The sequence below is a fragment of the Lathamus discolor genome, chromosome 13, assembly GCF_037157495.1.
Source record: "Lathamus discolor isolate bLatDis1 chromosome 13, bLatDis1.hap1, whole genome shotgun sequence".
In the NCBI taxonomy this organism is placed as follows: Eukaryota; Metazoa; Chordata; class Aves; order Psittaciformes; family Psittacidae; genus Lathamus; species Lathamus discolor.
The window spans coordinates 3,341,311-3,453,976 of record NC_088896.1 but is presented as its reverse complement, the minus strand read 5'-3'; the positions used below and the strand labels follow the sequence as shown (position 1 = coordinate 3,453,976).

At 49.3% G+C, this 112,666-nt stretch overlaps 6 protein-coding genes and 1 long non-coding RNA gene across 21 annotated transcripts; 4 read left to right on the top strand and 3 right to left on the bottom strand.

Moving 5' to 3' along the window:
• Positions 1-10,239: 10,239 nt before the first annotated feature.
• MFSD11 (major facilitator superfamily domain containing 11) lies at positions 10,240-31,467 on the bottom strand. Of its 5 annotated transcripts, none has more exons than XM_065693851.1 (15): positions 30,210-31,467; positions 28,125-28,284; positions 27,753-27,923; positions 26,202-26,257; positions 24,843-24,950; positions 24,395-24,474; positions 24,194-24,290; positions 22,045-22,103; positions 19,397-19,538; positions 18,531-18,571; positions 17,376-17,441; positions 14,993-15,118; positions 13,629-13,803; positions 12,369-12,504; positions 10,240-11,900 (listed from the first exon to the last, which is right to left on the bottom strand). In XM_065693851.1, the coding sequence occupies exons 3-15, from the start codon at positions 27,846-27,848 to the stop codon at positions 11,733-11,735; spliced, it is 1,350 nt and encodes a 449-aa protein (XP_065549923.1). In that variant the 5' UTR covers positions 27,849-27,923; positions 28,125-28,284; positions 30,210-31,467; the 3' UTR covers positions 10,240-11,732. The 5 variants fall into 5 exon arrangements, with proteins under 5 accessions (XP_065549923.1, XP_065549927.1, XP_065549925.1 ...); XM_065693855.1 differs by having other exon boundaries at positions 27,753-27,920; XM_065693853.1 differs by lacking the exon at positions 30,210-31,467 and adding an exon at positions 30,035-30,073.
• On the top strand, positions 30,474-34,547 carry SRSF2 (serine and arginine rich splicing factor 2). Of its 4 annotated transcripts, none has more exons than XR_010615809.1 (4): positions 30,474-31,201; positions 31,568-31,878; positions 32,220-32,323; positions 32,982-34,547. XR_010615809.1 is itself a non-coding variant. In XM_065693859.1 (3 exons), the coding sequence occupies exons 1-2, from the start codon at positions 30,840-30,842 to the stop codon at positions 31,869-31,871; spliced, it is 666 nt and encodes a 221-aa protein (XP_065549931.1). In that variant the 5' UTR covers positions 30,475-30,839; the 3' UTR covers positions 31,872-31,878; positions 32,982-34,547. The 4 variants fall into 4 exon arrangements, 1 of the variants encoding a protein (XP_065549931.1); XR_010615810.1 differs by lacking the exon at positions 32,220-32,323 and having other exon boundaries at positions 30,475-31,201; positions 32,982-33,091; positions 33,604-34,547; XR_010615808.1 differs by having other exon boundaries at positions 31,568-32,323.
• Positions 34,548-34,844: 297 nt separating this feature from the next.
• METTL23 (methyltransferase 23, arginine) lies at positions 34,845-36,859 on the bottom strand. The gene is made up of 5 exons (XM_065693858.1): positions 36,418-36,859; positions 36,234-36,338; positions 35,923-36,160; positions 35,509-35,593; positions 34,845-35,178 (listed from the first exon to the last, which is right to left on the bottom strand). The coding sequence occupies exons 1-5, from the start codon at positions 36,505-36,507 to the stop codon at positions 35,013-35,015; spliced, it is 684 nt and encodes a 227-aa protein (XP_065549930.1). The 5' UTR covers positions 36,508-36,859; the 3' UTR covers positions 34,845-35,012.
• Positions 36,521-49,938, top strand: JMJD6 (jumonji domain containing 6, arginine demethylase and lysine hydroxylase). Its single transcript, XM_065693856.1, has 8 exons — positions 36,521-36,557; positions 36,994-37,179; positions 37,995-38,383; positions 41,867-42,153; positions 43,318-43,453; positions 43,569-43,707; positions 44,372-44,499; positions 46,262-49,938. The coding sequence occupies exons 2-8, from the start codon at positions 37,051-37,053 to the stop codon at positions 46,296-46,298; spliced, it is 1,245 nt and encodes a 414-aa protein (XP_065549928.1). The 5' UTR covers positions 36,521-36,557; positions 36,994-37,050; the 3' UTR covers positions 46,299-49,938.
• Positions 49,939-54,838: 4,900 nt separating this feature from the next.
• MXRA7 (matrix remodeling associated 7) lies at positions 54,839-82,322 on the top strand. 3 transcript variants are annotated; one of them, XM_065694133.1, is made up of 6 exons: positions 54,844-55,406; positions 60,975-61,070; positions 62,387-62,447; positions 66,730-66,829; positions 68,967-69,047; positions 75,828-77,552. In XM_065694133.1, exons 1-5 carry the CDS (start codon positions 55,038-55,040, stop codon positions 68,998-69,000), a joined length of 660 nt encoding a protein of 219 aa, XP_065550205.1. In that variant the 5' UTR covers positions 54,844-55,037; the 3' UTR covers positions 69,001-69,047; positions 75,828-77,552. The 3 variants fall into 3 exon arrangements, with proteins under 3 accessions (XP_065550203.1, XP_065550205.1, XP_065550204.1); XM_065694131.1 differs by lacking the exons at positions 68,967-69,047; positions 75,828-77,552 and adding an exon at positions 80,534-82,322 and having other exon boundaries at positions 54,839-55,406; XM_065694132.1 differs by lacking the exon at positions 68,967-69,047 and having other exon boundaries at positions 54,865-55,406.
• Positions 82,323-82,484: 162 nt separating this feature from the next.
• Positions 82,485-83,568, bottom strand: LOC136021665 (uncharacterized). Its single transcript, XR_010615857.1, has 2 exons — positions 83,193-83,568; positions 82,485-82,972 (listed from the first exon to the last, which is right to left on the bottom strand). It is a non-coding gene; the product is annotated as an uncharacterized LOC136021665 (long non-coding RNA).
• ST6GALNAC1 (ST6 N-acetylgalactosaminide alpha-2,6-sialyltransferase 1) lies at positions 82,684-111,817 on the top strand. 6 transcript variants are annotated; one of them, XR_010615855.1, is made up of 12 exons: positions 83,870-84,282; positions 94,543-94,684; positions 96,115-96,255; positions 101,323-101,959; positions 106,852-107,020; positions 107,202-107,373; positions 107,717-107,855; positions 108,241-108,344; positions 108,883-108,972; positions 110,155-110,254; positions 110,642-111,302; positions 111,413-111,817. XR_010615855.1 is itself a non-coding variant. In XM_065694125.1 (12 exons), exons 4-12 carry the CDS (start codon positions 101,468-101,470, stop codon positions 111,467-111,469), a joined length of 1,440 nt encoding a protein of 479 aa, XP_065550197.1. In that variant the 5' UTR covers positions 83,870-84,282; positions 94,543-94,684; positions 96,115-96,255; positions 101,323-101,467; the 3' UTR covers positions 111,470-111,817. The 6 variants fall into 6 exon arrangements, 5 of the variants coding, with proteins under 5 accessions (XP_065550200.1, XP_065550197.1, XP_065550199.1 ...); XM_065694125.1 differs by having other exon boundaries at positions 110,642-110,758; XM_065694128.1 differs by lacking the exons at positions 83,870-84,282; positions 94,543-94,684 and adding an exon at positions 82,684-83,219 and having other exon boundaries at positions 110,642-110,758.
• Positions 111,818-112,666: the final 849 nt, after the last annotated feature.

The following is a 112,666-nucleotide window of genomic DNA, read 5'->3' as shown; positions in this document are numbered from 1 at the left end:
AAGGCTGCGATATCCCTCTTCTTGAATCATAGAACCCCAGACTGGTTTGGGTTGGAAGGGACGTTAAAGCTCGTCCAGCTCCAACCCCTGCCACGGGCAGGGACCCCTTCCACTGGAGCAGCTTGCTCCAAGCCCCTGTGTCCAACCTGGCCTTGAGCACTGCCAGGGATGGGGCAGCCACAGCTTCTCTGGGCACCCTGTGCCAGCGCCTCAGCACCCTCACAGGGAAGAGCTTCTGCCTAAGAGCTCAGCTCAGTCTCCCCTCGGGCAGGTTCAAGCCATTCCCCTTGGCCTGTCCCTACAGGCCCTTGTCCCAAGCCCCTCTCCAGGTTCCCTGCAGCCCCTTTAGGCACTGGAGCTGCTCTCAGGTCTCCCCTTCAGGAGCCTTCTCTTCTCCAGGCTGCCCCAGCCCAGCTCTCTCAGCCTGGCTCCAGAGCAGAGCTGCTCCAGCCCTCGCAGCATCTCTTGGCTGCTCTTGCAGCAAGGCTCAGGAGCCCGGCTCTTCCTGGGGCTGGGGACCAGGCAGCACCTCCCAAGCCACCCTGGAGAGGTAAAGGACTGGTTTTAACACCCCCAGGCTCTGACTGGTTTCCAGCCCCTGGGCTCAGCTTCAGCAGGAAAGGCAGATGCTGCCCTTATGGAGCCACCAAAACCAACAGAGCACTTCCAGCGGCATCGCCTGGCCCAGCTGCCCCTCCAGCAATGGGGAAGTAGCAGATACATAGACCACTCCTGGGCACAAGGCAGCCACCACATCTGGAAACCCTCTCTGTACCCCAAAGCCGTTCCTGCCTCAGTGTGTCTGACCACAGCCCTGAGCAGGACTATTCCTGCAGGGATTAGCAAACTACCGAAGCTACACGTTGCTGCCCAGTAAGCCTGAATAATTCATTTTCAACTGCTTTTCCTTGAGCCTGACCCACCCAGCACGCCTCATGCTGCCCCAAAAGTGGGCTATTTTAGCAATGGCCCCATCCTGCATGTGAGGAAGCCAAGACTTGCTCTAAGGCATCTGTGTAAGGTCAGCAAAGGAGCCAGGATTAGAAATTCAGAGCTCAGCTCACCAGTCTGCCTCATCTGTACCACACGTGGACACGGCACGAGGTGACACTGCTGCACCACAGCTCGCTATAAAGCGGTGGCTACAGGGGAAGGAAGGAGCAAGGAACAAAGAGATAAAGTGATGAGTGAAGCAGACAAGTAGCAAGGAAAATAAAGGAGAGGGAGGAAAGCAGGGAGGGAACTCACACATTCATCACTCCAAGTCTCCCAGGGGAGTTTTAGCTTGCTCTCTGCAGGCACAAGCCTTTGCTGCTGCTGTCAGCCCTGGAGCAGTGCGGCCACCAGGACCCACGCTGCAGCCGGGGCAGGGTCTGGCCTCAGGCTGGGCTGGGCATTGCGGAGAGCCTTTGGCTCTGGGAGAAACAAGCAGGTCAAACCCAGCCCTGCCCTTTCTCCCGAACTTCAGGACCTCCGGGAGCACCTCCGGGAGCAGCGGCAGGAAGGGGCAGGTAGCACTGGCCATGCATGCGCTCCACTAACTGCAGCTACCCCTGTGCTGCACCTTGGCCAGCGCCCTTTACTCCCTGAGAAAGCAAACACCACATGGGAAAACAAAGCAGACCCTGCACCTGGACGGATTCTGGTTTTCCTCTGCCAGCCCTTCCAACCACTGTGGTTTCTCCTTGCTTTCGGGGTTTGCTGCTGATGTGCAAACCCTTGGCTAATAAGAGCCAAACTCGCTTGGTCCACAGAGTCCACAAACACCTCCGAGCGATGCAAAGCTGAAGCACCCACCCGTTTTCCTCAACCAAACCACCCACTGACCCACAGCACCGCTCTGAACGGGACATGCTGTTTCATACTGAGACCTTAGGGCAGCTCCCAGTGCATAAAGGAGCTACAAGAAACCTGGATTTCCAATCCAAACCAGCCTGTGACTCTATGATTCGTATTGCAACAGCATTTGGAAAGCCAGGGCCCAGGCTGTATGGACCCTGCTCCAAAGAATCGGCAACTGAATTCAACTGTCACTCAGCTCTCTGGCCCTCCTGCACAGCAGCAGCCACCCCAAGAGAAGGGTTTCACAGTTAACGCCAGAGGCAGCAGTCAGGATTCAGCCAGAACCCAAATTCCTATGAAAGGATGCAATAGGTGAGCGCAGGGGCATGGGAACAGGAGTCTCCTTTAAACAATCCGCAGGCTGATGTGTGTTTGCTCTTATGCTTCACTACAAGTTAAATTAATAGGCTTTTTCTGAACCAGCAGCCACAGCGCACACCGTGACTGCGCCTGCGAGCCTGACAGCACCTCAGAACCGAAGTGCAGGGTGAGCTGGTGAGGTTAACCAAAGAGCAGCTCAGATCAGAGTGGCTGTGTTGCAGCCCGCTTGCTCTCTGAGAGTTTGCTCTTTATCTTGTCACCTCATCTCCCTGGGGACTGGTGTTGGACTCTCTGGTCCCTGCATGCCATTGCAAACCCAAGCACAGGTGACCCCAGGGATACAGACCAGCAAGCCCCTGTCCCCATCCATCACCACATGGGGTATTTGCAGTGAATGAGGCTGCAGGCAGAGCAGAAGCATGACAAGTGAGCAGCTCAGAGTGCACAGGAGGTATTCCCATGCATTTCATCCCAGGGACAAAAAATGCCAAGCCACAACTCATCTCGGCTGGCCAAGGGCTGCCTTTGCAGCCGGGATCCAAGCACAGACACCATTTAGCTTGGCCAATTTCCTGTGCTGATGCTTCACCCACAACCCTGGTGGGAGAGCATCATTAATTACAGAGGCTGGAATTGCTTCTCTGCTGGATAAGGGGGAAGCCAAACGCAGGTCAGAGCTGTACGTGCCCAACAGAGCAATAGCCGGCCACTGAGTGCTGGTACAGACCAGCTCTGGCAGGAGGTGACACAAGTGCTGTGTGCTCAGCTCACCCCAGCCACGGGCAGCCCCTGCGACAGGTCCAGCTCAGTACACAGAATGATGATGCCTGGCGGAGGAGAGATGCTGCCACATTCAGGACTGCTGTAGCCAGGTAGAAGAGGCTTCCTCAGCTCCCCCAGGGCTATTTGCCTGCTTCTTTCCACCTACTTTGCTGGGGCACCATGCGCCATGGTCAGCAGCAGCCACAGGGACAGGACCAGTTCCCAGGGCATGGCTGTGACATCCCCAGCACAAAGCAGGGCAGGAAGGTGGGACCACACCTCCTGCATCCAAGCTGCAGCATGGACCATGGCAGTCACTGCTCCGAGGCTGCGCAGTCATGCTGGGAGGAGGAAGGCGCTCGAGGTCACACACATCCCCCAGCCAGGCGGCAGATGAGCCACTGAAATGCAGAAGTATCACAAAGTGCCTCCCGTTCCACACAATATCCTCAGAGGATAACAGCCCGTGGCTCTTCCTGAACCAGCAGGGTGAGGCTGTCACCCCACAAAGAGCAGGGGAGGCTTCCAGGATGAACCTCATCCCCAAACCCAGACCAGCATCCTGTCCACCAGCTCCTTACCAGCTGGCCATGAATTCCCCACCAACTGGACACATCCCTATCCCTTCCTGCGCTCTTCTTACGCTCCCTCTTCTCCAAACCTCCCTCCTCCACAGCTCAGAGGATTTGCTCCAAAACCCCGTCCCTCCCCGTGGGGAGGAGGTCAGCCTCACACCTCTCCCTATTCCCCCCTCCATTTCCCATCCGAGCTGATCCCAGATCCAGGGCCTGCAGCCGCCGCAGCCATTCCAGCAGGGACTGCAGCTCCTCCTAGCCGGAGTGAGGAGTTACCTTTACACTTGTGTGCCGATCTAACTAAACTGGCCAGTCTGCTCATTGCAGGAGGCCCAGCTCCTCTCCCACCCCACCAGTAATTCCTGTTTCACGTCTTGTCATAACAGAATGGGGCTGCCCACATTTAGCGCCTCAAAGCAAATACCATCACTTTCATTCCTTTCTTTTTGCTCTGTACAAAACATGCTACAGGAGCCTCGGTTATAAAGCTAAACCCTCATCTTCCATCTGCGCTGGACAGCACGAAACACCTTGGAATTAATGCAGGACAATCAGAATTACTGACACAGAGGTAAATGCAGAAAGACCATCAGAAGAGCTTATATTTGATCCAACACCCTGAACCACTGAGCACTATGTTCTGACTGCTTCAGGAGGGTGCAAGAAACACTTTGCAAACACACAGGTCAACCCACCCTCACTCATGGCTCATCCTGGTTTCTAGTACTTAGAAATTGGCTTAAAGCCCCAGCACAAGGTCCAAGAACCCCTCTGCTACTTCTGTGGTCATTAGTTAGGATGACTGGATCCATCAGGGGTTTACAGGCTGGAAAGAGGAGCCACAGAGATGTCATGAGGGCTGGAGCAGCTCTGCTCTGGAGCCAGGCTGAGAGAGCTGGGCTGGGGCAGCCTGGACAAGAGAAGGCTCCTGAAGGGGAGACCTGAGAGCAGCTCCAGTGCCTAAAGGGGCTGCAGGGAACCTGGAGCTTTGGATGAGGGCCTGTAGGGACAGGCCAAGGGGAATGGCTTGAACCTGCCTGAGGGGAGACTGAGCTGAGCTCTTAGGCAGAAGCTCTTCCCTGTGAGGGTGCTGAGGCGCTGGCACAGGGTGCCCAGAGAAGCTGTGGCTGCCCCATCCCTGGCAGTGCTCAAGGCCAGGTTGGACACAGGGGCTTGGAGCAAGCTGCTCCAGTGGAAGGGGTCCCTGCCCGTGGCAGGGGTTGGAGCTGGGTGAGCTTTAAGGTCCCTTCCAATATAAGCCAGTCTATGAAGGGCTGCAAAAAAAAAGTTAACATTATGCACAGTCTGCCACCTCTTGATCCCCACAACCTCCCGTCTAAGCCACAGCTCTGCCAAAAGAACTGCTACAGATATGGAAAGGGGAAAAAGAAGAAAGAAAATTATGTTGGCTCCCAGCCCAAGTCTTTCACTTTTTGAGATGCATTTGGATGATCTGCGGGCTGTAACCTGCCGGAGTTACAAGGGAGCTGCTTGTCAAAGCTGACCTGAGCTGGCTTTAATTGAAAGGCAGTTGCTGGCAGCTGGAGTGAGATCCAAAAGGGCACCTTGGGGATGCTCTGCACAGGGCAGCCAGGCCAGGAGCCACACAAGCTCCCTCTGCAGCTACACTGAGAAGGGCCAGAGCCTGGGTTTGGAAAGCTGGGTTCTTCAGGCTTGGGCTGTAGAGCACTGGGCTGCTTCCCCGCGCTCCTGCCTGCTCCATAGCATCCATCTTGTTTGCCTTGTGCCAGCATGAGCCTAATGCAGAGTACAGAGGGCAGCGCTCTGTGTGCATGCAGACCCTGCACTGAGAGCACCGTGTCAAAGCAGCAAGAGTCACAGGTCTGTCCCACAGCACCTGGACATAGAAGACCATTTCAAGGCATTTGTCTGCAGAGGTTTTCCTCTGCCAATCATCAAGCAGATACAGTGCACTTCCTTCTGCTACCCTGAAGCACACAGCTTCTTCCACTCAGGACAAATGCCTGCCCTTTTCTTTACAGCTGCTTCTCATCAGCCATCACACCAGCAACACAAGAGTGAGAGCCAGGCATGGACAAGCCTGTGCCTCCCCAGGTTCTCCTGCTGCAGGTCTGGAACAGCTTCACAAACCAGTGAGTCCCTCCAGCACTCACAACTCACTTCTCTTTATCCTCCCATACAGATGTTCCCATCGCCCCCACCCAAGCTCAGACAGGAGGGCTCATGTCAAGCTTTTGGACAGTGTTTTACATCCTGGGAATGGGGGGAGCTGCGGCTCACAGCTACCAGTAGCTCCCAGGATGGCAGTGCTGTGTGGAGATTCGCAAACTGGATTAGCTGGGAGCACCCGACTGCTAATCCCAGCTGCAGTGCCGAGGATGCCTGTCGCCTTGGGCAGACCACATCAGAGCTCTTCTGTTTTGCATTATTTACCTCCCATGAAGTTTCTCTGGAGAGTAACTTAGTAATAGAAGGAAAACAAATCCAGCATTTCACAGCAGTACTTTGCAGGAGGAAATATTGAGCAGTATCCACATCTTAAGTATTATCGATATCCCAAGCCTTTAATTCCATCAGAGACAAAGCGAGTTCATTCCACAGCTTCACCCAGTGACCCAGGAACATTATCATTCTTGCTAAATATAGCCTCTCGTGAAAATATTGACCATCAAACTGCACTGCTTCGAGCTTAGCAGGGTATTCTCACTCCTTTCCTCTGCAGCCTGAGCACCCTCCACCTTAAGACTTTGCCACTATCCAAAAATAAACTGAATTTTTAATGGTGCAACACGACCCTTAATTCCCCTCACAATAAAGCGAAGTGTACACACACACACACACACACACACACACAGACACACACAGGGTAAAGCCAAGCCACACCATGGCATGCTGCGAACCAAAGAGCCAGTGAAAGCAGATGCACAGAGCTCCTCCTGTGCTCTGCACAAGCCTGGCTCCCAGCTCCGCATGTACAAGCAGAACCTGAACTTTGCTGGTTCCTCATTAGCACTGCTGATCCACACCTCATCGTTCCAGAGCTCTCAGTTGCCTCAATATGAAAAGTAACCCTCTTCTTTTCCTCCTGCATGTTTAAGCACTCACCTCCACTGTTCACCCAGCTCATTACCAGCCTCACCTGGCCACATGTAGCTACAGCCTTTGGCTCCCTCACAGACTGGAATCTTCTGCTTTGATCCTGCAGTGAATCCACACCCTGGTGCTGGAAAGCAGAATGAGACCCATATATATTTAATTTCCCCCCTCCCCAGAGTTCAAACTGGAATGTGTAAAACTGCCCAAGCAGAACCAGCTTATGGCCAGGAACCCATTCTCCAGCCCAGCCATGAATCCAAGCAATACAGCACTTACTTGTGAAAAATAATAATGCTCATGGTGGGTAAAAACCAAGGTCTGAGTGCCCTTGCGACAGCCCCAGGAATGCAGCCCTCACCCCAGAGCTCCATCCATAGCAGACACACTGGGTGCTACCCCTTTGTAGCTCAAACATGGACCAACAGCAAGGACCTGGGCTCAAAGATAAGCCCTGTGGGAAGCTGGGGGTTAGAGCAAGGTGGCCAGGCAGGAGCTTTGGAAATGGCCCTGTGCAAAGGCGCTCATGGTTAACCCACAGGGGAACAGCCCCTGAGAACACCTCAGGGCTATTGACAGTCACAGCCCCTCTCCACTGGAGTCTAACAGGCACTTTCCTTAACTAATACCATTACACAGCATGCCTAGATCTCCCTCAGTACATCTGGGAAGCATGTCTGGAACATGAAGCTTCCAGTGTCACAGCATTTCGAGTCATCGTCCCCTCCCTATCCCTGGGACTGGTGGTGTATTCGTCTGCTGCAGAACACTATAAATATTTTTACCAGCTTGGAAAACATAAATCCAATCACTTTGTGCATGAAATGAAATCCAGTGTGCATAACACTCTTTCCTTCCCCAACAGTCATGTTTTATGTGTCAAATCATAGAGCATGGGTAAAGAGCTGCTCCATGCTGATGCCGCTGCACACCCACAGGGATGAGAAGCACTGTCCTCTGCCACTAACTGTGACGGGGCAGCACTTCACTTCCCACCAACACATCTGAGAATCTGCACAATTAAGCTCTTATGAAGTATAATAATTATAATTATCCATAAATGTCACTCAGACTTGTCTGCAATTGCTTCTCTATTTCATTCTGCAGCGAGGTAAGGATACCATGTGAATGCGAGTGCTGGAACACTCATTTTTCAGCCTCACTCACACTGTATTTGCTCCAGGACTTCCAATTACAGCAGAAATGCTTATTGTAGTGGTGAGTTTAACGCTGCCTAGTGTCTACCTGCTGTGTGCCCTAACACAACAGAGAGCATCAGCCTTATGCCTATCCTGTTAGCCTGATGCCTCTGAACAAACATTAGAGACATTCTCCTCTCAACAACAGCATCAGTCTTAAGACGAGCTCTCAAAGAGGACAAGGAAAGAAATCCAGCTAGGATTGAAGCAGCCATCCTGATTTTTCCCTAAGACATTTCACTAGTCCACACCACAACTAGAATTAAGTGGTTCCAAAGGGCAGCTTAGCACTAAACCAAACATCTCCCTCTTCCTAAGCAGGTCCTCACAGGAGCCCACAAAACACTTCTGAGTGCTTCAAACTGCATCCCCCTTTTCTATAGCCCTTAACATGACTTTAAAAGAATGACAGGAGCAATTCTGACAACTGAACAAGCATATTAACAAAAGTATTCTCTGTGATTCATTTTCATTTGCATGGCTGTGACCATGAAAAAATATACTGTAAAGAGCCAGGACACTCACCTGATATAAAAGCGTTTTCATTAGGATAATCATTAAAGTCTGTTCTGATACATGTGTTGAGAATGTCATAATTTCTTGTACAATTTGTCACAGAGTAATATTTTCTTCGTTTTAATGTCCCAATAAATACTTCTGAACAGCCTTGTAACATTATCTGATATTGTCAAACCAAGCAGAAGAGGGTAAAAAAAAATGTAAGATACACAGAGGTTCTGAACCTTCAGCTCATTAGTATCCCTGTAACTCAGTCTCAAAATGCTTTTTGGAACTACCTAAGAAAATAGTTCACATAATTCTTACATGGCAGATGAACATCACAGAAGTTCTTCATTAAAAGGGATCAATTTAAAAAGCAAATTGCAAGAGCTGCTACCTAACTGCAGAACCATAGAACGGTTTGTGCTGGAAAAGACCTTAAAATCATTCAGTTCCAACCCCCCACCACAGGCAGGGACCCCTTCCACTGGAGCAGCTTGCTCCAAGCCCCTGTGTCTAACCTGGCCTTGAGCACTGCCAGGGATGGGGTAGCCACAGCTTCTCTGGGCACCCTGTGCCAGCGCCTCAGCACCCTCACAGGGAAGAATTTCTTCCTTACATCTAACTTGAACTTCCCCTGTTGAAGTTTGAACCCATCACCCCTTGTCCTGTGGCTACAGACCCTGATGAAGAGTCCCTTCTCCAGCATCCTTGGAGCCCCTTGCAGATACTGGAAGCTGCTCTGAGGTCTCCACGCAGCTTCTCTTCTCCAGGCCAAACAGCCCCAATGTTCTCAGCCTGTCTCCATACAGGAGGTTCTCCAGTCCCCAATCATCCTCATGGCCTCCTCTGGACTCGCTCCAGTAGCTCCACGTCCTTCTTATGTCAAGGACACCAGAACTGCACACAGTATTGCAAGCAGGGTCTCACAAGAAGAGATTTAAAGGGTCAGGATAACCTCCATGACCTGCTGATCACACTCCTTTGGATGCAGCCCAGCACACAGGTGGGCTCTGGGCTCAAGCACACACTGAAGTCTGGTCATGGGGAGATTCTCACTGACCAACACCGCCAAGTCCTTCTTCTCAGGCTGCTCTGAATCACTTCTCTGCCCAACCCATACCTGTGCCTGGGATTACCCCAACCCAGGTGCAGGACCTTGCATTTGGATATTACAATTAAATGGCATTGTTTTAAAAGCATTTAGAAGTTACTGATCACCACAAGACCCAAGAATCATTACACACACACACCCTATACTGCAAGACAAAATTGTTCCTTCTGAACTTTAAAGACTTTCTTCTATTACTGATGTATAGGGGAAAACAGGTCAAAGGAAGTCCTTGGAGACAAACAGCAGTAATTCCCTATCTTAAAAAAAGCTCTATCCATTTTGGTACTTGGGAGAACACACAAATGTGCAGCAACAAGAGAACTCTCCTCAATGGCAGCCTCCTATCAGTTATACCTTTTATGGTGCTTAGTATAGAAAAATGGTTTGCTTCAAATTACAGGATAACAGGAGTGAGAGGCATTAGAATGCTGCTAGTCACATTAATCATACATATTGACTGAATACTGAATGCTCTTCTAGTTTGTCTGACAAATTGGAGTGGCTCTGGTAACCCCTCGCTCAAGTGTGTGTTCTGCTTCATTCTCTTTTCCATCATTCATTAAATCTCCTGTGAATACACAAGGGTTTCCTCTCCTGGCTGTCCTCATGGATTTGATTGCTTGCCAAGTATTGAGGTGCCCTCTCATCCTCCGATTAACAACTTACTGATCTCACAGCAAAAGCCTGCAGTGAATTTAAAATTCCCTTTCTATATGCCTGTTAAATAATCCCTCTTTGCTGTTTGACTGTGCATGAAGAAGGCTGTGCTTCATGGGACCTGCATGTTATGTGCCCTTTGAGAGAAGTGACAGCTGATGCCACAAGAAATACCATACTACTTTCACCAAGCTTAACCGTGGGTACACCTACTTTATTATGACATGTAGGAGCTACTGACACATATTGAGTTGATTTTTTTACTCATCTTATTAGAGTGATTTGTGCACAGAAAAAGGTTGGAAAATGGTACCTTTCTAAAAATAGCTCAGTGGAGTGTCTAAAAACAGTCTCTCATCGTTCCATAGCTGCTCTTGGTTGCATCTTGTTTGCCCACTAGACAGAAACACAACTGCAAGTACTACAGTCATATAGACAAATAAAGATCCAGGTGAGCTGCATTCACTGCCTGCATTTACATCATCTGTAAAGATTTAGGATTAAAACTTGGCTACTCTGCTAGTAACCTGGCTTTTGCATTTGGCAGCATAAGATTACAGCAGAGTCCTCCCAAAAATATCCTGAATGAAACAACTCAGGTCAAGTGTTTCAGGTCTTTTTAGACCATGCAGTAGATCAAACACTGCAGGATTATTCTTACAGCTCACATTCTGAGCTGTTTGCACTTTAAAAAGTTACCTTAGACAATGCTCCCATCACCAATTGTGAAGAAATTTTCACTGAACTCAAAAGCACTATTTGGGAGCCTGGGAGTGAAGCTGTGCCTTGTGGTCCTTCACATAGCATTACCCTGAGAATGGTTCAGCAGCAATCCCAACACAGTAACACAGTCCAGTTCTGAGATGCTGAACCAAGAGGCTCATTTCAACTATCAACACTTCACAGCTCTCAGGATCACATCCTTAAGGTAGTTAAGGGCAACCACTTCAAATTCTTATCAAATCTTTCGCATCACACTACAGCCTCACCTATTTTCTTAAAAAAAAATTAAAAAAAAAAAAAGCAACAAAAAAAAAAACAAACCCACAAAAAAAAAAAACAACCTTCCAAAAACACAGATCTGATAAAATTTAAGCATATGAAATACAGTAATAAACAAATGGGAAACAAGGAACTGAATGATACAGAATAAGAAGGCAACATTTCCCACAGAAATACTTCTGCATGTCTAATTGTTGGCAAAGTCAATGACAAATTGATTTCTCAGCTGCGCAGACATTCTGTATACCATGTACCCTATAAAAATATCACTGCTCAATACAAGAATTCAAGCGTCTGCAGAACAAGGATATAGGAAAAATAGTTTAGGGAAGAAAAAAATCCACTAATTCTGTAGTGCATGGCAGAATGAATTGAGGCAATTACATTCTGAAAGGTACATCTCCAACCAGAGTTGTTCAATCCAGAGATCTCTGCATTCCCTTCCATTTCTAACACTGGATTTTTAAGACCATAAATACCAAAACCCAGCTGATTAAAGCAAGAAAATCCTTTCAAATGTGGCATTTTCTCTCATGTTCCACATTCAGTTAAACTGATGGTGATTTAGTAGTAGCTTCCTTCATCCCAAACTCTGCAGCAACTTGATCTTTTCACCTTCTCACATCACTTCACAATAAAGGTGCCTGTGCTGTTCCTTACATTGGACTAGGCACAGTATACGGATCAAATGCTGCTGTAGTCCGAGCCACGGGCAGCAAGAGCTGCTGCTGCTTTCCGCTCCACCAGAAAGAAGGTAATTGTTCCAAAGAAGCCCACAACCACCATGATGAGGAGCTGCCACTGCAGAAGGAAGTAGTTGCTGTAGAAATAGGCAACTGCTGCACAGATGGACTGAGAGGAAAAACAGTGTAAAGAGATTATCAGTGGAGATATCCAGTATTACTGCACAAGAATCAAATTGATACGTACAGTTTAATGTTCAACTCTCAGTAGCATGCTTCTGTGGAAGACATGCAATCATAAAATTTCATTATAGCTCAACATATGGCTTCATATGATATACAACAGATTTAGTTTTTACTTGTATTTAAACAGTGTTCACTGTAGAAAACTCAAAAGTGCTTGTAGCATCTCAAATGCACTTCTCTGCTATTTTAAAAGTTTGTCTACGAACAACACAGCCAAGGCTTTGAAGTCAGTCAGTTACTTCCAGTTTTATAGCATTACAAACTATTCTATACCAAAATTCAGGATGAAATCTGTTCAGAAACATTCTCTTTCTCAGCTCATTAAAAACTCAACCCAACATTTTGATAACATTACACAATCATACTGTCAAAAGGCTTTGTTAAGTAGTACCTGAACAAACTTAAAGATGGCAAAGGCAGGAGCACTGTCTTCCGAATACAGGAAGCCTAAAATACTGAGGAGCTGGGTGTTGAAGCAGCTGTCACCCAGGCCCAACAGGAAGCTGCAGAATATGGCCACGTTTTTGCTGAAGGAGAGAGTGACTCAGATTTAAAAGCCATTCATTCAAACAGCTTACACATCTATAAACTATTTGGCAGACTAATTGGAAACTGAGAATGGAAGTTATCAACTTAAATCTCACTGAAAGAGAACTAGGAATGCCTGGCTTGGCAAAAAAAAAAAAATTGTTTCATCAGATTTTAGTTTCTTGAATGCCAAGACTACTGGTACTGTTACCTGCAGTGAACTTTAGTCTGAATTAGAACCACTAAAAAAAACTCATATTGGTACTTGGAGCCACAAAACCCACAAGGCAGAGACTAGAAGCTGATACACACATGGTGAGTTGATAAAATCTGCAGGACTATTAGAAAAATACCAGTTCATTCTGCAACAAAACACTCCAGTTAAAGAAAAGTCACCTGCACTGGCACACACTGACATGGTTTAGGGGTAGACACAGCAGTTCAGGGGTAAATGCTGGACTTGGTGATCTTAAAGGTCTTTTCCAACCTTATTGCTTCTATGATTCTAAATGCCTGGCTGCAAGTTAGCAGCTGTGCCTGCACAAACTAACACTATTTTCACCCAAACTGACAAAAAAGCACTTCAAAAAGAAGTTGCAATGATAAGAAAGCTCCCTACATCCTTCCCCTAACACTGAGTGCTGTAAGACAGGCATAGCACAGCACCAGTACAAGTGGATATGACAACAAGCATTGGAAGACTTTGGAAATCAGTGCAACAGCACAAGTCTGCTGCATGGAGTGCCTAAAAACACTTTCTCCCAGTGTTCCTGCTGTAGTACAACTGAACCCAACACCATTTTAAAATAAACTGAATTCCTGACATCTAGTACAATAGTTGCTGGTCTCACTAATCAGGCTGTCCTGACTAGATGTCAGGAATGGCAGTTCACAAGCAACATATTTGCTAACATCCTAATGCTTTTAATTCTCATGCCATTCAAGTGCCTAAATTGGATGCACACTGGTAGAATATATACCTTGCATAAAAACAGAATCCCTAAAAGCTTTTTCTATGGAGTTAGTCACTACACGGAAAAGCAACTTAAAGGAATTTTCTGTTAGAGGAACAAGCTGTTTATATACATTGAGTTATAGCAGCCAAAGGGAAAAGTTCACATACCTTGGAATCATGTACGCAATATCATCTGTTCCTTCCATAGGAGCAATAGGGGCATCATTTGGTATGTTGAAAAATATTAAGTAAAAGGCTAAGAAGTGGACAATGATGCCAAGCATCACCACAGGGTTCCGGCCAAAGCGGCTCTTCTTGCTCAGCAAACCAAAGATTCCTCCACCTGTAGCAATAGAAAAGTTGAATAATTAAACCAGCACTGAAGATGTAAAAATAGAACCAAACTTAGAATACTTAAAAAAAGTGCTGACAACTTAGACTATAAATTCCCCCATGCTGGATAACTGAAAGATCAATGGACAAGTGCTTAGCTCTTAACTGCAAAAGCATGCACCTCTCTCTGCACGCATGTTGTTAGTGAACAGTGGTTTTTGGTTAAACACTGTAGTACTTAAGTTTAAGCAAAAACCAATTATTTAATTCAATTTTATTCAAATATCACATCTCATTTAACACAAGCTAACGTCTTTAAAAGAAAGACATCTTTAGTGCAACAACTTATTAAAACATTAAGTTACAATGTGACTTAAATAATAAAAATGCAAACACAATAATGTTTAAAAACAGAATATCAAAAGGCTGAAAACTCCTCAATGACATCATAGCCCAGTGTTTCTCTCATGCCAAGATTTAGGTATTTCTGTTCTTTTAAGGCCATGAGGAAGATCAGGGGCTGCAGCACCTCCCATATGAAGACAGGCTGAGAAAGTTGGGGCTGCTCAGCCTGGAGAGGAGAAGCTGCATGGAGACCTCAGAGCAGCTTCCAGTGTCTGAAGGGAGCTACAAGGATGCTGGGGTACTCTACACCAGGGACTGCAGCGTTAGGACAAGGGGTGATGGGTTTACACTGAAACAGGGGAAGTTCGGGTTAGATGTAAGGAAGAAGCTCTTCCCTGTGAGGGTGCTGAGGCGCTGGCACAGGCTGCCCACAGAAGTTGCAAATGCTCCATCCCTGGCAGTGTTCAAAGCCAGGTTGGACAGAGCCTTAGGCAACATGGCCTAGTGAAGGTGTCCCTGCCCATGGCAGGGATTGGAACTGGATAATCTTAAGGTCCTTTCCAGCCCAAATCAGTTTGGGATTCTATGATTTGTACTAATCCAAAAAATGCAGACTCTTAGGATTCAATCAGTATGTCACCTCCTACTCCAGAACCACTTCACAGAGTGTGATGTGCCATTCACAGTACAATAAGGAGCCACACTGCCCATTTTTCTCCTATTATTTCAGGTTTTGTTCACATACACACTGCTGGAAGCTTGAAAGACACTATCTGTTTAAATACAACCCCCACTTTGAGTAACTATATCATCTTAATCCTTTTTTGTGTACAAGGTAGTAAATTTAGACTCACCCAAAATTTCTCCAACACCAATAAAAATACCAGAGAGCCCAATAAGGCTTTTTGCTTCACTGCCAAACCTATTCACAGCACCAATGCACGTTCCATATACTCCAGAAAAGAAGGTTAATTCCACACCTTTGAAGGAAACCAAACAAATAATAAATGAACCATTACCAGAGTAATGACAAATCTTTATGTCTAAAGTCTGTTTTTCTCTACAGTATCTTTCATGTAAATATATTTAAATGAGGTATGTGAAAGGGAATCAAACAGGGAATTTTAAACTATGTAATATGATATTCTCCTATGAGCTTAGGAAAACTATATCAGAAAGAACAGCATCACTAACTAGTGTCACAGGCACTTTGGGTCAATGTTGTTGCTAGTTTACACTTCCGCTTTTCAAGAACTTTGGAATTTCATCCAAGTGCCATGTGAAATAACACTTAAAGTAACAGAAGAAAGAAAACAATTTCAGTGTAAGAATTCCCCCCCTGAAGTTACAGCAGTCCTAAGAAAGTTCCCACATCCCGAATACCAATTAGGAGCCAAGATTCCTAAAATGGACTGTGCTGCTTTTCTATACATACATAATGAATAAAAACTGAGAAAGAACTGCTGCTTAAAATACTTGTTTTTATTGCCATTACTGTGAGGAAAACTGACAAAGCCAAGTCCAACTTGCATGACTATAAGCAGCCATCAGTATAAAAATACCTGTTTCTTTAATAAAAAGTGTATTTAAAACAATGCAAATTTATGCCTAAACAAAGAAAAATAGCTCAAAAATAAAACTGTTTATGATTTACCTCCTTTGCCTTTTGCTACTGCAAATATATAGTACACCATATACACACACATACAGTCCAGGCTACCTGTATGGCACAGGAACTGCAGAGCTTCAAAAGGGGTAAACTTTGAGCAGTCTTATAATAATCTAACCATCAATTTTTGTTAATAAAAGCTTTTGTGATTGAGAGCACAAGTGTGATGATGAATGAATGAGGAACCTTGGGAGGTTTAGTCTGGAAAAGAGTAGGTTCAGGGGGCACCTTATCACTCTCTACAGCTACCTGAAAGGAGGATGGAGCCAGGAGCAGGCTGATCTCTGCTCCCAAGGAGTAAGTGATAACAAGCGCTCAAAATCCATGTAGATGAGACCCTCAGTGACATGGTTTAGTGGTAGTCTTGGCAGTGCTGAGGAGCGGTTGGACTTTACGATCTTAAAAGTCTTTTCCAACCTATCTGATTCTATGATTTATGGGATTTTGTATTTTTCTACATAAACTGGCAATATTGACCAGGAGCCACCAGGTGGCAGCAGCTGTTTTTCCCAAGCTGGACTGCTTTTTTCCTACTACCTGTAACCCCAAATTTAGGATTAATCAGGCCAAACCTGCCTGAACGCCTTCCCTTGTTACCTTGCTCACATCCCCACTGTGCTACAAGAGGAATTCAAATTAGTTAATCTGGCTTAACACAACACTGGAGATGCCTTGAAGTAACTTGTAACTCAGTAAAGCAGCTAGTACAAACTGACTTCATAGCTCCCACCACTATTTCTCTACCAGAAGCTGATTGCAAACTTCAGCAGATGTTGTGGCACTGTTTAGAGTCTGTTCACATCTAAGTTTTTCTTTTCACCTACAAGAGCTAACAACAATTTTCCATAACAGTGACTCAGAACTGAGGTTCTGAGTATATCTATTCTCCCTAAAACTTAATTTGACCATGAACAAAACTATTTCTGAAGCCAAATAAGTAGCAAGAACCCCCGGAGAAAAAAATCATTAAAAGATCTAGCTACACTTTGAATATTTTAAGAGCATTTCTGTGGAAGAACCACTTCCATATGGCAAAAATAACTGTATTTGGTTTACAATTCACATCTTGGTCTAACAATGGCAGACCAGGATTAACAAGAAGGTGCTAAGGAGAGCCTTGGCTACAGCAAATACTAATGACAAAAATAGTTGAAAATGGCTAAATTTTCCCCAACAGAACCAAGACTAAAACAAAAACTCTTAAAAATCTCCCATGCCTTAATGAAGGTGACACAAAGTATAACAGACAAGCATTACTTTAATTCCAATGCAACTGCATTGAACAATCTATAGCCTATTGATATTGATAGCCATTTTGCCTGACCCTCAATTTGGGACCCAGAGCTGTACTGAAGAGTTACAACATCTGTCAATACTTGCAGTCTTGGTGCACCCCTCTTCCTGTACAGAAATGTTTTTCAGAACACAGGAATGTTGTAACTTATTCAAAGTTATCTGAAATATTCAAGTAATGTTTGCAGAGATATGGAACTGCAAACCTGCCCTGGGGTTAACATTCCGATCAATGCCCTGACATTACTACATTATACACTCTGCTTGCTCCATACCTGTGTATGCTGTTGTAACACTGAGCAGCATAATTTCTTTGGTGAAGCTCAGCTTTATAGATTTCTCTGTAAAGACATAATAATGGAAATTACTATAACTTCAGATAGCACTGAGATTATTACACTTTCTTCTGCTTTTTGCTTAAAGCAAAACCAGGTTAAAATTCTGCAAACTACAACTTCATTGAACAGAGAGCTAAAACTGGCCCTGACCTGCCTTTTAAAAGATATGCCGTGATCTGAAATCTTTGTTTTGTAAAAAAATCAAGGAAGAAAATATTAAAGACAGGATACACAACTTTCAATGAGCATACAATTTTCTGTTCATTGTGTATTTGTACACAGTCCGTGGTGATTGTCTCTAAAATGACACAAATTCTCTGTGATGATCTTGTGTTCTCAAAACAAGCTTAATAGTCACATGCAGACTACATCAAACTCCAGTGGAAACTGCAGGTGCTCCAGTTCAAATTCTTAAGTTCATTTGGTGACTAAATAAAACAGTATGTAACCACTTCTTTATCCTGTTAGTAAAGTTTTTCTTTCTTTTTAAGCTTTCAAGCTTCTAAGTTTTAAGCTTTCAAGTTCTTTTTGTGCTCATCTATATGAGCACAAATATAAAGAAGCTGTTATAAAGAAGCTCACATATAAGGAAGCTGTTGATTTAGTTTCAGATCCAAGCTACTTTACAAAGTACCCCTCCAAATTTCTCCAAGACTATACTAGTATGTAACTGAAGTGAAGTCTACTTCACTTTCTCTCTTTCAGTCATCTGTTTGTACAATACTGTCATCTGAAAGGAGTTTGGTGGTTCCCAGGCTTTTCCAGTTGCAAGCCCCATTTTGTCTAGACTCAAAATCCCAAATTATCATGTAGGCAACTCAATTCCTCTCAGGCTTAAAACTCATCAGCCTTGTGCCCCTATGGGAACTGTCATCTCCAGTCTGAAAGACACTATCATCTGGCAGTCATTCTTCCATCCCTGAAGGTCTATATTCAAAGGGAATAACTGAAATGCATTCTTGACACCTTATTTGTTCACAATTTTTTCCTCTAAGCGATTAGTACACGATCACATTATCAGCAGAATGATGGACAGCTGGAAAGGACATGTCAGTGTGTTTCAAAGCAACTCTTATGTGGAACAGTACTTACTGAAGGCAGCCAGTGCTCTTGTCATTTTGTTTTGTGCAGACCTGGGCAAATAAATGACTTGGTCAAAACGGAAAAAGAATAACCACAGTCCTGCTATGCTGGAAGGCAGATCAATTGATTCAATTTCCTGTACACTTTCTAGTCCAGCACCATATACTGGAATATGCGACTATATTATTAAATATTTCTGAGATTCTAAACTATTAACCAAAAAAAAAACCCGTATTTCTGTGCTAGTGAATGCCATTCCAAAATTAACCTGCTTAACAGCATCTTTCTTCTGAGCTTTTTATAGCTTTAACAATTTTTTCACAAGCATATTTACTAATTTTTTTCTAACATTTTCATTGTTCTTTAAATAAATCAAAAATACTTAAACTGATGCTTTGGGCAAAGCTGTACTGAAGCTATCTGTGTACCTGTGTGTTTCTAGTGTATTTATTATTTTTAGGGTGGCATATATATACTTAGAGAAGATATGAAAAGCATGTTTCAGTATGTTAAGGATAACCCATATAAAGGGATTTCTGCTTATTCCAGTCTTTAAACTGGGTTAATGAGTAGAAGACAGACTATGAAAGGCAGATACATGTTCAATAATAATCAGAGGTAAAAGGTAGCTTTCCAAAGGTATGCACTTACTGGAAAAGCAATGTGCAGTAGTGCAGTCCACCCTTAAGAATACATCATATAAAGAACATTCATTATCACTCATTGAGGGACAGACACTATTCTACCAAAGCTAAAAAAGTTCAGGTTGCTCACAACATTCATGTTTCCAGTGCTGAGGGGAAACTAAATGCGTGATGCTCCAGTGAGGACTAGGAGCACAAATGTAACAACATGCTCTTGCCACAAGCACTTACGATCTGTCCCCTGGGATTTCATTAGTAGAATTTTCCTCCCCTGGAGCTTTTGTGTCCTCTTGTTTCCTAATCAGAAAGAACAGAACTGTGCCCACAAGACTGATAACAGTCAGAGCAATGAAGACAGTTCTGCGATCACTCTCTGTGGAAAAACAAACAAGACATAACTAGATGAGCAAAAGCAATTCAAATACCTTAAAGAACTAATACAGACATACTCCAGAGCTGTTTAAAACGCATACTCATTTTCTAACCTACCTTCCACTTGGAGCACAAGGTACCCAGCTGCTGGAAAATTTCTGTTTCAGTTTTATGATGCTAATAAAATATCAGCATACTAAAAAGTGTCAATGGCATTTTCTGCCATGCAAGGAGTATGACCAAGGAGGAATGCATAAATTATTAGCAGAAGGAAGTACATCTTTCAAGACATACACAATTCAGAGTGGACATAGCAAACTACCCCAAAGCCCTTCAGGTTTCTAGAAAAGCTCTTTAGCAGCACCAGAAATATTAGTGCCATAACGTCAGGAACTGCTAAGGCTTGTAAATTACAAAGGCCTTAAACCCACCAAAACCTCAGTAACTAATAGAGCATGTGACATGCATCTAGAGGAAGGTAACTGCTGCACTCACCACCTGTTTAGCACAATGCAGAAGTAACTCCCATTTACAAATTTTAAGCAGGGGAAATAAAAAAAAACAAGAAACAGCTAATAATGACTGAACTAGTGTATTGTTCTGAAGATATTGTCTACACTTGTATTTATTTCCCCTTCAACTTAAAGGCAAATGTAAAATTGCTACAAATATAACCTCTGTATGATTACAGGACAAAAAGAGAATATGGACTTCACCTTGAAATGCCTATAATATTTTCTATAGGTTGTAAAAGGAAGGAGGAATTGATTTTAAACACCATCAAACCTTCCAGTATCAACATTTTGTAATAAAGAGGAGTCTCAAGACATTTAAAGGTAGAGGAAAATGTAAGAGCAGAACTCCCTCATAGTTAATTGCTCTATTCTGTGGTTAGCAAGAGCAATGAAATTTGGAACACAGGGAATTTCAAGCCCACCAGGTTCAAAGTGTTTCTAATACTTTCAATAACATTTAAACCTTTTTGTTAGAGATGACGGAACATGGAACATGATCTTCAAAAATCAACCTGTGCTGTGCTACCAAGCCTCTGTCTGTGGAGAGCCTGAAGTCAGATCTAACAGCAGCATGAAGTAGACTATTCATCTCAACAGGGCAGTACTTCTGAAGGCTAATAATCATTATTTAAAAGACAACATCTTATTCCTGATTGACTAGAGCAGAAGTATCCTCATCTTTTAAATGCTAAAAGGAATTGACACTTCCAGTAGACATTTGACTTCAAGACTACAATAAGGAAAACTCTCACAGTCATTACAGCACAGGAATCAACCCTATTTGTTTACAAAATGTTTGCTTTTTTTCCAGCAACGTTCAGTTTTTTTAATTACAATCTTAGATTTTGCTGTTTTCTTAGCTGATACCCTCACCTACTTGCCTTGCTTACTTAAACAGCTGCCATAGATCTCTGCTTTAAAACTACTGAGTCTGAACAACTGTCCAGCTTCTTAAGCATATAAAGCCCTGCTCTTTACAGTCCCATCAGGAATTAGTCTTCATAAACTATGCCAAGAAAGGAAGACCAAGTTCTTGAACACTCCACCAGCAACGCTGCCAGTTTAAGCGGCAGCAGCTCACTCTCAGTGCAGCTGCACATCTCAGCCTCTGTCTTCCTACACTACTTTGCACCACCACAGTGATTAGTGCAGCTGTGAACTGGGATAGTTTTTCTTTCTTCTCCTTTTTGTTACAGTTTCAATCAATTTCAGTCTATACTAGGAACTTCCTTTGGGATAGGATCATGTGCATATTAAACATACAGCTATTTCAGAATGCCTTTCCCCCAAAATATTTTCTGCCTAACTTTGCTATCTGTCATTATGAATGTTTCCTTCTTTTTATTTCTATTTTGGATGCCAGAGAGGGACTCTTCATCAGGAAATGTAACAACAGGATAAGGGCTGATGGCCTTAAACAGGGGAAATTCAGGTTAGATATAAGGAAGTTCTTTCCTGTGAGGGTGGTGAGGCGCTTGCACAGGGTGCCCAGAGAAGTAAGTGCTCCATCCTTGGAAGCGCTCAAGGCCAGGTTGGATGGAGCCTTGGGCAAACACAGTCTAGTGTGAGGTGTCCCTACCCACACAGCAGGGAGTTGAAACTACATGACCTTATGGTCCCCTTCCAACCCCAACCATTCTATGATTCTATGAAATGTGTATTTTGGCACGAGCATGTCTGTGCAGGGAAAATCCCAGAATAGCTATTGTGGAAAACCTTATTCTAAATTAGCATTGTGAAGACTTTCATAGACAGTATCCTGAAGGAAGGTACTCAAAGTGTACTGCATGCAGAAAAATAACATACACAATACAAGGGCTGGGAGTACCATGGAACACTAAACGAAAAGCATACTCCAAAAACAGCTTTACAATAAATTAGAGGGGGAAAAAGTCTGCTATTGAATAAGTTTCTTGCCACTTTCCAGTTCCTTACTTCATCATGCTACCATGTTTTAAAGGACAGTATCCCATATAAGCAAGCAATACCCACCTGATATGTGAGTTTTTCCTTGCCAAGCAAAGTATATATACATGTTTCCAAAAAACAAGCTGTAAACAGAAAGGACAAAGGTGAACAGGACTTTCTGTGGTAAGATTAAGGGTGTAGCATCACAGTAATACTAATACTATGCAAAAACCAGTACTGCGCCGCTGTGAAAGAAATAAAGACACTAATCCCTCTCCATGCAAACTACCTACTCTATACAAAGCTTCAAACACAGCAGAGTACTGCTTCCTTGTACTGCTGGCTCTTCATTTCTAGCCATCAAGACACAAGTGGTAGCAAAAGTTAGGCAATCTGCATCTATGTTGTCTGTCTCTCATTTTGGAAGGGTATAGTTAGAAAGTGGGCATGTTTTTGGAGGAAATCTTGTAACACTTCCTCGGAAGAGTCCTGAAGTATTGCTCCAGCACCAGTGTTAACAGCTCAAGGCAAATTCTGTGTTCCAACCTGGTGTTTCCTAAAATCTAGTAATTCTGAATAAACAGTGATTCAGAACAGCCCCAGAGTCAAGTTTCCTCATATAAAGCCATGCATTTTACTCACTGTAAAACACACAATTACTTGGGTTTGTGGAAATTGCTACTCTGATAATATACCGATAGGTTAATTATAGAACCTGAAACTCAGGGAACAGAAGCAGTATGCCACTGGCTGAGACATTATCAATGACCTCCAGTACAGACTCAAAAGCCTCAGCACCTTCAGCAATTCATTCCTCTCATCATTTCCCACTATCCAGAACTGCTGTATTAGAGGTGGTAGAAGGTCTCCCTCTCCAGGAACCATTTTTGGACCTATTGCCAGCAAATTTGATCCCTTTTTGATCTTGCTGACACTATCCAACTCTACACCCTCCTGTGGCAACAAGCTGTAAGAGTTTAATCACCCATTGTATAAAGCAGCATCTTACCTGTTTCAAGCCAGTTCTCTTCTGGTTTCGCCAAGCCGCCTGAGTTCTAGTGCAGCAGCATTTAGTGAGCAACAGCTCTACATTCAGCTCACTTGCTGAAAACCTCCATGTTCTAATGACATGGCATAATCCTCCTCAGCTGAGTCCCAGACTTCTTAGCCTCTCAAGTCAGCAACTCTACCTTCTTGCATGTTTTTGTTATTTCCCTCATACCCTAAATGCATTACATAAGAACCATAAACCATATCCACACAAAATAATCAATGGCAGCAATACAGCACCCACTACCTTTCTTGATGCCAAGACACTTTTTGTTGCAACAGCACTCAAGCTTATCAGAGTACTATCAACAACAAGATCTCTTTTCTGACTGCCAGGTCCAACTTCACAATCTTCACTTCACTTTGTCAGTGAGCAGCAAGGTCTGGCTGCTGCCTCAGGGAAAAGGAGGGTAAAAGTCAAGAAGATAAAACATCCAGCAAAGAAGGCACCTCAGCAGTTGGAGCCCAGCCCCACAGTCCTCAAGCAAGCCAAGCAGGGTCAGCTAAAGTCTTGACCACCATAGAAGCTCGTGGTGCTAAGGCAGGTCTGAGGTCAAGCTGGGAAGTCAGCCCACAGACCAGAATCAGGTCCAGTCATTCCCACACAGTTCCACACTAAGAAAACAGACCAAAGCCAAAACAAGAAACCAGCCTATAGATCAGAACAGAAAAACCCACAACTAGGTACACACATAGCTACAGGTGAGCTGGAAACTCAACCTCTTGCAACACAGCTCCAGAAAAGCTGAATACCCAGAACTGAGTTTAAATGGGGTTCCTGGGCCCATGGGCAGATGGGAAGGGTGTAGTGGAGGTGCCAGGTGAGATGGTTCAGGGCTAATTAGAGCAATCAGGGTACTGACACTAATTAGCACAGCCCTCACAATCAATAAGATTTGTGTCACATATGTCAATGTTCCCCTAACAGAAATAGCACATTGAGAGCAGAAGTTTGCACTATGTAGCTTTTATTCACTGTTCTATAATGCACAATAGCAACAGAAATGTTCCTTTCACCTCTCCCTCGCACTTAGGGTTACAGCCCTTTCCAACCCAAACCATTCTGTGATTCACTGACTATAAGGTACCTGTGGAGTGTTTTTTGATGCAGTCTCCATTTACCAAAAAATGTAAAAAGTAGAGTGTGTACACAACCAAATAAAGATTCACAAATAAAGCTTACCTGGACTGTAAGAGAGCCCAAAATACTCCACTGTTCCTTCCAATGGTGTTTTCATCTGAATTTACAGTCAAGCAATTTCCCTGTGCTGTCCACAGGACTGGAACAGATGAAATATATTGCTCAAGTAATAAAAATGTTTTACAGGTATATTCAAATATAGCATATATAGCTTACAGTAAGCAGGATAAGAACAACGCTTACCAGCAGCTGCAATCCCAATAAAAACAGAAGCAGTGTAGAAAGCCCATGTTGTAGGTTGGATAAAAACTGCGATGTATAGGCTAGAATAGAACAGATCAGTTTATTGCATACAGACAAGTGAACAATGCTTTTGAGCAATCAGATAGCTCACTCAGCTTAGGTTGTGTGTGAAAAAAAGGAAATCTTTACTCCACTAAGCATGTAGAATTTTATTTTCTACAGTCATCACCCTGAGACCACACCTGAACTCCAAAGTCTGGAAATGCTGGAGGGAAAATACACTGCTTCCAGTAACTCTGGAGTTACACATCCACTGATACAAACAGTATCTCTCCAAGATGCTTTGCTTAGCCAGTACAATGTCATGTATGGCATAGTAGCCTTAGATTTCAAAGAGACAAAGAATCATTTAAGAGGAAGCACACAAAAATTCAAAAGTAATACTCACCTATAAAATACACCACTAACAACCATGGAGAGCTGAGGTTCTACTATTGCAACCACTGAGGGTGAGATAAGATTTGATGCAGAGAATACTCCATAAATGATGGACATGCTACAAAAATAAACAAAGATGAGCAAGTACTTAAAACATAGGGTATAAGTGCAACTGATTCAGGAATGTTCACTTGATTCCAAAACATCAAGTTAAGTACATACACAATTTATGTAACTGCGTAACCTTCACAGTCAAACATTTCCTTCCCTTCTTATGTTACTTTCATCCACTGCACTCTGTATGGGAGTGTTTCTTGGGTTGCTGAATAGACTATTGCAGGCAAGCATGGTAACTTACAATATGCATTTGTCACACTGTGCCTCAACAATAGTTACTGTACTTTGTGCCTAGGACTTCTAGAGGAGAATGTTCCAGAGCCTCACTTGTCTCTCAGTGAGGTTTTTGTGTTCTGCCAAATACACCACAGAAAATTTATACAGATGTATTTTCTGCCAACTATAGTTTAAATGAAGATAATAACCCCCCAAAGCAGCGACCAGGTTCTCCTACATGACCAGTTAATTTGGGATACAAAAGGTCCCTGCTCACGCTTGACAAGCTTGAATGCGCCAGTGCAATTAAATAGAACAGCTCATGGCTTTGCTTCTCTTTTCTGACTGCTTCTTTCACATTTATGTTCCAGTATCTCCTGGAAGCTTATCCATACAACCTATCCTACGCAGAGGTCTCTTCTCCCAGGTAACATGTCATAAGACAAGAGGAAACAGCTGTGAGCTGCACCACGGGAGGTTTAGATGGAGATAAGGAACAACTCCTTCCCCAAAGGGGCCTCAGGCATTGGAACAGGCTGCCCAGGGCAGTGCTGGAGTCACCGTCCCTGCAAGTGTTCGCACACCATGGAGACAAGGCCCTCAGTGCCTTGGGTTAGTGGTGCCTTGGCAGTGCCAGGGAACAGTTGGACTTGATGATCTTAGAGATCTTTTCCAACATGGTTGTTTCTGATTCTATGATTCTAAAGGCAAACAAGCAGGGCCTTAATGAGCAGTTTTATTTATTTTAAAACTTCCACATTCTTCCTCTCCTAAGATAAAATGCTGACAATGTGATGACCATATGGTGGGTTTTCTCCCTAGAAAGAGAACGTGCAAAACGCATCTGTAGTTCAGCTAGAAGTAATTCAAAGTAGAACTGGAGTGAATGTGAGAAGCCTGTTTAAAACTCCTTTAAGTATGTCACTGAATTGCAAAGTCAGCAGAATGCCACAATCTCTTGAGAGTATATCTCTACCAGATAGCATTATAACTGCCTTCACCCTGCAAGGAGCAAAGTAAGATCTGTGTAAATTACCTTGTGTAGCCACTGCCATGGAAGTCCGTGCTGTTTAAATTTGTGATAACAGTTTGCTGTGAGGAGAAAAATCATACATTGTCATATGCTAGAATATATCCTGTAGTCTGAGAACACTTGCATCAGTTTGAAGTCAGTATCAAACGTTAGGATTGATCATTAATAGACTCTACAAACTACTTAAAGTGTTAATTACAACTCACACCACCTCCACAATGAAGGTGAAGGAGATACTTGGCAGGAAAACATGTTTGTAGTAGTAACCAGTATATTATGATTTCATTGGAGACCTTAAAATATTTCACAGTTTTGTTTCACTGAACCCCTCTCTAAGGCAGATGGTATGACTATCTTAATTTGAAAAGTGGGAAAAAAGGAGAAGTTTCAAAATACTCTCCATTTGGCCTAACTCTGAGCTTCTGATTAGAGTTTCTGTTCTTTCTGGTTTCCTGTTATTCCCCTGTTCCTATTTTTTCCCTTGAATCAGCATTAATGATCATGAGACCACGGAATTAGTTGGCTAGGTGGGCAAATCGGATTGAAAGTCACCTGGAATGACTTTAATGACAATAAATTACATGATTACATGATCACTGGGTGTAATTTAGTGAGGTGCTCTCAATTCACTGCAGAACTTCTCAGATTCCTGGGTTGTACTCACATCCGGTATCATGCTGCAAATGACACTTACAAGAACCATTCTAAAGTAGTTACTCCTATAAAGTAGCGAAGGACATTTATACGTCTGAACCCAGGAAGGATTCTTCTTGCACACAAGAAAAGAGAAGCTGCAAGACCAGTAGGCTCAAGAGATATGTTGAAATCTAACTGTCCTTCAGGCACATTACTAATACTGAAAGCAATGTCAACAGCTCCGTAAATTAGAGGATCTGGACTGAGTATATCAGTAGCAGGATTCTAAAACTGTAAGTAGTTAGAGTGCAATCTGCTTTTAATGGTAAATTTGGATTATGCTCAATTTTGCTTCAGCATACAAAGAGATACACACTACTAAAGCACTGCATTACTTTTTCAGATGGTGACTTGGCAGTTGTAGCAATTATGGAAGTCTGACTACTTGTCAGATGTTATCCCCATACTCCCCCTCAATATCTAGTTTGTTAGAACAGAAAAATACATTTAGATTAGGAAAAACACTTGAGGGCATAGTTAATAATAACAACTTTGGCAAATATTTTGAAAGAGACTATATGGTATAATCAGAAATATGACAAGTCCCATGTAATTCAATTGTTCAATATTTCAAGTGTCAAAACAGACACTATTTTAAACAGCAAACATTTGGTACGATTAATTTTCTCCTTTCTAAGCAATCAGGCACAGTACTATGTGTAGCTCTGCTATCTTAAACTGCTTAGTTATCCAGTTCACCAACTTCATCTAGTTAACACAGAACCAATAGAGATAAAACGTCAAGGTGTCTTGCACACTAAGAAATGCCATGTGAAATACCTCTTAGAGTACACAAAAGGCAAAGAAGGATGAATAACTGTGATAGAAAACTTGGCATGTTTTGAAATCCACACCTACCGCAATATTTCCACAGGTTTGGAAAGCAGTGAATATAAGCATAAATGAGACTCCCAAGATAATGATGTTGAAAAGTTTTTTGGATTCAGGAGACATCTTGTGTTTTCTTGCCAAGGCCTCAGCTTCAGTCTGGAAAAAGTCTCTTTTCCTTTAAAAGTTTCCTCTTCACTGCTGTTAGAAACAAACAAGCAAAAGGAATAAAAGAAAAAAAAAAAAAGAAAGCCTGAAAAATGATGATTACTGCAGGCTGCTTATCAGCTGTTAGGACATAACCATCAACCAGCTCTTCAATATCTTACAGTAAAATCAGTAACTTGAAAAGCAAACAACAAAGAAAAGTCCGTACAAAGGGTAAAGACCCAAATTCTCTACCTTTTCCCATGAAGTTAACAGAGCAGACTGCAGGGTGTTACTTCTTCATGACATCACCTTCCCCCAGATGAAGAAGTTTCCAAGGTATCAAGCTAGTTCATCAGCTCAGTTGCTTGCCATTGTTTGAAATCCAAATTCCGGAACACAGCCTCTAAATCACCTGACAAATGAAAGATGAGACATTCATCCACAGGAGTCATTTCCATGCATGTTGGACAGGAAATAAGGAACATTTCCCAATCTAGATCAGCTGACCCAGCCTGTGTGCACTCTGGGAAATGCAGTTTTGTGAAAGTATACCTTTGCTACTTAAAGGGGTGGTAATCTGCTAATTCTTCAATAAAATGATTTGTACTTGTCTAAGAATTGTAATCTCTATCCACTAAATAACACCTGGCAATGCAGGAAAAGCCTCAGGAAATCATGTAAGACAACTGTTTAATCCACTGAATCCACAGAGTTATTCCAAAGGGAAAATGATCCTGCCTGGGAAAAACCACGTATCTCAGTGCCACCAGCACATAAACTCCACATGGTGCTTCTGTCATCCTCCCAGTGACTCAGGGTAGAAAAGAGTCTTCATAATCTTTCACTGCCTTATCTCAAGGAACAGCAATATAATTATCAATTACATGCCCTTAACATTATACTTCGTATTGTTTCCAAATAATAAATTTCAGAGCAATTGAACTTTTAAGTTGTGAAAATCTCTGTTAAAAGTCAAAAGAGGCTCGATCACACGGAATGGCTGCTTTTCACTGTCACTGTCTTCCCTCTGCCCTGTTGGGCCTCCTAGACTATCAAGGTGTGTGGGGGGAGATGTTTAACACAAGCAAAGCTCTTTTCTTCCTTTTTTAAAGGAACTATGAATTCATAGTACCAGCCTTTTAATATCCTCTGGGCACTGTGTCCCACTCATGCCTCTTCCTTCCCCTTGTGCCACCATAAGGGCTCATCTACCAGCACAACAAACTGGGGCTGGTGCGCTGAAGCAATCCTTTTGGTAGCAGCTTGTATTGAAGTGACTGAACCTGGGGAAAAAGGGACACAGGAAACTCTCTTGGTCACTTTAGGGAAATCATTGTAAAGAGAAACTTCACATTTGAGCAGATGGATTACAATTGTAAAGCAAAATTATCTGGGGGGAAAAAAAAAACCAGAACAAATACAGCACAAAGCAATGCACCATGTGAAAATCGGTACCATTTATTTGACTTCCTGAAGTCCTGTTGCTTCTGGGTTTCTGTAGATGTCACTGCTTATTTTTATACTTCAGTGCAAAAAATATTAAACACAATTGCAGCAAGCAGGAGCATTTAAATTCCGAGTTTGTTTTCTCATTGTTAATGCTATCATTTCACTGAATGAATCACTATTGTCCCTATGGAACAGATGGACAGACAGACTTACTGTTTTAAGAGAAAAACGAGGTATTAGAATTCACACTTGGAGTTTGGGAATTTGACTTAGTGCCTGTAGTCACTTAGCAGCACCTTTTTGGGAGGGGGAAGCAGCTTTCACGTTATTCCCTAGACAAAACTCTGCGAATCCGTCACTTTTACACAAGGGCTGCGCTGATCTCCCTTGCTCCCACTTCAACAAAGCACAAACGCGCAGAGAACACGGTGTGTGAGGATATCTGACGTCTCCCACTCCGATTCGCAGCTCCCCGACACAGACGGGCGCAGCCACGGGAGATGGCCTCGCAAGGAGGGCTCTTACACCGCACCACGGCCCACATCCAGCGCCGCACGGACCGAGGCGGCCTCCCCGGGCACCGCTGCGAGCAGGAGGTGAAGAGAACCCCACGAAGCGCACTGCCTACCCCTCAACACCACAACCAGCCAGCCAGCCAGCCAGCCAGCCTGCCTGCCTGCCCTCACGACACCCGACCCGCAGCTACATCCCACCTCCCCTCACAGCGCTCCGCCATTTTGAGCCGCCTCCCCACCCACCCGCGCCAGGGCCCATCCCCTTTCGGGCTCGCTACTTTCCCTTTCCGCCCGGCGGCGTTGCCCGCCCCGCCCCTCCCCCAGCCCCCGCCCTGTTTCCGTTAGGATTTTAGATTTTTTTTTTTTTTTTTACCGTTTTCAGCGCACATTGTTCAAAATTTCCCCGCCTCCGACGAGTGCTTCCGGGTCAACGGCGGAGCCGCCTCAGGGGTCACTTGTAACAGCGGGCGAGTTGTTAATTTAGCAGCCGCTTATCCCGCGCGCGCTCCTCCGGGATCCGCGGCCGGTAGTGAAAATAAAACACAAAAACCCCAATAATAATAAAAAAAAACACGAAAACGTGGCTCGGGGAGGGAGGGAGGCGGCCGCGGGGCGGGGCTTTTACTTCCGGGTCGTCGTCGGCCATTTTGTGGCGCTAAGAACTCGCGCGCGGGCGGCGCCCGCTCATTTCCTCTCAGCGGCGGGAGGGGGAGGCCGCAGCTGGCGCCGCGCCTCCGCTCCGGCCTTGGGCCGCCCGCTCTGCCCCCCGGAGCAACGACGGGGTGCCTGCGCCTCCCTCTTCGCTGAGGGCTGTTGCGGCGTTGCCCTATGCCCTGCACCTCTCCTCCTTTCTGGACTCTTCTAGGCCGCCGCTCCGGCGCCCCCGCTCCGGTGTGAGGCGCTTCCCTCTCAGGGCCGCGCCGTCTCGTAAGGGGCCCCCTCCTCCCTTCCCTCGGGTTTCTTCTCCTCAGCCGCCGCCGCCCCTCGGGGGCTGTTGCCCGCCATGAGTTACGGGCGGCCGCCGCCGGACGTGGAGGGCATGACGTCCCTCAAGGTGGACAACCTGACCTACCGTACTTCCCCGGACACGCTCCGGAGGGTCTTCGAGAAGTACGGCCGCGTAGGCGACGTCTACATCCCGCGGGACCGCTACACCAAGGAGAGCCGTGGCTTCGCCTTCGTTCGTTTCCACGACAAACGCGATGCCGAAGATGCGATGGATGCCATGGACGGCGCCGTGCTGGACGGCCGCGAGCTCCGCGTGCAGATGGCCCGTTACGGCCGCCCCCCCGACTCGCACCATAGCCGGCGGGGCCCGCCGCCGCGCCGCTACGGGAGCAGCGGCTACGGCCGCCGCAGCCGCAGGTGAGCGCCTGGAGGGGTGCGGAGTTCCAGCAGTCAGACGGGCCTCGGGCGTGTGCCTGTGTGGTGGGGGCCCTTGGGTCTGTGCCCCTTTCCGAGTGACTTTCGGGGCGGGGTTGGGAGCGGGGAGTTGGGGTTTAGTAGTGAAGGCACGTGGAGTGTCCTCGGAGCGGAGGGGGTTTGCGCTGGAGTAGATTTAGCCCCCGGCCACTCACTCCGAACAATGGCGCCCTCGGAGCACTCATTTTCTTGCCCACGTGGGTCCCGTTCCGCCCTCCCTGTCCTGAAGTAGTCGTTGAAGTCGGTTGCGCCGCCCCTGTTCAACTTCTAACGTGCCTTTTTTTCCCTCCCCCTCCTGGTGTGTTTTAGCCCTAGAAGACGCCGTCGCAGCCGATCTAGAAGCAGGAGCCGCTCTAGATCCCGCAGTCGGTCCCGTTACAGTCGATCCAAATCCCGGTCTCGCACACGCTCTCGGTCACGCTCCACCTCCAAGTCCAGGTCTGCCAGGAGATCCAAATCAAAGTCCTCATCTGTCTCCAGATCCCGGTCCAGGTCTAGATCCCGGTCCAGATCTAGAAGCCCTCCCCCTGCCTCAAAGAGGGAATCCAACTCTAGATCCAGATCTAAGAGCCCTCCTAAGTCTCCGGAAGAAGAAGGAGCTGTATCCTCCTAGGAACATGGTAATGTACCTCAGGGTCAGCATATGTTGCATGTTACTTTATTGTAGTACCTTAGGTGGGGTGTTGGGTAGTTTGTAGAGTATTAATAGCCTGAAGCAAGTGGATCCTAACGGGGCACATTGTTGGTTTTTATTTTCTTGAGCAGTGCTTTTTTGGTTGTTGGTTTAGGGAAATTAATACCAAAGGGCTTTCTTACATGGATTTTCTTTTTAAACAGAGAAAATGTTTTATTGAGAGATTAATGGCTTGGTTTTAATAAATATTGTATGAGACGCAACCTATGATGAAAAATGACTATTTCTTACTGTATTTATCCAACATCTGCATTTTCCCCTTTAAAGCTGCGGTCTCCTGTTTGCTAAAAGAATATTGGCCAGTATTGCAGATTTTAACTGATTTGGCTGATCCTCCAGGGACCAGTTTCTGTGGGCGTGTATTGGAGCAGGTTTGTCTTTAACTGTTAAAGATACACTATCCTTTTATAACGGAAGATCGGTTCAGTGGCCGTTAAACTGACTGGAGGTAATAAATGTTCTAGAAAAGTGGCAAATTGCAACGAGAAAACCACGGAAACTAGGTTTTTTCCTCAAGTTGACATCTTGAAGAGGCATCTAAGGATACACACTGGGTGGGGAAAGGATAGTGTGTCTTTAACCCTTCAAACTGTTTGGTCCTGTTTTTGAAAGGAAAGGGCCTAAGCTAGAATTGAAGTTAGATAACTGTAGCAAAATTAGTCACCTTTTGTGTTTTGAATGCTACTCAGAGTTTAGTTAAGTCTTTAAGAAGTACTAGTTTTATAACTTTTATATAACTTTTAATAATCTATTGTTGAACAGGCTGAATTGAAGTTAATGGTGGCTTGATCTCCAGCCTGATGCTTACTCTTCTTTGTAACTACATATTCTGATAAAGAACCTTACATTTGGCCTCTGAAGTAAAGCAACACATTTTGGGGGGGAGGTGGAGCACTATGGAAACTCCTAAAACTTAATTAAATTAGGCAAAGCCAGTTGAAACACAACTAGGAGTATACCTGAAGTCATCCCCACAACCAAGAGAAACAAGGTAGAAACCTGGCTGAACTTTTCTTTCTTCAAACCTAGATGCATCACATAAATGAGAGCTTCCATAAAGGACGCCTTTGGGTGGAAAGGATCGCTTGAGTCTTCAGTCCCTTGGAGAGCCCTGGCCCGAGCAACCAGCTGATGAAAAGGTTATTTTGTAACATTTTGTCTAACTTTTTACTTGTTTAAGTTGCGCCTCAAGTGGCAGATTTTACATTTTATGTGCCATTTTGTTGCTGTTATTCAAATTTCTTGTAATTTAGTGAAGTGAACGACTACCGATTTCATTATTGGCTTGGATATTTGAGGTAAAACTTCATTTTTGTTTATATAGTGCTGACTTCTATTTCAAATTAAAACTGATGGTAACTTGCTGCCTCCAGTTTCATACTGAGGAAATGGGCAGCCATTACATGCTGAGTAGCTAACTCTTGTCAAAAACTTTCAATTTTGTCTTCGTTCCTTAAATAAACCCTGCCAGACTTCAATTTGAAACTTAACTGTAAATGCTTTTTTTTTTTAATTATTATTACTTTGAATTAAAATAGTATCTTTAAATTCAAATTGATAGAAATCTTTTCAGGTGACAGTTAATATTTGAAAAGGATTGTTTTATCAGCCTCAATTCTAATCTCTTCTCTTATGTATTTTTGTGCACTAGGCGCAGTTGTGTAGCAGTTGAGTAATGCTGGTTAGCTGTTAAGGTGGCGTGTTGCAGTGCAGAGTGCTTGGCTGTTTCCTGTTTTCTCCTGATTGCTCCTGTGTAACGATGCCTTGTCGTGCAGAAACAAATGGCTGTCCAGTTAATTAAAATGCCTGACAACTGCACTTCCAGTCACCCGGGCCTTGCGTATAAATAATGGAGCATACAGTGAGCACATCTAGCTGATGATATACACACCTTATTTTTTCCAGAATGGTAAAACTTTACCAACCTACATATATGAACTTATATATACGAGAAATGTAATGTTAAGACAAAAAATGGTTCATTCCTTTGTAAGTACTGATTGGTGTATCTTTTGCTTAAGACATTCTGTACTATACCCACTGTCTCTGTAGTTAATATTAAACATTTTTTCTGTGTTAACTTTTCTCAACTTAATGTCTGAGTCAGCTTATTTTTAGCTTTGAAAGATTTCTGCAATTCCACTGACAATGTTTAACTTCTCTGTGGTAACTGAATGCATTCTACTGCTACAAATTTTACCTGCTGGGGTGGCTTTTAAATTACTAAGGGCAAACGTTAACCAGTATTGTGACTAACCCAGACATTGTATGGCAAGTGGTGCACACCAGAGTCCAAACCCCAAACCAGACAGGTCTGTTGGATGTTGTTATGAAGGTAGACACTGAGCAGTACTAATTGCATTTGCTGTGTACTTGCCCTGATGCCACAGGCTGCTGCTTGGCGGCAGCTAATCTTAACAGTAATGATTTCTGTTTCTTGATTTGGATACCAAATGAATTGTAACTTAAACCATCGTGTGTCAAGGGTTATTGTAATGCTTTGTTAACTTTTCTGCATGTATGTTAAATGGGAATGGAAACATCTGAATACTTGCAATCTGGCTTGATTGAGGATTAAAAGTACTTTTCTACAAACAGAGGAGTTTGTATGTTCCAGGGCTGCATGACCAGACTGAGTCATTTAAAAATAAAGGGGCTGGGTTTTGTATGTGACTCTCCAGGGAGAAGCCTCTGTCTTGGGAAACAGATCTGACTCTTTAATACTAAAGAGTATGGCTAACTCTTCCTCATAGCTGAAGTTGTAAGTTCAAGTTGGCTCTTCTGGCTTGCCAGGTGGTTCTGCTCTGTTGTATTGCAGCGCACAAAATGACATTGAGTCTTTGAACTATGCAGTGGTCTTTGGGGAGGAGCACAAATCTCTCAAGCCATAGCTGAACAATCAAAACAGCTTTATTTTTACAATGCATGTAAAGGGATCTGCTTCCCACCAAATATGCATGAGGTTTGCTATAAACAGGACTCTCTTTTCTGCTGGTCTGTGCTACAACACACAGTTCCCAGTTCAGTATCATTTTGTATTGGAAACAAGTGGAATAAACTTTAAGTATCTGCTTGTGCTAGTGACATGATCATCATTTCAATGGTATGCCTTCCTGGTAGGGAAGAGCTGGCCAAGTGCTCTTTGTCCGCTCCAAAGGAGTGCAAGGGAATGGGAATGCTCCTCAGTTTCCATTTGTAGAGCAAAGCTTCGATAGACCAGTCAGCACTGAGGGGAGGAAATACCAGTGTGTGAAAACAATCCCAGTTTGCAACTGCTGGGTAATTACAGGAGTGTCACCAAACTTAATTACAGCACTTCACAAAACAAAGGTGGTAACAACTTTCTAGTCAACAGCAAATTGGTGGTTCTTGGATGATTATGATCTTGGGCTGCTTTTGGCTACTGGCCCTAAGATTTGGCTAATAGCAGCCTGATGGACAGTCTGAGGAGCTCTGGAATGGGTGCAGTGGTGCCTCTGGGAAGTTAACACTGCTTAAGAGCTGAGATGGGGCACAGGAATTGAGATTTGAGCCTTAAATGCACAAAAGTATTTACCTTCGGACTTGGTAAGTAGTCCAGAATTGAGCATGGGGGTTCTTTTCCAGCAAGAAGTGAACTGTAGTTAAAATATCTTCAAAGTCTGTGTAGTTTGGGAAGATGAAGCAGTCTTGGTTAGTCTCTGGGTTCTAGGTATTAAATATGCCTGGCTATATGAAATGGTAATTGGAAATCAATATGGACCTGAGAAGATGGCCTTGAGCGGTGAGTCTATAACTCCTTTTTCCACACCCACCCTTTGATGGTATTTATAACAGCTTAATACTAAATTACCTCAAGAATAACAAGTTAATAGCACAGTGTCACCATCGAGGCTGACACCTGCTCTCTTGACAGTGTTCCTGCTACCACGTGGTTGCAAAGTCCTTGCAGTTTGTCACAAATCAAAGATACCCGAGAGGATTAACATACCTTTGGGGTCAAAAAAGATATCCGATCCTAAAATTATGTCTACAGGCGGAAGAGAGAGCAGCTCCGGGGACACGCGCCCCCAGGTGAGCCCCAGGACAGGCACCTGGGGCAGCCCATTCAGTAGGCAGCTCCTCCGGCAGCTCTGCAGGCACCGCGGCAGCTCCTCGCTGTCCGACAGCATCACCTCAGCCCCGCACTTGGCGGCCAGGACACCGGGCAGGCTCACACCCGCTCCCACCTGGAACCGAAGTGGGGGCATGGAGCGGCAATGGGGGGGACAAGGGGGACCGCGAGGGATGAGGGGCGCGTACCTCCAGCACCCGCTTTCCGGGAAGGCTTCCCCTGCGGGCCCACAGGTACTGGGCCAGCACCACGGCGCACGGCCACACGTACGTGCCGTACTGCGAGCCCGGCACCTGGAACACACCGTGCGCGGCGCTGAGCGGCCGGGCCGGGCCGGGCCCCGCGTTGCCCCCGCCCCGGGCCGGGCGGTACCTCAGGCATGCGCAGCACCAGCGCCTCCCGCCCCGCCGGGAAGCGGTACCGCCGCACGCGGGCCCGCTGCTGCTCCTTCGGCTCCTCCATGGCCAATCACGGGCGGACACGTAGAAGCACGAGGCGGCGCGGACCAATCGGTAGCTTCTCCGGGCGCGGCGTCATGGGATGGCGGCGGGCGGGTCCCTCAGCGCGCAGCTTCCCCCCGGGGGTCGCGGTGAAGCCGGCGCCGCGAGGGGAGCCGCGAGTCCTGCGCGCACGCGGCCGGCCCGCAGCTCTCAGGGAAGTAGCGGGCGCGGAGCGCGGCCCTCCCGGGAGAAGCGGCCGGGGGGGGAAGGGGGGGTCCCGGGGCGATCCCACCGTGCAGCGCGGTCAGGGGCGCCCCGGGGGCCCCCGCTCCGTGCGTGCCTTCCGCAGCACCAACATGGCGGCCGAGCGCCGCTTCCCCGCCTCGGCCAATCAGCGACAGCGGGCGGGCGAGGCGTAGCGGAAGTTGGAGGCGCAGGGAGCCAATGGGAGGGCGGCGAGGGCGGAGCCGCGGCGACGGCGGCGGCAAGGGGGTGAAATTTCTCGAAGGTGCGGCCCCGGGAGCGAGCCCGCTCGGTGGCGGCGGCGGCCCCCAGCGCTGCCAGCATGAACCATAAGAGTAAGAAACGGATCCGTGAGGCGAAGCGCAGCGCCCGGCCCGAGCTGAAGGACTCGTTGGACTGGACTCGCCACAATTACTGCGAGACCTTCCCCCTCAGCCCTGCAGCCTGCAAGGTGATCCCCGGCCCGCCTCCCCTCAGGGGAGCGAGGGGTTCTGAGGGTAACGGGGACGGCTGAGATGAAAGCGAGGGAGAGAGAATGGGGATCTGATGGAGTTAGGGAGGCCCTGAGGAGAATCGGGGGGGGGGGATGATTGAGGGGAATGGGAGAAGACGGTTAAGGGGGATCCTGAGGTGTTTAAGGAGGCCTGAGGGGAAGGGGGGGGGATGACTGATGCAGTCCTACGGCGGATGGTGGGGTGTGAGGGGAAGGAGTGGCTGAGGGAATTGTGATGGGAGCCACAAGGGAAAAGGGCCCTTTCTTGAGGCTGGGGTGCGCCCTGTGGGGGTCGGGACCCTGGGGAAGAGGGTTGGGATGGGTAGCGGGAGGTCAAGCAGCACCCGTGGCTTTTCATCCCTCCACGTGGTGGGGGGTGTGGGAAGGACCAGGCCCTGTCAGGGTGGGATGGGCGCTCCCAGTGCTGGGGCACCTATATAACTCCCAGGAGCCTCAGGGGCAGCGAAGGGGTGAATGCAACAGGGGTTGTGTCAGCCCAAGGGGCAGAAGTGGTCTCTCCACCTGGGGGTTACCCCTGTGGGGGGAGTGCTGAGCGGCTCCAGGGTGCTGGTGTTACTGGTATGTGCAAGGACGTGTGCGTGAGAAATAGGGCTGCAGCCTCAGGGAGCTTAAAATAGCACGCAAACAGCTTGCTGCCCTCGTGGTGTATGGAGCAGAGTGTGAGCGTGAAGCTCCTCCACACTGACTTAGCATCGTTCTAGGGCATCAGTCTGGCCTAATACCTGCTCTGTATTCCTCTCTTGGCTTTGCAGGATAATGTGGAGAGGGCAGATGCACTCCAGCTAACAGTGGAGGAGTTTGTTGAGCGCTATGAGAAGCCTTACAAGCCTGTAGTCCTGCTGAATGCTCAGGTGGGCTGGTCTGCCCAGGAGAAGTGGACTCTGGAGCGGCTGAAACGCAAATACAGGAACCAGAAGTTCAAATGTGGGGAGGACAATGACGGTTATTCTGTGAAGATGAAGATGAAATACTACATCGAGTATATGGAAACCACGCGTGATGACAGCCCACTCTACATCTTTGACAGCAGTTATGGAGAGCATCCCAAGCGCAGGAAACTCCTGGAGGACTACAAAGTACCCAAATTTTTCACCGATGATCTCTTTCAGTACGCAGGGGAGAAACGTAGGCCGCCTTACAGGTACAGTACAGTGACAGTGACATAGAATGGGGTGTTTTCCATCTCATCAGCTCTTCCTGAATAGGTATGATTGTCTTGCATAAAACAAAGTGGTAGCTTTACATCCAGTCCTTTGACATGAGCATACATCTGTAACCCAGAGGCACGGAAGGGCAATTTGTTTACCAGTTTCTGGTTCTGCCACCAGTGTCACTACTAGTTTATGTCTTTGGGTTTATTTTTCTTTTCATTAAACATTTTCCATCACTTGGATTTTTCAAAGAGTACATAGTTCCTGCAAGTACTGAAGATTATTTTCTTGCTGTATGTGCCTTCAGGCTTTCAAATTTGAAGTACCTCGGGACTTGCTCCTGGGTTTTGCACCAGTGGCTTATGTGCAGTGTGGAATTGTGTTTAATTATGAGTCAGTCCTTTTAAGGTAAAGATCTTAAGCTGATTAGTATGAAGTGTAGAGACTAGTTCTTAGCTCCACTTCAGATGATTTTGAGAGAGCGATAGTTCACATCTGTGTAGTCTCTGCAGCTCCTTATTTTTTTTGTGGCTGGTTGGAAAAGGGTTGAAATGACACTGAATTCCTGAATTCAAATGCAACAACCTTGTATTTGGACCGTTAGATACAAAAGTTATTTCTGTGTTAATATAACACAGCACTGTGAGCATAAGATGAACCCTCCCAAGTAATTAAAGACTTCAGTGACATTATAATCCGAAAATTCCTTGTCCTTTGGGTGACATGAGGCTGTGATGTGGGGTTTTAATTGTTTAAGGTGTTTAAAATAGAACAGGTAATAACAGTGGTGCTCTTCTCTGCCATCTCTCATGTGTCTGTAGCCCAGCTGTGCTTTTGCAGGACAGAAGCATGAAGTCGGTGCTGTTTAAGATCACTGAAGCAGGTGTTTTTACAATGTTGTAACAGACCCTTTTTATAGTTCACTTCTAAGACCACACAATGCTGTGAGCAAGTGCAAAAGCACACCAGGAATAGTCACTAGTAGAAACTGAATGCGCTTACAGGACTGGGAATCATTTCTCCAAGATATAGGTGGACCAGATAATCTGGATGTGACTCACTCAGATTGCTCTCTCCTTCCCCCCCACACCCTCACCACCTACAAGCACATACTGAGCTCCTTGTGAGCTTGATATTCACAATTCTTGTACTTTGTTCTGTAAAATATGGGTTTCTTTGAGGTTGTTACCATTTTCTGAGAGTGATGCAAGAGAGCACACGGGTGCCTCCTAGAGTTTGGGGTTTCCTTTAGGTACAGAAATGGATGAAGAGCATCCAGTAGTTAAGAGCATAACTGGAAATCCAACAGAGGGTGGTGCTTCCTAATCATATGAGCAGGAGATAAACTGCACAGATTGACCTTTGGATTGAGAGGTGAGTGACAGTGTATGGATCGTAACAGAAGAACTTACACTGTTTAGAGCGCCTTTATTGGAATTTTTCCTCTTCAAAATGAAGGCAGTAGTTTTGGGAAGCCATTTACTGCAGCAGCTATTTTAGTTTGGGGGGTTGATGGGGTTTGTTGGTTTTGCTTTCTAGATTGAAGTTATAGGTTGTAAAGCTTCGAACAGCAGATGTGATGTCTTGTGGCAAGCTGGAAAATGTTCATTACGCATTAAACGCCTGGAGGAAGTTGCTGGTAAATGATAGTGTTGCTAAATAAGGGGTTTTAAAACTTCGAAGTGCGCAGTTCCAGGTTATAGTCAGAAAAATGGTCCTGAACAATGCATATGTCTCTGTACTGGACACATCTTTGTGTTTAATTTCTTCTGGTTTTTAGTAAAAGCTTTAACTTTTCTGCTTGCAATTTAATCAGCTTTCCAAGGGTAATGTGAACCTAAAGAGCGAATTGATAATAGAAGTGACAAACAGCTGCTTTATACCCTTTTTGGCTCATTTGTGAAGAAAGCAGGGTGCAGCTTGATAATCAGACTTAGTCCTACAACCAGTGCTAGAAAATGAGACTTGAAAACCAGCTTCATGCACACGTGCATTGGAAAGGGGAGATGGATCTTTTCTGAACCTGTGAACTCCTTGCTGGGTATCACCTGCCTGTCGGCCACACAACAGAGAGATCATAGAATAGTTTGGGTTGGAAAGGACCTTAAGATCAACCAGTTCCAAACCCCTGCCACAAGCAGGGATGCTTTCCACTAGACCACGTCATCCAAGGTTCTGTCCAGCCTGGCCTTGAACACTGCTAGGGATGGGGCAGCCGCAGCTTCTCTGGGCAGCCTGTGCCAGCACCTCGCCACACTCACAGGGAAGAGCTTCTGCCTTAGATCTAACCTGAACTTCCCCTATTGAAGTTTGAACCCCTCATCTCTTGTCCTATCACTACAGTCCCTGATGAAGAGTCCCTCTCCAACATCCTGGCCCTTGCAGATACTGGAAGCTGCTCTGAGGGCTCCACGCAGCCTTCTCTTTTCCAGGCTGAGCAGCCCCAGTGTTCTCACCCTGTCTCCATACGGGAGGTGCTCCAGCCCCCGATCATCCTCATGGCCTCCTCTGGACTTGCTCCAGCAGCTCCATGTCATTCTTGTGTCAAGGACACCAGAACTGCACAGTGCTCCAAGTGCAGTCTCACAAGAGCAGATTAAAGGGTCAGGATCACCCCCTTTGACCTGCTGCTCAACTCTCCTTTTGATGCAGCCCGGTGTACAGTTGGCTTTTTGGTGCTTTAGTTTCTACCGTCTCTGCTGCCCATTAAACAATTCTTGCCTTTTTTTCGCCTTTTGCTACCTGATACTATCACCTTCCGCTTAAGCTGGTATGCCAGATCTGTTCCAGCGGAAATTAGCACCTGGAAGTGCTGCTGTTGTTAAACACGTAGCGTAGATCAAGCTTTCCATTGGGAGAAATAAACCTTGCAAATCGGGAATGAGAATATACGCACCAAATCCTGAGTGTTCACTGGAGAATAAGCTCCATCTAGTTAAATGCTGGAATGAAAAGCCTTTTGTAAATGAACAGAAGGCATACAGGGAGGTCAGGGTTGCATAACTTTGCTGTCTTCCTTACTTGCAGTGCCTTTTGTTTGGTCCTCATTGTTCTGCAGCTCTGGATCTGTTTGAGTAGAGAATTTAGGAAAACCCAGGCTTAGGAGACTCCATCTGCACAGAAAGAAACCTAACAGTCTGTTGTGCCTTAACCACATTCATAAACCTTGAAATTACTATATATTTCATTGCAGAACTGTTTAAAACAAAATACAGCTATGAAGTATGAAAAGCTAGCTTCACTTTCTTGTCCCAGAGTCATTCCTGTCCCAGTTCATGTCAGTTTCTAGGTTAAACCCATCTTTATGCTGTGGCATGGGCCTAACAATCTCAAGAAGGTAAATGAAGGAGCTATAACTACCTCTATTTCCAACTAGATGTGAAATGAACAGATGGAATTTTCTGTCTAACATGAAGAGAAGGTGTCTACTTGCTTGCTCTGTGACTAAAGAATTCTGTTATCTCCTCCTGCAGATGGTTTGTGATGGGCCCACCTCGTTCTGGAACAGGAATTCACATCGATCCCTTGGGAACTAGTGCATGGAATGCCTTAGTCCAGGGTCACAAACGTTGGTGTCTGTTCCCTACCAGCACCCCCAGAGAGCTGATCAAAGTGACACGAGAAGAGGGGGGGAACCAGCAGGACGAGGCTATCACTTGGTTCAATGTCATCTACCCCAGGACACAGCTCCCCACGTGGCCCCCTGAATTCAAACCCCTGGAGATCCTGCAGAAGCCAGGAGAGACAGTGTTTGTGCCAGGTATGGACAGCTCTCTCCAGTAAGGGAATCATAGAATTATAGAAGAAATCTGGGAGAGAAAAGCATACATTTAACTTTTGTGTGTGGTAGACATGAAGAGAATATTTTAGCTTTCTTATATGGCCCATCTCTTACAAAAAAAAAAAAAACCCTATTCTGAGCTGTTTCAAGAGGGATATACATTGTGATGCGTATTTTGGGACTATTCAGTTAATTCCTGACTATACTGAAACCATATGGCCTGTAGCATAGGATTGTGTGTGGTACAGATAACAAAACAAGTGGGGCCTGAGTTGCAGCATTGCAGGACTGTGATCCTCAACTAAACTGCAGTAGTAGGAAACCATCAGGGTATAAAACAATAGAGGTGTTTGAGTAGAAGCAACTCTCAGACAAAAATGTATGTATCGCAAATGTACTATCACAAATCCATGACTGAATTTTGTAGCCTGGGTAGTGGGACTGCAGAGGAATTGTTCTTAGCTGTGAGGGAAGAACTACTTCAAGGCACTGACACCTTCCACCCACCTCCCTGTGGTTATGCTTCATCTTGCATTTGAAATCAAAAGCTAAAGCAAGAGCCAATAAAGATGCCATTCTCTCTGAGTGGCTGCACTCTGTGTGCCCGTTGTAACTGGGAGGTGAAGGTGGCTTGTAGATACAGAGGGTGAGTTCTCAGTTCCCGGTTCTAAACTCTGTGTCTTGCATTGTCTTATTCAGCTTCTGTCTGCATTGCTCATCTCTCACATCCAGCTGACTTAATGTTTGAAGAGTGCATTGTGATTATGTTGGCACTTCTTGGTGACTCCTCAGTGTACCTTCTGTTCAGATTTTGTAGCTGTCAGGTTCTATTAAACTGGTTCCTTAGTCTTTCTTTGAGGTCTAAGTGGGTTGTAAGAACACCACTGTCTATTTTTATCTATGTGGAGAAGCAGTTTTTGCATCTATTTTTAAATGAAAGGTTAGTCTGTAGTCATAAGAACCCTACTTGGAAAGTGCTCTCCAGCTTAACAGAACAGGGCTCTGTGCAGTCTGGGTTACAATGGTTCTTGCTACTAAGCCGTCGGCAGTCAGTGTGTTCCTGTCTGGTCAGATCCTCAGTGTTGTTTGTAAGCTGGATAATTTGGGCAGACCTTTGAGCTGCCTTCTGTGGTGTATTTCTAGGTGGCTGGTGGCATGTAGTTCTCAATCTTGACACAACCATTGCCATCACACAAAACTTTGCTAGCTGTACCAACTTCCCTGTGGTGTGGCACAAGACAGTGAGAGGGAGACCCAAACTATCACGGAAATGGTACAGGTAAGAGATTTAGTAGCTTTCTTTTCATATTATCTGCTTAAAACCCCAAATACCCCGTTCATTTACATGCAGTGGTACTTCTCAAAGCTAACCCTGACATTTTAACTGTATTTAGGATCCTAAAACAGGAGCATCCTGACTTGGCAGCCTTGGCTGATTCAGTTGACCTGCAGGAATCTACTGGCATTGCTTCTGATAGTTCTAGTGATTCTTCCAGCTCCTCAAGCTCCAGCTCCTCAGACTCTGATTCAGAGGTAATGCTTTTTACCACAGAATGTGATCCATAGCCTGCAGTTATATTGGTTTTTTCCATACCTGATTGAATGTCCTCATCCTTCTATTCATGTCTTACGAAAGAAATGAATAGAAAGCAACTAAACAGAACTACATGGTGGAGGAGCCTGTGGTCTTTGCAGGTTCCATTTGCTGAAGCCTCTTTTTGTATTGCTAAATGGACTTGGTTTGTTTGTTCTGTATTTATATTCCATATGAATCTGTCACTCATCTAGCTAAGCCATACTGTGTAAAATGGCTGCAAAATGAGTGTTTTAAAACTGGGGAGGGGGCACAAGCTCCAAAACAGAGACTGTGACTTATGACAGGGGACATTTCTACGCATCTGAGTCCTTCAGAAGGCACTAAGTCTGCACTTATTTGGAAGAGTATGACCTTCTAGGAGTCAAAAGGAATGCATCCATTGTCTTGCCCCACACCAGTCAGTGATGAAATCCAAGAACATACCTGTTCCTGAGCTTTAAATGCTTAATTTAAGACTTATTTTATGTGCCTAATCTAAAACAGAACATTCTTTGGATACTGGTCATTCAGGGTTGCTGAAATAGCTCTTAGAGTAAATTCCACAACACAAACAGTGTTCTAGGTTTCTCTAAATTCTGGTTCCATCTCTTCACCCTTCAGTGTGACTCCGGCTCCGAGACAGAGGGGATGATGCACAGGCGGAAAAAGAGGAGAACCTGCAGCATGATGGGGAATGGTGACACAACTTCCCAGGACGACTGCGTGAGCAAAGAGCGCAGCTCCTCCAGGTGACCCCATGGCAACTGTTGGCTTTAAACAAGCAAAAGGCAATACAAGGCAGAGCTGGGAGACCTCAGACAGGGTGTTTCGTCAGGACAGAGGGATGGAGAGCAAGGGATTCCTTACAGAATATAAAGCAGTTGGCCAGTGGTGATAAGTTCCCTCCGAGTTATTTTAGTTGCTCAAAGCTAAGATTCTTGATAGCTTTTTAAAAATGAGGCTATTTATTTAATAAACGGTTTTATTACTTTTCCTAGTTGTCTCTTTTAATAAAGTGGTTTATTTTTGTTTAATGGGAGAGGTGGGATATTTTAACTGTCCTCCTCAGAGGGCACAAATCAATAGTGAACAGTTAAAGGCTAGGAATCATCAAGCAAGACTTAGGTTTTGATACCTTGCTGTTCAAATGGAAAACCTTCAAGCAGTTGTATGGTTTCTCTTGTTTTTGCCTGGTTACTTCAGTTTGGCTCACTGCTTAATCTGTTAAAGGTGAAATTAATCCAAAATGTCTGTGCTTATCTTTAAAAAAAAAAATACAAGTTTCTAGTTAGTCTGGAGGGAGGAAAAGTTAATATTGCAGAACCAAGAATTAGATATTGCTTAGGGAAGAGTTGCTAAGGATGCTTTCTGAACTTCCCAGGTCAAAGACAGTGAAACGGTGGGAATCTGGGAGGGCACTGCAAGGAAGAACTCAGAATTTTTTTACTAAATGAAGCCTTTTTCTTACATAGCAAAGGCTTGCCAAAATTCTTAAGCAAACCCCTCACAGCTTGGTTAACTGATACTGCTGGATGAGCTGCCCGTCTGCATTAGGGTGCTGTCTAGTTACTGAGCTGCTGAATGCTTTGGGTGTCAGGTGGATGATGCCCCATCCATCCCTGGCAGTGTTCAAGGCCAGATTGGGCAGGGCTTGAAGTAACCTACTCTAGTGGAAGGTGTTCCTGCCTGTGGTAGGGGGTTGGAACTGGATGAGCTTTAAGGTCCCTTCCAACCCAAACCATTCTATGAGTCTTACTTAACTGGGTGGCCTGCTAACAGCGTGTGCAGCAGTAATTTACCTGGGGAAGTCTAGGTTCCCTGTATCCTGCCTGACTTCCCAGTTTAGGGTACTGCACAAAGACCTGCTTACTCCTGTATATGCTGTCATGTGTCTTGCTGCGATATGTTGCTCTCTTTTTTTCTTGGGAGTTGCTCATAACTGAATACAGCTGCATTACAAGTACAGAGCATCATTAAACAGTCAGAGAACTGCACTGACTGCTTTGCCCTGGAGGTTTTAACAATTGGTTTGTTCTAACGTGAAATCCCATTTCAGCAGTCAGTGTGACTTCAGGCAGGGCACGAACAGCAGATAACAAACCTTAACGCAGAGCCTGTTCGTTTAGAGGAAAACAAAGCTGTAAAATGCAGAGCACACGTGCAGATCTGTTCCTTTGAAAATCCCATGCAATTTTAAGTCATTTGCACTTCAAATCTTGAAATTAATACCTAAAATATGAAAGATCAGCACATTCCCTAGAGCATTTGCTTCCCAGGTTTCACTGCTCTTCCTCCTGTATGTTGGTTGTTTCACTCTATGGGGATGGGTGGCCTTTCTGTTCCTCCTGTGTGATGGGTGAGCTGACAGAAACTGTTCCAGACATCTTACCTTGCTTATGCAATCCTGTAGGGAAAATAAGCATACGATTAACCTGCATGCTGCAATCCTGTGTGTCTTGCTAGGAAGGGAATGCTACAGTTGTTGACAGACAGGTCTGCTTCTTTTAACAGGATTAGGGAATCTTGTGGAGGCCGCAGCTACCCTTGAGAGATGCCACCACCCACCTAGAGGCAGCTGCCCATCAACGCTCCGTTAGCAGCCAGCCAGCTCTGTTCTACCCCCTTCTACTCCTGTTTCTACAGTCCTTAAGTTCTTGTCACTCTTCCTCAATCCAGACATCGTCTTCATTATGTGCTGTCAAAGGTTGGCTCCTTAATAACTTCTGCGGGGAATGCCCTGACTCTTATGTTCTTGTGCAATGCTTTGTCCCCTCTGCGCCCCAAGTGAGTGCACTAAAAACCCACCTTTGGGTAAGGACATGCCAAGTATTTAATGGTTCACGTAACTGGCAAGGAAGACAATGGTCAGTTTTTAAAGAACTCTTTTTTTCAAACCAGCGGGTAAGTGGAAAAACCTGCCTTGTTTTGACACTGTCATATGTTTACATGTTGTCCTGGACACTTGAGGAAAGGAACACCAGCCCTTTTGGCCTGTCTGAATGTCCGGCGGATCTCACACCACAATGTCAGGAAAGGGAGGTGGGATGAATGCTCCAAACCCTGAAGTGACTTCAGTGGAGGTGACCACCCACCTGAAGCATCTTTCATGGTCTTAATCTACATCTAAGGTGCAACACCTTAAACAGCAACGGTCCATTTACTTTTGCTCTGTGTCTGTTCTGATGACTGGTGACAAAGATGCACTAGCACCTTGTGGCAGGAAGCTCGATGGAGCAGGAGAATCCTAGAGTTTCTTGCACAGCAAAAACTGGGGAGAAAGTTAGCATTTGCCAGTAATCACAATCCTTTAGGTGCAGGTGCAATATTTAGCACCAGGCAACAACTGACAAAGTCTGACTGTATGATAACAGTTGCTGGGCTTTAAATACCAAGCAGTGACAGGGCCGTGGGCTCACCCAGGCCTGTGCAGTTCACATGCGTAAATGGCTTTTTCTGAGGTTATGGCTTCAGACATTTCCAGAATTTGTGGTGCCAATTTGAAAGGACTGGGAGGGGGACATATTGTTGTTTTATGCTTTTTAAAAATGCAGTGTGTTGCTTAAGTCTGTGTAGGTGCATTTGTATTATTCCAGGTACAGCTCTCATCCCCAAGGGATCTGTTGGGAGCTGCTGGGTGTTTTTAGCAGGGGTTTGTGCTGGTAGTGTCAGTGAAGAGGTCTGTCTGCCTGAAGGTGAGCTGCAAGGAAATCCTCCTCCTCCTCCATCTGAGCAGCACAGCCAGAAGGTGGCTGGGTTGGGGGGGCTCCAGGAGGTGGGTATTAGATGTCTTCAGGTGCTCTTTGGGAGAGGAAACTTGAAAGCAGAAGCCGTGTGTGTTGTAAACCTGCAGTGGTGCCCTGGCACTGGTAGCAGAGTGGCAGCCTGAACTGTGACTTGCTTACACATGTTGGGGTTGATGGAGCCCAGGGCATTGCTTGTCTGGTCTTCCTGATGTTTTTTTTTTTTAACCTTGTCTCTTCCTATTTAAACACTCTCCCCCTTCTTGGAGAATTTGTCAGGATCTGTTTCTGGATCTTCTGTGCCAGTCATTTTGCGTAGGAAAAATGGGGTGGTGGGAAAATGGAGAGAGGGGAGGGTTTTGGTACACTCCTTAGCTGGTTTTCCTGTGATAGCCAGGCATAAATGAGCACACTTACTCTGTAGGCTGCTGAAGGGTCTTCCACAAGATTACTTCATTTTAAAACAGAAAACTTCCCCATTTCCTGATGTTTCTGGCCAAGGTTGCCTTTTTCCCTGCCTGGATGAACATGCACAGCACGTGTCTTCTCAGACAGGGCAGGCTGAGGCCGCTGCCTCCTGCAAGAAAGTGGGAACCTGGAGGGGCGAAGGCTCAGAAGTCTCAGCTCTATCAGGGTGAGGGAGCCCTTGGAGAGCTTCCCACTGCCTTCTTCATGGCTTGGAGGGCAGTACCTCAGTGAGAGGGCTCATGCTCTAGCTTGCAGTTGCCTTTGGTGTTCAGGGTTCAGTTTTACACTCTTCAAACCTTCCACGCCCCTACCCCCAGAAGCACAGTGGGAAGATCCATAGCGCAAAGGATTCTTCCATGCCTATGAACTCTTCCATGGTGTGAAATCCAACAATTCCAGATTGAAGCCTGTGTTTGCCATCCCTCACAGGAAGCAGTGTGTTTGAAATGGACTGCAGGCATTGCAGTGCCAGTAACACTCTACTTGACTGCTCCACAAGGCACTTCCCAATACAAAACAAAGGTGTATCTGTTCAGGCTACCTGGGAATCAAGACTCCTGGGATCTCTGGTTCTTCCACTTACAAGTTCTTGCCTCAGCTGAATGGGTGAGCTTCTTTGTTTTAGTAGATGAGGAAAATACCTACCTCACAGGGGTGTTGTGAGGCTGAAATGTGATTACTGTGTAAGATGCTTTGAAGTCCTCCTCCCACAAAAACTGTTCCAGACATCTGAAGCAACCCGAGACTTCCTAACCTGGTGTTACCTTTCTGTAGCAGAAAACATTGGGGATGTTGTTGTTCAGCACTCTTGGCCACGTGGGGTTCTGTGCTGGCCCTTCCAGAATTGCTGTGTGGTACATAAATTGTAGCAGAACAAGGGTTTTTGTTTTCACCAGTTTAACTGTTGGCATTTCATGGCCTGCTCCAAACAGGAGGTCCTGCTAGAGCAGGAGCCTTTGAAAACAGGACTAACTTAAATCCTCTCAGCAAGGAGGCAGTTTCACTGGCCTTAGAGGAAGGAGGGAGCAGGTGCTTCCCAAGCCCTCCTTCCAGGCTGGGTCAACGAGGAATGAAGTTATCTGTGCTCCTTCGTGCCTAGCTCTGTGCTTGTGAGGGGCTGACTGGAGAGAGGGGCTTTTGTGCTCTTGCCTTTCCAGGTTTGTGCTTCTTAGGGCATCCATATTTCTTGATCCCACCCCACTGCTTTTGTGACCTGGAGAACCCCTGGATATGGTCCAGTGCCCTCAGTTCTTTAAGCCCAAGGCAGCAGCCACTCTGCCTCAGCCCCTGGTGGCACTTGCTCCCCAGGGACAGGCTGAGTGTCCCACTGGGTTTGCACTGAGTGCTTCCTGATTGTCCTGTGTATATGGTTGTCCTTGTCCTGCCCACTCTGGTGGAAGCTGAAGGGGTTTGTGAGCTCTGGCTCTCCGATACCCAGTACAGGTTTGTCTGCTGTGACAGTTCTGGAGTAGAGGAGCAAATACCCCTTTAGAACTGTCCATGTGGACAACAGGCACAGGGATCTCAGCACCTGCTCTCTGCACAAGTGCAGTGGGAGCACAGGCACAGCTTCCTCTCTTCCCAGCTGGGCTGTGCTGGCTCCAGTTTGTCTTCTCAGTTACATTAAGCGTCTCCAAATGCTAAAAGACAGACAGCAACCTCTTTCATGATTAACCCAGACCCTTTTCCTCCCTCAATCCCCAGCCATCATGGGGCAGGAAGCATGACTCTCAACTGAATCAAATCCGAAATGCCTGTGTGAGCTAATTGTACCCGGAGGTTTCTGGCATCCCCCTTGTGAAGGGGGGAAGGAAAGCTTAGGGATTCATTTGACAGTCACACTGTCAGCTCCAAGCCCTGCTACTGCCCTTAGCTGCTTTTATCACCCATCCAGCAGAGCTGGGAATACTCTTTAATTGTCTTGTTTGGATGATTGTGGGTTTGCTTTTTATTTGAAATAAAATCGATTATTTTGCATTATCTTGTTGGCTGGTCCCTTTTGTTCCTGTGAGCTGGAATAAACCCCACATGTGTGCACCTCTGCTTCCCAAAGCACCACAGTGTGCTCAGTGATGGTCAGTGATGGCTACAGGGGTGCTTTGAGGACTTTCTCAGCTCTTTCTCATGTGTCATTAGTGTGTCTGTTTGGTGAGGTGTGGTTTGGAAGCTGCTGGGGCCACCAGGAGAAGGTTTGTGTAGCTTTGTTACCAGGCCATAACAAGTGCTTTTGACCCTTCCTTGTCCTGGATTGGGAAAGTGGAAAAAACTTCATGTATTTGGTTAGTGAGCTTGTTGAAAGCAGTAACTGCAGGGAAAAAAGCTGAGTGTGGGACAGCAGCCTGGAGACTCCGGAACTACATCACTAGATTGTAGCATTCAGCAGCACCCGATTCCGAACACTGCATGACCCATGGCTCAGAGCTAGGTAGAGCCATTGTAGAAATGCTTTTCTAACCCATCTCTTTGGTTTTTTTCGTTCCCAAGAGAGGTGGTTTTGTGTTCTCCCAGCCTCAAGATAATCCCGTTGGTCTTCTCATTTCCAGGTACTGCTGGTACCTCCTTCAGTGCCACTGTGGCCGTGCACTGGGACACAGGTTAGTGGTGGCCTTGGGCAGTGCTGGGGGATGGTTGGACTCGATGAGCTTAAAGGTCTTTTCCAACCTAAACAATTCTGTGATTCTATGATGTATGTTTATCCTCCTGATTTACCTCCTCATCTTCCTTTTTGTGGGACAGTTGCAACCCAGTACCTCATGTCAATGAGAACAGCATACTGGTGTTTAATTGCTGCTGTGGAGCTTACAGGATGAGGTGTTACCCAAGTGGGAATGCAGAGGATTGTCTGCTCCGCACCAGTGCTGATGTTCTCCTCTGCAGCTTGGGTTGTTCAGCCTGGAGAAGAGAAAGCTGCTGAAGGGGAGACCTTAGAGCAGCTCCAGTGCCTAAAGGGGCTGCAGGGAACCTGGAGAGGGGCTTGGGACAAGGGCCTGTAGGGACAGGCCAAGGGGAATGGCTTGAACCTGCCCGAGGGGAGACTGAGCTGAGCTCTTAGGCAGAAGCTCTTCCCTGTGAGGGTGCTGAGGCGCTGGCACAGGGTGCCCAGAGAAGCTGTGGCTGCCCCATCCCTGGCAGTGCTCAAGGCCAGGTTGGACACAGGGGCTTGGAGCAAGCTGCTCCAGTGGAAGGGGTCCCTGCCTGTGGCAGGGGTTGGAACTGGATGAGCTTTAAGGCCCCTTCCAGTACAAACCAGTTTGAGATTCTGAAACTTGGGAAATCATCTACAGCAACTGAAAAGGTCGGGTTTGTGCCCCTTGAGACCTGAACCAGCTCCCTGAGCACCACAGCAGCATCAGCGCTAGCGAAAGGCTGGGTGTAAAAAAGCAATGAGCAGCCAGAGGGGACAGTGACCTCCAGGCCTGTGTCAGGTGGAGGACAGGGCAGAAGTACAGCCAGTGCCGCTGCCCGGGATGGCATCAGCACAGAGAGGATGCTGTTCTTGGCAAGGAAATGTAGTGTTGGTGTCGGGGAGCAGGGCTGGTGTTCACAGATGTAACCTGAGTTTGGATCAGTTGTAGCGCCTGTCTGTGCCCGGCCTTGATGTAGTGGGGAGAGGACCTGAGCACCCAGAACCATCTGCCTGGAGCTGGTGAGGTCTGCGCGCCCCCGCGGCTGCTGCCTGTCCTGCTCGAAGCCAGCACGTCCCTGCTCTCCTCACGGCATCCTGCAGGCCCGTGTGGGGCTTCCAGCAGCGCTGGAGGGGGGGTACCGGCCCCCTCCGCTTCGGGGGTGCGAGGGATGCGGGTGCGAGCAGAGCCCCCGGGACGTGCGGCGCGGTGCATGCGCTCCTGCTGCGCTCTCCCGGCTGCTCCGCGCCGTGCCCGGGAGCAGCCCCGGCCCCGTCCCTCTTGCCCCGCGCCGGCGGCTGCCCCCGCGGCTCCTGAGTCCGCCTTTGTTGGCGAAGCGCTGCCGCTGCCGCCGCTCGCTTCCCGGCCCGGAGCAGCGGGCTCCGGGCGGGGCTCCCGGCGCGGCGCGGCCCGGCCGTGCGGAGCTGCTCTGCTCCCGGGAGAGGGCGCCGGGATCGGCCTGGCCCCGGGCTGCGGATGGGCGCCAAGGGCACGGTCCCCCCTCCGTGACCCCCGCCACAGCCTCGCCACTGCTCGTCCCCGAGCTGGCAGCAGCACCAGGGCACCGATCCCAGGCTGGGAGCCTGCCCGGTGAGCCGGGGTGTGAATGCACCCTGCACCGTGAGCCGGGGTGTGAATGCATCCTGCACCGTGAGCCGGGGTGTGAATGCATCCTGCCCGGTGAGCCGGGGTGTGAATGCATCCTGCACCGTGAGCCGGGCTGTGAATGCATCCTGCACCGTGAGCCGGGGTGTGAATGCATCCTGTCCTGGAGCGTGTGGCTGCACGGCAGGAGCTGGAGGCATCAATCTTGGAGGAACCCTAGGGATACCGTCCCTCCCAGCGGGAGCCTCGCAGTGTCTGGGCAAGTTCCCTCCCCGCAGCTGGCTCTGAGGAGCCATGGCAGGGGCAAGCTGTTACCCCACAGGACCAGGTCATTGCACAGGGAGCCTTGCTCTCAGCCAGGTCTGGCTGTGGGGGCTGCGCTGTGCTGCTGTTTCCAGCACGTCGTTGCTGGATGTGCGTGGCTTGGCGAGAGCCGCTGCTCCTGCAGCCGTGGCCTTGGTGCTCCCGGCTGCTGCTCTCAGGACCGGGAGCGCTGTTTCCAGAGCTGTCTGGGCCCTGCACTTCTCACCACTCCTACGGATTCCAGCGGCCTGCCCGTCAATCACGGCAGGCCCAGAGCCAGGCTGCTGATGGGCACCTCTGCCCCGAGCTCTGGCTCCCCACCAGGGATCCTGACCTCCAAAGAAGCCTCGGGGGGACCGGAGCCTCTCATTCTGGGGAGGTGATTGGTAAATCCTGCTCCATCTCTGTGCTGGGTTAACGCCACCGCATTCCTGTGCAGGCAAACACCCTCCAACAGCTTCCACCCAAGGCCCATGGGACATGGGCAGTGCCAGGGAAAAAGACTTCTGGATGGGGGCAGTGATTGAGGGCGCTGCGACAACTGCAAGCGTGTGCCTTGTGTGCGAGGCCAAAGCAGCCTCACAGCAGGACACAGGGGCCCAGGATCCCTCTTTGTCCCCAAAGCAGGCTGCCCATGTGGGCACAGGAGCAAAGACCCAGCCCCATGAGTTTCCCCACCCTGGTTCTGCCTCCAGCCTCACCGTGCCCCAGCGCTGTCCGTATCCCTTTGTATCAGCCCGCTGGCGCAGCCCTGGCTCTCACATCCCTCCTGCTTTTCCACTCCATCCATGTGGTGACTCAAACCTTTGGAAGCTGGCAGCTTCGTCAAGCTAAGGAGGGGATTTGGGCAGGAAGGGAGGAGAAAGGGACCAAACGCACATCAGACAAGATGCTGAAGCAGAGGGTGCCGTGGTGCTACCAGCATCTGGATGCTGTGGCTGAGCTCCGGGACGCAGGGATGAGAAGTGCCATGGTTGGTTGTTACTAAGATTACAACTGTCCGTAGCCTGCCTGATGGGATTACCAATAAAGACAAAGCACAGCGAGGATCATGGCTCCACTTCCTTCCTCCCACCCCAGGGGTTTAATCCCATCTTTGTTCCTGGTTTGGTTTTAGCCACTCAATAAAAATCTCTGCTCCAGGAGGTAACTCCAAAGCTTTTTCCCTGGAGGAAACTCCAGGGGCAGATTCCCACGTCTGCTCCCATTGAGGATAGCTGAGGGAGAGCTCCGTGCTGGTTTTACCCTGGCAGGAATAGCTTAGGCTGCCTAATTCCAGCCTGCTTTGTCCAAGGCTGGCTAATCCTGCAGCCGTCTCAAGGGGCAGGAAATCCTCAGTGGCAGAGTCTGGAAGCACCCGAAACTCCTTGGCCAGGCTCCTGGGGATGGGTCTGGGGGCACCCTTGGCAGTGAGGTGCTTGGGGGGAGGCTCGTGCAGCCCACCTGCTCTCAGCACCCACTTTCTTGGTGGGTACCACCAATACCGCCTGCAGCTCCTGGGGATGCAGGAAGGATGTGCTGAAGTGTGGGGTGGATGGACATGCTCCCGCAGTGCTGCAAGCGGGGCAGTGGACACCCCAACATGCACAGGGCTCCGTGCAGTTGCACTGAGCTTGCCAGCCTGTGGGTGCATCCCAGGATGCAGAGCTGAGGAGACGGAGACAATTCCAAGGCAAAGGGTTCCCAGGTATTTAAAGGGTGGCTACAAAGAAGATAGAGACTCCTTTTTTGCAGGGAGTCCCATGGAAAAGCGGAGGGGTGATGGGGACAAGTTACTCCTGGAGCGATTCTGCTGGATGCAAGGGGTAAGTTTTTCACACTGAGAACAAGCAGCCACTGGAATAATCTCCCCACGGAAGTGGTGGGCTCCCCAGCACTGGACACACTTCAGAGTTGACTGGGCAGGGTGCTGGGCCATCGAGTCTGGGTCGTGCTGACAGAGGGGAGACTGAGCTGAGCTCTTAGGCAGAAGCTCTTCCCTGGGAGGGTGCTGAGGCGCTGGCACAGGGTGCCCAGAGAAGCTGTGGCTGCCCCATCCCTGGCAGTGCTCAAGGCCAGGTTGGACACAGGGGCTTGGAGCAAGCTGCTCCAGTGGAAGGGGTCCCTGCCCGTGGCAGGGGTTGGAGCTGGAGGAGCTTTAAGGTCCCTTCCAACCCAAGCCATTCTGTGATGATTCTGTGCTTCACCAAGAAAGGTTGGACCCTGTTACCCTTCAGGACCCTCCCAGTCTGGGACCCTGTGATGACCCCATGACTGTGCAGAACCGTCTGGAGATGCCGTGCTGGAGGCAGGACGATGTCAACGGAGGAGTCTCCTGTCCCAGGCCCGACAGCCGCGCACCGCGGAGCCGGGCTGCTCCCAGCACAGCCTCTGGAGCGGGGGCATCGCTCTGGCTGCCGGCTCGGTGCGGGGGGGCCGGGCTGTGGGCAGGGCCCGGGCAGATGACGCCGGGTAAAGCCGGCTCGGAGCCTGCCCAGCCCCGCCGCAGCCCCAGCGCGGTGGCCGCGCAGTCGGGTCGGGTCGGGCGGGCTCCGGCAGCGGGGAGGGATGGACGTGGCCGTGGATTTGTACCTGGCCGTCCCGCTGCTCTTCACCGTCCTGGCCCTCGTCCTCGCCTCCGTCTTCGTGAGGCTGCGGGGAGCAGAGGGGGAGCGGCCCCGGGAGCCGGCGGCGGCCGAAGCGGCCCGGGAGAGCGGCCCCGGGGAGCAGGCGGCGGCGGGAGCGGGGCCGGAGGCCGGCAGGGAGCGGCTGCCGGTGGAGGAGGTCGGGGCGGTCGAGGAGGGGAAGGAGGCGGCTGCCGAGCAGCGGGAGGAGGCGGCGGAGGAGCCGGGCCCTGCGGCCGAGCCCAGCCCCGCGGCGGCCGAGAGCATCCCCCGGCAGCCGCCCGCCGAGCCCCGCGAGGATGCGCAGAGCAAGGTGAGGCCGGGTCCCCCCCCCCGGCAGTGCCCGTGGGGAGCTCAGAGCCCGGGGGCTTCTCTAAAGCCGGGTTTGGCCGCGGTGGGAGCAAGCCCGTTGTCCCCGAGGGGGGCAGCGGGGGAAGGGGGGGGGGGGGGGGGGTTGTTTCGGACTCGTTTCCACCGCCGCCTCCCAAGGAATGCTCCTGAAACCGGCCAAGATAGCGAGGGGTTGGGGGGGGAAGCCTGTGTCAGAGCGCGCCTCTCCCGGCTGCGCATCCAGCCCTTGGGAGCCTTTCCCTTCTCGCAGGAGCTAATCGCGGTGCCGGGGGATGTGCGTGTTTGTTCTCCCCGTCCGCAGCCCCTCTCAGTGGCTCGCAGCAAACTGTCCCCTTGTCAGCACCGCTGCCTGAACCCGGTCCCTGCCTGGCTGGTCCCTGCCGTCCCCCTCCCTGCCAGCCCCAGCGGGATGCTGACCCCGAGGTCTGACCCCCGCTGAGCTGGGGGGGGGCGGAGAGGCAGCGGTGCCCATAAACACCGATAAATCCCCCCCCCCCCGCACCGGATCCTCTTTACAAATCAAAGGGCGACCCTGGAAAGAGCTGGCTCTGCCCTTGCCCTGCTCCACGGGACTCGGGGACACCCCGAGGCGCCCCAGCTCCCTGCGTTGGTGCCTTTCTCCCGCCGCCAATGCCCCGAGGTGAGGAAGCGAGCGATGGGGTGGCTCAGGAATGCGGGAGCGAGGGATGCGTGGCCCGGCCTTGTGCTGGGCAGCGCAGGCCGGGGCCCTGCTGGCTATTCTTAGCAGCGCTTGTAATCCTCAGCAGCTGCCTGCAGCAGCCCTCGCCTCGGGCAGCATCGCCACTGACTCACTGGACAGCCTTGGGCAGGTCCCAGGGGCTGCGCGCCCTGCTCTGCACCGCAGAGCCCAGCCTCGGGGCTGGGACGCGGCTCTGCCTCTCCCTGTGCTCCCCATCGCCTCCCCTTGTCCTTTCTGAGCCTCCGGGCTCCCATTCTCCCCTTCCTGGCACCCCTCGGCCATGGATCCAGGCCCCCTCCCTGTCCCAGTGTCCTGGAAGCCACATCTGCCCCTCTGCCTGGTGATTTCTTGGTGCCTGTGAGTGCCAGGGTCTCTGGCAAGCTGGGGAGCCCCCCCCCGGGCTGCCTTTAGCCAGCTGAGCACCAAATCTGGCCACCCCACTGGCGCTGCTGCAGGGCCTGGCGTGCAGCCGGTGTTCTCTGATGGAGCACAGCACCACACTGGGGCAGACGGCCCAATCCAGCGCTGCCGGAGCTCACTGGTTCCTCTGCTCTCTTGCAGCGTGAGTCTTGGGAATGTTTTTCTCCCCTCTGTCTGCTCTTCAGCCCTGATTGCTTTGAACAGGCGCTTGCTGCCTTCAGAGATGGGCTCAGCTCCTTTATCTATCCCCTCTCAGGCACACACGTGGTAACAGGGCTTTGCGCACCCAGGGGTGAGCCCTTACCCCAGGCACAGGGAATTGTGTGTCCCCCAGGAGCCTGCCTGGGCTCCATGGGATGGGGGGGTCTCTGCTGCACTCCCCTCAGCCCTCTTACAGCAGAGCAAAGGGGACACTGGAGCCGAGGAGGGTCCTGGGCTGGGATCTGTGACCTGGCTGTAGCAGGATGAGTCGCCCTGGGCCTGAGCAGCATCAGTTTGGGCAGGGGCCAGGGGACGGCTGGGACCTGGGGGGTGATGGAGAGAGCAGGAAGGGGGAGGGATGCTTCCCGCTGCTGAGTAAGTGTTTGGGAGCGCTGGTCCCGCGTGATGCAGCAGCTGCCAGGGTGCTTGGCACGGGCAGGGGCTGTTGGTGCAGGCCGTACGTGGTGTCCAGCAGCAGTCCCGGTGCTGAGCCGGGGCAGACCCCATGGGCAGAGCGGGGGAGCCCACGCACAGCTCTGCGGGGTCTCCCCCAGGTCTGCTCCCCGCAAACATCCTCCAAGCTGCTTCCTCATCCTCCTCCTCCTCCTGCAGCGCTGCTCGGGCCGGAGCCCTGCCGATGTGGCAGGCAGGGATGGGACCGGCCTCGGGCAGAGCTGTGCAGGCAGCTGCCCGTGGAAACGTGTCCTGGGGAACCTGCCTTGGCTGGGCTGCGGGCTGCGGTCCCTGATGTGACTCAGCAGAGAGGCTCCTGCAGGCTCCGGGCTGGGGACATCAGCACATTCGCAAGCTCTGCTGGGCACCCAGAGAGCTTTCTGTCCCTTTCATCGCCTCCTGTTTGCTCAGCACAGACTGCACCAGCCTGGTCTGGAGTCCCTGCAGCCAGTACCTGCTCAGCCAAACGCTGATGGATGAGCCCGTCAGGGAAAGCAGCCTGGCTGTGTTTAATGGCTGGAGCTGCCCACCCTCCTCCCTTCCCTTCTCCCTGCCTGTGCAAACCAGCATCTGCTGGGGCTGTTTCAGCCTCCCTCCTGCTCCCACCTCCTGCAAGGGCAGCCTGAGATGAGAACCCAGCAGGTAAAGTGTGGGGGTCAGGCCTCCCCTGCTCCTCCGCATCGTCATGCCCATGGCTATCCAGTGAAGCAGTGGCAGAGCAGGGGAAGAAGCCCAGGGGCTCCCATGAGCTGCCGGTAGTGGTTCCCCTTGTCTCTGCTGGCTCCCGTCACTGAGAAGAAAGTTAACGTGTCGCTGTCTGCTCTCCTCCCCATTCCCGGCTTGGGAATGGTGGAGGCAGCGCTGTTGAAGCGATCCCTAATGAGAAGCTGTTGGGTGGGAGCCGCAGCGTTGCTGGAGCTGCTCAGGCTGGTTCTGGTGGGAAGCGGTCAGGAAGCCTCAATGAGGAGCTCTGAGCTGGGCATGGCAGATGGCAGGGACAGGGTTTGCCATGGTGCCATCCTGCATCTCCTCCCCTGGGATGCCACAGGGAGGGTGAGCGGGCAGCCTGGCTGCTTTGCCAAGGGTTAACTGCAGATGGTGGCTTCAAACAGGGACACGTCCAGTGGGTGACAGAGGGGCTGGACAGCAAAGGCACCAAGGGGATGTCCTTGCATCTTCTGCAGAGCTCCTGCTGCCTGTGTCCCCCACCCCATCTGGGCCTTCCTGGGGGCTCCTGGTGCCCTTGGACGCCCCAGGCAGCAGAAGCACCCAGCAGGGACCCTCTGCATTGAAGAAGTCAGCATCTCCCCCTGTGATACCTCCCGCTGCCTCCCCCATGCCCGCGGGGAGAGGGTGTCTGATCAGTCTGGCTTCAATTGGCAGCTGTGCCTCTGCCGTGCCACAGGGCTGGGGCAGCAGCTCTGCAGTGCTGGGGAGGGATGCAGTGATGTGCCCCCTCCATCACAGCCTTGGCAGCAGCACAGACCCCTGCCCGTGGGATGTGGGGCTCTCCACAGGACCCATAAGTGCTCAGATGTGCCCCAGCTCTTGTCCAGTGCCGTCTGTGCCGATAGCGAATGCAGCTGCGGGATGTGTGTCCTCCCCTGCACCCCAGGCATGGGGCTGGTGCTGGGATGGTTGCACTGGGGCTTTATGTTGTGTCCCTACAGTGAGTCCAGGAGGTGCTGCTCCTTCCCAGTCCCTTCTGGGCTGGGTACAGCCCCGGAGCCTGCGATGTGCTGCTGGAGCAGAGCCCATGAGGACTCTGCCTCCTGACTCTCTTCAGCCTCAGCCTGTGCCAGGGCAGGTTTAGATGGAGCTGAGGAACAATTCCTTCCCCAAAGGGTGCTCAGGCTCTGGCACAGGCTGCCCATGAGACGCTTTTCTCAACTGCCCAGCATTAGTATGTATTCTTCTTTTAAAGGCTTCTTCCTTCCCTTTCTCCTCCTGGCGTTTCTCTTGCTGGCTGCCTGGCTCCTGGCTGCTTGCTTTCCCTCTTGCAATGTCTTGCATCAGGCTGGGAGCAGAAAGTGCAGCCATAAATGGCAACACGCAGGGCCCAGGAGTTTAATCCAAGATCATTTTCTCCCCCTGCTTTTGCAGCCTGGGATATTCCCTTTTCCTGGAGCTCAAGCGGGACACTGCTTTGTCTCCATCCTGGCCATAAGTGCCAGGGCTGTCCCTGCGACTAAGGAAGGGGAGAGGGACACATCCTCCCCATGGCCCCCTTGTGCCCTTTCTCAGGAGGGAAACCCATTGCTCAGAGGGGTTTGCGATGGGGGTGGAGGAAGTGGGGAGGAAGCAGCCAGAAATGAGCTAAAACCCAGCTGCTGCTGTGATGTGTGGGGCTGGGAGCGGGCTGATGAGGGGGATGCTGGGGATGCAATGCCAAGGCTCATTCCCATGGGAGACCCGGGGCTGTCTGTGCCCAGAACGCCCCCGGAGGTGTTGCCCTTTGCTTTGCTCCAAAGCCATCGCTGCTGGGGGTGGCGTCGGGTGCGGGCGTCGCGTCTCGCTCGTTGGCCGCGGGAGCTGAAGGGCAAAACCCGCTCCTGATGATCCCCCAGGTGCCTCAGCACTGAGGCCAGGAGCGCAGCCCAGCTGATCTGCTGCGCTGGTGGTAAAGGTGGCTGCTTGCTCCATGGGAGCCCTGCGGAGGTGGGAGCTGCCCTTCCCCGAGCCCCCGCAGGCTCTGTCTGTGATTCGCACACGCTTGGGAACAGGCTGCCCAGGGCAGGGCTGCAGGCACCGGCCCTGCAAGTGCTCAGCACCGTGGAGACGAGGCCTCAGTGCCATGGGGCAGCGGTGGCCTTGGCAGGGCTGGGGTAAGGGTTGGACTGCGTGAGCTTAAAGGGCTTTTCCAACCTGAATGGTTCCATGAGTCTCCAGCCGCTCGCCTGGCTCCGGCCCTCGCTCCCCTCCCTCCGCACTGCTCATGCCTCCCTGCACTGCCCTGGGCTGTTTCTTGCAGCCTGTGGGGCTGGGACGGCCTCTTGAGCTCACACCTCCCACTGCTGCCCCAGCACCCTCCCTCCCATGTTTTGCCTGCCCTCCTCTCACAGAGCATCCCTCGGCGCAGGGCAGCCCCCAGCTCAGCTGCTCCTGCCCCACGGCTGATGGAGCCCACAGCGCAGCACCCAGGGGCCATAGGAGGGCTCAGGGGCCCTGACCTCCGGGGCAGGCTCCTGGCGGTGTTGGGGTGCCAGTTTTCCAAGCCAGCCCAGAGGCTGCTCCCATTGCAGGGGCACCACATCCCTGCTCCCTGCCCTCACCTCTCCCCCTCCAGACAGCAGGGGAAGATTCAGCTGGGAAGTGCTGGGAGAGGGCAGGGGAGGAAGGATTTGAGCTGATGTGGGGCTGAGGAAGGGAGACTCCAGCTGTGGGATTGCAGGGGGGTACAAGGGGGTTTTGGGGGGTTACTGCCCTGCAGCTCGGGCAGAGCAGGCCCTGCAGGCACTCACAGAGCACACACTGCGCTGTTCTCTGCTCTCCCCTCCCTCTAGCCCTGAGCTGCTCCCATCACCAGTGGCTCCGCAGGCAATGGGCAGCTCAGGAGCTCCCAACCCTGGCTCCAGGGCTGGGCAGTGAAGGGCTCTGGTGTCCCTCACTCCATGCAGCACCATGGCTGGGCACATGGCCCAGAGGCAGGATGGGCTCAGGGGCCACGGCACGGCCGCAGCCGGGGGTTTCTTCCTGTGTGCTGATGCTCGGGGAGGGCTCGGGGTGTTTGTGCTCAAAGCTTCTCTCTCTTTCCAGATACCACCTTTGGGAGCCTCAGCTGGGTCCAGCCTCGGGCACACGGGACAAGTGGAGGATGCAGGAGACCACGCAGCACTTCCCAGCAAGGCGGAGGTGGGGGGGACAGGGGTGGCCTGGGGAGGGTGGCACAAGCTGCATGGGGGGGACATTGTCCCAGGGTAGCAGTGGCCATGGCAGGGATGGGGGTGCAAAACTTGCCTGTTCTGCTGCCCCGAGGGTAGTTTTTAATGGCTCGGTCCATTTAGAACAGAGAGAAACAGAGCCCCAGGTGAAAATGGGCTTCCGGGATGTGCAGGGAGCGATGCGTGGATCCTGGGGGAAGGACTTTCTTTCCTTGGGGCTTTGGAACCCGCATTTCCTGCTTGCTTCCACTGTTAAATGCCCAGAAATGCTCAGTTCCTGATGCCCAGGCAGGGAACAGCCTAAAATATCCCTTCTTGTGCCAGCTCCTGGAGGGCCGGGTCTCCCAGGGGACATCCTGGCTCACAGCGAGAGACGGATCCAAGGGGGAGCCGCTGCCCTGGGCTCTTGGCCACGTCCCCAGGGCCAGGGCTGAGCGTCCTCTCCCGCTCCCTCCCTGAGGCCGCTCCTTTGGGTGCCTCCCAGCCCTGCCAGGGGAGAGCCTGGGTGTCCGGTGGGAAGCGCCCACGTTTGGAAGCGCGGCTGCAGGAGGTGGGGGTCCTTCTGGGGAGCCCCAGAGGAGGCTGGTGAGGAGCAGCCAAATGCCTGTGAATAACGCACATTCCTCGCTGATGACAAATGCACCCGGATCAGGGTCAGGCTCTGGCTCCAGCGGTGCATCTAAAGCCCTGCCCTGCAAAGCTCAGTTCTCTGCAGGGTCCTGCTTGCAGCGTCTTCGTTTCCCCCAGGGATCATCTTCGTTTGCCCCTTGGCAGTGTGGTGGCTCCATGCTCCTTCCCTTCTCTCGCACGTGCTTTGCCCTTGGCACACCAACCCCATTACTTTGAATGGGATGCCAGGAGCAAGAGTGGATGCAGGATGGGTCCTCCAGGGCGCTGTTGGCCTCCAGGCTTGGCTCACAGGGTGCTTTGCAGGAGGAAAGCACATAGACGAGGGCATTGCCATGTGTCCTTATCTCCAGAGCTGGAGCACTCCTCACCCTCCCTGCTTGCAGCTTGCATGGCTTTGTGCTGGTCGTGGGGCAGCCCATGAGGGTGCTGGGGCACGAGGCTGTGCCTGGGGCCACCAGGAGAGCAGGTTCTAGTGGGAGGAAAGCAGCCCAATGAACCTCTCTCATTAGCGAGCATCCTCTTGGCCTGCTCCGTGGAGGAGGCAGGGAAGGGGTACCCAGCCCTCAGCACAGGCTCTGCCTCCCTGCCCTGGCCAAGCAGGGGGTATTTAGCACAGCACCTTCTCCTCATCGCCTGCTCTGGTTTTAACTCCTCCAGGGGGAAGATCTGGACTCAGAAAAAGAGAAGCTGGTGGTGAGAGAGCCGGAGGATGAGGATGGTGAGTGCCAAGCAAGCCAGCACCGCGCAGGGAGGCTACAGACGGGGCTGAGGGGCTGCAGCCCCAGATGCCTGGAGACAGACTCCTTCCTCCAGGAAACAGAGAGGAAATTACTACCCTTTGCTTCTCCACTTGCCCTCGGGCTGTTTGCCATGGGGAGAGCTTTGTGATGAAGCTGCCCCAGAAGCTCTTTGCTCACATCCAGGAGGCTCTCCAGGGGCTTTAGTCAGAGCCCTGTTTAACTGATGAGCCAATTAGTTGATTGGAAAATGATTAATTGAGTAATTGTAGTGACAACTGCAGTGCTGTGAGAGGAGGCAGCAGATGGTGCCAGGCAGGAGCGTGGCTGGAGGGGACGTTCTCCTGAGCACAGATGCTGGGATGTGCCCAGGAACCCCCTTTGGGGTGGCTGCGGCAGCCGTGGAGCTTGGGGTGTTCCCCCTTCCCTGCCCCACTCCCCATCTGTGGCAGTCCCCTGGCTCAGGAGGATTATCCCTAATGCCACAGAGAATCAAACCCGAATCCTGGGGCTGTGTCCACAAGGTGGGGGAAGCACCATTGGAGATGGGGTTCCCAAAAGACTCTTCTTCCGCCCCTTTAGGCACTGGTAATCAGGCCTGTTCCCACATAGGACTTGGTCTGAGGAGTGATGGCTGTATCCTGCCAAAGGGGTGCTCAGTAGCACTCCTCTGCCTCCTTCAGTTCAGCTGTTTCAGGGCTGCTCCAGCACTGCTGTGCATCATCCCAAAGTGGTCGTGGCTTGGGAATGGAAGGAGGTGACAGTCCCTGTCCATGAGTGGTGGCTAAGCCCGGCATCCTCCCCCAGCATCTCCTGCAGACAGCAATGGACTCCTGACTTATTTACACCATTTCTGAAGGGTTTCATAGCGGCACTGGGTAGAGACAGCCCAGCCTGATGGGGAGGCAGGTGGGGGGAATAACAACAGTGCCCTGGCTTTGGTAGGGAGCAACCTCACTCCTTCCTTCTGCCTCTCCTGTGCCTCAAGGTCCTGGTCCAACTCAAACTGCTGCACAATAGAGATTACCCTTGGGCTCATGGGGACCACGCAGGCAGCCCATCACCAGGCCAGGATGCTGCTGTGGTGGCCCCGTGTCCCCACTGTGGGTACCAAGGCTGGCTGGGAGCAGGATGGGAGGAAAGGGGCTGCTTCCAGCAGCTCAGGCAGAGGGATGAAACTCGAGTGGTGTTAGTATGAACTCACAGAGGCTGGAAGCAGGTCACTTGTTTCTGCAGTGGTTTCGCCCTTGACATAAAGACCCAGCCTCCCCTTTCCCGTGTGTTTCCTGAAGCTGGATTTCGCTCTGCAAAGAAAGTTCCTGAGCTCAGAAAACAACCAGGGGTTTCCAAAGCCACACACGGGCTCCTTTAACCACCACGCGCGGGCAGGGAGGTGGGCGGCTTCCTCACCTCCCTCTTCCCTTGCTCTCTCCTGGTGCGGTGGCAGTGAAACTGCCAGGCGAAGGCCCCCATCTCAATTCACTTGGCAGAAAAGCATGGGAGGGAAATGATGTGAATTGTCCCTGAAATCAGGCGAGCTACGCAAAGGTAATGAACTGGCTCCTGTCTGCAGCAGGGTAAGAAACAGGATGTTACACCCTCGCCTTCTTCTCTTCCTCTTAATACCTCCAAAGCAGCAGCCAGCTGGAATTTTCTTTCCATGCACTTTCCTGGCCACCTGAAGGGCTGATAAGCTGCAGCATTACTGCTTGTTTCCAGCTGGCCAGACTTGTTTGTCTGCCGGTTGGGAATGTTTTCCCACCAAGGGAAGTGGGATATGGCCGAGCTGAGTGTTTGCGGCTGCAGGACCAGAGCATTTGTGTGCTTGTGTTGGGACACTTGGGAAGATGCTAGGGAAAGGGTTTGTCTTTGTTCCCCAGGGGTGGGATTTGGGGATTGGTGAAACACTCTGGATCAGTGAGCAGTAATCCAGCCAGGATTCGCAGGGAAGCTCCCGAACCTCAGGGACATGGAGATGCAGAGGAGAAGGGAGGGAATGCGGCTATCTGCAGGGAGAAGGCTCTGTTCAGTCCCCAGGCACGCTCCATGCAGCAGCAGCACTGACCCTGCCGCTCCATCCCGAGGCTGTGGCCTTGCACAGCTTGTTCTTGAGATCTCAGCCTTCCCCAGCTGGGAAACGCGGCTCTTGCGTGGGGGTCCCCATGGTCTGCGGGAGCCCGGGCACGAGCCTGGGGCTAAATGAAGCGCCTGACCTCGGACACAGGGAGAGAATCCTTAAAGGGCTGGAACTGGATGAGCTTTAAGGTCCCTTCAGACCCGAACCAGTGTAGGGTTTTATATGAGTCTATGAAACTAGAGGGAAGCTGCTGATGCTCAACACTTGTGAGTGTGAGCAAGGGAGGAGAGGGGCCGATGGGTTGTTTTCCTTTGGGCAGGAGGAAGAGGAGAGGCTTTCAAGAATGTGGTCCCCACACCAGCAGCAGGAACAGCCGTCTCTCCCGGTTGTTTTCCCTTTCCCTATGAGTGGAGCCTCGCTGCAGCTCGCCACCCACCTGATCACGCTCCTTTCTCAGGAGGTTCCCCTCTGTTGGGGTCCTGTTGGTGCTGTGAGGGGTCATCCTGGGTAGCTGGGTTGTGGATAACACGCAGCTCTTCAGGGCCATGCAGACAATACAACAACGTCTTCCTTTCGTGGAGCCCTTAGAAGTACCCCCAGGGCTCTGAGGGTCGGTGGAAGCAGCTGATGTTTCTGGGGGCATGTGGAAGCCGCAGTGCTGCATGGCTTGACGTGAGCCCTGCAGTCCTTGGGAGATAAAGGCTCACGGATAACCAGCTCTCAGATAACCAGTAAAGGCAGCTACTCGAAGCAGCCGCTGTTCCTGAGCTGCCCTTTGGATTGACCTCCACTCCTCCTGTTTTCTCCCATCTGCAGGAAGATAAAGCAGGGGAGAGGTATTTAAAAGCAAATAGTGCTCCAACAAAATCCGATTGGAAAAGGATCGGCTTTGGCTCAGAGTACGTGAGCTTTGGTGCTGTAATTAGCACAGGGCTGAGGCTGGGGAGCAGGGCAGGAGAGCAGCCAGGCCTGGAGAAGGAGACCTTGGTTTCCTCTCCAGGTCTGTGGCTGGTGATGGAGGGACTCGAATCCTGTGCTCAGCTCTGGGCCCCTCACTGCAAGAGAGACATTGAGGGGCTGGAGCGGGGCAGAGAAGGGAATGGAGCTGGGGCAGGGCCTGGAGCACAACGGGGATGGGGAACGGCTGAGGGACCTGGGGGGTTCAGATGGAGAAGAGAAGGCTCAGGGGGGACCTGATGGCTCCCTACAAGTGCCTGACAGGAGGATGGAGCCAGGAGGGGCTGGGCTCTGCTCCCAGGGAACAAGGGATGGGACAAGAGGAACCGGCCTCAAGCTGCCCCAGGGCAGGTTTAGATGGAGCTGAGGAACAATTCCTGCCCCAGAGGGTGCTCGGGCATTGGAACAGGCTGCCCAGGGCAGGGCTGCAGGCACCGGCCCTGCGAGTGCTCACACACCGTGGAGACGAGGCCTCAGTGCCATGGGGCAGTGGGGGCCTTGGCAGGGCTGGGGAACGGGTGGACTGGGTGAGCTTAAAGGGCTTTTCCAACCTGGTTGATTCCATGACTTGGACCCAGCTGTGGTGATGCTCCTGGGGCTGCCTGTGCAGCCCCATAGTTTGCAGTGTGGCACCTCCTTTCCTCACCAACTTTGCCAAGGGCTGCAGGAGAGCTGCGTGGCCCGGGACAGCTCCACTCATGGCACCATCCATGAGCCACAAGCATGGGAAGGGGCTTGTGGGTGAGGAGAGGGCAGGAGGAGGAATGCAAGTCTGGAGAGGAGGAGCGGAAAATGCTGCGCTCTAATCAGGGCAGGATTAGCACGTCTTGATAAGGCAAACTGGGTCTGCAAGGCTCTGAATCCAGGCAGAGCCATAGCATATGGTTCTGGGCTGCAGGATTTGCTTGTATCTGCTTCCAAGCAGGGCTGCTCACCCACAGCCCCTGCTCCTTCCAGGGGAGCTGCAGCCTGGACTCCTGCTGTCCTCTGGCCATCATCACCTTGGCTCTGCACTGCAACGCACACGGCTTCCCTGACACTGCCCAGGCTTTCTCAGCCTGGAGCCGACTGAGGAAGCGGCTTTGGCTGTCCATGGTGTCTGGGACGCGAGTGCAGGAGCAGGGCGCAGGGAGCAATCCCAGGGAACAAGCCCAGGGCTGGAGGTGGTTGTGCCTGGAGGTCTCTGGCTCACGGGATCTCTTGCTCTTCTTTGTCTCCCCCCTCCCCAGCTGCAGATGGGACATTCTCTTTTAAATACAGTCCTGGAAAGCTGAGGGGAAACCAGTACAAGTCAATGATGACCAAAGAAGAGCTCGAGGAAGAACAAAGGTATGTTGAGTTTCCTGTTTCTTCTCGCCCAAGGCACCCCTTTGAAGCAGGCTGGGTCTGGTAAGACCTCTCTCCCCTTGGCAGCCTTGAGCTCAAGGCCTCAGTGGTCCAGATCTCTGCCACTCAGGAAGACGTGAGAACAAATAAAGTCATGCTGATTGAGGAGATGGAGGCACTGTGGCCCTATACCCCTTTGGAGCTGCTCAAGCTCCCTCTCTGCATGCTTAGTCCAAATGTTCCAGCTGATGCAAGAGGGTGTTGTTCTCCTGATCCCATCAGCACCGTGTTGATTTACATCTCTGCTTCCCTCCCTTTATCCTGTGGATGCCCTTCAGAGCAAGGACATGGGCATAGCTCAGAAATACTGGAGCAAAGAGTGTGGAGCTTCAGAGTTCACTGTGATGGGGCTGACACTGGAAATGTCTGCATCCAGGGCTGGCTCCTCAGCTGGAAGTGGTGGGGATTTGCCTGGTAGAGATGGAGACTTGCCCATCTCCTACCTTTTGCTAAGGTTTCCTCCTGAGCCCTGCCTGAGGAAAGCAAGAGCCTGTCCTGTGACCAAAACCAAGCTTTCTAGTTCAAGATTTCCCAGCCTATTCAAGGGAAATCAACACCAATCTTGCATCTCAAGCTGTAAACCCCTACCTGAATCCAGTCTGTGCTGCCAGTGTGAAGTCTGCCCATGTGCAGAGGGAATCCTTCAGCCCACAGGCATGCAGAGCCCACACTAAACCAGAGCTGTCAAACCCCATAGCCAAGGGCTTTGCCCTACAAGTAGGCTCCATGGCAGGCTGCTCCCTAGCAGCCCATACCCCATACCCCTTCCTCTGCAGTGGTGCTCAACAAGCCTGGGAGATGATGTTCTCTCTGTTGCTGTCGCAGGGACTGTAGGACCCAGTTCTCCCCCCGTGTTGTGCACCTCCTAGAATGACCTGGGGGAATTTGTCACCCCTTGCCTGTGATGCTGTGGTGTCAGTACCACTGCTGTGGTGTGGTCAGCTTAAACACGACAGCCTGACATGGACCAAGTGGAAAACCGAAGCAGGGAAGGCAAGGATGGAGGGCACCTCGCCCCTAGGTCAGGTTTGAGGTTGTCTTCCCTTTCTGCCCTGGTTTCTGGGCTCCCAGCTGCCCTTAGATCTTGGGCTTCACCTGCCCTATAGCATTGCCAGGAGCAAAGATGTGCAAGGACTGTGTGCTCTGGGGACAGCCACAGGAAGGAGCTCCGGTTTCCTCTGGCGTGCGGTCGATTCTGCATTGGTGCCATCAGGAAGACTGGTGTTTGCTTTCTTCCTTTTGTTCTATCTTTATCATGTCTGAAGCCCTGAACCTGTAAAACTCTAAGCAGGTCTGTTGGTGTTGCTGTATTTTTCACTTGGGGAGGGTGATGGTGGAATGAACTGAGTGTGAGAGGAGCACATGCAGCCCACTCGGAACTGCTTTTCAGGATCCTCCTAAGCACCAGTGCAAAGATCGACCTGCAGACGCAGGCAAATTCAAACCCTTTGCACCAGCAGCTCCGTCCCAACCACCTCAGCAACCACTACTTGGGTTTTCGGGGCTGTAGGGCCTTGGGCTGCTTGCTCCATGGCAGCAAAAGCTGCTGCAGTCACCTGGGGACACTGAGGGGACATTTGCCTGCGGACAGCAGTGGGGTTTGTATTCAGGACCATAGAACAGGCTCTTCCTGGACATGTGGGACCTCGCAGGCACTGCTGCTCATGTCTGTGTGGAGTGGTCCTGGGGCAGGACAGTGCATCTAGAGCTGAAGGACAGTGTCGTGTCCTTTGGAGGCTCCCAGCCGCCTTCCGCACAGAGGGCCATTGGCAGATGAGGTTTTCCTACTGCTCCTTTATTTTCTCCTCTTGCATATTTGTGTTGTTCATTTCTTTAAGGCAGCTTTGTGATTTTATTTGTCTTGCTCTGTTGCTCCTTATTTCCCCCTTACATCTTCACTGCAGCATCAGCAGCTTTTCATTTCAGGCCTGGCGGGTGGTGTAAGGGGCAGGGTTGCTGCCAGGTAAGCTCCAGTCCTGCATCCTTCGCCCTCAGCAGTGTCATCCCTCGCCATGACTCCACGTACCCCGACCATGCTGCTGCTGTGCTGTGACCCAGGTTTGCCACCTTTATGTTGCAGGATTGAGCTGACCTCTGATCTCACATCTCTGTAGCAAGTACCTTAGGTCCTCGGCCACAAACATTCTTGCAAATCCTTTTGGTAAGGACACGCTGCTGCTTAGAAGTGGTGGTACCACTGTTAACATCTGCTCATGTCTGGGGGGGTGCCTTTGGGTCTCGTTTTGTGGGGAGGGTTTGTTCGTGAGCTGCAGTTGACTGCTTGTCCCACCTCCCTTCCACCTTCCTCCTCCTTCCCTCATGTGAATGAGTCCTCTCCCCTCTGCCTCCGTCTTGCTTTCCATGGGGGAATTGGGAATTCTCATGTTCCAATGCTCACCTCTTCCAGCTTGGATGCCTGAAGCTGGACATCCCACGACCACTTCTGTTTACTGGTTTGGAAAATTAGGGCTGCTGAGGGAGTGGGCAGTTATTGCCAAGGTGAATTGCCAAAGATGAGACAGGCTTAGACTTTGCTTTTAGCCTTGTCACAGTCTTCCCATGGACCAGCAGGTTCCCATGTGAAGCAGCTTGGAAGGAGCACCCCAGAAACACAAGTGGGTCTCCCAGCGCTCCTTGAAGCTACTTGTGGTGTTGATCAGGTTGGATGGGGCTTGGAGCAAGCTGCTCTAGTGGAAGGTGTCCCTGCCCACGGCAGAGGTTGGAACTGGATGAGCTTTAAGGCCGCTTCCAACCCCAACCACTCTGGGATTCTATGGTCAGCAGTTAACAAGTCTTAACTTAGGGACCCCTAATTTTGGAGGTGCCACTGACAGAATTCCTTGCCTGTTGCAGGAAGATCAATCAGACTTCTCCGATTCTATGACTTGACAGGAGAGGACAGGCATGCAGTAGATTGGGTTATTTAGCCAAAAATCCACTTCTGCTGTAACATGCATCACTCCAGAAGCTGTGGTTGTCCTGCCTAGCATTCACTTGAGTCTTGTGTCTTCAAAGTGGTGCTAAATCTGGACTAAAAGGGGAAGGAATGCGACCTTTACTGAGTGATACAACTTCCTGCTTCTGGTTGCTTCAGTCTTAAAAGCCAGGAGTGCTCAGTGGGGGAGGAGGACAGTAAACCTGGCTGGCAAATACATCTGCTCAGGTGGTGGCTCTGCTCGACGCGGGTCACCAGGACTTCTAGAACAGAAGCACATAGATGTGCTCCCCGGGGGCAGGAAGGGGAAGAGTGCAGGGGAAGGATTCAGTGCTTAGTCAAGCACAGCGTATTTCCCAAATCCTTCCCTTCTGCACCTGAGGCTTTTGGCCACCTATTGCCAGCTGTAGCTGCAATGGTGCAGCTTGTCCCCACTCAGACAGGGCTGAGTTGTGTAGGCATGAGCCTGCGAGGTGCTGCTGTCCTGGCTGGGCACCTCCTTCAGGTGAGGAAGAGGAAGGGCTCTCCAGTGTGCCCTCAGGGCCTGGCTCACATGGGTGTATGGAAGGGGTCTCTGGCAGCTGCTCTTCAGACCTCTCTTGAGGACGAAAGAGCTCAGTGGGGTTTGTGCAGTTAGAAAGGAGTGTGATCAGGTGTGTGCTGAGCATGGGCAGCTGCAGCGAGGCTCCACTCATAGGGAGAGAGAAAACAACCAGGAGAAACGATGCTCTTGGGTCTCTGCTTCCAGTTCTTTCTTCCCACGAGGCAGAGCAGGTTCCAGCCAAGTCTTGGTTGGTGCCAGTGATGCCGAGAGCTTGGGCTGCCTGTGCTCTGGCCCTGCTGCTCTTCACTAGGTGTGTTGGCTGGAGAAGGGAGAGCAGATCCCATGTGATGCTCTGTGGAAAGGCCTCTCCTCTCTGTCCTCTCTCTTGTTTCTGGGATTTAGGAAGAGGTTAAGGGTGGAGAGGCAGAACCTGGCCCTGGGGCCTCTGGCTCTGAGTGAATGGCACCAAACTGCTCACGGATGGAGCAGGTGATCCCCCAGACCACAGCCCAGTTCTGTTGGAGTGAGGAGAAGGTAGGGATGAATGGATAGATGGATGATTAGATGGGTGATTGGATGGATGATGATTAAATGGATGATTAGATGAAAGATTAGATGCACGGTTAGATGGATGGATGGATGGACGGATGGATGGATGGATGAGTGGGCTGGCTGGCTGGCTGGATGAATGGATGGATGGGTGAATGGATGGATGTCTGCCCAGTTTCCCTGGCTAATGGGCTCTCAGCTGAGCCATTCTAGGGGCAAATTCTCCTCCTGGCCAGTGGTGGGTTGAGGAGACACTGCTTGAATCCAGACTAGATTTAAGCCCAGGGCTCAACTGTAAGTTGGAATTCATGCAGAGGGAATTGGATGGCTGTAAATCTCATGCTTAGTCCTTTTCTTGGTAGTAATTTAACAACAGAAACCTGTCTCCTCCCGAGCCGGGCTCGAAGTACCTCTTGGTTACAAGGCACTGAATGAAAATGGGCTTGGACCCTGGAGTTTCAGCAAGGAAGGGTGCCCTGGATGGACCCTGGCTCTAGGGAATGGCAGAGAGGAAAGATCAACATGGGGATGCAGCTGTGGCTTGAGGGACAGCCATGCTGCAGTTTGCTTTTGAATGAGACAATGCTTGTGACAACAGCTTTGGAGCGCACAAGGGCAGGAAGCACCTGCAGGGCTTTAGTGACCGTGGTGACAGACCTTGACCTGTTCCAAACATCACTACTGGCCCTCCAGTACTAAGTGGATGGAGTGGGCTGGGGGAGGTTGCAGTTCAAGAGAGCTCTCCATTGGCATCCGTCCCTGTCCACCCCCTGCATTGCCATCATAGCCCTTGCTTGCTTGCTTGCTGCCCCTCTGTATAGCATGGGTTGTGGGCCCCTTTCTCCTCCCTTCTCTTGTGCTAACCTTCAGCCCCAACCCAGCAGCTTTGCTGTCCTCTCCTGTCCTGCCCAGCATGGTGCTTCTTTTGGATGAGGGAAGCTGGTAAGTTTGGGCCTTCTTTGGGGTTTTGTTATTCATTTGCTTTTCATCTCCTGCAGCACGATAGTCACCTTGGGCTGAGGGAGCAGCAGCACCTTCCCACCTCCTCTTGTGGGAAAGGGGCACTGTGTGCTTGCGGGTCCCTGCTGAGCTCCGCTTCCTCTGATGCTTCCTCCGTACATGCCAGGCGCTGCTTGTATGAGGAGGGAGTCTCCTGGTGGGCCAGTGCTGTTCCCTGCCTCCACCATATCCCCAGGGAAAGCGTGCTCTGACCTACAAGAACTTGAGCTCTGGCCCTATTTATAGAGCATCTCATTGAGTCATGAGTGCCCAGCTGAGCAACCCAGGATGCCTCCATTGGAAACCCAGGAAGGGGAGGCCAGGAAGCCCCTTCCACATCTCCTCCTCTCCTGCAAGGGCCCCCATAGCCTTTATGGGGTGTGAGTCTCTGCCCCTGCCCTGCTATGACATTTCAGACTACACAGCAACTCTGCTTGACCACAACTCTGCTTGAGCTCTTGGGTGATTTCTTTTGGCTCAGGTCCTAAATTGTCCTCACTTGTGGCTGCTTCTCCATGTGTCCCTCACCCAGCACTCACAACTTGTCTTCATCTGCTTCTGCTTGCTCCTGTGCAGCATGGGCAGCTTGTGCTCTATCTGCTAGGCTGGCTGTGAGCCTGGCTCTGCCCGCCCTGCGCCAGGCAGCACCGAGGGATGTGGGGAACTGGAGCATCCCGGCAGGCTTGGTGCAGAGTGGTAGACAGCAACCTGGAGCAGCGGCAATGAGAGGTGGAGGAGAGCTCAGGCTGATCCATCCATGGCTTTCCCCAGTGCTGTGGCATTGGCTGGGCAGGTCAGGAATGTTACAAGGGGATGGGCACACAGCTGAAGGAGGTGATCGTGGCTTCTTGGCTGAGCTGGGCAAGGAGCTTGAGCCACCCTCCTGGCTGTGCTCTGACCTGTTTGGCTGATGCTGCTGCGGCTGGGAAAGGTGGGAAGCTTCTACCCTGAAGCAGTGGTGGTTCCCCGGCAGAAGCCCCTGCAGACCCCGACCCCACTGAATCCTCACCAGCCCCTATCCTAAAGGCAATGGGAGTTGTGCTCCAGCAGTTTCAACTGCTTTCCTGGTGTTCCCGAGGAGCAGGAGGTATCTCCCGAGGTCCAGTGCTCCTTCCGGCTTTCCTATATTGCTGCAGGAAATTCACATTTGTGATGACAGAAGCTCCCATTGGTGCTTCTCACTCTCCTGCTCTTTCCTAAGCACTGTCTCTCCCTGTTCTGCATTTCAGTCCTCTCTCTTGGTGTTTTACCTGTTGGCTGAAACAAGTAGCATCGCACTTTAGGGGTTAGGAAAGCTTAGATTTAGTACGTTATTCCTCATACTGCTCCTGCAATACCCCCGTCCTGGACAAGACTAGGTAATGGTCACTACCAGAAATGAGATGGTAGCTGTCCCCATGATAAAGAAATGGGAAGCAGTGGTGATTGATAGGGCTATCCCCAGCAGTGAGATGGGAGGGACCTGCCCTGGGAGAGCTTGACCACCCATTGCCAGGTCTGCCCAGGGCCTTTCTTCACTGCTCTTGATCATCAGGGGTTGATCCTAACCTGCCTGGAGTGAGAAGAGTCTGGAGCCAGGTTTCTGTCTGCCCTTCTTGCCAGGCTCAAACCAGAGGACTGATGGGCCCCACAAGCTGAGCACCTTCTTCCTCTGCCAGGGGAAGGAGCTGGGAATGCTCCACACTTCTGAACATCAGCTTTCAGTGTGAAACTGTTCCTGAGAAGGGCACAAGCGGTTACCAGAGGTGGTAATCTTATAGCAGGATGCTCTGGATTCTCCTCGGGGTGGGTCAGGACTTCTTTGGAAAGCTACGGGCTATGGATGGGCTACGGAATTTCCTGACCTGCTGTGGAGTTTGCACACATGAGGGATAAACACACATGGGAATGCCACCAGCCCACCCCATTTGTCATTGCTGGGATGCTCTCAAAGGCAAGAATTCTTGTGCCAATGCCATGGCTGAGTTGGAGTAAGGGGAGCCAGAAGGACACCCAGTTCCCATGCTTCAGGAGAAACACAGACCATCAGTACCATCAGTACTGAGCCTCCCTCATAATCCAGGACCTGCTCTTATCTGAGCTCCTTGTTCTCCAGCTCTTCCTTGCTCAGAGCCATGTGCAGCAGACAAATCATCCAATTCACTGACCTGGCCCTCAGTTTGGGCCAGAGAAGAGGTATTTGGATATCTGTATCTGAAGAAAGGACATGGGCTTCCAGCAAAAGAAGCCCTTGCCCTGGTTTGATTGCTGTGCTGCTGGGGAAGCAAGCAGATCAGGCTGATTCCATTGCCCAAGGCAAATGGAAAGGAGGGAGGGGCCGAGGATAAGCTCAAAGCTCTCAGCCTCCATCCCAAAGCTAATTAAGTCTTTGAGGCTCTGTGGCAGCAATGCCAGAGCTCCTCAGTCTGGGGGTTATATCCCCCTGATGTCCCCAGTGATGGACTGCGTCATGCTCTTGAGTCTAATCCCCTCCCAGCTTGCTCCGGGAGCAGAAAGGGGTATCCCTGTTGTGCAGTTGTGAAATTGCTGGCTCTGACAGACATACTCCATTAAGCCCCTGCTTGGTTTGCAATCCTCTCATCCCAGCTGTGAGCCTGGCCCTGTCCTGGAGGTGAGTATCCCTTCGAGGGGCTGCTCTGACATCCTGCATCCCTCTCCAACTGCAGCATGCTGGATGGGATCCCTCCTTCTGGGCCCCTGTGGCAACGAGCTTATGCCTTCACGCATGAAATCTGATTACACTTGCGTGCCTTGAGCGGGATGAGCTGATCCTCAGCGCTGTGAATCCCACAGAGCGATTATCCACTCTGGAGAACTTCCTTTCTTTGTCCTCATGTGCCAGGCACTGAGCCTCTGCAGCACGCCTTGAGTAACCCTGCTCCCATGTGATGCTTCACCCTGCGTCTCCCAGCCAGGGTCCTGCACTTGGATGCTGCTGGAGAAGGCAACCTGCTGCAGAAGAGGAAGAAATGAGGCTGGAACTTGCCTTCATGCTGTGGCTGGCAGGAGCAGGGGATTTTTACATGGAGTTCAGGTGTTATGGACAGTGAACCCTATTGAATTCAGGAGGAACTAGGCTGAGGTGCATCTGGGTGTATTTGTAAGTGCCCAGGTAATGTGTATTGTAGCCTCCCTCTACCTCAGCACAGGTCTCTGTGTCCACAGTGTGTCATGGTGGATGACAGGGCCATGAGAGGTGCTGGTAAGGGCAGAGTGTCTGAAAGCTTCAAGCTGAGAATGATGAACCCCATTTTGTAGCCCTGGCTCTACTAACAACATGCTGCAAGACCTCAGGGAGTGCCTGGGTGTCCCCATGCACAAAACACATCTGATCATCTCAGCATCCTTCCTTTGGACACTGGGAGAGCTTCCCATCAACAGGAAGCCTTGTGACCTGCAGAGGGTCTAGGGTTTTTGCCTCCTTCCCTTGAAGAGGCACATCTGTAGGAAGGTTGAGAAGGGTCAGCCTGCTCAGTTACACTGCCCTGTGAAACTGGGACTCATTCCCAGCTCATCTGGCTGCAGGTGGGAAGAGGAATCTGGGCTGGACATAGGTGCTGGCAGCCCAGCGAGCTTCCGCACAGGCCAGTGAGGAGTTAATGATGACTTCCCATTAGTTGGGCTTCTCCAGCTCTCATGAGTAGGTCAGAAGGCCTGTGACTCTGCCAGAGGAGAGGATTTACACCTCTGAATGGGTTGTGACTATCCTGCTGCAGTTGATAAAGCAAAGTGCCTCCTTCTTAGAGGTGTGAGGTTTGCAACCAGTGCTCTGTTCGGCCCCGAGGTGGGAAGTTGGTTTGTCTTCTTCCCAACACACACACTGAGGTTTTCCCCCTGCTTGTTTATGTGAATAATAATGACCCAACCTGAGGGGTGAAATGACTGAAATGATTTCTCTCCCTTTCTCTTTGCAGAACGGAAGACTATATGAAGTTGTCCCTAGCCTCCTCCTAAAGGCATCCCTTGGCATCTTTAAAGGCTTGAAATACCAAAACCAACCAAACAGACCCATAAAAGAAATCCATAAACCCTCAAAACTTGGGATCCCCTCTTGGTCCGAAGTTGAGTTCTTCAAAAACTTCTGTGCTGTCAAGCTTGAGGAGATCCTGTTGTGTGGCTCCAGGGACTGGGGCTGGGCCCAAGCAGTGACTTGAGTTGTGTTTAGGGGACAGGGATGAACCTTCTTCCCTGTCCCCAAAACAGAACCCAAATTGCACACTAAATATACAGCGAGTCTATTAGTTGTGTTCATTACTACTTATTAGGCCTGCTATGAAATCTCTGCTGTTCCTTTAGGGGGGGTGAACCATAGCTCTTTTCCCAGACCAGCCTCACCTTATTTCAGATGATGAAGTTGTTTCTTCCTGGGGCCAAACTCCTCTTTCTTGCTGGGGGGGTGGGAACTGCCTGTGATTTGTAGTACAGAGCTGCTTTATTCCAAGGGGTGGAGGAACAAGTGGGGTCCAAGCAAGGGCAGATGGTAGCTGGACTGACTCAAATCTTGCTTCTGGAGTTACCTTAGCTGAGAGCTGATTCTGTAGGCAGACAGAAGACCTGAGAAGTGACAAAGGTTGATAGTTTAGCTGTTCTGCTTGTGGTGCAGGTTTAGGAGACCACACTTTGGCTGCTGCTAACATCTGGATTCACATTTTCCCTTACTTCATTTCCCAAGAGAAGAGACCTGAGGGGGTAGCTACAGAATCAGAGGATCCCTTTGGCTCCAGATGAGATAGTGGGGGTCCTGGAAGAGACACCTTCCCCATTCCCCTGCCTGCTTGCTGCTCCAGTGCCCTCTTCTCTTGCTAGCTTTGTGGCTTGCCCACTGGAGCCAGAGCTCAGCATTGCTCCTCTGCTCTGCCACACGTAGAAGACGAATTTGGCCGGGCGCGTGTAACAGCTTCAGGCATTGCAGGTTCCAAATCAAACCCAGCTGGTTTGTGAGGGTGAGACGAGGGTCTGAGTCCTCTCTAGTGATGCTGTAAAACACTAGGCTGGGGGGGCATGTGTCCTTCAACATTTGTCTTTCACTGCTGGACAGCTGCCTCTTGGCTAACGCTGCAAACATATCACAAACCCAAGAAGCTGCTTTTGTGTTTTCCTTTTCAATTCCTATGCAGACAATACTTGAAACCTTGTACACAGTTGTCCTTTCCAGCACCTGGGGTTGGCACACTCTTCACAAAAGGGCTCACTTAAAGAACAGCAGGAGGCTTCAGCTTTAGAAGAGGCTGCTCCTTCCCAGCCGACAACTGCAAGCGTGTCCAGGGCTTTGCGTATGAATTTAGGCACATCTGGACCCTCTGCTTCAGCACCCTGCTGGTCCAGCCTCTGTCTCCCCTCGGTGCTGGCTGACTCTGTGTCCTGAGCACCCAACTATGCAAAGAATGCCTTATATACGTTGTGTTGAAGTTACGTGGCAATATGTACATCGAGCAAAGTCTATAGTTGAGTCCAGAGTTTTGCTAGTGGCAGCGAGTCAGACTGTTTCCTCAACTCCAAAGGCTGTCTGGGTGTTTTTTACTTGTGTTCATTTTGTTTGTTTCATATCTGATGGTGGCTCTTACACAAAGGACTGTCATTCTAGTGGCTTGAATCTGTAAAAATTGCCTTTGTTTGGTCCAATAAACCTTTGAATAGTTTCTTTGCTCTGTGCTTGTTCTCCCTGCCTCCAGCAGCTTATAACGTCTTTCTCAAGAGAGCTGTATTGAAAATGTGACTTTTAGGGGAGAGGTACATTCTGCCCTCCTGTGCCTTTTACCCCATAAATGATTCCATTGGCTTCCTCAACAGTAGACTCAGCCCAGTGACAAAAGTCAGGGATTTTCCCTTATTTCTGCTGTGTTCCTGGTCGTGTTTTGCTGCAGAGGAATGAACAACATTCCCAATGCAGAGCTCTGCTCGGGATTTTAGCTGCCATCATCACGAGTGCCTGAAACAGAGATCTCCTTTCACATACCTATGGATGGCTGCCCCAAACCTCCAGCTAATGGTAAAAGTCTTGGACTGAAATATCGAAGAGCCTAAGGCAGTTCAGTGTGCAAATTCAACTGCCTAGCCAGGAGAATCAGGCTGCTTTGAAAGCCTTAACTAATCTATTTTGTCAGCAATAAGTGAAATCCTGTTTGACCAAATAGTTTTGAGTATGGGACTTTAGGGAAGAGAGAATGATTTTACTTGTGAATGGGGTAGGGTTGATGTCATATCACCAAACAAGCCCCCAGCCTGGAGCACTGCTTGTTTTCAAAGTTGCCTTTGAGAGGAGAAGCTCCTTCTTGCTATCAGTTTTATGGTTTTGATGCCTTACTCTTCCTTCCCAGGCTCATTTCTCTCTTTATCTTTGTTTTGCTCTCCCTTTGTTGTAGGTTATATAGCACAAAGGAGTAACAGCTCTTTATTTCTTTTTCAAATGCACAGGCATATTGAAAGCTATGGGGAGAGCCAAAATGCATTGAATAAACAGAGTGAATATTGTCCCTAATCTTGATTCTGGAGGTTTGGAGGTGAGGAAATAGGCCCTTGGGAAGGTTGTAATGTCTGTGGTGCAACAAGCAGGGGATGCAGACCTGCGTGGAGCACTCCCAGCTGGCAATGCGTTTCAGCCACAGGAGGCAAACTGTGTATTGGATTTCTCCACCCCAGACTGGAAACGTGCCCTCTGGTGCCTCTACAATAAAATATTGATCGCTAACAACTCTGCTTCCCTCCCTGTTGTCTGGAAAGGGCAGCTGGACGCTACCCATGCCAGCACAAAACATTACAGAAAAGCCAGACAAATGCAGGCTCTTGACAGCCGATGGCCAGAGTTTTCATAACCAGAGGCTCCCACAGCATTAGCAGGGGATGTCTGGCCTTAGGACAAACTGCATTTTAATTGCAATTGAAAAGAACAGGCAAATGAGCTTTCTTTTGCCAGAATCTGCTCTTTCCCTGCTGTGATGGTGCTGGGGGACAGCCTGCTGTTCCTGCTTCTGCTGGGGCTTAGCCAAGGAGAGGGGAAAATGCAGAGCCCCCCTCAGCAGGAGCTCAGCACCCAAAGGCACCTCTGCTCCTGACCGTCTCCTTCCATTGATCTTGTTTGTGGTGTGGCTGCTTCTGATGTGTTGACACTGTTCTCTCTTCTTCTGAGCAAAGACTGCATCCTGGGTTTGCCTGCCAATAGGTATTTCTACCCCTCCTGTTACTAGAACTGCTTGTCCATATGGGAATTGCAGGAAGACTCCCTCAGGTTAACTAATGGTGTGCATTTAAATGGATTAATTACAGTGTATTAAAATCCTATGCCAAAAGCCGGCTGTGATGGGGAATGAGGACACTTGAAAGGGTGACCATGTGGAAGTAAAAGCCAGAGTCTCTTTTTCTAGCCCATGGGACATCTAAAGGTGTTAAACAAGCAGGAGGAGCCGGGATTGCAGCAGATCTGTGCTCTGAGCTGCTGAGCTATCACTGAATTCTGGCCCCACAGTCACGTAGAGGCAAAATGAGCCTTGAAGTACCAGAAACTGTTTTCCCCTTGTTAAAGCCATAAAGCACCACAGCCTCGTTAGTTCTTTTAATCTCACACAGGAGAGTCAGATAGGAGATGTGCTAAGCGATACTGCAATCTCCTCCCTGGCAGTAAGAACGTACCAGCCCACAGGCAGCCCGGACTGGAGCCAGGGTGCACATTCATCTTGCCGTAAGAAAGGATTTTGTAGCTCATTACATCAGTTCATGAGCTACTTGCAAACAAATGACACTCCCGTGCTACCCACCCTTCGGTACCCCTGAGTCATGGTCAGTAGATGTGTGACCAATACATCTATAAAGCTTCCTCTAATAATGCCCTGTGACAGACACCAATCTTCATGCTGCAGCACATGCAACAACGGTTAACTGCTTCAGGTTAGGGAAAAGTCAGGATATCCGCTGTTATGGGGAGAAGGGTGTTGGTCATCTCCTGTGGGACTTGCTAGGGATGGAAATCTGAGCTAGGTGCTCCACTGCCCAGCCTCTGCGCATGCAGGGATGTCCTCATTGCTGGTATGGCTACGAGTCCCTCTCACCATCTGACATTGGCAAATGAAGCCAATCAAAGCCAGTTTCTCTCTGTGATCATATCCTCCAGTGGCTGATTAAAGCCATGGAAACACTGGGAGTAATCTGGTCTCTAGTTTTAAGGTAGGGTATGCATTTAAAGTGTAATAGCTGTTCCTGAATTACTCCGTGTCTATGTACTGTCACGAGAGGACATTGTGCTGGTGAAGCTCCATCCACTTTCAATATGGAGTCTGCTAAATTGAGACGTGTTGGTCTTAGGAAATTCCACGTGTCAAGTTACCTTGAAACTCTGAGAACAGATAAACCCTAAGGAACTCCAAAGCTGTGTTAAAGCACTCTGGTTTATCTCCGTATTTAAAGAACTGCAGAGAGAAATGCAGGATGATTAGATAAACGGGAAGGGGGAGGAAGGAGAACCAGAGGCTGTCTCTTTTTTATCTCACATGGGCAGATTTCCTGCAGCCACTAAGGCTTGTAAAATGACCTGTGTTTGGCTTCGTGTTTCATTTGACCACGGTGTTCTTGCTCAAAGGGCCTTCTTCTGGGGCCTGGCTATTCCTACTTCTCCTTTTCTTCTTGACAGGGTGCAAAGAGAGCAGCTGGCTGCCATCTTCAGGCTCATGAAGGAAAAAAGTGACACGTTTGGAGAGATGTCTGAAGGAGACATGAAGGAGCAGCTTAGACTCTATGATATATAACCTTGCAGCCAGAAAGTCATCATGTCCCTTATTATGCAGGACACTGGAGGCTGTAGTTCTAGAAACATGTTTCAGTAGTTATTTTGCAGTTCCAGTTTGTTTTGCAAACCCACATAGACCCGTGATACGTATTGCAAAAGACTTGTAACTTCTCACCCTTTACATTGTTTCTCCTTGAAGAGCTATCATATTTTCATCTCATACAGAGACTGGTACCTCCTTCTAGCCATGTCATACGTCTCAGTCGCACAGAGCAGTTAAACCCACAACATTTTCTGGCCATGCTGTATAAACATGACCTTTCCAACCTAGTCTTTATCAGTTTGATAGCTAAAGAAAGCCAAAGATGATAGACATAAAATGGATGAAAATAGAATCGTAGCATAACTTATGCTGGAAGGGACCTGAGGAGGTCTGTAGTCCAACCTCAAAGCAACATCTGCTATAAGACCAAGCCAGGTTACTCAGGGCTTTATCCTGTTGCATCTTGAAAACCTCCAAAGATGGAGACTGCACAGAGTCTTGGCAGAGTCTTCCAATCCTAGTTAGAAAGCAAATAGCCAAAGGCACAGCAATCCTGCTTTGTGTTAGAGGCGAGTTGCTGTTCTCGTCTCCTTGGAAGCAACACTTCATCTTCTTTCACCCTGGCTTTTGGAAACAAACCCATGTTGGTTCCAGCTGACCTCGTTGAGCTCATCTTCACGCCTGGCAAAGCAGCAGCTAACTTCAACCTGGAAACACAAAAGTCTCTTTGCCTCTCGACACTGGTAAGAGTAGTACAGAAAGGTGGCTTCTTTACAAGGATGATTGTGTCCAACTCCGATCCTGCCCTCCCAACAGAAAAATGATGCGGGAAGCTACCTCCTTAGGGAATCTCTGTGAACTGAGGAAGTATTTTGAAGCAGCCGTTGGTGGTTTGGGTATAGTAAATCAATGAGCATTCTGAATTTTAACTGAATGTCTTCTGGTGGACTTGGCTCTCCTACCAAATCCTGTTAAACACTGCATTATCAGGAAGGATTTCCTCAGTTTTAATAACTGCTGACAAAGGGAGGTAATGGTTTCTGAGCCAGTTTTAGGGAATGATCTCTTTCAAGATTAGTTTTGCTTTGTTTCGTGTAATCCTTTAGAGTCTGGGAAACCTATTAGCTCATTATCTGGTCACTGTTTCCCACTACAGTATATTCTATGACACTGTAGTATTTGATTTCTAAGAATCATTTTATCTTCCAATTGCTCTCACTTAGGTGAAGGCACATTTATTATAAGATCAACCTGGTTTCGTTACCAGTTATGACTTAAATCTAAATGTAACATCAGAAAATTACCTCTTCTTGTCCAATATGAAGGAATTAAGTGGGAAAGGAGTCTCGCGATGTGAAACACCACACTGGCTTGCGGTGTCCCTAGGACATAACCTCCTTTGTCAAGCTGTGCAAAGGCAGAAATGTAGAGAATCTGTATATGGGACCTCTCCCTAGTTCAAAACTGAAAGCAGGATCTTTCCCAAAGCTGCTCTTGAAAGCAAGCAAAGGAGCATTCAGGTTGAGTTGATTTTTAGTCTTTGTCTTGTAGCCTTTATAGTTAATTTCAAGCATACTTTTAGAGTCCTTTTATATCTGAGCCTTCTCTGAACAGGAACGTTTCTGGAAAATAAAAAGAACCCTCAAACTTCTCAGCCTCACATTGTATAACACTGTATAAAGCAGAGCGGCTGGCATTAAACCTGTCCAACACCGAGCAGTGCCCCTAAAATAAGATGCTGTTGAAGACAGGACAAAGGTAAAAGATCTGTCATTTACTAGTGAAGCACGGAACCAGACTCTACAATACAACTCAGAGTTATAAAGCAGGGATGTTTATTATGGTGCCAGGTGCAAGGGGGGTCACTCCTCCTAACTTGCACACCGAGGGGTTAAGCAAGCAGATATTTATTACACATAAATATGCATATTCATTAGGTTCCCGAGAGAGTGGTGGGGATATTACAATTAGTTTAGGTACTCATTATCATAAGTCTCCTCCCTTTTGGCGCTTGCGCACTGCCCTCCAATGGTCATGGGCAGGGGTGTGCAAGAGGAAGCAAGCAGTCTTCCTCAGGGTGCACTTTTCACCTTTGGCACAGTTGGCTGCCCCAGTAACCACAGAACCCGCTGAGACCAACCGTATCTGCAAGTTTCTGATAGCTGGCAAAGACTTAGAACAGCGCGACCTTCGCACAAAATTTACTGCAAGCGGAACAGGATGGGCAGACCAGGAGTACCCGAAGCTAGCCGATGTTCGGGGGGCACTGTCTCCAAACGACCTGGTAATTACGATGGTCACTGATGAGAAGGATGGAAAGGAAGAATTCACTCTTGTTAGTGAGACTACTAAATTCTGTTATCACACCACACACAACACAAACATTGCTCGCTTAGACCTAAGTTTAAAGTATCAACGCTATGTTTTCCAGGCACTTGCTTTCCTTACATCACTAGGTCCAGTCAAAGAAATGAAGCTCAGTAAAAACACCCCTTCCCAAGGCACGGGACAAAGGGATACCTGGACGTGAACCCCGGCGCTTTAAAGGTGCGTTTTCTCTGCGTGCAGCCGCAGGGCTGTGCTGAAGAGGAGCCCGCGGGGCGCTGCTGCTCTGATGGGATACATCAGCTCCAGTTTCCTTTTCCCCCTGGGCTCATAAATATTTATGCAGGAAATTCCAGCCCTTGCTCCAGCAGGTCTCCCCTCTGGGGGCTGTGCTGTAATTGACGCTGGCTGCTGTCCCTCAGCCTCCCGCGGGGTGCAGAAGTGGATGTATGAACACAGCCCCAGAGCGGGACGGGGGGGATACAACGTGAGGGCCCCCTTGGACAACACTTGGGGCCACAAACACGGGCGGGAGGATCCCGAATCACCCTCCCATGGCCTCCCACAGCTCTTCGCACCTCCTGTGAGCTGCCGCGGGCGCTCCGGGAAGGCGGCGGGGCTCGGCGGCTGCGAGGCCACGGCGGTGCCTGGGCCAGGCCCTGCGATGGAGCCGCTGCCACGGCAACCGGCGCTGGCCGCGGTTGGACACTCGTGTCCGCATCAGGCACCCGTAAACAACGCGGAACAGGGTGGTTTGTTCCCATTCGGCCGCCGTAGCCCGCTGGGGCTGTGGTTCGTAGATGGGACGGGTTTCAGCGCAGCCGGGGTGCGCTGTGCGCATGCGCGCTGTGTGCCGCCGGGGCTGCGTGAGGGGGGCTTTCGCCTCACCTAAGATGGCGGCGGCCGGGGGTTGGCCCGCAGGAGCTGTGGTAGTTTTTAGCTCCCCTCACAGGCACTGAGGTCAGGATGTTGGTTTCAGGAGGTTCGGAGTGAGATGAGGTGGCCGTGGGTTCTTTAGTAAAGCCGTGTTCGGGGGCGGGTTTGGGATGTGCCTGTGCTGGCACCCCTGGAGGTGAGTCTTCTGTCCCTCCAGAAGTGCCCAAAGCCGCACGGAGTGTGTGCTGCTGCCCTCGCTGCCCTGCTTGGCAGGAACGGGTCACCCTCCGTCTTTGTCAAGGTACTTTGCAGTCACGTTGTCTCTGGTGCTCTTATTTATGTGTTCCTGACACCCCACGAAGCGTGCTTCAGAGTGACTACAGTCACGCAATCACTCTTGAGCCTGCAGGTGAGCAACAGATGGTGTTGTCTTCATCTAATCTTGGGCAGCTCTGAGAATAAGAGCATTTTGTCCTGCATCATCTGTGTTCCTGGATGAGTTTCTCATTTGCCATTCAAGCTCGGGCTGTCTTTGAGCACCAGAGATCAGGTCTAAGGAAAATCTGGAATATTTTACTTAGGGAGCTTTAGTAGTGGAGGAGGTGATGGCTGGAGAAGGAAACTGTTCACTGCCCCTTAAGGGAATGGAATAAGTGGAGATGGGAAAGAGTGTGGCCCCATGCCTACCACAAGCTCTGTGCTTTTTTCATCTGCAAGGTTATTTTCCGTCTCACGTTGCCTTCTGTGCTGCTCAGGGGAGTTATGGGGTTGTTTGGTTTGGGGTTTTTTTTCCAAACTATGTCAAATATTTTGTATAAATTCCTCGGGGACATTTCTGAGAAGGAATCAAAGGCAAAGCTCCTCCTTAATAATACCCACCAGAAGAGAACACATAGGAGTTTCTAGGCCAGCTTTGGAGCTATCATAACACTAACCCCCCTGCTCCTTCCTGTCCCTCCCTCATATCTTCAAATCACTGTATCCAGGCTACATGCATTTGACAATTAAATCCCCAGTCTTTGAGTTTATAATAGATTTGGTTGGTTCCCATGAGAGTGGTGCAAGCCAAGTTCAAAACCCATGTTGTAGATAGCAGTCTGGCTTAGATGATAGCTTCCCGTGGCGAGTGCAATAACTGGTTCTGAAAGTAGCGATAAGTGGATGCTCTAGGGAATTTATGTAGTGAATGTGTGGCAAAAGCATCTCCTGGTTTAAGAAGTCATCACCTTGGTTACCATGCACACTTCTGGTGATGAATCACCTTTTGATACACATAAGGACTGTGTAAAGGCCACAGAGAGAAATCTTCCTAAAACCCTTTTCTAACCTGCACTTCTCTGGCAGTTGTCTGACCAACGTAAGAGATTCAGAGCAGCCCTGATGAGAAGGCCTTGGGGGTGTTGGTCGATGAGAAACTTAACATGAGCTGGCTTCAGTGTATGCTTGCAGGCCAGAAAGCCAACCGTATCTTGGGCTGCATCAAAAGGAGCGTGACCAGCAGGTCAAAGGAGGTGATCCTGCCCCTCTACTCTGCTCTCGTGAGACCTCACCTGGAGCATTGTGTGCAGTTCTGGTGTCCTCAACATAAAAAGGACATGGAACTGCTGGAACAAGTCCAGAGAAGGGCCACGAGGATGATCAGGGGCTGGAGCACCTCCCGTATGAAGACAGGCTGAGGAAGGTGGGGCTGTTCAGCCTGGAGAAGAGAAGGCTGCGTGGAGACCTCGTAGCAGCTGCTTCTGTTTGAAGGGAGCTACAAGGATGCTTCAAAGGGACTCTTCACTAGGGACTGTAGTGACAGGACAAGGGGTAATGAGTTAAAACTTAAACAGGGGAAGTTTAGATTGGATATAAGGAAGAAATTCTTTCCTGTTAGGGTGGTGAGGTGCTGGAATGGGTTGCCCAGGGAAGCTGTGAATGCTCCATCCCTGGCAGAGTTCAAGGCCAAGTTGGACAGAGCCTTGGGCGAGATGGTTTAGTGTGAGGTGTCCCTGCCCATGGCAGGGGCGTTGGAACTTGATGCTTTTAAGGTCTTTTCCAACCCTAACTATTCTATGATTCTATAACCTCAATGCTGGAGGAAGCTGGACAGTGGTGTCAGTCACCTGTTTGTGGCAAGTTAGTGGTAGTTTGGTTTATTCCTTCTCCATAATAAGATGACTGAAGCGTCTTTCACAAAGGTGAGGTTTTACGGGGATTTTGACATGTTCCAGGAATGTCTTGTGAGTCCTCTCTAAATGTCAAGAGAAGCAGGATTCTCATCTATGAATATGTGTTCAGACTGAGTTTCAAAGTGATAGAATCATAGAATAGTTTGGGTTGGCAAGGGCCTTAAGATCATCCAGTTCCAGCCCCCTGCCATGAAAGTAGCGCTAGATGGTAACAATTCCTGAAGATAAGCTCAGGCAGTGGGATGGAGTGCTGGTCCTGTGGATTTGAGTCTGGCTTTTTGGTAAGATGGGAACAGAGCAAAACATGGAATTCCTTGTGATTATTTTTCCTTTAAGCTTTGAATAGATCTATTGTGCGTCAACCACATGTGATCATTGGAGCCCAGCCAACAGCTCTGGAATAGCTGTGGAACACTCCCTTTTGGAAAGGGGGGAAATGTGTCCGAAATGCTTTCTTAATTCCCAAAGTAGGTCAGGAATGCAGTCATTGGGATGTGTATGTGTAGTGAGTTGAGTCACGTTGTGGTCAGCTCTTGGGAATGCTGTGTACCACTGGCATCTGTTAACTGCTCCATGGCACTAGGAAAAATAAACCAACAAAGAGGAGGTATTACACGGTTTGGTTCATCTTTTTTGCCTCAAAGAAATGGGATGATTTGTTTTATTTTCTGTGGGAGGCTGGTGTCACATCTGCTCTGGGAATCGTGATGGGTTTTAAGCCCAATTGTTGGGGGTGCTGCTGGAGGAAGAGGTAAAACAGCCGCTGACATCATCCAGGGGGTTCATAAGCAGCCTCCGCACATCGCCAAAACTGGCTGTGTGACCTGGGACCAGTGTGGCAGGGGGGTTGTGTGCCTTCTGCATGTGCTCACACTGGCTGTGAGGCTGTTCCCAGTGGTAAAAACCAAGGGTGAGGTGTGATGAATGCACCGGGCTCAGTTTTAACTCCCCTACAGTGATGAAGAGATGGCAGCTGCAGTGCAAGGAGAGATAACACTTGGAAAGAGCCAGTGCTGTTACTTGCTGCTGGCAGTAGAAAGTGTGGTTCTTTTTGGAGCTATTTTTTATCACTGTTTTACCACAGCTCACTTTTTTTTACCCAAAGCTCATGTAAATGCAGCCCCAAAGTGCTCACGATTGGAAGGAAGTTTATAGAGGGCATGTTCTGTAGATAAATGCAGGTAAATATGAGATGGAGAGGAAAGGCAAGTCCTGTTTATCCGCTGGATGGTGCTGCTGCTCTGTACAAACCGCAGAGGGGTCCTGCAGCTCTGACTGAAGGCTTCAAGTAGTTCTGCTTCAGAGAGAATCAAGGATACACGCAGCCCTTTTCTCTGTAGCAAATCTCACAGGAATCCTGAGAGTTTAAACAGAAAAGGGGAGACTGAGCTGAGCTCTTAGGCAGAAGCTCTTCCCTGTGAGGGTGCTGAGGCGCTGGCACAGGGTGCCCAGAGAAGCTGTGGCTGCCCCATTCCTGGCAGTGCTCAAGGCCAGGTTGGACAGAGGGGCTTCGAGCAAGCTGCTCAAGTGGAAGGGGTCCCTGCCCGTGGCAGGACTGGGGCTGGATGATCTTGAGGTCCTTTCCAACCCAAACCAGTCTGGGATTTGATGTGATCCACCTGTTACCCAGCATTCCCAAGACTAACTACAGATAGGAAAACTCCTGAGCAATTCCTTCTGATCAGGACCAGCGTTTTTCTAAAACAATCCGTTTAAAAGCTCCCTCAATCCCCCCACCTCACAATTTAACCTTTATTTCACCTGCAGGATGAGTCTTGTTTGCTCCGTAAATGCAGTCAGCTCGCTAGGGGTCACTGGAGGAAAAGCTTGTTTTCACTCTGTGGTTGTACCTCATTGTGGGGGAAAAGAAGACACATTCCTTTGATGAAGCCACTTTTCTAGAGGCCGGGACTTGAGTTTGAATTTGGTTTGTTTTGCCATAGCATCAGATAACATCAGAAATAAGGGTTTGTGACTAATGGGACATTGTTCTAATGTCCTTGTAGCTTTTAATTGTGTTGTTCTGTAACTGTCTTAAAGATCTAATCGATCCTTAGGAAGGAGAGGACTTTGTGGATCACTGCCTCTGTCATTTGTCTTCCTTGTCAACACTGTTGCAGCCCTTTATTGGAAAGGAAACAAGAATAGTTTGTGCACCGTGAGAAAGTGTTTTGCAAGCTCTGCCTATGACATAGTCATTGGAATTCTGCTACTGATAATTGATGGAAGTAGAAATGAACTTGAGATGCTGTTTTTAAGGAAATGGGAGGCTGGGAAGGGAAGTGGTGGAAGTGATTAGTTTGTGGTGAGTGAAGATGGCAGCATTGGTCAGTCACTTCTGAAAGGTGATACTTTGATGTTTTTAGTGCCTTTCAGCATCAGAGCGCTGACTGGCAGCTCCTTCCAGCTCCTACATACCCCAAATTCTAGTAGCAGAGGAGAGCTGTGCAGAGAAAGCTCCAGTCAGCTGCAGCAGATGCTGTTGACAACCAGTGCGAGCGTGTAGAGTGCAGGTAGAAAACCCCCATGTAACTCCTGACTTCAGGTGAGTTACAGCATCAGGTTCGTGCCTTAATTCCTCCTCTTACTGTGAGCTGTTTGTACTCAAGGTAGTGGTTCACTGTTGGAGGATCTTTCTAATCCTTCTTGTCACCCTGAATTCCCTTAGCTGCTACTCCATTTATATGGAGTGTATCCTTTCAGGTCAGCAAGGACCATTTAAAAACCCAGCTGTTTTGGAGGAGAAGCATTCTAGCCCAGCTGCTACTGGAGATGACTGTGACCTTTAGAGGGGACCTTCCTGGAAATGTGACTGGATGATAAAGCAGCACTGCCTGGGCAAACGCATCTGCAAGGAGCTGGAATTGCTGCTTAGGCTTGTCCAAGCATCTCATGTTTGTACTGAAAGTTAGACCTGTATTGCAGACTGGAGGGGTTCTAGTTTCTAGATCCTCCCAAGATGCGGTCTGTGTGTGCTACTCACCCCTTGATCTCTGAACTTTCTGTTTGTTTTGGCTTTTTGTTAAAAGTTCTCCTGTGTGTGTTTACGCACTTCAGTTTTGATCTGCATGGGTAGATATTGTCTGTTCCTCTTCCACAGGCTTTGTTCTGTTTGTTTTTCCCCTGGGATGTGAAGCTATTAGATGAGTTACACAGGGTGTTACCTGAGTATTAGCAATAGAAAGACCAGTGGAAACTGGCTGGAGAAAATAGAAGCCCAGCTTTGCTCTATGCAGTCTGTGCTGAAATTATCACACCCACACACTTAAATCAACTTTGGAGTGGTGAAGTTTGGCTTTTGGCATGGGCAAAGAGGCTTCTGTTTCAGGCAGAGCTGCAGGAAGGTTGGAGGTTGGGTATTGCTGATTCTTTCTCCTCTGTTGTCTGGTTTCTTTGTCCTGCAATAAAGAATTCCTGTGTCTCATCCACTGTCCTTGTGGCAGGATAGAGCTGTCTGACCTTGGTGGAGAAGGGGAGTACCACTGCGTATGAACCCAGAGGCCCTGAGATACGAACAGAGAGGAATTTTTAGGGGGAATTTAATCTTCCAGCTAGTTTCAAGCTGCCCATGAACATCCAGGAGTGTTTGGCCTCAGTTCTTTGCTCTTGTTTTATGTGTACACCATGACAGTTTCAACAGCCCTACAACTGCACTGTTAAATGGGCAGTGCTGGGAAGGGGGTTGATGAGATGGTTCCCTAGAGTGTCCCAAGGGAATTACACACTGTCCCACACACCAGTGTTCTTAAAACCTGCTGTGAGCAGTGGGAAACTTTCTGTTTGGCTGTTTAAGACAAGAGAGCCGTGTGTGCAGCTAGGTTTGGAGACAGAAGTGGCTGGAGTGCTGCGTGCTCTTTGGGGCACTTAGCTGACGGTATTGACAGGTATGTTATTTAAAGTCATGTTTGACATAGGAAGAAATGGTGTAAGGATGATCTGTTGTTTGCCAGCTCCGCTCATCTCTTCATGCAAGTCCACTTGCAGTGTTGAAGCCAAATTTGATCACCTTGACTCTGCTCTGAGCCAAACCAAGTTAATAAATAAAACTGATGAGCAAGGGTTTGCAGGCAGGAGTGTGACTAGATTTGCCCGGCAGAAAACCCTGGTAATGCTGGTAACCATCAAACCTGACTTGATTTTGGCACTTTGGGTGCAGTCAGCAGAGCAGGCAGGTACGTCAAGTATCTGTGACTGAGCAGACCTAGCGCAGAGTCCCCAGCACAAGATCAGGCAGCCTCAAGATACCAGTATTGGTGCACTTCAAAGTTCATAGCAGACAAACTCTTGTCTGGGGTATGTGCAGTGAATGGCCTTTTTATGAAGCATGCACTGTTTATTTATGCAGAAATGGAGCTGCAGTCTTCTGGTTTACTTGAAGTTGTAAGGCCAGACCTTGTCAAATGCTGATAGGAAGAGAAGTGAGAGCCTGGCTGAATACAGTGTTCTGCAAGGAGCAGTAAACAACTGAAGGCACTGGCCTTCTAGAAGAGCTATCTTGCAAGTCAGCTGCAGTCCCCAGGCAATTAAGTGTTTTACAGGATAACAGAGAACCCAAAGACTAACCACATGATAAGATGGGACTTTTCATTTTTCCAGGCTAGATTAGATAGCAAACCATGTGAAATTCCACAAGGAAAATGCCACCGATTGTATTTTTCCCTGTCAAGATAAATGCGTGTTCTGTAGATGTGAGTTACTAGTGAGATAAAGCTCATTCTCAAATGAAACTATTTTAGGACAGACCTGAACCTCCATCCATGAAACTGTAGTTATTTTAATGTGGCTGGGGGGGGGCACTTGATGTATCCAAATGTTTTTAATAGATGGACCTCCTGAACAACAGTGAAAAACTTTGGCAGTGGCAAGACAAGTAGCTTGTGAGCTGCTGCAGCATTGTATCTTCAGCCATCACAGTTCTGAGGATGTTGTGGTGGAGCCACCAGTGTCTGGATGAAACTGAAATCAGAAAGATACCCCTGTAGGAGAAGCAGGATTCTTGGCGCCATCCTGGCTAAATTCTCATGTGATTAACTGCCTTTTACTGCTCTCCTTTCTGTTTCTTCCCAGACCTTCTGTCTGGTGCAGTGTGCAGTGCTGGAGCATGGCTCCTCACATCCCTCTCGTCAGTGACTGCCTTTCAGTATCAAGAAGAAAACACAGTCAGGTGATTTGCAAGTGCTTTAGGGTAAATTACATAAAGTTTATAAACCCAAGGGCTTGTTGTTTGCTCTTAGATTCTCAGTGTGCTTTACCATATGGTTTCACACAATAGCACCCACAATTAGAGTCCTTTTCCACAATCCATCTTTTTCTATGGAGCAGTTGGTGTCCTCTTGCTCTTGATTGTTTTGTGCATTTACTCTTTAAGATATTAATTTTAGTTAACTGGGCTTCTGTTTACTTTGCAGTTACAATATCAAGGGGTAAATATGAACTCAAACATTGACCAAGCTGGAAGGTGGGGTGGAGTAAAGGGAGTGAAACCTCAAGTGCTGGAAGACAGAGGAGCCTCAGCTGACATCTGTTTGGAGTCAGAGGGTTGGGTTAGTTCTCGCTGGAGCTTGGAGCTGCCTGACATGGCCTTTTAGCATGTCTCTTCCAGCCTTTGTGGCTGTGGCTTGCAATGCAACTCATTCTAGGTGAATAAGTAGTGTCTTAGTGAGTGCAGAATGCCTATTACAGAGGAAGGGTCTGTAAGGGCTGACCACCACCTGAATTTGATATCATCCTGTAACAGCACAGCTTAGACTGTGCCTATTGTAGGCCTGACCATTCTAATTTGATAACTAAAAATGGGGACACAAGGCTCGAGGTGCAAGCTGCAGAGCTAGGAACAAACACAGCATATGTCCTGCCTGACTGCTTTGTGCCAGAGTGACACCACCTTTAGGAAGTGCAGCTCGCAGGAGATGGATAATGGCATTGCACAGCATTATTACACACAGACTGGCTGATCCTCTTGGCCCCAGCTGAGACTGTGCAACAGGAGTGTCCCTCCTGGAGATCTAAGGCTTTGCCTTAGATCAGATGTTAAGCAGCTCCCAGGGAACCAGGAGAGAATGACAGCCCCTTCCTGAGCACTAGCACCTCTCATTTCCACTACAATAGCACAGTGTGCTGCTCTCCTGCCCAGCAATTACTTTGCTTGATGTTTTCCCAGCATGAGGTTGGTAAGTGTTGTGCGACTGGGGTGGCAAGGAATTGCCTTCTTTCCATGGAAGGCAAAAGCCTCCCTCAGGTAGTTGATAGGAGGAGGAGGGGGAGCACAGGACTCTAAAGTAGGAAAAGAACTGTTCAAGAGAAGGCAATAGACAGAAGCATGTGATTTTCGGCAGCAAATCCATCTCTTTTCTCTCACAGGAGACCCTGTGGCTTTGTTACTCTTGCAGCTAAAAGTGTTCCTGCACTTCTCTGATGCATCTGTCAGTCAGGAGCAGAGAGGAAGGCACTGTGAGGCCACATTTTTCCATGTATAAGTCAGGGACATGATGATTTATACCACTCAAGAAGCAGATGTAAATCTTGCATTCCTGTAGCACTTTTCACCCCAAAGATGCCAACCAGCACATTTGTCCTGCCAGCTGTCAAGAGGAATGGGAAGAGTATGGGAAAGACCTTTAGCAATAAATATTTCATTCTTAGCTCTAAAATCGGTAGCCCCCTGCACAGATGTGAGTCTGTAATTTATGTGTGCAGAGCTTGATTTTTCCATCAGATGTGAAGTGCTGAGATAATCTGCCTGCATTTTTTTTTTGCCAGGGGAATGGAGAGGGATTTGGGCTTTGTGATTTTTATGTTTCTGGAGCAGTGGAGAGTCCTGGAATGCTCCTACTCCTGGCAGCTGTCAGGGACAGGAGCTGGAGAGGCTGCTTTTGTGATTGGAGGCCAGCTAGCCATGAATTGAATTGAGTTGCCTCCTTCCCTGTCTGCAGTCACTGCCCTACTTCTTGGGGGAACAGCTCTCTGAGAGATTCCTTTCCATCAAGCAGATTTTAAAGAGATGAAAAAAACCCCACAACTCATATCAGCCTTGAAGGGGTGTCAGCTTGTCTCTCGATCTGTCAGCTCTGGGTGATGTGTTAGGCTTCCTGCTGGGATGCAGAGACAAAAGGTTGTTGAGGCAGGCAGGATAAAGGAGCCCTAGTTCTTTCCAGCCTCTGTAACTCCAGCTGAGTTTCCAGCCATTGTTGCTGGGGGTGTATTTTTGTGGGGTTTTGTTAATTCTCTTACATGAAGTGGCTCATCAGTCTTGTGAGCTTTGTGTATCTGCAAAAGGAATGCTGGGACCAGAGCCACTTCAGTGTTGCAGCTTAACTGGGATGGGGTGAATGGTGAGGAGCTCAAGATGCAGAAAAGCAGTGTGAAGGAAGACTTGCTCTGCTTCAGTGTATGTGCAGTTAACACCTGTAGCTGTAGGGAACGTGCTGACTAAAGGACTAAAGCAAGTTGCAGTCACCAGAGATGTCACGTGGCCAAATTCAGAGCATTTCCACCCCATCCTCTAGTGATTGCTCCAGGCAAGGACCTTCCTTGGCTCCTGGGAGCTGGCTGGAGGACCTGCCTATGGTCCTGTTGCCATGGGGAACAGGGCGAAATACTCGAGGTTGGGCACATGCTGTCTGCTGTCACAACATAAATTCAGGGCAGTTCTTTAGTGAAGCAATAGCTGGGGTGACCAAGCAGACAAGCCAGCACTGATAAAACCCCGAAGTTCTGCATTCTCTGCAGCTTTGCTGTGTGGACACAGGAGGGGCTTGCTACTGTTCTGCCATGAAAGCCACTGTCTCTTTCTCTCCTGGGACAGGGCAGAACACAGACCAGCTGGCTCAATAAGCTGCTGCCTACCCCCTGGCAAAGTTCTCTGTGACAAAACTCTGGGTGTTCTTACAAGCACAGCAGAAGAGGCGGGGGCTTTGACTCCATCAGTGCTCTGTCACTGTGTGCAGTGATTTTGAAAGAAGCTTTGGTGCAGAAGGGAAGGGGCTTGCTGCACAATGGCAAGTAAGTGTGGAATTAAGGCCAGCCTAGGAGGTTTTGGGCTGTCAGGTTTGGTGAAAGCAAGACAAGTTGCTGAGGTTGCTCCTGTCATTTCCTTCCCCCTGGATTGCCAGCCTGAAATCATGTGCTTCTGAAACTGACTACTGGAAACTGGGAGGGGAAAACAAGAACCTGATGTTTCCAAGTCTTTGCTAAGCCACAGATATGACCAGTGAGCAGTTGCATGCTGCAGGCAATGTCCTTCGTTTTCTCTCCCAGTTATAACTAACTCAGTTCTTACATCATCAAGTAAATACCATGAGTAGGTCTATATATATAACCATATATGTTATATATTATATATATATATAAAAATACCACCTTCAGCTTTCTTAGCAGCTCTTTATTCCATAGGCTACCAATCAAGTACTGGTTGTAGACATCACTGAAAGACAAGTTTGAACTACTTTCAAGCTTGATTGATTTGTACTTTAAGAACATCTTGTGATGCCCTATTCCAGATCCCAGAGCCATGGGAAGGTGGAAAGCACACAGGAAACAGGCAGGTAAACAAGATTGGATCCACAGCCCTCTGCAAAACCTGCACACAGATAAACTGCTGGCGTAGTCCGGGCTCCAGCCAACACCCACAACACACACAGTGTAAGATCTCATGGAGATGAAGTTTGTTTATGAATAAAAACCCCAAAACAAACAGAAAGGCAAATCTGCCTTCTATCTCTCCAGGATGTAGTTAAGTGGATGTGGAATTAAATGGATTATTGGAGATGGAAAAGAACTAACAGATAACTTGATGGTCCCTGGTGCAGTTTGCATAAAGAAAAACACCCCAAAGGTCTGGCTTTCACAGAACTGACGAATAGAAGTGCCTCTGGTGTGGGCACTGGTGATGGAAGCAGTGAACACAGAGTCTCTCCGCCAGGAGAGAAGCAGCATCTCCTGGGATTTCTGGTAGGACTGCCAATGAAACATACAAAACCTCGCTTTGGAAAAGGAGGTGGCATCTGGCCTGTGGCCCTGAGAGGCTGCCAACCCCTGTGTGAGGTGCAGTCCTGGCTTATCTTCCTCTCTGTGGCCTTGGAGCCCTGTGTCTCAGGAATCGTACTCCTTAGAGGGCTTTATAAGGGAGCAGCTCTGCTCTTGGCCTCAGTTTTCACCAGGTCATCCCTGAGGGGTTACTGTGCATCCCCATTTCCCAGTCTGACCTCAGGCCTGGCTGCCTCAGCTCCAACAGACTGATTTCAGCAGTGGGGAAGGAAGATGGTGAAATACTCCCAAGGAACTGAAAGCCAGTACCCTGACAGCTTTGGGTTTGGGAGTTATTTTAGGTTTCCTTTTCTTACACCAGGGTGCAAAGCTGTGTGTTTTGCATAGCAAGCCTGCTCCTGGCTACTGTTCTTGTCAGGGTTTTGGGTATTCCTGCTTTCCTGAACACAGAGTACTACAGACATGTTCTCCCCAGTTGCCAGCCCAGTTCCTTAAAAGCAAAGCAAGCTGTCTTTTCCTGGTTGTAGGAATCTTGCTATCCCTTGTGGCTCTTGCTTTCACAGTAATGTTATATGGAGGAGGTTGAAGGAAAAATTCTGCTTCCAGAATTTCCCTTTGGGATCCAATTAACAAAATAAACCTTGTAGTTGCATACAAACAGCTTCTTCCAAGCAGAGAGCCTGAAGGTGCAAAGGACTGGCAAGAGGAAAGCTGAACTGAAGCTGTTGCTCTGTACATTGGTGTATCAGTGGTTCAGACTGATACTTGTTCCTGTAAGACTGTCCCCTTGCCTCTTGTGGCCACAGAGTTGCTACTTCCATGCTGCACACCCAGACCTACATCCCACCTCTAGAGCTGCATGGAGCTAATAGGGGCTGCCTAGGAGAATGGCAGTCCCTTGGCTGATCCCTTTCTCAGTGCCTGTGGTTGTTCACCAGATCCCCTTTGATGCCAGGTTCAGTTTGAGCACTAGTGAAAGGTTTTGCTGTAGATGGAGGCAGGGTTGTACCCTGGACTAGCAACCTCCCTTGTGTTTCTTCAGGGGCTTTTCAAATTTGTCTTATTGTTTCCTTTTTCTCTCCAAGGTTCTCTGATAACCAGTCTTGCACTTAAATCCAGAGAGAGTAACTTGTCAGGAAATGTGGATGGTAAAGAAATGCAGCTACTGCTGAGCCTTGCACAGGAAATCCTAGCAGCTCTTGCTGTGATGCATGGAAGGGTATAAGGTAAGTGTGAAATTTATTTACTGGCTTGCCTGTGACTTAAAGCAAACATCTTCCATTCAGTTCTCTGTGTATTCAGTAACAGTATAAAAAATTAAACCCATTTAACCATCTGGCTTTAATTTTTTATAAGAGCTGTGCAATAATATAAGAAGCAATATGGGCATCTCCCCTTGAAATGTCAGGGTTAATATGTCACAGCTCCACATGCCTTAAAATAACCCTTTGCTGTAGCATGTGAAACTACATCTCTGGTACAGGTAAGTGTTTCTCTGGTTGTGATGTTTATTTCTGCTCTTCTTTCCCTCCCTCTGCTGCTGGGGAGATGTATTCTGCACTGCCAAAGATCCATCTCTAGGCAGGTCACTGATTTTCATGGAGACGAGAGGATAAAATATGTATTGTGGAACTTGGGATGGGGAGACAGATTGTTAGGGGTACGTCAATGGGAAGCAGCATGTCCCAGGTTGGAATATGCTCATGGCTCAAGTAAAGTATAATGCAAATCCCTTAGAGCATTTCATGTGCCTGTGGCATCAGTGAAGCTTTGTTTAACTGACACAGTTGATGGGCAAAACCTGGTTGTACTGTACAAAGGCCAAATGCCGAGGGTTCCACTAAGGCAGCAGTGTAGAAGGCAGTTGTCTGTCTGTCCATGATGGCATGAGTCACAGATACAAGACACTTGAACTGTATTTCGATCTTATGTGCAATAAAAATTCAGGTCTGTTACATGCTCCTTTGAAACCAGTTGAATTCCAAGGGGCTGTACTGTGGGAGCCTCCAGGGTGATGTAGCACTTAGCCACACTCAAATCCACGCAGGTGATTTGAGCAGTGAACTGACATAGCTGTCATTTCCTGCGCACTCAGTGGTCCCTGTGAAATGATGGGATGGTTCAATGCCAAAAGTAAATGATCAGTCTTAGTGCTGGTATTGGAGGCTGCTTGACTGGGACTTGAAACAGAAGAGCTGCTGAAGAAGGTGTGTTGCTGCTGTGGGTACACATTGCTCAGAGCAGAGATTCAGCTTGGGAACCTGAGCTGCAGGCAGCCTGTGTAACAAGTTTGTCAGCAATAGCACACGTGGATTGTGATGGAGTTGGCACTTTTCAGACAAGTGAAATGCTGGATTGAATCTTTTCCGGTTGCCCTAAAGGCAGGTCAGCTTTATTAGAGAGGGAAGACTGCTTGACTCTAAGCCCTGTCCTCTAATGCTTTACCCAAGCACTGTTCTGCCTTTAAACACAAACTCTTCTGTTCTATTTTCAAGGGTTTCAACTTATTTCAAAACAATCACAAGCTAAAATGGATGTGCATCTAGCTATCAGCTTTAGGGGGCAGGGATTGATTCTGGATTGAAGCTACAAGTAGCTACTGCATGAAGAAGAAAATGACCATCTCTTTGCGGTTATACCTAGAATCTTTCCTGAGCCCTTGGGCTTTCCTGGTAGGAAAGCTGGTTTCTTGGACTGTAACTATGGCTACTTCTATAATTCACACATGTTCCCAGTGATGCTTCCACCAGATTAAAGCTAAAGTTTTTCCTTCATACACCAGAACAACCTCACTGAGGAAAATGTAGGGAATTCCACTGTTTGCAGTGAAAAGTTTCTTTCCCCACTCTGTTGCAATAAGCTTGGGGTGATAGACAGGAACAGTGCAAGGCTGCTGTCTTGGCTGAGGAGTTGCATCTGTGTGCAGAGTGTCTGGGAATGTTGAGAGAGAGGGTGTGCACGTTGTTGGAGGGAAATCCAGGGAGAAGACCAGCCTCATCATTTAACACACCTTTGGAAAGCACTGCCCAGGCAGCACCTCTGGGCACCAGCAGAGTCTCTGGTGCTCTGCAGCATCTCAGCATGAGGTTTTTCAGGAGAAGGCTTCCTAGAGGTCCCAGAGTCCTCATTTGGCTCATTGTTCTAATGCACCTTGGCATCTTCATTGCTAATTTCAATTCCTTGTTTGGCTTGTCAAAGACAAGGATTTTCAGGTAAGAGACCAGCTTCCTTGTGATATGTGCTCTCTGGAGAGAGCACTGTGCTCACTTGCTTTGTCTCTGTGTCTTCTTACCCTGAAACTTGCACTTCTGATCAGAATTAGATGACCACTTTGCTTTAGCAGACCGCATTGAGTTCAATCAGAGCACAGTGCTGCAAGGTCTACAGTCAGAACCTTTCTTCTGCTGGACCACTAGTTCGTGTTTTCTTGTTGTAGCTGTCAAAGAAAGCAGCTTTGGCTTTACTAGTGCGATTTGGTTCCATACTGTGGCATTACACAGTGTTTGCTTTTCCTGGTGGCTCCTAGAGAACCTCATCCAGCCCTAGTCCAGATTGCATTGCTGGACGTTGAATTTGGTGGGATACCTTCAGGTTTATAGCAAGTTTAGCTATATACTAATATATTTGGCTATATTGGCCAAATACAGACATGCTGCATAATGGGAGACCAATGTCATGCAGAGATGAGCAGTATCTATAGTATTCTTTATATAAGTGGTCAAGTAAATTCTACAAGACTGGATGTGGAGGGGATTGCAGTGTAGACTGCAGTAGAACATCTCCAGCATCATTGGCAGGGAGCACTGTTCCTTTCATGATCACAGCAGATATGTGAGCTTTTCCTACACAGGCATGGCTCATGTGCTGGTGCTCTGAACGGTGTATTGGAAGCACCAGCCTCCCCACCAGCCCTCATGTGGTCCCAGCTCTCCCTGTGAGCTCCTCTGGCTTGTCTTAGTGGGGTTAGTTTTCAGCTGGAGATCAGGGCTAGTGCTGAGGAGGGAGGCTGGGAGTACCTACATCTGTTCTGTAGGTGGTATGAGTTTAGCCCAGCAACTTGAGACTACATATTGAGGACAGCTGGATGATCGTAAGGTCCTTTCTAATCCTAACCATTCTATGATTCTGTGATTTGGAGAGGTCAGAATCTGCACAGGGGAGATGGGGGGGGAAAGAGAGAAGGAGATGTAAAGAAGTGACTTGCTACGAAGTCCATCAGTGGCAGAGCTGGGACAAGAGCTGTCACGCCGTGCCCATTCATGAAGCCATTTCATTTTGCCATACTTTCAGAGAGAGGAAATGTCCTTATTTTGTCCTTATTTTGGCAAGTTAAATCAAACACAACTAAGTGTTGAGCTGTATGTGGTTATCTGTGGGTCAGTTCTGTTTCCATGCCTTTGTATGTAAGGTAGAAAACACAAAGCAGCATTTTTATGGCTTTATCCTCTATTTGTCCTCAGGCTTTGTAAATGGAGAGGAAAATGACAGGAAATGTCATTGAGCTGCTGCAGTTGTTTGCCAGCTGGACTCTGGAATTTGATGAGCTGCTTTGACCATTTGAATGGAAAATGCTAGTCAGGAGAGCAGGGTCCTGTGTAGCCATGTGGGTCTGCCTGCAGGATGTGATGGGCCCTTGGTTTTACACTTTGGTCTCTACGTTTGGCACAGTGTTTGTAATTAAAGTGTAATAGAGGTGGGATGAAACCTGTGCCCTGTGAGGCAGCACAAAGTCTGGACTGGGGGTAGCTTCTCATGCTGTCCTGTTTCATTGGTTCTCTGCCCTTTCATTTCACCATCATTTTAAACATCATCTTAAAACTACAACAGCAAATCATGCAGGGATTTAAGCTCTGCCTGTGCTACCTTCCCAAATGTCTCTTTTCCTTAGACTGTGTATATAAAACCTTTCCTCTTCTTAGACTATAAAAAGCAACACAAGTTTATACATGAAGCACTGTGATAGAAAGCAACTGCTGCAGACTTGCTTGAAAGTGGCTTATGATTATAGGGGAGATGTAGGAAGAGCTGATAGGCGATTGACACAGCATCTTTTTTCCAGAAATCCCATTGGAAAGGTTCAAGTATGCGTCTCATACAAAATGAGTTTTAAAAGCCTCTTAGTTGATCATTTCCTAATGACTTCAGTGAATGCTGTACCACCTGAACTCTTATCTGCAGCCTGCTGTCTGCAGAGGTGCCTCCCCCTCACCCCATTTATCACCTCAGAAGCAGTCCACAGCTCTCTGAAGCAAATCCGTCATGCAAAGGGTGAAATCAGCCTGCCATAGCTCTGCTGATCTATCCTGAAAAGCTTTGCTGTGTATAAAAGCTCAGCTGCAGCAATTGTTCACCTTCCTTTTTCCTGTTCCACCCTCCAGCCATGTGCAGATAAAAATGAGTGTTTAGGACAAACCCCCATCACTTCTGCCTGATATTTTATCCTGGGTTTCAGCCCAGGCTTGTTGCAGGTGCCTCTTATGCTGTTGGCAGCTGTATACTCCTGTGGCATCCTTGTACCTGCCTGCGCCTCTGAATCAGGCAACAGGGCAGCTGCGGTATTAGAGGAAATCACTGAAATGCAGATATTGTACAGTTTTAAGCTTCAGAGTGCATTTCAGTAGCTTCAAAGTGCGTGTCTTGAAACTTGTACCTGACAAGTGCTGTGTGATGCCATTGCCTTAGCTGGCTGAGGGGGAGGAAGAGAGGGAAAGGTGCCTTGCGACCCCAAATGCTCAAGAAGTTGATGTATGGTAAAGGAACAAGTTTAACACTTCTTGTTAGACTTCCTTTACTGAATTCTGGAAGATCTTCATGCTCTGTCACTGAAGCACTTGGCTCTGCTGGCAGAGAGAGCCAGATGGCTGCCTTCATGGTGTGTGTGCCATGTCCTGAACTCAGGAGCTCCAAAACAGTCCTGCAATGCTCTGGGGACATTGCCCAGTGCAGGGCAGAGCTCTTCTGTGCTGCTTTGCAGCTTCTGCCAGTGTGGATGCTTCATGAGCCAAGTGCTGAAGAGAGTGTAGCCTCGATGACTTGCTTAGTGGGGAGATAGGTGGTATTCAGGCTAGAATGGTGTGGGAAGTTGAAGAACATTTTAGTGGAAATGAAGCTGAATTCATACAGGATCCTACAGAAATGACAGCTGCGAGGGCAGGTCCTCCCAGTGTGGTGGTCATATGCAGTGGTTATACAGAGAGGGGCTCAGAGTGAAGAGCCAGAAAAAGACTGGAAGGTGTTTGGTGGTCCGTGGAAGGTGTGTGTGATGTGTCTGCTTTTTCTTTGATTGCATTCAGGCAGTTGAGCATTTTCCAACGTGCCCCAGATACGCTGCAGGTGGACACCCAGGAGCAACAGGATTTAAACTATCCTGACAGTGGGAATTCCAGGAGCTTTTTAAAGGTGTCTTTGGGGAAAGACATCACAAGGCTCAAACAAGATATGCTAGAGAAGACGCCAAGATGGGAAGGAAGGGAAGAGCAGAAGAAAATTATGGAAGCAGTTGCCAGAGTGGGAGAAGCCAAGGAGAATGTGACTGTGAAACCAGCCCCTGGGCTGGAGGGAATCAAGAAAACAATAGTGAAAACAGTCCTGAGGATGCAGGAAAACAGTGAGAAAAGAACAGTGAGACCAGCCCCAGGGGTGGAAGAGTCCACGGAAAAGATGACAGTGAAACTACTTCCCAGCATGGAGGGAGCCAAGGAGAAGGCAACAGTGAAACTGTCCTCTGGGGTGAAGGGAGCTCAGCAAAACAACACATCCAGTGACCAAACAAAGCCAAAAGAACCACCTGCATCAGTGGAAACTGTAAGACCCGCTTCTCAGGCTGCTGCAGTGAAAGAGAAGAAGCAGCTGAGGGCTGCTGACTTCAAGTCAGAGCCGCGGTGGGATTTTGAGGACCAGTATCTGCTGGACAGCTCATCTCCACCATGGGTAGGTGTGATGGCCATGTGTTCATCAGGAATGATGCCTTCCTGTTGACCTCCTTGTCTGCTTTACCCTGGGCATGTGAGCCCATTGCAGTCAAGGATGATCTCTGAGCTGGCAGGTCAGCTCACTGGTATGTAGATTCTGTTTGAACCCAGAGGGGGAGACTTTATATGTATGACTCAGCCTGGTCAGTCCTCCACCATCCTGCAGTATGGGAACTTAGTGCAATTGCCCACATTTCCATGGGTTCCTTTGAAAGTCAGCCTCAGCAGGCCTGTTTGGAGCTCAGGTGCATCAGATGCATCTGTCCTAGAGGTGCCACAAGGTGGTCCCACTCTTAGATGCTTTGGTAAGGGCAGAGGGAGCTTAGGCACACAGTGCAGAGGAGATGTTCCCTGTGATGTGGCACCCTGAGGAGTTGTGTCACAGTCTTGTGATGCCTATGGGTAGGCGTTAAGTGTCTGGCACTGAATGACAGTGTTCTTAGAGGTGTCCCATTTCTCACCTGAGAAACTGAACATCTGCATTCCTATGAAGACTCAAGTTTACAGTCCTCAGATTTCACAGAACCATAGAATGGTTCGGGTTGGAAAGGGCTTTAACATCATCCAGTTCCAACCCCCTGTCACAGGCAGAGGCACCTCACACTAGACCAAACGGAGCATGAGCAGCAGGTCAAAGAAGGTGATCCTGCCCCTCTTCTCTGCTCTTGTGAGACCCCACTTGGAGCACTGCATGGAGCTGTTGGAGCAAGTCCAGAGGAGGCCACGAGGATGATCAGGGACTGGAGCACCTCCTGTATGGAGACAGGGTGAGAACACTGGGGCTGTTCAGCCTGGAGAAGAGAAGCTGCGTGGAGACCTCAGAGCAGCTTCCAGTGTCTGAAGGGAGCTACAAGGATGCCGGAGAGGGACTCTTCATCAGGGACTGTAGCGATAGAACAAGGGGTGATGGGTTCAAGCTGAAACAGGGGAAGTTCAGGTTGGGTATCAGGAAGAAGTTCTTTAGTGCCTTGATCTTTGGTTTATGCCACCCAGCTAAAGAAAACAAGCAGGGTCACGGTGAGGGAACAGGAGTAGGAATGTCCCCCTGCGCCTGTTCACCCAAGCACATACATACCAAAGCAAGTCACAAGCTTTGGCAGCAGAGGGGCAGCAGTGACGCTTGTGCTAGGCTGGGCTGTGAATAATGATGCTGGCAGTGATGGTGAGCAGGGACACAGGAGGCTTTGTTAGTCACTTGTATTGAAGTCAAACTTAAGGTCAGGTCAAAGAAAAAGGGTGAGATGAGGCTTGGTAAGCATGTACCTGCCTGCTTTGGAGACAGTAGGGTGGGGAATGTTCCCATTTTCAATGTTTTTCTGTCAATATTGGCAAAAATTCAACTATGTGTAGGTGTGCCACATGGAGAAATGATGGTTAAAAAGTAACTTTTTTTACTGTTCTTGTGGTTTACTATCAACAAGAGGAGAGTCTCAGCTGTTGCAATTCACCTCTTCCATCCCATATGTAGGCACCCATAGTGAGCAGGCAGATTCTTTCCCTGTCCGGAGCTCCACAACTCAGATGGTCCCAGTATGTTGGGTTCCTATTTGGGGTTTTCTTGATGCGTTGAATCATCGTCACCACAGGGCAAGTAATTCAGATGAGATATGGCATTCAGCAAGTCTTGCTTTGCTCCTCTTTGTTCCTGAAGGCTTGGGCAGCACAGCAGAGGTAAAACAACCTCAAATGATAGTTGTACCTGTCAAGTAGCACTCGCACAACTACAGCTTTCAAGTTTCTTTACAGATCCTGTTTGTTGGAAGTGCTGTTCTGTTCATGGGATCACCTCTGCCTGTGTAGGTTGTGTTACTGATGTGAGCTTCCAAAAGTAAGTGTGGTGCCCACCATCAGGTTGTCCTAACAGCCATGGAATTGAAAGCCTGTTTTCTGCTCTGGGTTTGCACTGAACTCTTATTCTGACCATAGTTTTGATCTTTCCTTTGCAGTTATGAGGATTTGGAACTAATTTAAAATGAAATCTGAGCATCTCATGATTACTCAGGCCCAGGAACAGGGGCCTCTGGGGAAGTTGTAAACTCTAGCAAAGCTCTCAGCAAGCAGATGGGGCTGGTTGTGGTACACAATACTGTCTCTGTCCCCCATCTTATGCTGGCAATTCTTTGTAATGCTTACCCAGAGCAGTTTTCCCTGGCAATCCTGTTTCTGGAAGGTTTGGACAGGCAGGTAGCCCTCTCTAGACTGAGGAGGGTCTTTATACATGTGTGTAAATGGCCTTTCCACACTGCTTGTGCTCAGAGAGAAGAGAGGGTGTAGGCAGGTGAGCAGAAGACAGGAGTGCCTGTTCTAGCTCAGTGGTCTTAGATGAGTCATTTGCCTTTTTAAAGTCTCAGTGCCACCATCTTCCAGCATTGCCATGTGTTACTGTGGTGGCATTGGGGGCAATGTAGATGTTGCATCAGGGGACTGTCAGGGCTGCAGGCACCATGGTGTTCTGCTCAGACCTCTCCCAGTGGAGCAGGGGCTACTCTTGAAGGTTTAATCCCATTCCCCAACCCCAGCGTGCCCTGGACACACGTGGATCATGGAATTACAGAATCAACCAGGTTGGAAAAGACTTTTAAGCTCACCCAGTCCAGCCATTCCCCAGCCCTGCCAAGGCCACCCCTGCCCCATGGCACTGAGGCCTCGTCTACACGGGGTGTGAGCACTTGCAGGGCCGGTGCCTGCAGCCCTGCCCTGGGCAGCCTGTTCCAATGCCTGAGCACCCTCTGGGGCAGGAATTGCTCCTCAGCTCCATCTAAACCTGCCCTGAGGCAGCTTGAGGCCGGTTCCTCTTGTCCCATCCCTTGTTCCTTGGGAGCAGAGCCCAGCCCCTCCTGGCTCCATCCTCCTGTCAGGCACTTGTAGGGAGCCATCATGTCCCCCCTGAGCCTTCTCCAGACTGAAGCCCCCAGGTCCCTGAGCTGTTATGAACTTTATTGGTTTGATGTTTCATTTTTGAGTTCTCTCTCCCTTATGGTGCTTTCATGTTGTTGCCCATTGCCCATTTTGGCAGTGCAAGCCATTCCTCTGCTTATGGCTGCAATGTAGCCTCTTGAGAGGAGCAGCTCTCTGGGGACACCTCTGTTATCCAAAGATCTGTGGCTGTTACGTGCAGAACTTGGCTGTTAAAGACCTGAGCTCGTGACCTGGCCCAGCCTCACTGCGTCACTGGCAGATGATCCAGTCTGTGGTGCAGGATGTGCATCCTTCTTCCTGGGCTCCCCATGGTCTCAAGGCACCCACAGATGGGAGTGGGTTAGTTACATGGCTAAGAGTGTGTATGCCACACGAGACAGTACCTCACCCCTCCTGCCCAGCGTTAATGCCCGTAGACACAGTGGGATTAGGTCACCAGGATCCTGCTCATCAACTGCCAGATGTTCCCGTCTTCACTTCCCATGGCAGGGGGGTTGGAACTAGATGATCTTAAGATCCTTTCCGACCCTAACTATTCTATGATTCTATGATTCACATCTGATGAGCTGCAGAGCACGTGCAACCACCTCAGAAGTGCAGAGCAGGAGCTGGCAGAGAAATGAGAGGCAGCAGTTCACAGCAGGCAGCGGAGAACATCCAGCACTGAGGCTGCAGAGCATCTCGGTGTGCAGAACAGATGAGCAGTGGGGGAAACCCTTCCTCAGGATGGAAGAGAGAAGATTTGGACCTTTCACTAAGAGTCTTTAGTGAGTCTGTGGATCCAGACGTGTTGGGTCTCACTCCCGAGCCTGATGTCTAATTCTGCAGAGAGAAGTGACTAGAAGCACCCCCACCTCCTCCATTTCCTACACAACCAGGCTTTTTCCTACTTCCTCTGGTATTGGTCCAGTCTAACTGTGGAGGCACAAGAAGTACAAAGCTTTGGGCAGTACAAAGTACAGCTCGAGTAGGAAGCGAATGTCCCTGTCTCTGGATGTGAAATGTGCTGCAATTGAAATGATGCCAACCCTCCACAATGTTCTCATTGCACTCCGGTTGTGACAGGCAGAATGAGGGCTGTCTCCTCAGGCTGTCACCAGATTGTCATCCTCACCCATAGCAGAGAACCCAGGTCAGCTGTGGAGCACACAGCAAGGCTTAGGCAATGCAGTCTGGCCATTGGTGGGGATTTGAGCTGTTCATGGAGTCCACTTGGTCTCCTGCTTTGTCTTTCAATAGCTATTGCAGTATCTATTAAGGAAAGGTGTCTAAGAAAGGTTACAAAGTGGAGTTGATTGCTCTTCATCTGCACTCACAGCCTAACTCCTGCCAGCTCCAGTGAGACCCTTTTGTTATAGAGAAGCTGGCTGGGATTCCCTTCTCAGCCACACGCTTCTCTGTGATTCATTTATGACACTGAACAAGTTGTTTGCACACTTTCTCTTATCTTTAAAGGCAGTGATAGTGGTGATTTGATCTCACATGTTCCTCCTTGTGTTTGCTTATATGTGCTCTGAGGCCAGGGCCCTGAGGTGTATGTTGCCAGCAGGGACAGCTAGCTTTATTTGGTGTATTGAGGTTAGACCTATTATACTGATAGACCTGTTATATTAATGTGCATCAGTTAGTGAGGCCCAGAGCCAGTAAAACATGAGCATCACAGGCCTGCTGTTCTGAAGAGGGAAGTCTCAGAGACCTGGAGTCACTCTAGCTCCTTGTTGGTGACTTTCCACCAGCTAAATATTGATGTAATGGTGAAATTATGCCTCATGTTCCCAGTGATGGGAACGCTGAGGGGAATGGGTGATGTACCACTGGAGTTTCTCTACTTCTTTCCCATCCTCACCCCAGTGCCACAAGCACGGGTGCTCACTCAGCTTCATCAGCTCCCTGCTAATCAGTCCTTATTGTTTTCTTTTTGGTTTATTCAAGACCTGCTCTGAATCAGTGAAGGCCAAAGCTGCCAAGTCTGACTGGCTGCGAGATCTTTTCCTGCCCAACATCATGCTCTTCACAGACAAGAGATACTTCAGTGACAGTGAATGGGACCGCCTGGAGCATTTTGCGCCTCCCTATGGCTTCATGGAGCTGAATTATTCATGTGAGTCCCTCAGGACATGTCAGGATGGGACCATCAAACTCCCAACAGGGACCTTATGCCAAGTAGCTGCAGGTTTGCAGCACCTCCCTGTCAGAGGCATCAGGTTAGGTGGGTCTTGTGGTTTCACTATGTCCATCCCGAGGGTTCTTAATGCTAACTCTCCACCGCATTTGCTTCCTAGTGGTGAAGGAGGTGATGTCCCTGCTGCCCCCAAATCCCCACCAGCAGCTGCTCCTGGCCAACAGCACCAGCAGCAAGCCAACATGTATCAGCTGTGCTGTTGTGGGGAATGGAGGAATACTGAATAACTCCGGGATGGGCCAGGAGATTGACTCCCATCAGTACGTCTTCCGGTAAGGCAGGCTTCCTTCTTAGAAGATACATAGCCGGGTTATTGTGGCTAGCAGATAACTGCAGCTGGATAACTTCACTGAGTCTCAGGTGCCAGCATGACTGATGAAAAACCAAAAAGGAATTGGAAAGTTCCTAAACACAGAGGAAGAGCCTGGGATTCACAGATGAGCCATAAGGAGCCATCTCTAAAGCAGGGGCGCTCCTTCAGCTCAAGAGGTGTAGTTCAAAGTGGGCCTAATAGTCTCTTATTCCAGACTGATGCTGTCTTTTCCTGTTAGGAACATGGATGCAAGGGTTTGCTCACCTGCTGACTCAGCCTCTCTGTTTGATTCCCTTGGCTAGGGTGAGTGGGGCTGTGATCAAAGGTTACGAAAAAGATGTGGGAACAAAAACCTCCTTTTATGGATTCACAGCCTACTCCCTGGTGTCCTCTCTCCAGATCTTGGGACACAGAGGCTTCAGCAACATCCCACAGGGAAAAGTAAGTCAGATCCATGCTGTCTGCATGCACAGCTTTGATGGGATGCTGTTAGCCTTTGGCCTTCAGTTCTGATCTTGCCATGCATGAGGAGCAAAGGGGCTGAGCCAACACTTCAGCTCAGTGGGAACCTGCACTGGTGTGGCTCTGAGTGAGTATGTGCAGTGGGAACCTGTGTCAGTCCTGCCCCAGCCTTTTGGCTTGTGGAAGTAGCTACACATTAGATGTTTTCTCCATTCTGCTTCTGTGGGATAGCTAAAAGCTGCAGACTGAAGATGCGGGTCTCAGAAGCTCAGTGAGCCTGGATGCCTGCTTGCTTGTTGTTTTTAAGGGATATCTCTTGTGCTGCTCATTTTGTGCTCATTTGTGATGCTCACTTGTTTCCTAGCATGTCAGATACATTCACTTCCTGGAGGGAGCTAGAGACTACGAGTGGCTGAAGGCTCTTCTGCTGAACAAGAACATCAGGAAAGGATTCTTGAACCACTATGGGTAAAACAAATTAACCCCACCTCTACACTTCAGTGTGGAGCTGTCTGTTGTGCCCTTCTCCTCCCCACAGTGCTTAGCCCTGCTGAGGTGCAGGCCAGGACAAAGCCAGGTTAATGTCTGGAGAATTATCTTCCTTCTCCACACCTCTGAGCGCTGCTGTAACCAATACACCTCCTTCCCTGATTTCAGTGATGTGTGGTCAGAGCTTCGAGAAAGCTTTGTGGTCCTCTGGGATTAACACGTCTGGTCTGGTGTCCATACATGGTGGCCTACTCGTGGATGAAGGCCTGGTTTCACCAGTTCTTGCCTGTGCATACACATGCATTTGATATTCCTGTCTTCTGTTCTTGCCTCTTCTCCCTGATCTCTTCCTCTGCAATGCACATTGGTTGTGGAGGCCTGGTCATGATCTGGGAAATGATAGACTAACTGAAGTGTTTGTGGTTCTTCTGTTATCACCAAGTGCATCAGGGCTGGTGCTTTCCAGCTGTGATGAGATACAGGAGCTTGTCCTGAGTCTCCCCATTCTTGTCCTTAGGCAGAGGCCCAGGGAGAGATTTGAGGAAGATTTCACAATGGACAGATACCTGGTGGTTCACCCTGATTTCCTCAGATACATGAAGAACAGGTGAGCTGAGGGTTATGTGCTCTGTCATTGGCTTTTTGTTTCTGGCCAGCACCATGTCTGGGCTCTCTCCTGACAGCTCACTCCCATGAAACTGCAGCTTAGCCACCCCAGCAGGCTGGGGGTGAGCTTCACCAGGGTGCAGTCAGGTAGAGTTCTCTGTGGTGCTGCAGTGGGGTGTTAGTAGTGGGTAGACATACAGGATCTGGAGAAGCAACAGCCATAAGATAGCTCAGCTTTCTGCATCCCAAAATTGATGCAAATGGAAACTTCAGGTGTGGGAAGTGTTGCTAAAGTGCCAGAATTCAGGACCAACCTTTCCTGTTCCCCAGTGCTCAAGCACCTTGGAGGAAGGCTCTGTAAGAGCTCTTCTGAGATCTGTTCTTGACTTGGGAGGTTGGTTGTGCCCTCAGACACCGTAACAGACACTTCCTCAGTATCCCATTTGCCTGCCCTGGCTGTTGTTTGCATCTCTAAGCCTTTTCACAAGGCTCCTGGAAGATCTGCCAATCGTGGGCCGCACGTGACCAAGAGATGCAGGAAGAGCTCCTGTGGTGCCCTGCTTTGGCTGTGTTTACTCTTCAGTCTCCTTTAGAGCTGCTCTGCCTTCTCTGAGAGAAGACAAATGTGGTGCCAGATGGCTTGCACCTCCCTGCTTTCCTTTCCAAGGCCAAGAGCACTCTAATGCTATTTTTGCCTTGGTGTGGACTCCTACCTTCCTAAACTGCTGGCATAAACCAGCAGAGCTCCTAGTAGGATTCGTGACCTGCCTCTGCACTTTTCCTATGCCTTGTTTCACCCCTCAGTGTGGATGGGGAGCAGGGTATATTAGTGAGCCTCAAAGCCTCTTCTGTACTGCAAGGCAAAAGACAGATTTAAGAATGGGCTTGGAAATACCAGATCCTTTAATCCCCCTCTTTATCCCCACTGCCCCAAGACCTACCACTTCCATAAAGCTGGGGCAGAGCAGGGCTTAGGTTGCAGTGCAGGTGATGGAGAATTCTAGGCTGGCCTTGTGCTTTACTGCCCATGCAGCAGTACCCACACATGTGGCCTTGTCTGAAATGCCTTGTATGGCCCCACAGTGCTGCAGGGAGGGAAGAAGCCACACAAGGGGACGAGATGTGCTTGGCTTGAGCCACCACCCCCAGCAACTGCTCTGTGCTTTCTGCTCTCCTGCTGCAGGTTTTTGAAATCTAAAACTCTGGAAAAGCCCTACTGGAGGCTCTACAGACCCACAACAGGGGCCTTCCTGCTGCTGACTGCCCTCCACCTCTGTGATCAGGTAAGGGCACGGTGATTCTTGCACTCAGTGCTGTCTGGAAGGGGAGGCAGGAGAACAGGGTAGAGCAGGGGTGGCTCCAACCCTGCTTACCACGTGCCTTGAGAGTATATAGGTTCTTGTCAGCTGTGGAGGAGCAGATTGAAGAGAAACAGCCCCAAGATAGTTCACACAGGGGATGTGAAGGCTGCTGAGAGCCACCCTGCATCCTAGGGAGAGGACAGCAGGCTCTCTGGAGCCAGTGTTTGTAGTCTGGTCCTTCTGGATCCCCCATGCAGCATCACCCAGAGGAGCCCCGAATGACACCTGTCCTGTGCTCCCTCTCCATTTGGAGCTGTGTCCTGTACTCCACTGGCTGCCTCTCCTCAGTGAGCCCTCTGTCTTTCCCAGGTGAGTGCCTATGGCTACATCACGGAGGGGCACGAGAAGTACTCGGATCACTACTATGACAAGGACTGGAAACGTCTGGTTTTCTACACCAACCATGACTTCAACCTGGAGAAGCAGGTGTGGAAAAAGCTTCACGATGAGAACATCATGAAGCTTTACCAGAGATCCTGATTGTGTGGTAAGGGCCATTGCCTGGGGAATCTTACCACCTCTCTGAGAATAGAAGAGGACCACCAAGGTTAGGTCTGGGCTTCCAGGCACATTTCATGCCCACAAAGATACTTGTCTCCTTCAGCACCTCTGTTCTCTCACAATGCTTCTACAAATGAGCAAATGCTGCAGACCAGGAGAACAGCAAGAAAATGCAGCACACCACCAAAGAAGTCCCAGCTGGCTGTGCTGCAGGACTGTTGCTGATGGTTGTAGGCCCTGGTATTGGGAGAGAAGATTCCAGGGTGGATCTGGGTAGTATATGGTCTAGTGTCATAGTCATAGAATGCATCTTCGTCGAGGTTTTCCCTGTTTGCAAGGAGATGCTCCTCAGGCTGGGGCTACTTCTGTTCTGGATGATCCTCTCCATGAGTGGTGCCTGTCTTGGAGCTGGGTGTATTGTCTAAGCAAGCTCCCTCAGCAGCCAGTGGATGCACAGATCCTGTCTCAGGTTGACTTAATTCCTGGAGTGCTGCTCTCACTCCATGCAGATAGAAAGGATGGATGGATACTTCCAAGTGACTAATCTGAGAGAGGATGCGTTTCACTTCTGCTTTGCAGTGTGGCTTCATGATGACTCCTCCAAAGGAGCACCCCCATCAGCTCCAGAGCAGGTAAATGCTCTCCCTTGTGCAGCAGGATGCCAGACCTGGTGCCTCTTGCTCTGGGCCTTCCCTATCTGCAGAACATGGGAATTTTGGGTCCTGATGTGCCAAGTCCTTGCTTGGCTGGGCTTTGGCACACTTGGCTCCCAGCTGTGCAGGGAGCACTGTGTTTGTCCTTCTGCCAGGAGAGGTAGGAGCTCTCCAAGTCCAAGCACGGATGCTGTCCATTCTTGCTGCTGCCGGGAGAGCCTGTTCCCATCATCCTGAGAGTAGCCCAGTTGCAGTCAGCAAAGCTGCAGCAAGTTGGCTTCTGAAAGGGCTTGTGCAGACAAAATAAATGGTACTACTTGGGCCAAACTGATTTTTCCTTGTAGCCCTGTGGCTTGTGTTATTCAGTGTGTCCAGAGCTGGTGCTTAAAGGCTGAGAGAATGGAGGATGAAGCCAGGAAAGGGCAGGACTGAGTGTTAATGCCTCTGCAGCTTGTGTGGATATACCTGAGCATCCCCCCCTTGTTCCCCTTGCTATCCCAGGACAGGGATCAGCGCTAGCCAAACACCTCCTGAGGAAGTGGGTAAACCTGGCAAGTTTGTCCTTGTCCCAGCAACTGTTCTGTGAGCACATCAGATGCTGGAGACAAATGCACGCAGGACAGGCTGACGGGGGGTGTGAAGTCTCTGCAGACGTTCCAAACCTGCCTGCACACGTTCCTGTGTGACCTGCTCTGGGTGGCCTTGCCCTGGCAGGCGGTTGCACTGGATGATCTCCGTAGGTCCCCTCCAGCCCTGATGATGCTGGGATTCTGTGTGGCTCTGTGATGTTTCCTATGATACCATGCAGGCAAAAACCCCTCCCAGTGTCCAGGCAGGTCCAGTGCAGCTCCTTGGGCTCTTCAGGCCCTGCACTGGACCAGCTGCACATTGGCTGGTCCCAGTGGACCTGCTCTGGCTGTGAGTGGTTTTCCTTTCCTGCAGCATCCTGCCAGGGGCAGCAGTGTCTCCGGGGACCCCTGGGCTCCTAGAGGCAGTTGGGCAGGGCTTGTCAGCAGGGTTTGTCAGGCCTCGATTCCTTTCTCCCTTTATCCCCTGTGCTGCAGAGAGGCCAGGCAGTTTCTCATGTCTCACTAAACTTGTTTGCAAAGGACAACCCCCCCCATTGATAATCTACATGAAGAATTGAGTTTATCTGGGAGAGGGTGTAGCCTGTGTTTAG

Excerpts from the sequence above, each read along its gene's own strand:
- ST6GALNAC1 (XM_065694128.1), top strand. The coding sequence starts at position 101,468 with ATGCTAGAGAAGACGCCAAGATGGGAAGGAAGGGAAGAGCAGAAGAAA. Across the intron at positions 108,973-110,154 it reads CTCAGATACATGAAGAACAG|GTTTTTGAAATCTAAAACTC; the intron begins GTGAGCTGAGGG and ends CTCCTGCTGCAG. Across the intron at positions 110,255-110,641 it reads CCCTCCACCTCTGTGATCAG|GTGAGTGCCTATGGCTACAT; the intron begins GTAAGGGCACGG and ends TGTCTTTCCCAG.
- JMJD6 (XM_065693856.1), top strand. The coding sequence starts at position 37,051 with ATGAACCATAAGAGTAAGAAACGGATCCGTGAGGCGAAGCGCAGCGCC. Across the intron at positions 43,454-43,568 it reads CTATCACGGAAATGGTACAG|GATCCTAAAACAGGAGCATC; the intron begins GTAAGAGATTTA and ends AACTGTATTTAG. Across the intron at positions 43,708-44,371 it reads CCTCAGACTCTGATTCAGAG|TGTGACTCCGGCTCCGAGAC; the intron begins GTAATGCTTTTT and ends TTCACCCTTCAG.
- MFSD11 (XM_065693851.1), bottom strand. The coding sequence starts at position 27,848 with ATGTCTCCTGAATCCAAAAAACTTTTCAACATCATTATCTTGGGAGTC. Across the intron at positions 26,258-27,752 it reads AAACCTGTGGAAATATTGCG|CAAACTGTTATCACAAATTT; the intron begins GTAGGTGTGGAT and ends TTCTCCTCACAG. Across the intron at positions 11,901-12,368 it reads CCATCTTTAAGTTTGTTCAG|TCCATCTGTGCAGCAGTTGC; the intron begins GTACTACTTAAC and ends TTTTCCTCTCAG.
- MXRA7 (XM_065694131.1), top strand. The coding sequence starts at position 55,038 with ATGGACGTGGCCGTGGATTTGTACCTGGCCGTCCCGCTGCTCTTCACC. Across the intron at positions 55,407-60,974 it reads GCGAGGATGCGCAGAGCAAG|ATACCACCTTTGGGAGCCTC; the intron begins GTGAGGCCGGGT and ends CTCTCTTTCCAG. Across the intron at positions 66,830-80,533 it reads GAGCTCGAGGAAGAACAAAG|GGTGCAAAGAGAGCAGCTGG; the intron begins GTATGTTGAGTT and ends TCTTCTTGACAG.
- SRSF2 (XM_065693859.1), top strand. The coding sequence starts at position 30,840 with ATGAGTTACGGGCGGCCGCCGCCGGACGTGGAGGGCATGACGTCCCTC. Across the intron at positions 31,202-31,567 it reads TACGGCCGCCGCAGCCGCAG|CCCTAGAAGACGCCGTCGCA; the intron begins GTGAGCGCCTGG and ends GGTGTGTTTTAG.
- METTL23 (XM_065693858.1), bottom strand. The coding sequence starts at position 36,507 with ATGGAGGAGCCGAAGGAGCAGCAGCGGGCCCGCGTGCGGCGGTACCGC. Across the intron at positions 36,339-36,417 it reads TGGTGCTGCGCATGCCTGAG|GTGCCGGGCTCGCAGTACGG; the intron begins GTACCGCCCGGC and ends GGTGTGTTCCAG. Across the intron at positions 35,179-35,508 it reads ACTACTTACCAAGTCCGAAG|TGCTGACTGGTCTATCGAAG; the intron begins GTAAATACTTTT and ends TCCTCCCCTCAG.